The sequence below is a fragment of the Dermacentor silvarum genome, chromosome 7 (genome assembly GCF_013339745.2).
Source record: "Dermacentor silvarum isolate Dsil-2018 chromosome 7, BIME_Dsil_1.4, whole genome shotgun sequence".
NCBI classification, from domain to species: Eukaryota; Metazoa; Arthropoda; class Arachnida; order Ixodida; family Ixodidae; genus Dermacentor; species Dermacentor silvarum.
This window is the reverse complement of record NC_051160.1, coordinates 72,519,711-72,624,330: the sequence shown is the minus strand read 5'-3', so window position 1 is coordinate 72,624,330 and position 104,620 is coordinate 72,519,711. Positions and strand designations below refer to the sequence as shown.

The following is a 104,620-nucleotide window of genomic DNA, read 5'->3' as shown; positions in this document are numbered from 1 at the left end:
AGAATTCTTCCGCTGCTTTTACTATGTCATCGAAATTGCTAATATTACCCTGCTTATCTTTCAGTGCATACATTTTGCCTTGTCCTATGCCTAGTTTTCTTCTCACTGATTTCATGCTGCATCCATATTTCACTGCTTCCTCAATCTTTTCCATGTTATAATTTCGGATATCCCTAACTTTATTCTTGTTGATCAGTTTCGACAGTTCAGCAAATTCTATCTGACCTCTGGAGTTTGACATTTTAATGATTTGCCGTTTCTTTATTAGATCCTTTGTTACTTGGGAGAGCTTACCTACTGGTTGCAACCTTGGTGCCTTACCTCCCACTTCAATTGCTGCTTCTGAGGTCAAGCCTAGTTACGGTTTCATTCATTACCTCTATGTTGTCTTTATCTTCCTTTTCTAAAGCTGCATATTTGTTTCTGAGCACCAGCCTGAATTGGTCTGCTTTTACCCTTACTGCGTCTAGGTTGGCCTGTTTCCTCTTGACTAATTTCACTCTTTCACTCGTCAAATTTAGAGAAATCCTAGACCTCACTAACCTATGGTCACTGCACTTTACCCTACCTAACACTTCTACATCCTACATTACACTGGGATCGGCAGAGAGTATGAAATCTATTTCATCCCTTGTTTCTCCATTAGGGCTTTTCCAGGTCCACTTCCTGTTGCTGCGCTTCCTGAAGAAGGTATTCATTATTCGGAGCCTATTCCTTTCCGCGAATTCTACTAACATCTCTCCTCTTGCATTTCTAGAATTGATGCCGTAGTTGCCAATTGCTTGCTCACCAACCTGCTTTTTCCCCACTTTTGCATTGAAGTCGCCCATGACTACAGTATACTGAGTTTGCACCTTTCTCATTGCTAATTCAACATCTTTAACAGATTCGCTGAAATTTCTTGAAAACCCACTTTGTTTGAAGCCAGAATAATGCTAGCATCCTGCTCACCAAATGTTCACCTGCTAGGTTAACCAGTTCTGTCTCTTCAGAGTCATGAATGACAAGCACATTACAGAATCGGGTATACTAAATACCTGTGATGTCAACACTCACTCAATCACTGAATGAGGTTATACATAACGCAGGAGACAAAACAACAAAGGCCACTAGGGACCCATTTAATGTTGTCTATGCACTTTCACAAGGGCGACAACCACTCCACAGAACAAGGAAGACTGTCACTAATGAAACACTTTCTTTGCTGGCAACACAAAAACACCAAAATTGCATTACAAGGACACATCCAAATGTGAACTTCATAGTGACGTAACTAAGCACACAACAATACCTTATTTGTGGCATTTGTAACAAAGGCCGATTTGACTGCATAGCAAAAGCACGTGACAAGAGTTACAAGTCAAGTATCAATAATTAAACTCACCGGGATTACAAGTTATAACCTGAATTATGAGAAATTCGAATTATGCACTTACGTACAGCACAATAAGGCATGGCTCCAAACGGAATTAGGAATTATTATACTGCTATGAAGAAAAATGCTCGCGGTTATGCGTATGTTGATGGCACACAGTACAGGTGACAGAACTACAGTACAGTCGAGCCCATTTATGAAAACCAGTTTTAATCGTTTTTCCTTTCCGCGCACACACCCAGTGGCCAGATTTAATTGTTATAACCGATAATGCGGCACGGGAGCATTCTAGTAAGCGGCTTATTTGCCATAAAACACACAAAAGTTCATGTGGCAGCTGCTCATTGCTAAATCTGAGTATTGTTAAAGAGCCCCTCACCAGGTCTGGCCATATTGAGCTGACAAGTGCCGTGCATACAAAGGCAGCTAACAATCATGTCTGCTAGGTATTACATCCGTACGCGCCGCGGAAAGAAATTAAATTACAAACCCAACGCCATTTGCCCTTCTGGTGGGCGCCGTGCTCCCAGCCAGAGAGTCGACATCAATCGCACCAGTGCACCTACGTACATGGCAGTGCTGGCTGTTATGTCACTTACAGTGACACGCTAGTAACAATTACTGTAATTGTCACTTACAGTGGCAGCAGGTAGTAACAATTATCGGTTATAACAATTAGATTTTATTGGCACTTAAATACTGTTGTATCTAAATGGGGTTGACTGCACTACACCACTACACGATCGCATAGCAACACCTGTCCACATACACAGCTGTCTGATCACTAGATGTGGGCATTATTTTGACCAATTCATACTGCGTGAATGTCCTTTCATCCGCTGTTTCGGTACTTTACCTCTGCACTGGCAAGACATTAATGTTTGAACTGAAAGCACTGATGTAATAATGTGGCTTTAATATGCCATGAAGACATTGGAGGCCAATCAATATATTCTTATTTGGTATGAATTACCTAACATTTTAAATTATCCATGCTTGAATTGTTGCGATTCAGCTGTATTTTGGCAAGCAGTGTAATAAGCCGCTCTTGTTGTTTGGGATAAATGTGAAAAGGACAACTGTCAAATAACGAAAGCATTCTACTATTTTGCAAAATAAAGTTAGAAACACAGGCCGCACTTTGTCATACGTATTGTGCAAATGACAAACTTTCACAGTTGCTTCAACGCAGAAAGTGCATGTATAATCAGTGTCACCTTAACACATTGAGGCAAGAAAACACAGGCAGCACTTTGTCACATGTATTGTGCAAAAGACGAACTTTCACAGTTGCTTCAACGCAGAAAGTGCATGTGTAATCAGTGTCACCTCAACACACTGAGGCAAACCCCCATCTTTATAAGGTGTGCGTTTTTGCTCTTCTACGATCGGTGCCACCTCAAAAGGTGCCAGCACCCTTAGGCATAAAACATTTCCTGGAACACTTTCTACAGCTCAATACTTTACGGCTTCACTTTCCGCATACAAAGCTTTAGGGCCCAGTCAGCATGCTTTTAAACGTGTAGCAGTGAAACCAGTGACCTCACATAATATACATGCAAACTCATTAGTCAAAGCAGCTTCAGTTGTTAACTGAACAGACCATGTTAATGACGCATAGCCCCCTCACAGAACACTAAATAATGCCACAGTGGTATTCAATATGCAGAAGACACTGATTTCAAGCCATTAACATGGAATGAATACAAGGACATTGTTAGTTACAGACTACTGGGAAATCATCCCATCATGCTGTCACATCAATCATGTTATGTTGCACATAAGCGCCACTAAATGTCATCAAAACATAACAATGAAGCAAAAGCCCCACATCACTCAATCTAAATGTAGAAATGAAAAAAAGAAAAACATGAAAACAAATGTATAAGTGCAGTCAACACTAACAGTGCAAGTGTGCAAACAGAGGGGGAAATAGTGAAACATTACATCCTGTGACTCGTAAAGATACTCATAGTATTTGGGCTATGCAAACTGACTGCAGCGCACGATGCCTAGCTGTTTATATATCACAATGCCCCTTGTCTCTACAGGAAGGAAATAAATAGGCTGCAGTTTCTCCTGGCTACAGCTTGGCTTGGCAGAGCTCTGCGTTCGTTGACGACCTCGAGGCCACGGAAAGGAAAACATCTGCATGGAAGCAAAGGCCCTGTTTCATTTCTGTGTACACTGAATGCAACAATGTGTGAACTTGATTTTTCGAAACAGTAAAGTTGACAATTTGCATGTTCTGAGCTCCCTGCTGCATGTACAGGGATAACATTTGGCTCAGATGTTTACGAAAGTATTGCCCGGTGCTTAGGCATGCTCAGTTACCATGTTCATGAAGTGTTGTGGGTCCCTTTAACGACAGCACAATTTAAGGCGCAGCTTTTTATCAAGCTTCACTATTGCATCTGGCAAATCACCAATTGAAAGTCAACAGTTCAACGTTCAGTGAAAAAAATCACTTCTTATTGTAGTCCGTTTTATACTTAGTAGGCAACGGTATGAAGGCTGGAGACGTTTTTCACTGTTCACACTCGCAACTAAGAGATAGTGCACCACATATGGCAAAGAGATGTTGGTATGCATCATGTAATTTGATATAATTTGGAACATTATATGTTGCAAAATACAACATAATGGTTACGTGGAATGTGCCGCAGATAAAGACCTACAGTCGATTCCCATTAATTCAACCTCAGTTACTACAACTTCTGGCTTAATCGAATGCACTGGTAAGTCTCGGCGGGAAACCATACATTGCCATGGAAGGAAAACTCAGTTCAAACCCGAAAGTATGCCATTTTGATAACCCGACCCCCACCGACACCCCCTCATGATGCAGTGGCTACTAAAAGCTTGCAAACACAAGAAATAAGCAGACGGTGCTACTGCTTCCCCAGGCGTGAAGCTGTTTATCTTTAACTTTTATCAGCCGGCACTCCTTCCACCCATGAAGGCATCTATTCCTGCTTGTTTCGTGTCATGGCCAACGCCGAGGCAGCGTTTAAACATGCCAGCGTACTTCGCATCATGCTGGCTGAGTTGTGCTCTAAGAGCAAGAAACGAAAAAGAAATTGCAGACTACTTTAAGCAATAAAAAAAACCTGAATCAGTTTATTTGCCACTGTTTGATAATTTGACTGTTCGGATAATACGATCGAACTTAGTGGTCCCGCAAGGGTCGAATTAACGGGAGTCATTACCAATTAACAAGTGTAGAGGTACATTTTTGCGACTTGCGGCTACAGTGCACTGGCTCGCCGCCAAGACATAGTACGTCACATACCGGAAGCACAAATGTGCACAGAATGCAAGTTGTTGTAATATGTGAAGTAGCTATTCCGTAGAAAGCATCGCAGATCAAAAAGAACTGCACTGCGAAACGCATGGAGCGGGACTTCTATGACCGCAGCACTTGCACAGCTTCCGCTGCATTGCCTGCTAAGTATGAAACAAAGTATCGACTCAGCAGCAAAAGAGCCTGTAAGAAAGCAAAAACTTTCCTAGCCTATACAAAGGCAAAAGCATAAGTGAAATCGTGTTTATGCCAGGAATACAGTAGAACCTTGTTGATACGATCCCGTTCCGTATGATTTCCCGGTGCCAACGTTCGCGATCGAGAACACAAAAAAAAGCTGCCCTATAGAATTACGATTCTTCTTCACCAGTTCATACGTTCCCGGAAAACAAGACCTTTCGGCACCAGCGTTCAGTACATCGCCAAGCTGCAGTCGTATGATAAGTTTGTCGGCTGCTAGATCCCATGTCAACAAGAAAAGGGGCGAGACACGCGTAGTAGCTTCACTGCAGTATTTGCCCGCCCGTCTCACGTGAAAACACCAGCACACACTCAGTTTCCTATTCCAGTAGCAGAAAATCTCTCCCAGATCATCGCACGCTGCATTTCCAGCTATCGCCACCCACCCTATTGCAATAAGCATCTTCCCCTATTTGCTTCACAGTGGTGTGGCATGGTGCTGTTGGAAGCGCCTTTAATAGGCGATAACCCAAACGGGCTGCCGTTCCCTGCTGCAGACGGCACAAAGTGAGTGTCACGTTTCAATCACTTCCTGCGCCGCTCACCAGCTTGATTTCATTTCGATTTCCCATCGCCTACTATGCAATAGGAAAACGACAATGTGCGTCTTCGGGTCGCTCGGGCTCCACGAGGTTGACGCACATTGACGTCTCGTGCCGCAACCGCATGCCAATCTGCTGGCAGCGCTAGGCCTAGTGGCTGTATGTTATGTCGCTACAAATTAAAAATATGCATTTTGTTAAATGCATATTTATAGTCATGGCTATAGAGTCCAACAATATTTTGTGTACGTATAGCAAATTTTGGGCAGAAATAAAATAATATAAAGCAAAGGTTTCTCTCACCGATGCTCTCCAGAACCTTGGCAATTATGTCAGCATTCGGGATTAAGACGGCGGCACCATTCCTGCAATATGATTCAAAAGAATGTTTCCCAAGTGCCGCAGCAAAATCATCACAAGAGGCACTTAACCTGTTCTCACAAGAGTTGGTGTACGACACTTCAACAAAACTGAGCGCAAAGAGCCATGCGTAAAAAGGCGTGTTTCATGCATAATCAGCGTGACTTCATCTTTGTCTGCACTCAACGAAGGTCTTGTTTTTGAACATCTGGGTATGACTTGTGCATACACGTTCTTCTTAGGATGTGGCTATAGCTGCCCAGCACATGGCCTCCAAAGTGGGAACAAATTTCTGTGTTCTTCCCTGACTATGAACAGCTGCAAGTGAGCACTCGCCTTGACTTTTTTTAAAGAAAAAAAAAAGAAGAAATGAAAATGAAAGTGAATAAAAAGAGAACTTGTCGCCAGTTTGTCACCAGTACAAGCCAAGCTCACGATGCTTGCATGACGGTTGTGGTGCTCCACCAAATGAGCTACAGTCATGGGTTCAATCCCGGCTGCAGCAGCCACATTTTTGATGGGCCCAGAACGATGGAGCCAGAATTTTGATGAGGCCCCATTGATTACGGCGAGCCTCATAAATAGATGGTGGTTTTGGCGCATAAAACCACAAAACGTGCGTCAGTCTACCTCCAACCTCCACAACATGCAGAACCTGTGGGTTTGGCTCGCACTAGCATGCCTGCCAACTCTCCCGAATTTTTCATAAAGTTTACGAATTTGGGCTTGTTCTACGATTTTACGAAAGTTGTATCAAATTTTACAAAGAATTCTGTTCGCGAATATTTTCGCTGTTCCACCTTTGCAGATATTTTCAGAAATACCCAGATGGTCAAAGGGCAACAGAGGGATACTTGCTTCATGCAGTTTTAGTCAGACAAGCATAAAATCGGCAACATAAACGTCGCTAATAGTCACTGCTCTCTCAAAAACATTGTGCTGCTTGTCAGTTTAATGCTTTTCAATGTTCGTTGCGTCCCCAGGGTATCCCCAAAGAAGTCCGAATAACAGCCCCCCCCCCCCCTTCCTGGTCGCCCTCCGCCCCAGGTCGTGTCTGCGGGATTTTACGAATTTTAATGTTCACGGGTTGGCAGGCATGCACTAGTCGCCACTTGTATCCTCTTTATTATCCATTTTACTTCATTAAGGGTACAAAGTTTATATTGAAATTAACCTTCAGCTCAATTTATGAGAAGGTTTCCCCAGCACTTTTCTTGGCTTGTTTTTCAGGCTTCAATTAATTGATACTAGAAATTAAGCTTCTCACAGTGCCTTTTATCCTTGTCACTCCAGGCAAGAATCTCGCATGTAAGCCAGTATTCAGTAGCCCTGCTTGATGCAGAAATGATGCCTCTAGACTCGGATTACTCTCATCAGCTGATGTCTGTTTTGCTGTTTTTGAATTGCGGGCGGTTGGTGACAATCTCTATTTTTTCGTTATCCTTGCGCGCTGTTTCCGGCTGTTTGTGATTAGTATGGAGCACACACTGTCAGCAAGGTTTAAAAAGCATGGTCATCCAGAATACAAGCACAGAGCTCATGTTGCATTTCTTTATCGTTCTGCGCTGCATTGCAGTTATAAGATGGAAGCTTGCCAACTTTCCTGACTCTGTCATTTTGTAATAACAGAATTAAGGTAAATATACTTGAGCTAAATTAAGAAGCCAAGTACAGGCAGTTATTCCACCTGGACCGCAGGCTCATTCACATTCACATTTCACACAGAGATGGCATTTCACGATGCATTTTGCAGCAAAGCTGTCTATGTCTAGGCCATGGCAGTCGCGAGGAAAACCTATCATCATCACCAATGGCTCGAGCGTCGTCGTCTCCTTCCACAGCTGGCTCGTTGGTGACCCTCGGCACGACCACATGAACGCGTTCATCGTCTTCTTCCACACCTGGCTTCGTTGCCGCTAATCATTCCAGCGCAGAATTTAACTTCTGTCGTCTTAATGGGGAAGCCGCGTGCAGGTGGCGCCACCATGTTGTCCCTGAGAAAGCCTACACTCGTCTGGCTCTACCACAGATAACACACGCTTCCAATTTATTCTGAGTAAGACACCTGCATAATGCATCGAACACGCAGTTAAGCAATGAGCGCTGCTAAATGCCACTTGTGTGCAAAATGCGAGCGCAAGTGAGCCAATGGCCTAGCTGCAAAAGACTTTTACACCTCGCTTGTCAGTATACAAGCAGCGAAAATGAGAGCAGACGAACACCACGTTAGTGCCGTGTCCCTCCCACGTCTGCGCAATTGATACATAGCCTGTGCTTTTTGCGCTTTGAAAAAGGTTTCCGTACCGCTTCTCCTTGTGAGCAGCCCCCAGGTTGCAGAGGCAGATGAGGCAGTTGTTGAGCATGTCGAGAGAGAGCACCCGGTAGTCCGTGAGATGGCCCTGGCGCAGACGCTTCTCCGCGGCACACTGGCACTTCCGCACTAGCTCGGGCAGGGGCACCTCCACCACATCACTGGGCTGATCGCGCAGGAAGTCGCACACCGTCTGTGGAGGGCAAGGAATAGGAAGGATGGCATCGTTAATGCAAGCCATCACGGTCATCATGAAAACCGCTGTTCTGTCATCATCATCCCCGCCATCGTCCCACTTAAGGGGCACTAAATGCAAACATCAGGTCAAGGTAAAAATGACTGACAAGAGACCCAAGACGGCTAACGTGTTATTTTGTTGAGAACAAAGCCTTTATAAGTGAGAAGACGATGTAATTGTAAGATAGATTAGTGTCGCCACTCTTGAAGCATAGCACTACCTAGGATGATGCAACGTGTCCTATTTGTAAATGATATGTTGTAGCCAACCAAAGAAGATATAGTTCATCACGTTGAACTTTCAAAGTTATCCAATAAATATAATAAAGCTGACTGACAAATTTCAGTGACCTCTCCAACGGAACCCGCTGATGGTTCCCACCGCTCGTCAGTGCTCGGTGCCGTCTTTCTACACGGCTCTGACTAAAGGCAAGCAGCAGTGCACAGCATAGCATGGCCTGTGAGATTAAGATTGTCGGCACAGCTACTTAACAATGAGCACTCACCACGAGCAACTTAAATTGTAGAACAACTCTGCAGCCCCTTCAGCCACCAATGCCTTTGCGAATGAGTGATTTCTTGCTGTAAAATAATTGCCTCAATGTTTCTAGACAGGTCATCTGAGACTCTAGATAGATTCAGTGTTTGCACTTAGTGCCCCTTTACACCAACCAAAAAATGAAGGTCTCTCCCAACACATTCCCAACACTGCCCACCCATTGCGCTACCTACACATTCACTGCCTTCATTACCTCACACGATTCTCTGGATTGCTATTTTGGCCTAGAGATCCAGTTCCTATTTTTTTTGTATTCTTTCCTTTTTTTTTTCGATGCACATCAGTACACACAACAAATCTCTGTAACGTCTTCTGCATCTAGTCATCATGCTATGTATATTAAATTTAGCACACCTCAATGCATCTAGTATACCTTAGATGTCTTTTATGCATTAAATGTCAAGAAGAAAAATCTGTTACGCGTCCTGATTTGTATCATTTTGACACAGGTTGTACTGTGTCTCCTGGCAAGATACAGATGTTTTTGTTGCAGTTTCCCTTACTGTGATGCTCCTGAGCAACATGCAGCAGCATAAATGGGAATGAATGGTAAGTGGGCAATGAATGAATGAATGAATCAATCAATCAATCAACCAATCAACGAATGAATCAACAAATCGACTTAAAAGGAAGGGCATGCTTCATTCAGGAACAGGAACGCAGTGCATGCACCCCCTCGCACGGCTGCTCACCTGAAGCCCCTCGAGGAAGGGCGTCATGTGACTAGCGAGGAAATGCAAGCTGTTTGTGCTTTCCGGAGAAGCTGGCTCCAGCCTGAGGACGGCGAGCACGTTGAGACTCTGCAGGGCATACGTTGCTTCCAGGAAGCTCTGCAACACATGGGAAGGGGATGCCGTGCCTCATCAGCGAGACTGCATGCTAGAGAAAAAGCTGGTCACTTCAAAAATTAGAAATTAGCTTGTGGGGCTTTACGTGGCAAAACCACAATCCCATTATGAGGTGCAACACAGTGGGAGAACTCCGGATTAATTTTGACAATCTGGAGTTCCTTAACGTGCACTTAAATCCAAGTACATGAGCGATCTTGCATACCACCACCACCGGAATGTGGCCCCCGTGACTGGGATTGAACCCGCGACCTTGAACTCAGCAGCGCACAGCCATCGCTGCCAACTTTGAAATGTTAGATAGCTGTAGTGGGTGAGGGTCCAAAAATGTGGTACTAGCAAATCTAGTGCCAAATTGTGTCTGGTAGGCTAATTATAAAAATTAATTATTTCCTTTCTAATTATTCCCTTCAGGATAATTGTTTTTATTGCAAAATTGAAGACGAGCAGTAAGGAAGCCGTGTTTGCTCAGCAAAAATTTTAAAGCTAGAGCCACTTTCTAGATATTCGCCTCCAAAACCTGCTAAAAGTGAATTGGCTTTACAGTTAAGATCACCCCGAACTACTTGACGCACACTTTTGGGAAACTGTTAGCTCAAACACGTCTCATAGAACACATTAAAATGGCTGGATCACCGCAGCAGCGCGGTGATCAGCGATTGCCACAATGCATGTGTGCGGCGAGCGAGCACTTTCGTTTTTTGGCGAAGGCGCAAACTCAGCACGCTGACTTCAGTGCACCAGAACTGTATGGCAGCAAGCTGCCAGCCAGCCGAGCTAGTGCACGATGCACTCTGGTCTACCGGCTCTGGCGTGAGATAGTACATGTTCTGTCTTCGCACCTGCTGTGCCGAAGTGCGCAGAGTGCAGCTGCTCGCACTGACCGCACTGGACACTAGACGTCAAATTTTTACTGACTGAAAATCACATTCCGACGTGTGCGACTGCACTGATTTTGTTCAGTCCAGTCGCAGCATGTGAAACAGACGTAAATGCGCCGTGTGTGGCAGGTGTCTGCCTTTTGCGCCAGATCACGATTGAAACGCGAGACGTGCGCTCCGGGTCGGACTATTTCCGCGCCTTCAAGCCGATGTGTGTTGCCGATATACTTACATGAGCAACCATAAAAACGACATTTTGTTCGACCCTCGGAAACTGTGTGATTGCTGCAGAGGTAAATGCGGAAGGAAATGTGCTACTCATGCCACTCGGTGCAAGAAAACACAGCCGCACGTAGCTATCTCTAACACAGCAGCACAGTAAAGGCATGAGGCACCTGTGAAGGCACCGTGAACTCAACCTTAAGTTGAGGGATAGCCTCCAAGTTTGGTGCATCATAGGCAGCAAAATTGGAAGTAGTGGCGACTACGTGACCATCCAAAATCAAATTTGAACTACGCGCCATGGTGGCATTCAGTAGGCGGAGCGTTGTGGGCATGCCCTGCTTCACCGTAGCCTTCACAGTGCAAGGCATTGAAGAAGAAGCGGGAGCAACGCGGAGGGGATCACAGGCAATCTTTGATTGCCAGTAACTCCACTTCTGCCGGACACATTAAAGTACTTTTTGCGGCAAAGTATTTCTGAAATACGCTATTTTAACCTCAAATGCATTTCTCGACTTCGATAAAAAGTGGTTCAGGGCCCCCCTTTACAGAAAGACTGAGAGCCAAAGCAATTGAAACTGCCACTGCCCTCCTATCGCAACACAACTTGTGGGGTCAAGATGCCAAACAGTACAGTCCGCATTCTTTTGACAAATGGGCTATCTAATCATACGCCTGTACAAAAGCACTCAACTGCTTGCAACTTGCCACTATGGAAATGTTACCAATCAAGCGCGCAGTGTCAAGCAAACACGAGAAAGCGCAATGCGTCGCACGCACAAATCAGCCGACACTCAATGCGTCACTAACAGCACGTCGAAGTAGAGCTGCGACGATAATCTCACTGTGAAAAGCAAACTGTCATGACTGAGCAGCCAGGTGAGGTAAGATCACTGCCACGCATAATATCAAGCATTTAATTAAACGGCAAGGTTTAGCATTCTGACTTACTTGATTCTGCGGACGGCAGTTATCCATGCCTGCCTGCATTCTTTTTCATACCGTTTACCCGGGAAACTGTAGAACTGGACAGGCGGCGTTGGACCCTGTGTGTTCTTGTCACTGTGTTGTGGCACTTCACCATGCAACAGTGCCAGGCTCCTTGGCTACCCAACCAGCTAACTATCGCGAAACAACGGTGACGCGAGCAGCAATTTTGCAAAGATTGTGGCCATCACGAGCACCTCACAGTGCTGGCATCCTGATATGTGGTGGCACTGTCTCCACTAGGGAAAGGAATGGCACTGGTGTCTGTCGGCAAACAAAACTTGAGGTTTGGCGCCCTTAGACCTTTTCATCCGGCAAGGAGGAAAGGGCACGCGGCAAGCCTTTCCCCTCTTTGGCTTGTGCAAGCCAGCACAGCGCTGCTTGGATGTGTTCTTGTCATGTGCTGCAGAATTGTTAAGGCCAAACTACATTGTCATGAGCCAATATAGCAAGAAAGAAAGAAGCAAGAAAGAAAGAAGAAGAAAAAGCAGAAGATAAAAAGAGAACAAGAAAGCACGAGGAGTCGGTGGCAGAAATAAAGAAAAAAGAACTTAGAAAATAAGAGCGTCAGAATAAAAAGAATACAATATAGGAAAGAAGAAGTGCAAAAGTGCATGCGGAGATACGTGCCCAAAGAGAAAAAGACACACGTAGCAAAAGAGAGCGGCCCAGCTACGCTCTGGGACGACGAGGGGGAGAAGGAGCTGGAGGCCGAACAGGACGGGTGGATCGCGGAGACAGCGACCCAGTGGAAGCTGTTCTTCAACTGCCGCGGTAGCCACGACCCGCGAGCTGAGTGGATGTCCAACCGGAAGTCCACTCATAGACCTAACGAGTGGACTTCCTCGTTATGTCTACGAGCGCCCGTAGACCTAACGAGATGCGTCCACATAGCAACTACACGATGGTTGCTAATGGATTGTCTTGGCTTGGGTATGTTTGGCACAAGGCACCAGACGAAACTATGTCTACCAAGGAAAAACTGTGAGCCAAGTGCACTGGTGCGTCTTGTAGGTTCAATCCGCCATTCGTTGCGAGGCGCAGCAAACGCGAAGCACGTGAACGCGAGCTTTCGCGCGCCGGCGAGCGTACGTGTAGTTCGGCCTTTAAGTGCTGATTCTCCCCCCCCCCCCCCCCGCTCTTACTGTAACGCTAACTTGAGTAATATGCAGGTATGTGAATAGGTAAATAAAATTTTTAAAAGCTGGCAAGCACACTTCGCAAGGGGACAGACAGTAGAAAGCACGGCACAAGCGTACAGTTCAAAAAGATCCCACTCACCTCTTCCAGTTTGTCCACCTCGAAAACAAACTCTCGCTGGAGTAGGCTCTGTAGCTTCTTGAAGTTCTCGTACACGGAACCTGAATGCAGAGAGAGCCGTGTAAACCAAATAGACTACTGCGCAAAGGTGTTGTTCACCACGTTATGGAAGTCACAAAAGAATCAAGTATAAAACGCTGCACTCAACGCCCGCATGTGCAACTAACCCTTGCGATCTTTTCATTTCCATAATCCCAATCATCATCATCCTCATCATCATCATCATTAGCCTCATCTGTGTCCACTGCAGGACGAAGGCCTCTTGCCACAATCTGAAACTGCACGTCCATTCATTTCCATAATCCCAATCATCATCATCATCATCATCATCATCATCATCAGCCTCATCTGTGTCCACTGCAGGACGAAGGCCTCTCCCCACAATCTGAAACTGCACCTACGTTGCGGTAGCTGATGCCATCCTATGCCTACAATTTTTCTTAATCCCATCCCACTTCCTAATCCTCCGCTGTCCCCTATTACACTCCTTATTTCCCATGGCACCTATTCAGTTATATTAACCCCTTCAGGCACTGTGTGAACAACTATGCATGACAAGCAAGGCATGGATGAAAATACCTATATTTAAAGGGCCCCTGCAATGACGCCAAAAAGCTTCTTGGGTGGCACTGATCGCAACATTACGATGTGCCGATTTCGTGCACTTCGTGTCACGGAGTTACGTCAATGTGTGGGACTATGATCATTCGTCAAAAATGTAATGCACGATCTACATTAGCATAATATTGCAAGTACTGTGGAAATTAGAGGTGCATGAATACTAAATAGTAGATTTAGAATCGAATATCATAGCGAATCAAGAAAAGAAGTTGAATATTGAATCAAATATAGAATATCAGAAATTTTTGAGCGAAATTTATTGCTTACAAATTTTGAGCAAGAAAATACGGTGCTGCACATGCTCAGGAGTCTCCTAGCATTGCATAACAAGAATCGAGCCAAGCCATCATTAACTTATGCACATAAATATCAAGATATACAGTTCTAGTATATGAAAGTGTGGGAAAAATTTTTTTGATCAATAGAATTTCTCTTCAATAAAATCAAGTGCTACTGAACGCGAAGCTGCGGCCTGGCTGTCTCTTTGCCGAATAGGCCAGCCAATCACAGTGAAGCATGCGCGCCGCACACGCCACTGGGTATCTTAAAGCCCCACCAGCTGGCGCTCGCAATCACGGCAGCGGTGGTGCCAGCCGTGGGGAGGTAACAAAAAAAGAACCAGAAAGCACACATTCACGGTTTCACAATAATGAGGAAGTAAACACTTTCCGTGATAGTTTGTGGCCCTTTATTACATCGGTCGGCGGCGAATTTTCGTCATGGCCACACTATTGGCCACACTGTCTAGCCAGTTAAGCCTAATCGGAGCGACGTCGGTTGTCGGAAAGTTACGGTTACCATATCAATGCAGATCTATTCATACCAGTCCCACGACCCTCAGAAAGCCAAGAAACCACCTCGCCAATGAAAGCGACTGCATAGGATGACCGTTGCAGGTTCGCGGCCGCCATCTTAGCAAAATACCGTATGGTGGCCCCTCGTTCCAAACGCCATTCGTAGGCACACAACGGTCTCTTTTCGTAGTTTCGAGCGACCTATCACAAGACTAGCCTTGGATTTACATGGCGGGTTCGAAAATATGTGACTTGTGCACTGACTCCCCGGATGCAGACGCATTTAGACAAGACGTCAGATGGCCGCACACTAAAAAAAATTAAGGCCGAGGGGGAGAGATAGAGAAAACTTAACTTTGATGGTGCACAAAGAGGGGTGGTGGATCCCCATGGTGGCGCAGGGGGGTTCGTTATCTAATCTTGCCGTGGGCCTCCCCATTTGAAAACTCTACCGTCGGCGCAGACCACGGTCGACCCGTGCAGCACCGATGAGTGCGCAGAGTAGTGCCAAGAGACGTGAAGTGCATTCCCCGCTGTTGTCTGTCGCGCAGATTGGCCTTATAACGAGCTGACAATAACCGACAGAAACCACCTGCCATATAGATGTAAAAACCCTCCCGTTTTCTGGAAGAAAACTGGAAATCAACACTTTCTTAGCAATAAAAGGTAGCCATTAAGCATAGTATGGTCCACTATTAAACTGAAAACTCCGCTGGTATTTAGGACAACTTAGGTATTTCTTCAGCTTCAGAGAGAAAAAAGCACTTAATTCTATTCAACACACATTCTATACGCAGATAAAAGTATTTTCCAGACCTTCGTATAAGAACTGAGTTATTATCAGGGTTGGCATACTAATTTGGTGTAGGACATACTACACATCTCAATTTCTACGTACCTAAGTTACTGATAGTTAGCAAGATTCTTGTTAAGCAATGTGATTAGCATTCTCAGCATGTGCAGCACCGTGTTGTTCGCACAAAATTTGCAAGCATCAAATTTTGTGTTCAATTTTCTGATATTAAATACCTTTTTTTTTTTCAATTCAATATTCGATTCAATATCGATATTAGCACACCCCTACTTCTTTATGCTGAAGGTTGCATCATCTGATAGGAATCATTCTAAACTCACAATTACCAGTTCTGCTCAGCTGTGAGAACCGTCACCTGTGAAATTCATTAGGAATCTGCTAAAATCTACGCTATCTGCTTGGAGTCCATTTTTGCAACTAAAGAAGCGTGAAGCCTGCTAGATCTTCAAAAACAAGAACTCTGCACTTAGAACAGGCTATACCTAGAAGCAAACGCATGTTCTTCAATGGGACCCTGTGACATTGTTTCAACCGCTGGGTGTTGCATAACAATGGGTTCTTTCTGTAGTCCCGAGGTGAATGCAAAAATAATTGCGAAAGTTAGCGCAGGGAAACTGAAGTTATGCAACATAAACGTTAAGAATAAAAGGAAACAAAAAAAAGAAGGCAGAACCTTTCGCGCTTCACTCACCCAGCAAAGACTTACATAGCTTCCAATCAAAGCACGGCTTTCATTCCCGTGGCAGAAGCTGTCATCCCATTGTAGCCTTCCCATGACAACCCACTGCTACAATGTTTTTACAGGTGCCTTACAATGCTTACATTTGCAAAGCGCACCGCATGCTAGCACAGCACTGGTAGCAACATCATGCGACGCTATCTTCAACCACAACACCTGAGAATCATTTGTGCTATGTCATTGGTCTTGCAGAAAGGTAAAAAGAAAGAAATTTAGTGCACACTCTTAGCATTATCAAGCCCTATAGTAAGCAAACGTGGAATAAAAATAACATGTATAATTTGCCTTACAGGACTTTAAAAGCCTGCAAAAGATGTAGGAGATGCCTTACCTTGAGACCTCGGAGGCGGCGTGGCCAGAAGTGCAAGTGATGCCATGCACACCGGTGCTACCACTTGGAGTGCCTGGTTCCCATAGTGATAGAGCATCATCTCGGGCATGGCTGTCTTCACCGTGTCGGCCTCTATCCGTAGCAAAGTGCCGGTCGGCTTGGCATTGGCGTCGGCTCCCACTGGAAGCACAGCACTCGTGTCGGCCGGTGCTAATTCTATGGTGCCTTCCGGCTTGAGCCGGAACACGTTTGAGTGCAGACGGACCTCGCGACGGAGCCAAGTCACCGGGTTTGTCTGGTTGTTGTTTCCTCCTGGAAAACCGGATGTAGCAGCACCAAGGAATTCCACTTTTGCAGAGTAAAAAAAAAAAAGTAAGAGAGAACAAAAAAAGTCACCAGGCTGATTTGATCATTTCACATTCACTGTAGAAGGAGATAGTTGCTGCAAAAAAGATGCTGAGCTCAGTCGCTGGACAAGGTAGCTTTCCCATGTGAATCCATTACACACCTGGTTGTAGTGGCTCATCAAGCACTTATAGATCCTTGTGTAATTTCGTAACAGACATGAGGAACAGGAATAAGGGAACTGAGGGCGCTTGACACTATGAGGTAGCATCAGAGGCCAGCTGCCTGCCCCTAAGCTCACACTACAATTGAAAGGCATGATAGTATAGCAGGCTGGTGTCGCAGAAAGAACATGGCGGCTGAAGTGGACTCAGATTATCAGCGACAGTTCATCTGGTTAATATACAGTAGAATCTCGCTGATACGATTCTGCATAATACATTTTTCGTGATAATATGTTTCTTTGTCTTTTCCCGATAATATGATTTGGTTGGATAATTCAACGATACGATTTTGGGATGATACGCTTTATTTTCCGGTTCCCATGAGATCGTATCTATGAAATTCCACTGACACGAAAACACTAGTGCTATCAGCACGCACAATACTGGTAGGCAACATACAGAATTGAAAAGGATAAAGAATCAAAAAAGAAACTGACAATACAACAAAACGATGTCCCACAACTGCCGCCATGGCCATGAGTGCCACTGGCTAACAATCCTAGGGCCAGATATAGTACACATACACAAATACTCCAAAAAGTGAACTTGAGGACGGCCGCTATTATATTGGCAGGGCATTGCACACGTAATGCGGAAGGCAGAAGACTTGGGTTCGGCTCCCACCTGCAGAAAGTTGTCTCTTTATGTACATTCATTACCCTTATCAGTATTATCTCTATTTAGTGTCGGGCTTTTTTTTTTTTAAATTATAGTTCCCCTCATAACGCAAAGCAGTGACATGATAGCTGGCAAAGTTTGATGTGCACAAAGCCTTAAGGCTCATTACCGCAGAGGTCGCACGACCGAGTTGATAGCAGATGGCCACTTTGGTTAAAAAGGGACTCTCTTGAGTCAGTCGCTCGCTGCTCAATTTTTCAGTTACACGAATGCGGGTGCAAACTTACTGAACCAATCAGTGGCGCAGAAGCAGGGCACCTGTATACGCCAAAGCTCATTTTATGTGGCGGTCGCGGTGCGAGCAGACATGAATGGCATGTATCGCAAGGCAAGGCACAACCCAGTGTGGTGACGGACAGGTTGCACCTGCCGGTGTAAACGTTCTCCATAAGTTGCTCCTTTATCACCAGTCACAATCGGTCACGTGGTGACCTCTGTCAACTGCCGGAGCGAATGCAGCCATAGGCTGTTTCATGCGGTGTTTGTTGGCATGAACATTCGCAGGGTCGCAGGGTGCAAGCGAGAAATCTCCTTTCGTGAAAAAAAAAAAGAAGAGTGAGTTGTATTCGTTTGTGGAAGTTGCGACTGCGGGTGATGAAAGACTTGGCATTCCTCCCTGCTCTTAATTATCCAGACTTAGCCACTGGTTTCTACTAAAACAACCCTTTAGCTTCTTACTACTGAGTTCGTTTGGCTCTTCTCAAGTTTATATTTCAGCTACCCCTTTCACAGTCCTCACGCTATTCTTGAAGAAAACGTCAACACCACCATGACTTGACAAGAGCCAGTGTGCTAGAAGAAGATGAATGAAGACAAAGCAGGCGCACTCAATTATTGTCACTACATGCAGAAGAAGCAAACTTAATTTAGGACACTTCCACAACTGGGAAGGCAGCATGCTAGAACACGAAGAAGGCACAGACACCAGCTCAATCTAGTACACAGATGTTGAGCAGGTGTTAGCCAAGCATGGCAGCTGCTGGTGCTATCGTGCTCTCCAGGATCGGTATTCTCCACTGCTGTAGCACTGCCAGAGTGACTGAGAGGTAGAATCGTCACGGGGAATTCTGCAAGTGGCCCCCTAGTGAACTTTCCATTTCAGCCGCTGCTGATTGGCTGGAGCAGTATGAGCGAGAAGGAGGTGGGCTTGGTAGCACTTGCCTCGTATCCGCTCGTATCCCAGCTCAGCCAACCCGCGCTTCAGCAAGAGCAGAAATGAACAGTCCACTAGGTGGACACTTACAGAATACCCCCCCTGGACAGCCAATCGTAAGTTCAAATCCTCGTGACACAATGAGAATTTTTCTTTTCTATTTTTTTTTTCTTTCTCGTACTTTTCTTGCAAAGGCTTTTAGAATTCCATCAATGGACAGCAGTGGGCACTGGTGGACATCAAAACGACCAGGGATAGCTGTGCCCATTACAGCTATCATTGTGAAAAGCGTTGACTTCCAGTATGCTTTCCTTGGCTTCTAGTCCAACAACAAACTCTATTGAAGTTCATTTCCTAGGCTTTGCTATGTGTTGGTTTCGCTTCTTGTTACTGACAATCGGCTCCCTCTTCCTCTCACTCACATCATTGCTATGGCCGCTAAACAACTGCAGACGCTCAGTCAACGCCCCTCTCGCAACACCCAGAACACCAACCTTTGAGGTGGACGAGGGCACCCAGGCGCTGAACCAGTTCCCGCAGCCAGAGCGCCTCGTCGGCAAGATCGTGAAGCATAACCCGAGGTTGCGACAGCCCCCGGCTGCGCTGCCGGCTCACACGTGCCTGGTAGCAGAGGCAGACTAGGGGAAAGGCCGACAGGGCCAGGGACCGGTGGTGGGCCCGGACCACCCAGTGGGCAAGGCGGGTGCAGGCTGCGGTCTCTTCGGCGGTCACATGGGTCTCAAATCTGGGGGCAGGCAAAGGGGAAATGTGCAACGATGGAGAAACAGCGCAACAAATGCCAACGATTGTAGACTCGAGACCGTAACACAACAATTTAGCAACTATAATTGTTTAATTCGTGCGCTGACGAGAGCACGAGTGAGGGCAAAAAAAATCTGCCATTGGGCAGTTTGACAAGACTCTCACCCATTTCTCATGTGAACAATGAACAGCAAAGTACAGTGACTTATAATGACATAAAAAAGAACAAAAATTCCAATCATTGTAACCGATCTTCACTATATCTGGACAGCCGAAAAAATGTCCGACGATTACGATACTCCCTAATGCGAAATTTCAGTGCAGCTGTACACATGTTTTCATTTCGCAATATATTGAGGCAAAGAATTTGAAACCGAAATCACCGCACCAACGGGCACTGGGCCAGTGCCACCAGCGCCTTCCCGGAGGGAGGGGCAATATGGGAACACTGGCACGATGAGTGGCATTGGATCCAGCTGTGGAAGAAGATGACGAAGGCGCGACCAGTGGCACGAGCACGAGGGACAGTACAGGAAAGCTGGTATGATGAGCGGCCTCGGAATGAATGAAGGAATTCTGGGGTCTTACATGCCAAAACCACGATTTCATTATGAGGCACACCGTAGTGTGGAACTCTGGATTAATGTTGACCACCAGGGGATCTTTAACTTGCCCCCAATGCATGGGACACGGGCGTTTTTTGCGTTTCGCCCCCATCGAAATACGGCCGCAGCGGCGGGGATTTGATCTTGCGACCATGTGCTTAGCAGCGCCGCACCATAGCCATAACCGCAGTGGGTGAGCAGCATCTGAGCCAGCTGTGCAAGAAGACAACGACGAACACACAAGCAGTTGCATGAGCACATTCGCACAGTTACGCCAAGGGACGGCGATGCTCAACCAAGGAACGGGCGCCTACGAGCTGTACTCTAAAAAAAAGCTGCCAAACATACCTTTGTAGCTCTGAACCAAAATTTGCCACTTGCAATAAAGAATAGGCGTAGAAAGTAGGTTGTAAAAAACATAAAATTTATTCATACCACTAAACAGCATGCCAAGCGTTAGGCGCGCTGAAATAGTCAGAAATATTCACTCGCTTTAGCTGCAGTTTCAGGTTTACAACCACAGTGCACAATACATCCAGCTGTTGCACATACATTGGCGGCAAACCTCTGGCATGCATGACTCGATCGACAAAAGCGCACTTTGTCTGAACATCAGGGTGGGGGTCAAAGACAGTTCATCGTTAATCTTGTTGTCACTGCCACTGCTGTCGTTGCCTCCGCTGCACAACGCCGTCATCTGTCGCGACGATAGCCTCATCAGAGATCTCTTCGCAGAATGAGGCAGCACTGTCTACACTCAGAAACTTTTCCATTAAAGCACTACTCGCTTCATCTTCAGTAGCGACAAGCTCCCAGACCTCGATAATGTCAGCGGCTTCCACCATGTTAATTTCTCCATCATAGGAGGTTTTGCCCTAGTGAACAAAGCCTGCTTTTTCCATTGATCGGCATGGCCACTGGTTCCTGCCTTTATGATTGCGGTGCTCCCGGTTTTCAGAATCGTCAATATCGTCGACTGCGTGAGCCAATACTTCTTTGAGTCTTGCAAATTTTGCAGCTTCGTCACAAGCGACATAGCTTTGCTCTTTGTAGGTGCCATCATCTACAAACTGGGCTGTTCGCTGCTGCAGGGCTGCTTCCGTGGTGCATTTTCACCATACTCTCCTAGCTTGCCTAGAGAGAGAGATTGCAGAAAAGGCGGGCACCATCACACCGCTTCACTTCTAGCTCTTTTTTCTCTCTTTTTCTATTTTAACAGTCTATGCTGACTTAATATTTGCCTTTAGTGGCCCTTTGATCAGCAAAGCAACTCCCAATATCCAACCCAGCTTGCATGAGTTGAAACGATAGACTGATCAATAAGATTTAAATCCCGAAGAAATACTGAGATTATGAGAGACGCCATAGTGGAAGGTACTGGATTAATTTGGACCACCTGGGGTTCCTCAATTAACATGCAACTTAATCTAAGTACATGAGTGTGCTTGCATTTTGCCCCATCTAAATGTGGCTGCCACGACCAGGAATCAGACCCTCAACCTTGTGATCAGCAGCAGAATTCCATAGCCACTGAGCAACCATGGCAGGTGCCAAAAATCAGCTGCTGAAGCTCAGACACTAGCTTGCTCTAACATTTTAACCATAACTTTCAACAGGATGACATGGGGGTCTCCAAATAATGAGGGCACAACCCAGCACAACAAAAGGGAATTAGGAACAATGACTTGGGACTCCCTTTGATAAGCGACATGCTTAAAGCCACTCACCTTGGGTGCACGCTGTGAACAGACCGGTCGACCGAGCGACCGCAAAACTGCCGGACTGACATGGGGGTGCCAAATTTGATGAAGATGTTGCCGTAGTCGTCGTTCAGGATGCCCCTGGCCTTCACTAGGCCCTACACAGAATTAGGAGAGCAGAAACAAGATATAAGTCACAAGAGGTCTTTGTTGGCGTAAATCTACTAAATTTTCATAACTAGTGCACAAACCTTATAGCTTTATGCCACAAGAGTGTTTCACACATAGCAGGTAATGTTGTGGTGGCTAGCGCAGCCTTCCACACTACCTGCATTTTGCGGCCAAAAGATGGCACGCGCTACATAACAGCAAGAGAAAGGACTGCGCCATGTAATTTGGCATAATGTTGACATCATAAGTAACATCCACAGTAATAAAGCAAATATTACATAGATGACATCACAAATCTTTAACCTACCTATTAACCACTGAACAGGGAGAACAGGCATTTGTCACGATAACATGCAGTAGTGCGAGACACAGTCATACCTGCCAACCTGTAAACCTAAACGTTCGAACAAAGCCTGTGGACTGGGCCAGGATAACATAAAACTATTCTAATCTATGTTTACTCCAAATTTGACATTAGCCCTTCATGATAGGTAAAAATGGCTCAAATGGCTCAATGGAGCCATTTTGACATATCACGCAAGGCTAATGGCGGATCGAGAATAAAAACAGACTGGAATGGCTTTATCTTATCCCAGCCCAGGACACTACAGGGGTGGTTGATAGCAGACATTTTTTTAATGTTTGCCCTGAGCACACCTTTTGTGGGATACATGCAAACTTCTTTTAGACGCAGCTCAAAAGCGGCAGCACACTTGGATCAGCAAAGACTGACAAGCAATACACTGTTTTTAGATCCCAGTGACTTTTTTAGCGACTTCGCAGTGCGTCGTTTTGTAACGTCATAAACGTGCTTTGTAATGTCATAAAGGAGATAACTTTAAGAACACTGGGACGTGAACATTGTTTCATATTAATTGTGATAATGACTGCTCATTATTCAAAAACTATTGGAAAAGTATTTGATTTGATTCGCTTCTGGCGCTATTTGATTCGGTCTCAAAAATCACTATTCGCACACCCCTAGTATTATCCACTCAAATCGTATTATTTAGAAAAGAAAATGAAACATATTATCCCGAAAAACGTATTATGCAGAATAGTATCAACGAGATTCCAGTGTACATAGAGATTACGCATGCAATCACGTGCACGGTCTGAACTGACCGCAGCGGTTCCAAAGGGGAGTTTGGTTTCTCAGGAGATCAGCTGCGGCAACTACTGTGAATGCCTACCAAGTTTGTAAGTGCCCACACTGGTAGGAAGGGCGGAAGCTCACAAGTGCACATAAAGCCTAATAGCTCCAAACTAGGAACTCTGCTTAAACTGACAGCAGTCAAGGTCGCACGCTCGATATCTTCACATCATGACGACGCTCATTGTGACGGGTGCACAGAAACGGAAGCCATGTTCAGTGCAGAGCGCACCACTGATAAGCAGCTGAGCGAAAAGGCTTCTCCTCCATCGCCTAGGCAACCTCCGCACGCCCGCATCGCACTGCCGCTGCTTTTTTTCTTTGCGTTCATGCATTCACTCGCTCCCTGTCACATGCACCTCCTCCGCATCACCCTCGTTGCTCTCCCATCGCAACGGCTGGCGCACCACGTTGAGAAGCGTGCTCGCAATACCACACTTGTCGGCAGGACTGTGGAAGCTACATCATAATCGGTATTTCATCTCGCGCAGCTGCACTGTAAGCGGTATGTGTATACATGGAGTTCTATGAGAAGGTGAACGGGAGTCAGAAAAGGCCGCGTTCTAACCAGCTCTGCACTATAAATGGTCACACTATAAGTGGTCTAAGCTGTATACACATACCAGTGATGAAAGCGACATTTTACTTTTTGGAGCAGATTTCGGAGGAGAAAAAATGCCATTTTGGAGCAGCCATAAGTGTTTTTGGAGCAGAAAAAATGCTAGTTTGGTGCACCTGTTGGTGTTTTCAGAACCATATGGAGTCATATTAGGTTTCGGAATATGCCATACGACTCCTGAAATTAAAAGCATCTGTTACATTTGGGCAAATGCTGCACTTCTAAAAGACATGACTGAAAACACATTGCAGCTGAGTAGAGTCAGCCATAGGTGTCTACAGACTCTGTGTCCTGTGTGTGTGTCAAGTTCTGCTGTTTCCAAGATACAAACATCTGCATAAGCCAATTGCCCTGAGCAACGTTCTAGCATACCAGCTGCCCCGTAACACTGGTACTCTGGCTCACCGATGTGGATTCCTTGGGCTTGGGCACACCCAGCAGCTCGAAGGCATAGAGCTTCTCCTCGAGCGTACGGTCGTAGGTGATGGTGATTGGGATGACAGTGATGTCCGACACTTGCGAGGTGAAGAACATCTCCAGCACCGTCTGCAGCAGGCCTGAAAACAAGCATGCACCACGCACAAACAAAATATCAGTTACATCTTGTACAATCCTTCAGAAACTGCGGAACTCGCACAGGGGATAGTTGCCACCAACATAAGTATTTCTTTTCAGAACAACTGCAAGTCGGCCAAGGCGGAATGGATTTATTATAAACGATTTGCAAGAGAACTAGGACACAATGCGAAAAACGACAAGGATGCAGCACATCTTTTCAAATGGATGCCTCTAGTGCTTGTCAAATGCAATCTGCTTCAGCCTACTATAGCGAAGCAGTTTACAGCTAAGAAATAAACCACTCTTGTTGATTTTTTCGTTCATTCTGCTTTTGTTCATGCAAGGTGCGTAAGATGACACCAACAAAGCAGTTAATGGAGCGGCGACAACAGTGAGGGTGCGACACTGATGAAAACATTTGCAGTATGCTGGCAATAGCATGGCGATGACGGAGACAGCGGTATGACAATGGTAGTGTCACAACAGTTCCAGCGACAGCAAGACAAACATGGCGGTGTGATGACAACAGCGGCATGACAATTGCTACAGCATAATGATGACAGTGGGTAGATGACAACCAGGACACAGATGACAGACTTGGCGATGACACTGTTGTCATCTATTCACACTATACAGTAAAAGCTCGATGATACGATCACGGCTAATACGAATTTCCGGATGATACAAATTTTTCTGTGGTCCCGGCCGAGCCCCATTACTTTGCAACGTGCTAGAGAACGGTTGTTACGGATCAATTTTCAAAAGCCTGCGTCGGTTGATACGAATAAACGCCGCCCCACCGACGGCCGCGAAAGAGAACAGCGCGCAGTCACGCGCTTTCTCTCCTTCTCTTTTGGTGTGGAGGCGCGGCGCCGGACAGCGCGGACTCCGCGACTGGGCGTGAAGAGTTTGAAGCGGTGGCGCTTTTGGTGCTTTTGTACTTTTCCTCCTTTTCTGCGAGCCATCAGATGGAGTGGCTGCTGCGCTTTGGGCCGCGTTCTTCGTGTTTGCGCCATTTTGCCTTGTCGCAGCGAGCTATGTCTCGCAAGCGGAAAGCACTCTCCTTTAAAGAGAAATTAGACATTCTTCGAAAGGTCGATGAGGATCCCAAGAGGAAGCGGACGGAGTTGGCTAAGGAGCTAGGCCTCGCAACATCAACACTGAGCACAATTGTTGCACAGCGAGACTATCATGAAAAACGTGCGTTCGTTCAACGTTAACGCGAAGCAAGCGAATTCGAACACGCTTATTTTGAACATACCGCGCACCGACAATGCTCTAAGCACCGACAATGCTCTTAGCAGCGCGCCAAATCACGCGGCGGCGCCTCGGACCGGCATTGCTCCAACACCGCCATAGAGCAAAAGCTCAGGAGAGACCTCTCAATGCCGCGCGCGAAGGAACAAGGGGGGGGGAAGAACCCGCGGCGGAAATTTCCTTCTCTCTCAAATTACAAGGTCGCCATTTCTGCATCGCGCCGGAACAAGCGTGTACGTGCTGACTAGAGTGTTCTAGACAACCGTATTCTAGCACACACTAGTGCCGACGTCTCAGCCACACGGATAAAATGGCAGTGAACCCTTCTCCTCTATTTTCTAGTCACATGTTGACCTTGCACGCTGCGGCAGCAGCGCAGAGGGAAGCAGCGGCGGAGGCGCAGTCGGGCCAACGAAACTGCCCACGCCCGCACACGCTCGCTTCCCGATAACGGCAGAAAACGAAACTTCAGGGGGCGGCTAAAATAAGCTGGCGCCAGCACGGCGGCGGGCGCGCACGGAGATGTGCGCACGAAGTCGAAGGTGAGAGAGCTACGAGGGAGTTGAGAGGGAGGGCGAGGGAAGCCACCGAAGCGGCGGAGTTGACGCGGCCAAATCCGCTTCCCTGCCGCCCTCCTCCCTCACCTTCGACGGTCTCCGCGCGCACCCGTGTGCCGGCGCCGCCCGCTCGCTCCCTGAAGCGTTGTTTTCTGTCGTTATCGGGAAGCGACCGTTAGCCGGCGTGGGCAGTTTCGTGGCCCGCGCTTGCTATGCGCTTGCGCGCCGCGATATTTCACGACTCGCAGCGTTCGTGCATCGTGCTATGGTGCACGAATACTTCAAAAATACGTCCTTTTAATTCGAACAAATTTTCGGGCCCCTTCGAGTTCGAATTATCGAGATTCGACAGTAGTTTTAATTGTGTTTCGATGATACGAATTTCGGCTAATACGAATACTTTTTGTGACCCCGTGAGATTCGTATCATTGAGCTTTTACTGTATTGACTGACATCTAAGGCAGTGACCAGGTAGGGGTCTCCTAAACCTATTCAGGAGTCGGTGTCTCATATGACTCTTGTTCGCAATAAAGTTAGTGGTTTGAAAGTATCACTGGATTCTGGATTCCTTTGTTGTTTTTCTTTCTTCTTACTTTTCTTGCAATATTCTGCAGCAGCACAACGTTGCATGGAGAAGCCATGGGAGAGACTGAACAATCCAATGCCTTGCCTTCAAATCCCAATCACCCGCTTCCATGGCCCGTGAGCAGGACCCGTACAGTTATGGACAAACACTTGCTCCATGGAACATGCGAAATGACCTTGCAAGGCCATGCATTGTCCATGAAAAGTCTTCCTCCCCTTAGCACCCATATTGTTGTCGAGCTGCCGCAAAAAATTGGTGAAGAGCGAGGACGCCATCCACACCTTTTTATTAAAGTTGTAGCTGCACAGCAGCAGTCTTCAAGTTCTTAAAGCACTGTGGCTTAGCAAACTTGCCAATGACGAGTACGGGCAGCTTCTCGGAGCCATCTTCGTTAGCACAGAATAGCGCCGTCAAACACTCCTTACTTCGCTTGCCACCATGACAGCTGTCACCCTTGAACGGAAGGGTTTGTTCGGGCTACACGTGGTAAAAAATGCCGCTCGCATCGGCGTTGAAAATGTCGCAGCGCTTGTATGCCGCCATGCATCTCCGGCAGCGAGTGCATCCACTGGTTCACCGCTGAAACGTCTGCGGAGGTGCTGTCTCCGCAGGAGCGGCTATACGCAATCCTGTTTTGTTTTTCAAAACAATCCAACCACCCGTTCGATGCCTGGAAGTTATCGATATCCAGACGCAATGCCACAAGGTCAAGTTTTTCTTTGAGAATGGTGCCGTCAACATCGATTGCAGAGCTCCGTGCTTGACGCAGCCACTTAACCAGTACCTCTTCCAACTTCTCGTGTTGACTTTCTTTTGCTGCCTTCTGCTTGAGCCCGAACTTGTTTGCATTCTGTAGTATCATAGCTTTGATTGCCAGGATTGTCTTAAGCGAAAATTCGGGCATCGTCAGGTCCCAGGCAATGCTAGCTTTCGTGGCTCCATGCCGCTTCTCCGCCTCCTCTATGATATTCAGCTTATCGCCCAGCGACAGAACTGGAGGGGTATTCTGTAAGTGTCCACCTAGTGGGCATGTCCATTTCGTCTGCTGCTGAAGTGCTGATTGGCTGGAGTGCCTGTCTTGTGCTGATCGCGTACCCCAGCCCAGCCAATCAGAACTTCAGCAGCAGACAAAATGGACATGTCCACTAGGTGAACACTTACAGAATACCCCCCTTGTTCGCTTTCGGGACATCATGCATCAGCCGTTGCTCGACACAACCCAAAACTTCTCGAACGAACGCTGTTCACTACGATCACGACAAAGAACACGTGCAAAAACCTAAGCCTCTCAGCGTAGCCTTGTCGGCAATCTGCCGCTGTGACAGCGGGAACTTGGAAGGAGAGAAATGCTTCTCCAGTGCAACGAGAATCTATGCCAGCGAGAAGAGAGGGAGAAAGTGACTGTGGAGAAGAAAAGGCTCATCAGATTGATGAACGCTATGCACTATTACTCACTAGATTGATAAACAGAATGCACCATTACTCACCAGTTCGTGGACAGAGTGACTTGGCTGTGCGACTCCGCGTGCCCTCGACAAAGAACTCGAGGGCGTGCTCCGAGCCGGCAATGAGAGAGTGGATGTACTGGCGGAACACCTCCCAGTACAGTCGGTCCGTGCCGAACGTGCGCCGGATGAAGAAGGCGCCGCCATTTCGCAGCAGCATGGTGACTGCAGGCATGCCCAGAAAGTCTGCGAGGATAGAAAGCGCATTAGGGTTAGGCATAAGCAAGGAACCTGTAGACATCGTGTTTTCAATGTCATGCCCGTCACTGTACAATCACCGGGGGAAAACTCTATACTGCTCCTGACAGGTGCTAGAAATAACAATGCAACGCCTGCTCATGAACTTCTCAAACGAGCACCAACAAGAAAATTTCACTTTAATTTCTTTTTCTTCCAAGAACTCTACAGTATTCTGTGTCATACATAGCAGACAATACCGTGGAGGCTAGAGAAATTTTTCACGCCACCTGCATTCGCAACCACAAAATAGTGCATGCCACATAAATAATTAAACTTAAGGTGCACAGTCGATTTGTGAAGCATATTGTAGTGGGGGACTCCGGATTAGCGTTGACCACCTAGAGTCCCAGCTACTCAATGCACAGGTACACAAGCGTTTTTGCATTCAGCCCCCATCAGAATGCAGCAGCCAAAGCAGAGATCAAAGCCACGACCTCACACTCAGCAAGCGTAACGCCACAGCCAATCAGCTACTGTGCCAGATGTAATCTAGAAATATGTGTTACGTAATTTGGCGTAATGTTGCCTGCGAGTTAGAGCTGCAATTAGGAAGAAATTATTACTTCAATGATGTCACACTGTCTGGGCCTATTCAGTGCAGAACGAGCGGAATGACACACAGGTACAAGAGCCTCCCCAGCACACAGCACTCACGTTTGCATAAAGAACATAGTGCATCACATACTGGAAGCAAGTCGTGTACACAAGCAATGTGCAATTTGAGAAAACTTTAGTTTCAACTGCTCCACCAAAAGATGTTATGGGGAGTAATCTCCTAATACTGAGTAGCTTCAGCGGCACTGCCTGCTAAGGACGACACAGAATACCGTATTTACTTGATTGTAACACAACGTTTTTTGCCAGACTTTTGCAACCTGAAGTCGATCCTCGTGTTACAATAAAATACCGAAATTCAAGTTGTCTAAAAAGTGCAATGATGCACCCAATTCTAATCAACGAGTAAAATGTGCGAGTGAAAGCGCGCGATGGATGCGTGCTTTCACTGAGAGTAAACGCACGGCGGAGAGCAAACGGGAAGTCTTTCGTCGTGCGAAAGGTTGTGGGGGGATGAGAGGGAGGCAGTGGAGGCGACGTTTAGCTGCGGCACCGAATGCGTATCTTGTGACCGGGCGCAAGGGTAACTGGCGACTCACTCTCCCACGCGAAAGGAGGAAAGCCGGAAGGCAGCGCAGGAGGGAGGGGGCGCGGCTTCTACTCTGCCACCAATTAACTGCGTACTTATACTTTGTGCGCCTGCGGGCTGTTGCGCGCACGTATCTTGAGAGCAATCTCCACACAGCTCTTACCTTTGTACACACCTGTGCTTTCACCGCTCAATTTCTGTTCAAGCGATAGACCGCACGAACCTTCGCTCGCTGCTGCTGGCGCGCTTGCTCACGCTAGCATTTTGACAGCGGTTGTGCGATGTCATCGAGTGTGATCTATTCATGTTGGCTTGTGCACGCTGACACCATGCTTGTTAATTCAGTGTCCAAGTTTATACAGCCAATAAAACTACTGTTCTTACTCTGTATAGCTCTGTACTAATTTGTTATTGCAATTGATGCTTCGCCCCTCAGGCGAAACTGCAACTTTTTCATGCATCTGGTGGTCTCGCATTACTTTAGCAGTTTTCTTTTTTTTGCTGGAGGCAACAAAAGGTCACCCCTCGCATTACAATTGTGGTCGCGTTATAATCGAGTAAATACGGTATATAGATGCTTTACTTATAATCCACAAGACACAAGTAGGAAATTGCACATGCACAGTCCTCTTTTTTTCTTTTGTTCTCAAATATATTGCACCGAGGATGCTTCAGTTTTCCATTGACACAAACATTTCGCACTATGTCAGAGCCCAATGGCAGTGCACCTTGTTTTCACTAACAAAAAACAAAAATGGCACCCAACCAAATGTAATTTTTACTTTAATGAAAGTCAAAGTGCCTTTTTGACATGTGTCAATGCTTTTTTGGTAGGCATCTTGCTTTATTTTTTTTTATGTAACCTTACTACCTGGACAGCTGAGATGCTACCCCAAACCATCGATGTCACCTGTTTCGTTTATGACATCTCAATAAAATGGGAGCATGTGCCGCACAGTCCGCAGTCTTTCATGTTCAAACAGTGAAGTGCGTGGTTTTTGCACAAACTAGCAAAATAGTAAAGAGTGCAAAGCTGTATTATGAGCCCTGATGTGTCACCAACACCGCTCGTGACATGTCACAGTTGGTCGTGCATGTTAACGCTCTTTGGATTTCACTACGTTGCACCAAGACCACGCACTGCGCTGTTTGCACTTGAATGACTACAGGCAGTACATTTCCCACTGCTTGGTACAGTGAAAATTAAGCCAGTCGAAAATAAATTTTACTCCCTGAATCAGAAGGGGCACTGTGTTTGTTTCATGTGCACATCCCCACCTTTCTTATTCTATTATATCCCCTTAGGCAACCCCAATTCCATCCATTGAAAATTCAGTTTCACCAAACTATTTTTTGGATCTTCAGTATTACAGAAAGCACATGACAGTGGAATAGATTACGAATTACGAATTTTCAGGCTTATGGTTACTCATTGAAGCTAAGGAGTGCGCTCAGACTGATATGCAAAATAACACAACCACTAGTGGCCGACTACAAACACCTTCGTTTACTCAGTCGTCCTTGTGGCTTCTGCTGCCCTTGTGCGCTGACAAACTTGTCTCATCGGTGCACTTCCGAAGCATCTTGTCCTCCGTGCCATCCATACTGTTTTAAATACCCACCTCTCCTTGAAGCTCTCGCATACTACACCACGCGTTCAATATTCAGGCATGCACTTTTCGCAGTGACGCCCTCTTCATGTGCCCAAAGGCATATTGCAGCTGAACAACAGAACGCAACACAAATGATACTATTGAAGCGCACTGGATCTACGAAACATGATCCGGCGGAATACAGCGATGAGGGAGATAACGACGTCAATCGTCGGCGGGACAGTACCTAGTGCCATCTAGTAGCGGCTTACAGAAATTAACCAGCATGCGGCATGGCCTCCAACATTGAGCAGCGTACTTGCCTGATGTCGAAAGCACACAGTACATGCCGTGGTACTTTATGGGACTATTTTTGCCAAATCTCTGAGCTCCAAAGTGGGGGGCCACTTTGGTCGCCTTACACGAGGGCGTGCATTACACGAGTAAATATGATACTCCCAACACAAGTCACATTTAACTCGACGGGAACGTACCCATGCCCGCTGCGATAACGGGAAGTGGCACATTGTAGTAGAAGCACACATAAGACATGAGCAGGAAGTCATTGTAGCTGCGATGTGTTGGCAGCAGCAGCACGGGGTTTTCGGCGGCAGCTTTCCGGTACTGCAAGAGAAGCACGTAAAAAGAACATGCCACTCTTAAAACATCCCATGGCGAGCTTCATGTGACAGACTCCAGCTTCAACTAATGCATGGCAGGAGAAGTCGGTGAGACGAAACAAAAGTGAGAAGTCACAGAAAAAAAAAGAGGGGGGGGGGGGAGAGAGCTGCTAGTAGTTGAAGCAATTCAATCAAAGATGTATAGCCTGCAAGAAATTGGCCTGCTCAAAGTCATTTTCGGAAGCTATATAAAGAAAAAAAATATCTAATCAGGAACACAAGTTCAAGGTTACTCTGACAAGCGCAGGTGCAAAATGCTGGGAAATAAGACAAAAGGTTGTAAGGATAGATTCAGAATATTCTGAACTAGAAAGGTATGCAGAGAACAAAGCTAAAAACAAAAATGAGAAACAGATATTTAGACCAAAATCCTGATATGCAACTTGTGGGGATGCGCGACTCTCACGCGTCCCCTGATGTTTTCCCCGCATAGCTCACGTCTCCTGTAATCCGGCTCTTCCGAGTGGCTAACGCCGGCGGCGGTCGGTGTGGTTGCGGCGCATTGTGAGAGATGGCGCGAGTGTCGCGATGCTAACGGTGGGGTTCCTTGGGAGCAAAAGGTCGAAGGTGCTTCCTCTTCGGGTTGGGGGTCGGTTAGCGATGCGGACGTCCCGCGCGTGCTCCGATCTATGCTTCGCGAGACCGTCTCGCGTGGCTAGGAGCAGAGCACCGGTATGGACGAACACGGATCGTTCGAACTTGCCACCGTTCGCATGACCATACACGTGAATGACTAGGCGATGGTGTCATAGCATGGGGCGAACATATTCGCTCACTATCCGGTCGCGGTGAGTCGGACTTCCTTGATTTGTCGCGCACCCATGTGAATGTTCTATGCGTAGTAATTCCGCTAGCATGCATTAGTGTATGAAAGGTGCAATAAATGCCCTTTTGATTGTTTACACTACTGTGTTGTCGTTCCTTTGTCCCAAGAGCACGTGTGAGACCCCACAAACTGGACAATATCAAATAAGACATACACTTCCAGAGCAGGTATTGCCAAAGCAATAAAGAACTACACGCCATTAGCATTATTAATATAGCTGTTATACCCAAAAGCTGAATCAAAAATTTTCACTGTGCCCTGTACTACACATCCTTTTTTTAGCGCACCTTGGTTTCTTGCCTTGTAGGCTTATTTTGCTACATGCCTAATTAATACATAAATCTTTCAGGTGCAAGCCACACAAATTTGTGCTCCTCGCTTCCTAATCGCATTCAAACACACAATTCTTTAAACATTCTTTTTGGGCACAAAAGGAGGCACACTAAGTATGACTTGCTGTTGGGATAGTTGGTACATGCTACTTAAAGTGCACGTGCATCTACTTAAAGTGGATGTCTAAGTAGGCACACTAGAAGGACACACGCACACAGGCAATTTGTGTCTGTGTGTTCTTCCTCTGTATGTCTCCTTTTGCACCCAAAAAACATGTTTAGCCCCCCCCCCCCAACTTGCCCAAGAACAAGTCCTATTGAGCACCACTTTTTGTTTTAATGAATATGTATTTACTAACCAGCCCAACAAATGCTTTCCTGCAGAAGTTGTCCAAATAGCTCACACGCTAACCAACCACTAGTCGTTTCATTCTACCCGTACCAATATATGGGGCAGTAACTTGAACGTTAATGAAGCTCAATAAAAGTTATAGACGCGGTACCGCAATGAGCAATGCAGTAAAAAATCTGAAGTCTAACATTAAAGCACAGGAAGACAACGGTGTGCATTAAGAGAGCAAACAGGGGTAGCCAACATTCCAGTGGAGATTAGAGGCATATATTGAGCTGGGCAGGCCATACAATGCACAGAGCAGACAACCGGCAGCCTATTAGAGTTACAGATTGGGTGCATACGGAAAGTAAGTGTAGTCGAGGGCTGGAGACGATAATTTGATGGGCTCAGGAAGTCTGCAAGCATACGATGCAGTCAGCTGACACAATTAGAGATCACAGGGAGAGGCCTTCGTCCATCAATGCACATAAATTAGGATAATGAAGATGACTCCTTTATTGGGGTAGAGACCCCATTCTTACCCGTTCCATGCCCTCAGAGTGAACATAGATTGCCCGGTACATGCTCTTGTACGACTTGCTGAACAGGTAGCCGAGGAAGCGGATGTTGCCCATACGCATGTTGTGCCCCATCTGCTCGAGAATGCGCCGTGCCTCCTCTGACACCTCCGCGACCGGTCGCTTCTGCTCGGCGCTCACCTGCAAGGACAATGAGAGCACAGTGTCATGAACGGTCGAAGAGAGGGAAAGGCATCCTCTCAACCTTCTTCAACCTTTGGCATCCTTAAGTTATTTACCACGTGAAGCAGCACACCCCCATTAAGCTGAACGCTTACAAATGTCTCAGAAGACACATCTTGCAATACGCTGATATACGAGGTGCTACCCAAAAGTTCCGGGAATTTGAAAAGCACGGGCAAACTGAGGGTGGTAGCACATTTCCGCCACTAGATGTGGCTAGCAGTGTGCCTTACAGATCAGTGTGTTGAACGACTTGCATCTAAGAAGTACCGTTTAGCGAAATGGTGTTTTGCAACGCAATGTTTCACTGATTTGGCACACTTCTTAGCAACCAATAGGGCAGACTTCAAGAAGCGAAGAATTTGCATCAACTTTTGTTTTAAACTTGGCAAAACTGGGGCAGAAACTCATTGTATGCTAGAGGACGCTTTTGGAGTCGACGCCATGAGCCAAAGTAGGACGTTCTTATGACATAAACGCTTCAAAGAGGGTCAAATGTGTGTTGACGACGAACGTTCTGGACACCCATCAATGAGCACAACCCCAGAAATGATAGCAGAAGTTCGTAAGGCTATCCTTGGAAATCACAGGCTAACAATAAAGGATGTCTGCGACATTGTAGGACAATTGTACGGCACAGTTCAGCTAATTTTGGCGGATGTTTTGAACATGAGGCACATTTCTGCAAAATTCGTGCCAAGACTGCTCAATGACGAACAGAAGCTGCACCGTGTTTCTGTCTGTACGGAACTGAAGCAACAAGTCAGAGACAATCCCACATTTCTCTCCAGTGTAATAACCGGGGATGAGACATAGGTTTATGGCTACAATCCTCAAACCAAACAGCAGTCTTCGCAATAGAAGTAGCCAAATTCCCAGCGGCCGCCAATGGCACGTCAAGTTTGTGGAAATGGGAAGTCTATACTCAATGGTGTCTTTTTTTTTTCGTACATGGAATTGCCCGCAAGGAATTCTTACCTCCTTGGCAAACCGTGAATAGCGAGCTTTACCGTGACGTTTTGAGGTGCTTAAGAGAGAGCATTCGTCGCAAGCGTCCGGAGAAGTGGAAGAACAACTGGCTTCTTCATCACGACAACACGCCCACTCACACATCACTCACTGTTCGACAGTTCCTGACTTCCAAACAAATCACAGTGCTTCCACACTCACGCTATTCACCTGACCTTGTGACTTTTTCTTGTTCCCAAAGTTGAAGTTGAGGCTGAAAGGACCTCGGTTTCACACTATTGAAGAGATCCAATTGGAATCGCAGGCGGTCCTCAACACACGGTTGCCTGGAGAGCTCCACGAACGCATGAAATCGCGGCAGAAACGCGGGGATCGGTGTACACATGATCAAGGGGACTACATTGAAGGAGACAGTGCTGATTAGGCGCTATGGTCAAAACTTTCTTTTTTACGACTGAATTCCCGGAACTTTTGGGTAGCACCTCATAGTTTGGAGCCTATATCAGAAACATTTACAACTGAGAAACTAAAACAAATACAACAACGATTAGCAGTCTGCTTAGTCTTTTCAGACTCTTCAAGGTGGACCAGTGTTAGCCAGTTCATTATGAAAGCTGAACTTGTCACTGGCTCATCCTGGCAGAAATTTATGTATGAGCTTTATCGTGGTCACTTGAAAATAAATAGCTCTGCGTACCTACACGAGCTCACAAGGAATTCACTCCGCACGGGTTCACAGTAAAATGGTCACATTTACTCAGAAGTATTCCTTGTATCCAACCACAAGAGGCTACTGAAACAAGCTACCAGAGATAGTGATCTCCTCTACACCGGTTGAGTCTTTCGTTAACGTTACTGCAGACATCAACTTCGATGTCTACCCTGCTCATAACACATCATCGTACGACACACAATTTGTATTTACAATTTGTAATTAAGTAACTGAAACTAGCTTTCCTGTGATATTTTTATCTTATATGCTTAGCATGCTGTTCATTGTATTCTATGTTTACTTCTTCACTCCTGCTTGGGGTTGAGCATAGATTGCAGTATGTATCTAAAAAAAAAGAAAGGACAGGAAAGCACACAATCACAGCCACAGAAGTTGCGCAGACAGACAAGACCGTTATGCTCACTGCTAAATATCTGCAGTAAATTTTTTTCTTAGAGAGAAAGAGTGCTAACTTGGGCTGGTTGGGACGTGTCTGTAAATACAGTCAACTTCTGTTAATTCGACCTCAGTTAATTGGACTTATCGCGTACCCACTGAAAAGTCCTGGCGAGAAATGGAAGCAAAGCTCATTTAGTTCAAACTCGAAAGCATGCCATTTCGGTTAATTCAATCCCCACCGACCCGCACCGACGCCCAGTCAGGCACACAGTGGTCACTATATAAGCTTGAAAACCCAAGAAATTTGAACTTGCAGTTCCACATCGGTCGAATTAATGGGAGTCGACTGTATAGAGTAACATCCCATGCGACAGCACAGGACAAACAGCATGCTGTCCATTTACTCTCGTTTCTCCCGTCCCCCCCCCATGTACTGTTACTCTATCTCCCAAATCTCTCCACCTCAAGTATATGTTTGATGCTGCATTTCAGTGTGTGTTTGAAACCTCCTTCTTCAATTTCCTTAAGCTTATTTTGTACATATAACTTAACAATGTACATGTTCTGTAAAGTTATCAAGAACAAAAAATTGCAACACACTGTTGGAAGTCGGAGTCACAACATTACAGCACATGGTACTGAGAGTCCTGAAAATTGCAAGAGTGAGCATGCCACAAGAATTCTCAGTCAGCATGGTGGATGCTCAGTCCAAATGGCTGTTTCGTGCGTCTGCTCCCTCAAGGGCTGGCCACTCTTATAAGGAAAAATTTAATGTGATGCAAGCTAGTGAGAGGGTAATGCAAGGAACATGGGCACAAAGAAAGGCGTGCGAGCCCCTCGGATCCCCCTATACTTCTTGCTCTTAGCTGGCACAGCATGAAGCAGCATGAAGAGTTAAAGAAGGGCTTTCAGTTCACTCAGCAGAAACAGAAAAAAAGAACCTTTGGTAAACTTTCCCCGATCAGCTATGGTGCACAAAAAAAAAAAAAGAGATAACTTGAACGGGTTGTTCCTCACAACATATGGTGTCAGAAGGAGTGCGTGCAATGGCTGCAACAAAATTTTCAAAGGCTTCGTGTTCTATAAACTCATAGTTCAACAGTTCAAGACTGTTACCTCGGTGATTGCTCTCTGGACACGCGCACTGCCCAGCACCTCCTGCTTGATCTGCTGCGGCGTCCGGTTGCCAAAGAAGCGGTATTTGGGGCAGCTCCATTCTCGCGTGCACCACGACAGGTCTCCCGCCGTGCGTCGGTCGGCGAGAATGTCGTCGAATCGCTCGCCATTCAGCGTGATGTAGCCGGTGCTCATGGTGACAAAGAAGTTATTGTGCTTGCCTCACTCCAGTTCCAGGCTCCTTTCGTCTGGTTACTGCAAAGGCGATTAGAAAAATGCAATGTGAGAGAGAATGGCAGGGCCTGCCAATGTGCACGTGCTTTCTCCAAAACAAATTTGCACAGAAGGTGTCGGATACAGTTCATGTGTTACAAAACAACTTTTCTTGCTACTGATCACTGTCAACTAAGCATGTGTCACAACGAGGGCTTTCATCGAAATTTGAGAGGAAACATAACAATGTTACAGGTTTATAAACGAAATCTGAGCCTATTTTAACAGTGCCAATCAGTGGGCACAAAAGTGAGTATTTCAACACAACTTCTACTAGAAATATTCTTCAGCCAGGAAATGAAACCTATCAAACCTGTGATGACAGATTTATTTAATCCACTCTGTAAGGGAGGCAGTATGTGAGGTAGGAGATGTATTGGACGAGACAACATAAATAAGCTAGATCCTTACGTCATAAGACGTACGAACCGACACGTACATCATGCATACACTGTTCCCATTTACACACAGCCTAAGGAAAAGCACGCTGAGAAAAAGAGAGGAGTCAAATGCATTATTTTCTTGAAATAATTATTTTCATTGGTTACACAAGCCTGAAGGATCAGAATAGTATACGCAACATGCTACAACGGAAGTGTTACGTTTACGTCATTTTGAAAACACGCGGATGCACGCCGTTTGCAACAGTCTTGCTTGGCGCGTTTGTTGCGATTTCTTTTGACATTTTTGTAACATTGGTGTCAGTAATCTCGACAATCAGAAACTACATATGCCGTCTGTTAAACCAGGTACAATTTAAATTTCAACCAACAAAACAACACTCCTCCGCTTTTAACGTTCCGACTTCGTAAAACTCCCAAACATTTACGCTGCCTGCGCAGAATTTTCCGCAAATACTGCAATCAGTCGGTAAACAGAGCGCCCGAGCGACAGAGGTTAGAGCGCGCTCGTGCTACAGGTATGGCCCATATGACCATCTCCAAGAATATAGCGTGAAAACAATTGGTACCAGAAGGGGCCGTTCCGAAACTCGGGGGAATACTGACACAAATGCTTGCTGGGATCTCCGGATAAAGCGCTAATGTTCCAGCCAATATGCCGGTAAACACAGAAAAAGCATGCAAGCCCACGGGCAATTCACAAAAATCTTTAACTCGAGCGAGAATACTTTACCGAACGCCGATCACTGAAGTGCGCAGTCGCTAGAATAAAATAATGCCAAGGCCTCTGTAAAAACCACACTGTACCACACTATCGCGCTGGAAAGCCACACGCCTTCAAAACGCCGCAGGCATCAAGGAAAACTGCATGCACCGGTGCATGTGCGTTTGCTAACGAGTGAAACCAGTTACCTTTACGTCGGCGTCGACGACATAGCGCTGTAGAAGTGCAGGTTTTCTCCTTCAATCGACTCGATTATCGCTCAAATGAGCGTACGCCCAGATCGCCAGGATCATTGCCAAAGCGCTGTGCTGATGTATCAGGGAAGCCGGTAGAGCCAGAGCAGGCGCGGTTCTTGTTTCTCTTTTGCATTTATTTGTTTGTTTTTTCGGCGTGTTGTGCTGCTACCGGATTGGCCGGCGACCATCACGCCACTCAATAGCCGAGCCTGGCCGAGCAGCTCGCTTCGTTTCCATGGAGACCCGTTTCCGTGCATGTGCTCGCGGCCCAAGACGTCGTTGAGATTAGAGTATCGTATCTATCTGCAAGTTTTCGACCTTGTGATTACTTTAAAAATGTTCATCTAAATATTTACCGTACATTGCTTGGAACGAAACTGAAAAGCAAGACCGAAACCTGAAACCAAGTAATCTGCGTGAATGATTTTTTTTTTTTTCAGTTTTAGCCGGTTATAACTATACTATGCCTATATGCTTTTCTTATGTGCCGTCAGTGTCCCCAGGTTTGCGATACAATGTGCACAAAAGTGTCAACTCCAATTACAGAGCAAGAATTTAACTGTATAATAATCTTAATGATTAACTCAGCTGCGCACAACTTCCTTCGTGCACATTGGGTGCATCTCGCTCACCTGCAAGTGACCCTAATGTAAAAAATAGAAAAAGAAAAGCGGAAAAAAAGAAGTAGTAATTACAAAAACTTTTTTTTTAATACAAAGCTTCCAGAGTCCACACATGCAGCTCTTTTGTCTCATCTGCTAGTACGAATGTTTTTATTCTTCAGATCATGCAACGCTTGAAAGTCGGCTAAAAATGTACACCAAGTGAACAACAGAATTGTGCAGTTTTATTCCATTCAGAACGGCATTAAACGTGAGCCATGACAATGATGAAAAATGCTCGTCAGATAGGTGAAGTAAGCAACCAAGCAAGCATGGCCGGTATCGACCTACACAAAGAGCGAAAGTATATTGTCTCCTGTTTGGACTGTCTGTCAAGTCCCACTGTTGTTCAACAGTGTCATTTTTAGGAACTCCATTGCACCAGAACAATAAAAAAGGCATAAAAAATGCCAGTTTTGGTTATATTCAGGCGCAAATGCTTCTACAAATGATTACACTCGACATTTCCAAGGTTCTGCTATCAGCGAGCCTAATTGTGCACACTCAAACAATATATTGTGCTTCTGTCATCACAGATGTATGCTACAACTGCACATAAGGTATGATGGCCATGACTGACAAGAAATATGATAAAACATGAACATAATTAATGTATGTAACTCATCTTCTCCTAGACCCTTTGGACTTTGCATTCTCTTAATGGTCTCACATTATTTTTTCTCACAGTACAAGTGGCAACAGCTAGCACATTCATTTTGTCTCAATAACACAAATGTGCATTAACCATACAAGAAGAGAAGCGACAAAACGTGTAAGAATCACATCTGAGTAAATGTAAGGCAGATATTTCTCTGAAGGTTCGCAGACATAAAAAAATTTAGAACAGGCACTTCAGCCATGAAGGTTCTCCCCTTATATTGTGATCAAATTTTTTGAAGTGATCCCAGCTGCGCACAGACTATTGTCGTCCCAAGAGAAACTACTTATTTCAAGAACTCGTTATGTATTTATGCAATGCCTCTTGACTGTAGTAGTTGCAGCCCACACACAGGACACCAATTAAGTGGCCTCATCTTTTTTCTCATATTTCAAGATTGTTCAAATTCTGGCAATGCTTCCTCACACCCCCTCATTATTTGAATCTCTGAAATACAAATTAAATAGATTAAAGAAGACAGAGGACTGGTACACTTTGTCGGTGCTATATGATGCACTATGAATCACGAAAAAAACTAAAGAACTTCGATTAACTCACCAGGTCTTGGTTGATTGGTTGACTGATTTATTGATTTTAACATCCTCAATCAACGCAATGGCCGTCAGAGATACCATAGTGGTGAAGTCTGGATTAATTTTGTCCACATGGCGTTCTTTAATGCGCACCCAAACAGTGACGCAGGCAGGATTTTTTTTTTTTTTTTAAGGGGGTAGGAGGGACGTCGTTTCATGCCAGGTATCTCTGGTACACAGAAATTTCGAAGAGGTTATGACTGCTGTTCTCCCGCCACCCCTGGCTACCCCCTCTGCACCCAAGGCTCAGAGCATATCTGAATTCAGCCCCCAGTGAAAAGCAGCCATGGTGGTCGGCAATCACACCACTGCCCTCATGCTCGGCAGCAGGACGCCACTGCCATGGAGCCATCATGACAGGTCTGCCAATTCCGCAGCCAAGGAAAAATACAGCTGGGCAACCTCTAAAATACACGGTCAGACAAACGAAATGAGCCCTAAAAGCGTGACAAGGTATAAAGGATTTTGTTCGAGGAATAATATGGCTTGCTGCGCTCATCGTATATGTGTGCGCTCCTTTGTCTGCATGTGTGCCTTGAAATACTTTGCACATTCAGTTGTCAAGATGTCGTACCAACTTGCCGCATTCTTTGCCCTTCTAAATGACAACAAAAGAAATGATGTCAGTCCGCAACCTATGATCACAACTCTTCATGACAAAAGGTAAATGATTGCCGAGAAAAAAAAAAGAAAGAAAGAAAGCATCCACGCATAAATTTATACATGCGTGAGCAAAAAGAGAAAGGAAAGATGTTCGTCTCTATATGTTTGGTAGTGCAGTTTCACATTCTTCAAAATAAGCGTGTCAGAACGCAAACACTGTGTAATGATAAATAAATTGTGAAGAGGTTTTAAAAAAAGGGAATGGCAACGGACAGAGCAGCATTAAAAAGCAATGCACTAAGTTTGAACATCTGCCTTTGTGTGTTGCTCCAAGGACAGGCGCTCTGCCTTTCTTCACAAAAGAATAAATGAATGAATGAATGAATGAATGAATGATTTTGTTGTCTAGAACCAATAAAAAACCTGCAGGCAATAGACTTGCTAGACCACGCTGAACATACAACACTTGATTGCCCTTCTCCTAATACTCGTCCACTGCATTTGTGGGGCTGTATTTTTCATTTCTTCTGCCCTTCGTTGTAGACTTGGACCCCATCACACCGCTGTTATCACTGAGATTGGGCACGCAATGTCAAGTTGATAACTACGGGGTAAACATCGAAAGCAACATAGGAACTATGAGAAACGCCATAGCGTGTGGAGCTCCAGATTTACTTTGACCAACAGGGGGCTCTTTAACACAAACCACAGTAAACAAGTGTTACTGAATTTGCCACAGCTGAAATGCCACAGCTGCAAATGCCACAGCTGAGAATCGGCAGCACAACCCCATAGCCACTGATCAAGTCACTGCGATGGGTCTCTTGGCGTCACAGTTAAGAAATTAATTAAAAACGACACGGATGATTGCAAAATGTGACCCCAGGTCACCCACAGAGTCTGCCTAGTCAAAGTCAGGAAGTTCCTTTGCTCTTTCTTCTTCCTGGCGCCTCTTACGGAGTTCGGCCAATTCCTGAAATGGCAACACGCAATACAATCACACATGAGAGCCCAAGAAATGAATCAAATAAAGGATGAGCAAAACAGATAGTTGAACCCAATATTAATTTTTTATTTTTTTTCAAAAATGTAAAGCAGATCTGCACTGTGTCCTCCAACATCACAAAAGCTACAGATAGCCAGTTTTGTGTACACAGGAACAGGGAAAGAAGAGAACTAGGACAAACTATAGATAACTGTGCTGATGTTGAGGCATGTTGGCTGATTCACTATGCTGAAGCGGTGCTATGAACAATTAAGGAAACAAGAAGAAAGCGACATGACAGCAGTTGCTCGACGTATGTAAATAAATTTGTGTTTTGCAAGAAGAGCTGCCACTGCCTCGGAGGTGAGCAATGACTCTTAATACTATTACAGTGACAGTTTTGACAGATGGCCTAGTTGGCTTGGATGCATTGATACAAACTGCGCGACAAGACTGGACGCAAGGAAAGACGGGGGCAGTAATTCCACAGAATATGACGAGACATACACGCAAGGCGCACTTCTGGCCTTCTCCCACAGAACCCTTAGTAAAATTAGTTTCCTGCATGTGAATGTATGGCAAAAACTCTGTGGAACATATTTGTCATAAATCAGTGAACATCTCTGCCAAATTGGTTCCCACTAATGAATTGAATTTTCGGAAATATTTCCAAAGGCACTATTTTAGCATGTCTCTCTCTCTCTTTCCTTTCTTTCTTTTTTTTTTGCGAGCAGTACATTCAGTACTGCTTGCAGTACTGAACGCCTACGTTCTACTTAGTAGCAAGGAATGCTAAAGTAAAGCAAAAGTTAAATTGCCGGATTCTTTGTTCATTAACAGGCACCGTGTGTCCTTTCTGGCACTGCTGCAATTATGCATTCCATAAATCAACATCACTGGTTAGCGGTTGCTTCAATCGATTATTAAATTTAACCACAGGTTAACTGCACACTCAAGAGCAGCACTACATAAACTTACAGCTTCCTTCTGTGCTTTCATGACATCAATGTCCTTTTCCTTGAACTTTGGGTCACGGCTGGGGTCTTCTGGAATGGTCATTTTCTGTTCCTGTAAAAAAAAAAAAGAAAGAATGAAGGAAGTGAACCTTAGACAACAGCAGGGTACATGCATTGTCTTAATTCATGCATAACACATACAAAGCTATTGCTAGCACTTTTATCCTTAGCTGATGAAATAAATGTTCCGCATGACACAGAGCATCCAGTGCGTTATTTGGAGGCATTGGCTATTAAAGGCATAAATATACTTCACTTTATGAACCGACTTTGCAATGAAAGAACTCGAAACAGAGCATGTTTGTGTTGGAGAAATACTAAAGGCAAAAGTTTAGCGGCGCTAAATTAATAGGTTTGTGTAAAATAAAAGCAAAAAAAGAAAACTGCGCCCCGTTACTGAGTAGTGAAGTTTTCATAATTCAAAAAATAACTATGTTAACGTGACACAGCCGTGGCATCAGCAATTTGGTAAACATGAACCACCTCCCATTGACACATACCATCGTGTGACAACAACTTGTCCAGGTAATGACTTCAGTTGTGTGTCAACAACTCATAATTAAAATGCAAATTATATTGTAGTTAGGAATGATAACAGACACAGCTTGGACACTTTTATTGACTTTCCTACATAGATATATCTGTGTAATGCTCTGTCGACACTATCAGTTGGTGTGTGGTAGCCTCCGTGTGCAAATGACACACCGGTGGTAAGGCACAAGGGTGCTTCGCCTAGATGATGTGCATGTTCATCTATTCACAAACAACTTAGGTTGAGGAATAAGTCATGCTGTCTATATTTGTGATTTTCTATTGCGGCATAGCCATCTTTGGCACAGAGCAGATGCCAAGAGGCCTTAACCTGTGTGGGGATGCGCGACTCTCACGCGTCTCCCGTAATCCAGCTTCACCGCGTGGCTACATGCCGGTGGCGGTCGTGGTGGTTGTGGCGCATTGCGAGAGATGGCGCGAGTGTCGCGATGCTAACGCCACTGAACGGCGGTGTGACTTGAGAGAAAAAGGTCAAAGGCGTTTCCAATTTGGCTTGGAATCGGCGACCAACACGCACGAACGCTTCGCGCGTGCGCCAACCCGCTTCGCGGGACCGTCTTGCGAGGCTAAGAGCAGGACACCGGTATGGATGAACACGTGATCGTTCGAATGCACCACCGTTCACGTGACCGTACACGTGAACGACTAGGCGATGGTGTCATAGCATGGGGCGAACATATTCGCTCGCTATCCGGTCGCAGTGAGTCGGACTTACTTGATTTGTCGCACGCCCATGTGAATTTTCTATGCATTGTAACTCGGCTAGCGTGTATTAGTGTATGAAAGGTGCAATAAATGCCCTTTTGATTGTTAGCACTACTGTGTTGTCGTTCCTTTGTCCCAAGAGCACGTGTGAGACCCCACACCTGTTAAGGCACTATGTACGCTTGTACCTTGTGCACCTGATAAGTGTTATTATGCAGATCAAAAAGGGGCTTATAAGGATGGAGGGGCTGAACTCATTTATCAATTTTCTTTATCCCGAGCAGAACTCTACAGCCAAACGCGGTTATAACAAAGTTAAACATTTGCGATGTGTTCATTAGGTATGGATTTGTTATCTGCAATGCAGATAAGAAGGAACGAAGGAATTTGTTTACTGAAAACAAAATTAAGCGTAGTAGGCATTAATTATGCAATAACCTGCCTAATTACTAGGCATGTGTGAATATAAGAAACTTTTGAATAACTAATTAAATATTGCCTTATTCGATTCAGTCCTTGGAAACTTTTCAGGAAGTTTTCCAATATTTCGGGATTGCCATGTGTGCGCAATTAAGCACAAAATTAGAGCAAAATACCATAAATTTCATCCTGGTGGCCACAGTAGTCCTAAAACATGAGAAGTTACGTAGTGGAACATGCTGCGTCACCCAGGAAGCCAGACCTTTCCACCTAAGCAGCTATCATTCGCCGAGTCCTGGAGGCATGAATACTGGCATGAGTATTACTGTGAGCAGTGTCACTATTAATGACAAGAATAATAAGAAAACGAACTTTCAATCACTTTTTACGCTAGATGAGATGATGTATCCGCTCATACTTACCACTTGTGGGAAGATCTCTGTAAACGCCTTCTTCACTACAGCATAGCAGCTGCAAAATGACGTGACGGAGGATCTTTTAGAGCAAAGCACATTTCTGCATGCACTATAAATACATATTCCAAGAGGTAAATGAGGAATACTGTGTGATTTTCGCAAAGATGACACCATCTTTCACAGCTCTAGCATAATGCTGGAACAAATTTCTGTACCATATTTCTGGGCAGTGGCGCACCGACGGGGGGGGGGGATTCGGGGGTTGTAACCCCCCCCCCCCCCTGAGGCCGACTTAACCCCCCCTTATGTTTAACCCCTTTTCTTTCCTTACGCATTTGAGTGCTGCAACTAAGATGTAAGACACGCAATCGTCTGCACACTCGCAAAAAGCGCATTTTTTTGACAATTTCCCGTGAAGAAATCGAAATTAGTGCTGTTTAGGTGGTATTGGCAAACTGTCAACCCCCCCCCCCCCCTGGCAGAGATCCTGGGTGCGCTACTGTTTCTGGGGATATACTGGGGAGAGATACGTTTCTATCAAAGCTGGAAATGGTTTTTCAGTCAGTAGAGGATTAAGCTTACGATGGTATGTTGATAAACCCGTGTAGAATATATTCCCCAGGGCAGTGTGCTCGGTCCTCTTCTTTTTGTTCTATATATTAATGATATTGTTAACACGGTTGAAGGTGGTGTACAGATTTGATTATTTACCGATGATTGTGTGCTCTTTAAAGATATTGTTTCTCTCCATGATCAAACTAGTTTATGTTGTAGTTTAAATAATATTCTTGCATGGTGCAGGTGCTGGGGAATGACACTAAACACAGATAAAAGCGTACTACTGCGAATGACACATAAGAAATCACCCCTGCTTTATGCATATTAGTTAGGTCCATCACCTCTTCATGAAGTCACTAGCTATAAATACCTAGGAGTGACCCTTAACAAAACACTATCATGGAATGATCACATAACTAACACTTGCACTTCAGTCTTCAGAAAACTATGCCTGTTGAGACACAAACTTAAGAAAGCCCCACCTAATGTTAAAATGCTATGCTACATCTCCCTAATTAGACCTAAGCTGGAATATGCTTGCATAGTTTGGGATCTGTACACAAAAACTAATATCAATAGTCTTGAGAGAATTCAGAGAAAAGGGGTCAGATTTATATTTTAAAAATTTTCCAGATGTGAGTCGCCCCCGAACTTATGGAAATTAACAACATTGAACCACTCGAACTTAGACAAAAGAAACAGAGACTTGAATTCCTTAAACTACTTCACACCAATAATTTATCCCTTGACCCATCTGAACATTCATTGCAGTTATCGACCAGAACTACACGCCACCGCAGACATGATGCATTAACCCCTTACTTCGCAAGAACAAACACATATAAGTGTTCTTTTTTTCCTCGAACTGTATCCGAATGGAATTGTATAATTGAATCCACTTCTTAATCTTGTACTTTCATGGTTCTGTTTGTTAGTCAATCTGATTTTCATTGTACGTACCATATGTGGCCCTCCCTGCTTGGACCACATGTCTGCAGTATTTATTAAATAAATAATATAAAATATCTCTTTATGCGCGTGTGGCAATACACAATTTTTTGTGTACATTTTATTTTTCTTTCACTTCATTTCACCTTTAGTTTATTCCAGTGTACTCTTTCTCATTCAGTTTTGCTACTCTCCAGCCATTACTGGAATGTTAATACAGCAATACAGAACTCACTGTACACTTTTCCCCAAGAATGCACCACTGTAATTTGATTGTCATTTTGTTCTAATTTACTAGTTTTCTTTTTTCCTTTGTAATATTGTACCTAGAAATCCACGTTATCACACGTCCTCTGCTGCATGAGCCCATACTATATAAAGCTTGCACTATTTGAAAATAAATAAATAATAGATACACATATCATGAGACCTTTGGGAGCTTGCTCATAGTGCATGGCAACAGTCATTGCTTCAACAACGGTGATGACATCAAAAAGCAACATTGCAATTACTTCCACATCCCAGAGCTGACTAAAACTAGAGTCCCATAATAAGTTTTTTTTTTTTTTTTTTTTGATCACAAAACTTCTACGGGAAAGCTTCATATTCCACTCAAAGTAGCCTTGATGTGATGCAGAGTCAGTTACAAGGCACGTAGCTATCGCCTGGGGGAGGCTAACTTGAATGTGTATTCCAGTGAGCTGTGTAACCTTCCCTATTGTAGCGTTGCAGGAGAATGCAAAAGTGGTGCATGCCTGTGAATACCACTAGTCACACTATTCTTTAGTATAAGAACTGCTGAAAGCGCACTAAGTGCAATACATTCAGGTATAATTACTATTACAGTGGTCGACGATAGGCGCACTGTGACTGGTGCTTTAACCGAGGCAGTTATCATCTGACAGTGAAAAATTCCCCAACATCCCAATCATGCAATAGTCATTGACTAAATAAATAAAACATATGCATTTATTTTGCTTCTAGCAGTTATTAATTTTGTATAAATTAATAACTCAGAGGTAGAGTAGTGAACCCCCACGCAGCGGGCCCAGGTTCGATCCTGGCAGGAACTGGGCAGTTTTTTTTTTTTTTCTCATTCCTGGCAATAGCTGCTACGGACACCGGACACCAGCGGCGGGCACCATCGCCAACCGAAATGGCTATTGGAATGAGCCCATAGCAGCTTATGCTGTAAAAAATGCAACCTTACAGCTACTGAACACGTACTCACTTTGAAACCTGAGTTGAACTGGCTGGCGTGGAACCATCTAAAGACAAAGGAAAGCATCAGAGTGTTGTTATGAACAAATGAGGACCATTAAAAATATGGCCCAGATGAGCCTAGATGTAACGAACACGGATGTAACGAATTATCGGATATAACAAAATAAATATGAAATGTTTCTCTACAATATTAGCCTGTAACAAATCATCATCATCAGCCTATATTTATGTCCACTGCAGGACGAAGGCCTCTCCCTGCGATCTCCAATTACCCCTGTCTTGCGCTAGCCGATTCCAACATGCGCCTGCAAATTTTACAACCTCATCACCCCACCTGATTTTTGCCGTACTCGACTGCGCTTCCCTTCTCTTGGTATCCATTCTGTAACTCTAATAGCCCACCGGTTATCCATCCTACACATTACATGGCCTGCCCAGCGCCGTTTTTTCCTCTAAATGTCAACTAGAATGCCAGCTATCCCCGTTTGCTCTCTGAAGACCCTGTAGTGCCAAGCACTACAGGGTCTTCGCGGCGAAGTCTCTTCGAGTCGTCTTCACGAGAACAATTTGAACTGTCCGCCCGGTGTCGACGGCGAGCTGCGACTTGCACTGCAATATGTCGGGCTCTGCACAGTCGGGCTGAGCCCGACGTTGCCTGGTTGCAGCCGTGTGCATAGCTCTACGATTCGCTTCTTCAGCAGAAGGTCGTATACCTTGCGAGGAACAGCCGTAAGGTGTACCAAAGAGTAAACAGGCATCCAGACAACATGGCGCACATGTCACATCCCTTGACCCGTGGCATAATGCAATGCTGCTGATGATGATTATGATGATGGTTTATTGGCATCCCCTTCGAAACGGGGTGGTGACAAATAGTCCCTTAGCCTACTTGAGTTAACCAAGTCCAGGTACATGCAGCATGCAACTCTACATGCAACTGCTAGATGTCAGGACACTTCGTGAAATATAGCGCAACTGCAATGCAACATTCACACGTATCGTCGCTACACGGCTCGCATGTCACATAACGTGACAAATGGCACGATGTGATGCTAAATGATGATAATGACCTAATGGCATTCCCTATAAAACGGGACGGTGACGGTCACCTAGCTTGCTTTCTATCATCAGGTATGCTATACACGTTTCTTATTCTTGCATTTTTGTATACATCTCCTTAATCTTCTTTTTATTCCTCAAGCCTTCCCTATCTACCTTGTACAACTACCTATGCAACTGCTACATGGTGTGCCACCTGGTGTATTAATATTCATCTGAAATATAAAATGTGCACGTAACAACACTACGCGGTGTGCTTATCACATCGCATGACAACAGGCACGCTACGATGCTAATGAAGATGATAATGATCGTCGAATTATTGGCATCCCCTTTAAAAGAAAGCGGTGACAGTCACCTAGCCAGCTAATGATGATTATGATTATTATTTACTGGCATCCCCTTTGAAACACGGCGGGGACATAGTCACCTAGCAAGATTGATTTAATCAGGTACAGAATATATATTTTTGCTATAATTTTTGGATACACATCATTAAACTTCTTTTCCTTCCTCAAACCTTCTACCTTGTACCGCTACCTGTGCATCTGCTACAGGGCGTTCTATCCAAAGAGGTTACCTCCTTGGTTCTATCTGGTGTAATAATATGCAAATGCAATGCACAGTGTGCACATATCGACGGTACGCGGCGCAAACGTCTCATCGCGTGTTTCCTTGGCGCTAGGGTGCATTTATAGGGCACTTCTTCGCTGTATGCGAGCAAGTGCTGGTGTGGCTCAGTGGTAGAGTAGCTGACTCCCATGCAGCGGACCCGGTTCGATCGCAGCGGAAAGTGAGTACTTTTTTTCTAATTCCCGGCAATAGCTGCTACAGTCACCGGACACCACCGGCGGCAGACACCATCGTGAACCGAAATGGCTGTTAAAATGAGCCCATAACAGCTTACACTGTAAAAAGCATGTCAAATGTAACAAAGGTATTTTCATGTTGGATCCGACTTCTTTATAATGACATTTGACTGTATCTGCAAGCATCATTGCATTAAGCGTGTCAAAAGAACTCTGAACCACATTACACAAACAGTGCCAAGTTATTTCAGATTTAGAAACCACTCAAAGAAAATAAATTGTTCAACCAAAGTGGCATGCTAGTATAGAGTGCACAGCACCGTGATGGGCACTGCAGTTTTACATACATTCCTGTGTGTGCGTGCGTGTATGAGTCATGGCAGTGGGAGACACCTTTCTTCACTCATCAAATCATCATTTGATGTTCTGCAGTTCTGACAAGTCATTTATTTTAAGAAAGCTGTAAATTTACCTAGAGCCACACTGAAAGCTGTTCACTTCTACCAATGCAATGCACTTAAAATTTAGACTTACCGATCTTCTCAAAGGAATCTTCCCCAAACGTAATGTGCAAGGGCTTGTTATAATCCGTGTGTGATGCCTTACTGAAAAGAGTGGCAAATGGTTGAAAACTAATGAGAAATAAAGCAGAGAAAAAGATTTCCTCCAGATCAACCCGCAGGATTTGCCTTCAGAACCAATGCAGTAAAGTAGGGTGCAATGGCATCAAGGGTCAATGTTGGTGATAGCGACCAGCTTAATTGTTAGTACACCACTTATAGTAAGTAAAGTAAGCGCTAAACCTAAATGACGGATAGCATGAATGGTATGCACTTTGTGTATGCCCTCTCTTCTTCGCTGTAGTGGTGCCTTTGTTGGTACATCACAAATTTACAAATGTGATGTGACGAGCCCAGTAGCGTGCGCAACAAAAAGAATCGAGAGATGGCGCCAACCGTGCCACGCAATGTTATGGGCTGGTTCAACGCTCCTTTTGAATTCTCCGCTTCATCCTTCTCTGCAACCCTCCTCCTCTTCTGTGAACTTCGAGCAGACGAAATATCAAGTTGCGTCTGGCCCTCTGGCTCTCCAGTCTACACAACACTACATTCCTATCACCATGTATTCACACTCTTTCTAGTGCCCCAGGTGCTTGCTAAATACTGTTAAACCATGTTTGACAATAGTCCGGTGTTCTATCGCCCACTAAACAAGACATAACAAAATAGTGCGAGTGCGCATTGTCAAGTTTCAGGATCTTTGCGGAGCTGCGTGTGTCGCACCCTGTTCAATAGGAACTGGTTCATAACACACTCTCACTCCAAACCCGTCTGGACACAGAAATTGGGGACAAATGGCTGTCCTAACAAGGCCACGTTGGGACTTTAGATTCCTCAATAAAATCAGGGACAGCCTGGTGAAATTCAGGGTGGATAGTAACCTTATGTTGTATGTGGATACACAAGCAGAGCAGTGTGCATTATCACCACCATCACAATGCTGGCCGCTGTCATCAATGGGGAGCTAGGCACGAGCACATGAGCTCTGAAATGATTGGCTTAGCTTGTAACCTTGCAAGGACTGGCTGGTTCTCGGCCCTCAACAAATATCCGCCATGTTACCCCAAATCTTTTCCTTCCCTCGGTTACATGACACTCTACGTGCAACAGACGATGTGAAAGTGCGAGTGCTCACGTAGGGCCCGAGCCGGAACCAAAGGCCAGGTACGCCAGGCTCGTCTTAAGCCTTGAGATGAGGGACTCGTTCTTGGAGCTCGTGAATAGAAGGGATGCCCCGTTGGCGTGAGCTACGTGCCGGAGGTAGCGGCAGGTCACTTTCCTCTTCTCGGGCTCATAGTTCTGGGGCAATGATAATGAACAGTGCACACAGTGCTGTGACACATCAGATTGAGCCAAAGGAAAACATTTCAGGTACTACATGACAACGCATACGCTAACACTGGAAATTAAAGAGAGCAAACAAATTTATTTTTGCTAATTGCACCACAGAAAATTTACATACACGAAAAGACACTATAACACAAGCCCATAACAGTAAATTTATCCCGTGTGTGTTAAAACTGAGAGCTGAGAACAATTTTTCCATTGTTAATATTTTGAGAGTACTTTATGTTGCTGCTTATAAACACTCCACTCTGCGTAATGCCAGTTTTTACAACTCCCACCCCTTGTAAAGCTAAACTCATCACTTTTTTATTTTGCACTTTTTAGAGAATAGGGACAAGTATTCTATTTAGAGCACTTTTTGCAAGCCAACTTTGCATTCTATTTTATTGTTCACAGTAAAGACATTGCATAAGAAGAAGAAGAAGACCGATAATAGCAGAAGCACAAGTTTGACTACACCTCATAGAGAAGGGGTCCAATGTGTTCTGAGGAACCAAAATACATGCAACAGAGACCTGAAAGATGTCGTACTTGGAGCCGAGAATCAGTAGTGGTACAGGGAATGGTGTCATTGCCTTCTTGTCCTGAAAACCACGACATTGTGTCACTTGAGAAATTCGGATTTGATCTCGGGAGAGAACAGCACAGCACAGTCTTAACGATAAGCCTAATGCACTAACTGCCAGTAAATTAAGTACTGCTTCAACAAAAGCATTTCCTTATCTGAAATTCCCTGCACATACAGAGAAATACAAATGCCTCGACAGAGATCCCCAAACAACTTTCGCTTGTAAAGCACAGTGATGCGGCATTTAGCCTTTCACATGAAAAGATATGTAATAGCTTTGGAGAGAACAAAGCGACTAAATACACGTGTGGGAATGAAGCAGAATAGGCTTAAGTTGCACAGCTCAGCTAAGCAAAAGTGAATTGCGAGGCAATAGATTGCGGTCTGTCATTGTATTGACATGGCTTCTTAATGCTGCTTTCTGCATCTACTGGAGTGATTCCCTGTGTGTACTTCCGAGCAGTAAACAACGAAGAGAAGTTACTTGCAGCATGGCCTCCAAGATTGGCACTTTTGCATGTATATCTGAGGCCATGTTGTGCATGGCTTCTTTTCGTTGTCAGCCATTGTCAGACACGCACGACTACTCTTTCAAATAGGCACAGTGAGTAATGGAGAAAAGTGTCACACGCAGCATGGCAGGTAATAAAACTTGCAACAGTCTATAGGGGTGCACAATATAGGGTGTTCTTCCTTTTAAAGTTTACCGAATTCTTAAAAATCACCCGTGACACTCATCACAATCCTGCTTTTTGAGCTGTATTACTCTAAAAGGCGGACATTGTTTTCATGAGAAATTGAAATGCATGATGTACTAATTACAACAATTTTGCTAATTAATTTTTGAGCCATTTACTTCACCATTAAATTGCACATATTGCAATTAACTAATTGTAGCTAGTGAGGTTGTAAGTCATATCCACTCAGAATAAATCCTGAGAATGGACAACAGTTTCAAGGTATGTGTTCGCAAAAACGTGCAACGAAATTAATTGGTGTCCCAGCTATTTTTGAGCTTCAATGCATAAAAAGGCATTTCGTTAACAAAATAAGTGCGACAACAGTACATTTTTACTGCAAATTTGATGGCACTTATCTCAACACAGCTACTAGTTTTTAAATTCATCCCAAGTGGACATGCCTTTTGAAATTACTGGTTTCAAATCGTAAATTGCTAATATGTGCACTAAAGTAATTAGTGAAAAAGTTTATTTCTGAAATTCTGTTAATTAGTCAATTATGTATTTAGATTCCTTGTGTAAGTAATGCCTGCCTCTTTGAGTAATCCAGATCAATGAGTAGATTTGCGCTATAATGCAACAGGCAATTAAAAAAAAGTTCGGCTAATGCTTAAAATAGACACTCAGTGTGTCCAAATAAAAAATGGCCCCATCTAAGAATAAAAGAAAGTGCATGTATGGGTATTTGAAGATATAGCACCATAATGCTTGGCTAGATTATTGCTTTTTTTTTTTTTGTTATGAGGTGCCTAAGTGCCAATTTGTGTCTATTTAAAAACCTTTCTTTCTACCGCTTCAGTCTGTTTAGCCCTGTGTTTACAGAGCTGGTGCGAGTACTCAAAACAATCAAATGAATCAACATATTAACTTGTGTGTTTACGAGCAGAAGTGCTGAAAACTAAGGCTCCATAAAACATTAAGCGAAGTAAAAATGAAGGCACAACCGGCTTACGGGGTGCTCATCTGGTAGCCGAGACAAGGTGGCTTCGTGAATTGCTTCATTTATGCCCGCATCATTCTTCAGAGCGGTGTCAAGAACTCGGTCAATTCGGGACTGCAGCGCCTTGAGTAACGTCTCGAACAGGATGCATAGGACCTCAGGAGCAGACAAGTCTAACACCACGACGACTGACAATGACCTGTGATTTTGATAAATAACAAGCAACAGTACGACAGTCACTCATATCTGAGCATGTTCATGCGTGGTAATTAGTGCAGTGAAGCTGCTAAGGGCTTCAAGAGAGCGCTATTGTCCCAATTGTCATGCCAATAAATAAGCCCCAACAAAAAATGCCTGGAAACAGGTGCTTCCAGAACTGACCTGAAAGTGCACTTGAGCAAACTTTTTTTTTTTTTCAAATCAAATCAATCTTTATTGAACATCTTAGATGTTGGGAGCACAGACAAAAGCCAAATTACGATGGCTTGACAGGGTCTTTGATATACCCCCAATGATATACAGCACAACGCTTGACATGCATTTGCAAATAAAAACATACACTAAACCTATTCAAGAACTGAGTTGCTTTTGCCCTGACAAATTCCATGCTGGCTTTGAAAAAAACATTGCCTTATCTTTACCACCCATTCTACACGCACCTGCGTGACAGAGCAGTTAATGTTTAAAGGTACCAACAACACATTTTTATGGCACTCATTTGTTTTAATGCAACGAATAGCTTACTAGTCATAGCATCCAATGATAATGTAGTGGTAACGCGGAAAACGTCGTGAAACATTTTTTTTATTCTAATTTTTTTATCTGGAGTTGCGAACCTGTTCATCAAGTTGTATGCTGGAGGCGTGCTGGAAACAGTGATAGGCGATCGCAATAGCGAGTCCACCATCCTGGCATTGGTGGGAAGCAGATCCAAGTGCAGCCAATCAATCCAAACATTTTCCAATCAATAAACTACTTGTTTATCAAGCTTGATGTTCACGCGATGGCATTTTGTATCTAACAGAGAGACCACGGAATTCAAGGTGCTCACTCACTGACTCACTGACTGGCACGCGTACAGAAGCACTCATGTGCACGCCGCCATGCAATGACAGATGTCACGGCTCACCATGGTTCTGCAGTTCCACTCGTTGCCGCATAGGCAGCACCGCTTGTTAGCATAAACTTATTTTTTAGATCATAATACACATCCAATAAAGCGCAAATGCCCTATATGCGATTTTATACAATAGATATGATGCACTTAATAACAGCCAACTTACACACACTAATCTGCAGTCATGTGGCCAGCTCTAGTACCAATGTTTAAACGCAAAGTGGCGTGGCATACAGTTTTTCATGACTTTCTGTGGCAATTCACAATTATAATCTGTACTTAAACTTTGAACAGCGCACTCCATTCTGTCCTGATAAATTGTGTTCTTTTCATTTTCATCAAAATCTCATGACACGTTCTGGGCGGTTGTCAGTTCCTCTAACCTCTGTTACCCACATAATAACACAAGAATTATCCACCATCATGTAGATAACCCTGTTTTGTACCACACATAGCACTATTAAATGTAAGGTGATTGAGACAAAAATCTGTGCTCTCTAGGAGTTTGAACTATTGTGAGTTGACCATACTAGACATGAAGAACAACTGTTGCAGTGACCAGCATGCCAACTTCAGCACAGGGGTTCAACAAGACACCCATAACAAAGCATTACTGAAATTTCTGCCTGAAGCATCATTTATTAGCTTTTTATTTAGTGCTATCTATGCCTTAAGGCAGCCCGCCTTGAATTAAAGAAAAAGAAGGTTGTATGCAGTTGGGTTAACTATGAACAGGCCTGTCATAACATGCAAGCAAACATGAAAGCACTATCCTCTAAATGACAAGACTGCAAGCACACCATAACATAGGTTGCTAAGAGTGCCTTTCGAACAAACACCTGCCAACAACTGCTGAGTATATGCTCTTAAGATACACTTGACACTCTACACAGGCATGCCTCAATACTCACTGAAGCGTTTCCATGGTAATTGGGATTTCCAACAGGTCTGTGGCAAACGCACCTCCAGCCAGCTCCCATATGTGGCAGATGTCTTTGAGCTGGAATTAAAGCATCCACATCTAGTAAGTGCCCATGCAAGATGCTCACCATTCATCAGTGAAAAGGCACACATCGTTCACTTATAAACAAAAAATGCAAAGTGTCTTCCACTGGCAGATCCAGAGGCATACCCCCCCCCCAGTACATGCGGCTGACAGCATTGAGCGTGCAGCAAGCCCCTCTTCCCTAACCCTGTTCTGTCTTTTTTTTTTTTTTTAATGCTTTGGTGGGTGCCACCTCTTAAAGGGGCCCTGAAACACTTTTTAAAGATAGTAAGACAACATTGCCAATCTGTAGAAGAGGCTCCTGTGAACATGTGACCCAAATTTTATTGTACTGTATGCAGTACGAAATTTACAATCTCGTGTCAAGAACAGTGAAAAATTGCTGGTTCTCGCTATCGCAATGTCATCATCGCAAGCAGTGAAGCCCACCAACAGCTACTGGCTGATTTCGCCGGTGAGACACTGAACTCTTGGGCAGAGCCTTGCCCCCTTGCCACCCCCCCCCCCCCCCCCCTGTGTAGCTTCCAGCGCACCAGTGGAGATGAAAAGAGAGAGAATTCCAGCTTATTGATGCAATAACTGTATGTCTAACTCCACCTATAATTGAAGGATACAAAACATTTTTGTGGGAGGCGATTCGTGAGGGACGTGCTTTAATTATGAGGCGATTCTATGATTACGTGGAAAAGTGTCTCAAGGCCCCTTTAAAGGCCACCCTGTTGTCTGCCCATGCCACACACGACATGAGCTAATGCTTAAAACCTTCAGCGCATCCTGCAACTCTTCTTGAACGTTGTATATAAAGAGGCCTAGATGTCAAACATTCAGTGCTCTCACGAAAGCCTCGGTCAAATGTTATTCCCGTACAAGCAGCAGTTCATAAACAATGTATTTCAAGAGACTGCTGATGCTTCCCTTCAACTTCAAACCTTGAATATCCCGCTCCTTTTCCTGCTTATTATGAAGCACCAATATGCACGATGGCTTATTGTGTGATGGTACGATAAGCAAGATGACACGAGGGACATAAACAAAGAAATCCCACGACTAATAAGGTGGTGGTGCCCCCTAGTGGCGTAGAGCCATACCACTGCCTTAATACCATGTGGATACGACAACCTGCAGTTTTTTTTTAATTGCAGTAAGAAGCTTAGGACAACTCAGAACCACTTCATGACATATCTGTAGAAATAGGCAATGATAGGCACCCATCTCTGTGATGTCACATACAGTGGCAAGAAGGTTTGCAGAAGACAAGTGAGAGTACTAAATCACATTGAGCAGGCAAACATTTGGGCAATTACTGTTACTACTCAGGATGTTCTGTGGATTGCAGAAAATGGGCTTTTTTTTTTTTTTCGTGCCCAACAGAACTAACTAACAAGAAATGTTGGGGATACATGCATTTTACTCCTTTGTATATTTTGCAGGCAGTGCTGCAGAAGCTGTGCAAGTACTAAGATCACAGATGTCTCATTCGACGTGTGTCGCAGCACGGCTGTTTTTGATCTGCGACGCTTTCTACGAAACAGCTACTTCATATATTACAACTACAACCTCTGAACCTAGGTTACTTCAAATAGAATATTACTTGTGCACACTTCTGCTTCCAGTATGCGATTAACTATGTTGCGTCCATGAGCACAAGCAACATAACAGAAACCTGTCACCACCAAGCAGAAACGTGTCACTGCGCTTGCTTGGTGGAAAATAGGTTCAGATGTGCTGCAGCTTTTATGTAATAAACATACCATATTTTGCAACATAAAGGTATCAGACTTCAATTTTATGTCAAATTACACATTCTTTAATACGTGACACACTTTTTATTTTTTGGTTGCGAATGTGAGCAATGAAAGCTCTCTAGCGTTCATAGCATTGCCTGCTATATATGAAACGGAGTATACAATAACCTGCATACCGGTCTATATTCATAGATATGTAAATACAATGTACAGGCATACCATGCAACACCTGTTCCCTATTTTACTTGCGTCATATCACATAGTGTTGATTAGGCAAGGCTGTGCATGTTTTCTCAATGTATTGGGCTACCATAATTATGCACGTCACGTGGAAACCATACCACACCAGCACCATGTGACCGTCGTCCAAACATGTACTCGAGAGCTAGCGATGGCTTGGGCGTGTCTGTCTTGTCCAGGAAACGATGTAGAAGTGTTGTCTTCCCCTGGATCAGATCACACGAAGAGAAAAGTAAGGACATATGGATAAGAGACAGTGAAACAGTCGTGCATTAAGAAGCAGGAGGCAAGTATTTCTGTCACCAAATGCTAAGTAAATGCAGTATTGTAAAAAATGGCAATGATAACACTACTGGCTGCAATATGCAGACACTGTAAGAAAGAATTGCACCCTTTGTTGTCCCCCAACAATAATCATCTATTGTTTCATACACTTTCTTTAACGCTGTGCACCCAGTATGTTCAGGTCCCAAAGGGCAGACACGTATCAGTGTGACATAGCTGTCTTAACAGAAAAGTAGAAAATTCAGTGTTAAATAAACAAAGTGTACACAACATTAATAACAAACATCTTGTTGATTGAGGGACAAGGTATGCCCCAAAGGATGTAACATTAGAGTGTATGTTATGCCCAATTAATATGCATATGAATACACGTCATAAGGAATGTGCAATTTCTGCTTGAGAGAACAGCTCTTATACCATTTCTTTTGCCCCACTGCAGATGTCAACCTGAGACAATCTGTACGCATGTTGAGCACATAGTGCTTTTCATTACATTGTGTGTAACTTCAACATTGTGCGCAATGTTTGCTTGTTTCATTTCTTTGACATGGATAAATATTTTGCCACAGCTATATCAATAGGTTTTATTGCAGTACTGAATTGCTTAATCGTATGTTACGTGATATTCTGTGACGTTTACCAATATGCATTTTGTGTTGCTCTAGCTTTCATAACTCTTTCTCAATGCTATATAGCTTGTGTAATTGGACCTATGTAAAAGAAAAAAAGCAATGCATTTTGCATGCAAGTAATGTGCACATGAAACCTAGCAATTATGTCAGTAACTACATAAGTGTAAAAAAAAAAAAAAATACTTACACTCTGCTTATTGCCAACAACAAGAAGTGTAGTCTCAAAATTCTTTGAGGTACCTGCACAATATTGGAAACGCGCAATTGAATTTCATCTTTTAATTCCCCACTTCCTAGAAGAGGTGCATTAGATAGGTATACCTATCTACCTTCTGTAACTAAATCTCGATCCATCTAGTGTACGTAATAGGAAGAGTACGGCGCAAAATGCATCTTGGCAGTTTGTATTTTACGTGTGCGCGCCACATGTGCTTATTAGGACGAAAAAAAAAAAAAAGTGATTGTTAAAAACAGAAGTTCTAGCAATTAACGTAAGTTGAGGTATACCAACAGTATCTCAAGGAGGAAGCAAATAACAGTTACCATTCTTCTCGGCCTCTTTACTGAGTCGCACTGCAGCATCCCAAATCGTTTCCCTGAAAACAGTTTTCGTGTATCAATAAACGAACTTCATTAACCCGATCGCACGTGAGCAAATAAACAGCCGAGTTGATATTCGTGTAACGATGTACACGGCAGGAGTATCAACTCAGATTACGAAAACATCAGCACACGGTAAAGAAGACAGAGTCGGCGAAGCGGGGTCAGGTGTTTCTCCGGACCGCGACTTATAAAGGCAATGGAGCGGCCGCCCGGCCGCACGCTAGCCTTCTCCGTCAGCTAAAAATAAATCATCCGCGGTTACGCAACAGCGCGAGGATGTAATGCCGACTTACGTCGGCATGTCAAGCGCCTCGGTTAACGGAGTGGCTTCTAGAGCGTTCAGGAGAGAGGTGAAATGCGTTCGTCCGCAAGACGCGCAAAACTTGACAAGCAAGACACGCGAAACCACCACGCCGCGGCTTCCGCGGTTGCCATGGCGACAAACAAGACAACAAGCCGCTGGCCGCTTCACGTGCCGTAGCCCGTAGCTGGCTGAAATCCAAAACCGTCATGGCGATCTCCGATGCCGCGGCGTGGACGGCGAAGCTCGCCGAATATCGGTCGCAGTACGAGCGCGTCCGAAAGTTAATCGACGTCGACAGTGGCTCTGACCCTGCGACGGAACCTTACAAGTCGAAGTACGAAGCGAGACGCATCCTCAAGGAGCTCCTCGAAGACCTAGGCCGCGTCGAGTACGACTCACCGCGCAAGGACTTCATCCGAGCCGTCGCGAAGTACGAACTCGGGGTCATCGCCACCGACACCGAAGAAGTTTCGCTCGGCCAAGAATACCTGGAAGAATGTCTCAGGATTGTCGGCGAAGAGCGGTACGCGGATCCCGAAAGCCGATTGGTTGTGGTGGCCGCGCTCAATCAGCTCGGCATCGTTCACGTCAGGCGAGGAGACGCGCCCAAAGCGTTGGAGTACTTGAAGAAAGCCGAGGCCATATACGCTAAGGTGAGCGCTTCGCCCGAGGAGATAGCGAGGACCGCCAACCTGACAGACCTCTTTGTTCCCGACGATGCGGCGGATCGAGCCGAGGCGACACAATCTGCTGGAAGCTGTAATCCAAACTTCGAGCTAGCGAACGCCCACACTCTGTACTACTTGGCGCAGGTCTACGAAAACTTGGGCGAGAATGCCAAGGCCGCAATGTACTGTCACAGCACTCTGAAGAAGGAACTGACCCTGGAGAATTTCGACAGCATCGATTGGTCCATCAACGCCGCCACGCTGTCCCAGTTTTTCATTGCCAGGGGAGACTTCGGAGCGGGAAGACATCTCCTAGCCTGTTCAAAGCACATCCTCAACGTGTACGAGAAAAAGTTGGACGCCGAGACTTTGACACCCGAGGAGAAAGCAGAAAAAGAGGACAAACTGAGGCACAGGTTCGCAGATGTGGCTCGCTGTTGGGCTAAGTACGGCCTCTTCCTCTTGATTGCGTCGAGGGAGCAGCTGACAGATTCGAAGACGACGAGCGGCAGACAGAATGGTTTGGGCGCGGACAACAAGCCTCACGTTCTGATCAAGTCGCCGGAGGTGAGCCAGATTGAAGAGAGCATCACCGACAAGCTAGTCACGGATTTCGAAGGGGCACGGCCCGTCTTTCTCAAGTCGCAGAAGTGGCTCGAAGATGCGAAGCAGTACTACACGCTCAAGGACCACGCGACCGATTACATCGAGATCGTCCAGGAGATGAGCAAGCTGTACAGGGAGCTCGCCGCTTTCGAGCCGGCGCCCGACAGGAAGTGCAAGATGCACAAGAGGCGCATCGACATGCACGAAGAGGTTCTGAAAGAAGTCAACCCGCGGTACTACCTCGGAGTCTGCCGCCAGATCATGTTCGAGCTCGGCGAAGTCTACAGCGAAATGATGAGCCTGAAGCTCGCCGTGCTGCCTTCAGCCGTCAATCCGCAGTCGCCAGCCGTCAAGAAGGTCAACTCCATCATCGACAAAGCCATTCCGACACTACTTATCCTTCCTCGATACAGTGAAGGATCCCAATGGCAAGTATCCGGAGAAGCTCCCAGAGGACCTTGCGCGTCCTGTTCTAGGTCGCACACTTCTACATTGGGAGGCTTTACTCTAGCATAATAGCACAGGAGCCCCGAGAGCAGTTTGAAAATTTTGAGAAAACAAAGGAACACTACGAGTTTGTTAATGACTACTGCAAGAGGGTTCCGGAACATGAACACCTGATGAAGGACGAGCTTCAGATCATGGCTGAACTCTTGAAGCTCATTCCAGGGAAGCTACAGCAGATGATGAGCACGACCCTTTACTGATCTAATTTATTTTTTGGACCATATAAGTGTGCTTCCTCTTGTTCGCTTGCATAATGTTTGCATTCAATAGGACTTCCTACTAGAGGCCAGTGTCATTCTCAAATATATGAATACTCTAGCATCACATCTTGTATCGCATCACCGTGGAGTCACTGTTGATTATGACCTTTCGTTGCTTTACTGCAATGCTGCAGCCTTGCCAAAAGCTGTGGCAACAAAGTGTGCAGTGATGTTGCCACGGAAACCGTGTGAGAATATCTTTTTGCTCGCTCATGATGAACACAATGTACACTTGAAATTCTGCTCTATATTAGAGCATATGTTTAGCACCCTATTTGTTGATACTGCTGTGTGGTTTTCATTGTTTCTCTGTGTGTAATAAATCCTCCACTCTTTGATCTCACTGAAAATGTGTCTGTTTTGCATGTGCAGTAATGAATCTGCAACGTCTGTTTAGAGGCTGTTGGATTAAATATTCAGTGATTACCAGACCTACAGCTTTGTCAAGGTTACATTGATTGCATATGCTTCTCATCCATAACCAATTTAGCCAAAGTGAAATTTTGTTGTAGTTGACCTTTGCAGGAGTACTGACGTGAAGATTTTGCGCACCGCCTATTCGACTTTGTTAAGCTAGCTGTCAACTCCATGATTACCATACAAAGCCTCAATTCCTTGAGAGCGCCACAATTAAATACAGCAGCTTTTTTGCGACCCATTCATTATGCGCCCCAAGCGCAGCATGGCTTCAGATGTCAAAAAGGAGACCGTTCACCTCACCGAAAGAAGAGGTGGCCAGTCGCGTGGTATCGCAAACAATCCCAAGAGCGCGCCAGTCGGCACGGTGCAGTGGTTGACCATACGATGACCATGTCTGCAAAAGCTGCCAAATTGGCCCCTCTATTTGTGGGCTTGTTGTGGAAATGGGAGCACTTGCTTCCCTCTTGTCTCATCAAGTGTTGAATGAACTCGGCTTTAAGCAGCACGGTCATAGTGTGTCTACATGTCAGTGGTGTCTGGTACCACAAGACCGTTGCACGAGGTTTCGGTGATGTGCATACTCCCCGTTTTCATGCCCAATGCGGTGCTGCACTTGATGCACGTTTTGAATTAGTCGCATTCAAATTTAACGTAATAATTATTCGTTGCACTCTCAAGGAACCGAGGCTCCATAACGCAATTTCTGGGTCGACAGCTATCCAATAAAGACATTAAAAACAAGACAAACATTTTCTGTTAGTACAGCTTTGCTTTTGCACTTTACTTTAGATGGCCTGCAAGTGATGTCACAAATGTCGTGTTGGAACATCATTCACAGCCTCCACACCATCACTGGAGATAATAAGCAGGACAGACCGTGGTAGTGGTCTTCCAACACCATGACCACAATAGTGTCTGTGCTAGTCATCAATATGCAGCGCAGGCATCACCATATTTGCAATGCTTTCTTGCAAGGTTCCTTCTAAAGCAATGTTTAAGTTATGTACAATCCATTAAATGTTACTTCGGAATCCACTGAAAGCATGCTACAAGAAAAATAATTAAAAGAAAATGAGATCAGATATGGGAAGCAAGTATACGGGGTGTTTCAGCGAACACTTTCAAAAATTCTTAAAGGTTGCCTGTGGCAGATAGCACAATTCTAGTTCATGAGCTGGTCTACTCGAAGAGGCAGACAATACTTGCACAAGAAATTTATATGCTTAATCGAATAATTAACAAAAAATTACTATTTAAGTTTTTAACCTGATTGCCCATATTGCAATTTACAAATTGTAGCCGTGGAGTTCGCAAGGCGGATCCACTTGGAACGAATTCTCGGGATGACGCCAGTTTCGAGATATTAATTCCCGAACTTTGCTGAGAAATCCATTGGCGTTGCAGATAGTTTCTTAACAAAACGTCGCTTTATGCATTGTAGCACAAAACTAACTGGAACACCAATGCATTTCTCCCCAAAGTTCGGGAATTATTATCTCGAAACTGGTGTAATTCCGAGAATTCGTTCCAAGTGGATCCGCCTTGTGAACTCCACGGCTACAATTTGTAAATTGCAATATGGGCCCTCAGGTAATTAGTTAAAAACTTAATTAGTGAAGTTTTGCTAATTATTCATTTATGAATTTCACTTTCGTGTACAAGTAATGTCCGCCTCTTCGAGTAGACCAGCTCATTAACTAGAATTGGGCTATCTGCCACAGGCAACCTTTAGGAATTTTTGGAAGTGTTCGATGAAGCACCGTGTATGTGGTGTTAAAGTTATCAACAGCCATGCACATTCTCGCATGCTGTACGATGTAAAATTGTAAAACAGCACATTGTAGAAAAACGTCAAAGGCACATGAAATGTTTGCTTATGTTTATAATCTTTGTTTATATTGGAAGCAACACTTTGCGAGTGTAGTTAATTCACTACCTTGAAGGTGGATGACTAGTTCTGCCGATTAAATGAGCAGCGTTGCTGGGCTAATTTCTTCATATTGGTGAAATAATAATTAGCACAAACTTATATGATGGCGATGTGCCTGTCCCGCGTGTTTTTCTTTTTTGTCCTCATCTAGAGCCTGTAACTATTGCACTATAGTCTACCCAGTATACTTAATAAATTCAAACTGACGAACGACAGCTTGCAACTCTTATTCAAGAAAGCTATATTAGAAATGGTGCCTCGAACGCATTTTGTGGTGTTTATTTTTGTATCTTCTGGACAGAAATATTCATCTTATGCGCGTTCTGTTGTCTACAATGTAGGAATTCTCTCGCACCGTCCGTTCCATTGCTGCTTTTGTTACCTTGGGTTGGCGGGGCTAGTCAAGCTGCTAAAATGCAGCTTTTTTCCTCATTATCATCCACTGCTACGGTGCATTTCATTGTGTACTAATGCTGTGAAATAAACAAAATTTAAAAAGAACCTTGCAGATTTCTTTGTTTACCCATTCTGCTCGCTTCCTCATGCACACGAAATCGCAAAATCAATTTCATTATTCTTCTCCATTAGGGCCTAAAGCCATAAATACGGGGAAAGAGAAATTAACCCATTCAAAAATAGTAAAGTAAATCATAAAAAATGCGACAAGGCACTTGAGATTGCAATAGAACAGAGGGCTTACAGTTTGCAATGTTGTGTGGACAACAAGGCAAGTATTATTATTAAATAATACTTGTCAGTACTCCGGTTGAGTTATGTCTATTGCTACTGTTTTATGTATGTCAATTATTGCTACACACGTGTAGCATTCTATGTATTTTCTGTGTGTTTTCAATGTACTGCCCCCCTTACTCAATGCCTCAATTGAGGCCTGTAAGGTATTTTTAAATAAATTTAAAAAATAAGCGTTTTTGTAAAGGCGTATAGTGAACATATAGTGAACATAGCTCTGGTGTACCAAGCAAATTCAACACATGTGACAAGGCCATATTTCGCTATCGCCTGGTAGTGTCGATAATTTTTGCGCGGCAGAGGAACAAGCATCAGCAGCACAAACTTCCTTAGCACTAATAAAACTAACAACCACCATCCCCTGTAGGGGCCATTTAGGTCACCTTGGACTCAATCGTGTATTGCACGCTCTTGACCATGTGCAAAACCTAGAGATGAGTCCCGGTATCCTACTCGGCTTGTAAGACATACTTTATAGACCATCAGAGTTTGAAGAATATTGAAACTACGTTCACAAACTTACCTCAAACTTTTCGTAGACTCCTCCGAGTGTAGGAGAGCGTTTACGCTCAAGAGAAGTAGGCATCACTCTTCAATAATGTCTCTCAGTGATTCATTCAGTGAGCAGAGCTGCTCGTCAAAATATATCTCAGCTTTGCTAAACACCTCCCAGTAGACAGAGTGCCTAGTTACTAAATCAGAGCTCAATAAATCTTGGAAGAGTGTGGCTGGACCAAGCACAGTCGTGGCACTGTGTAACTTAGTTGTGCTTATTACACTTTGAATTCCCTTGCCCCATTATTGTTGCATTCTTGCCAAATCACTGCCTTAGTTATTTACTACATTTGTGTCTTCAGTTGCAGAAAATTCCCTAGTTCTGTTATTGCATTTTTGGTTAATTACTGTGTTACTTAGTTGCGTTCTATCTATTCACGGCTCCAGTTGCAGCATGTTTTTTTTTATTACTATTATTATTTTTTAATTATGTATACCCTCATATGACCAATGCTCCATAGTGTATCTACGCATTATATCACCTCATGCAATACTCCAACATTGGAGCCTGTGGCGGAATAAATAATGGATAAATAAATGGAACAATGGAATAAATGAATATTTCTCTTCGTTTTCCAGAGCCTAAATAGGCTATCACGTGGTGGAGATATTCTCGAGTCTAAATTGAGTACTGTGTGGTGGACTACTTGAGAACATGTGATTAAGTATCTTCACAGCAGACGTTTGCTGCGGGTATAAGGAAGTACCTGGTGGAAGACTGATGCCAAATTGCAACCTGTGCCTCTTGAATGCACCTTTGTGCCCAGATTGTAAGGATTTGCCAGATTTTCCGTTATGGCCTGGGTCCATACTCTCCTTTGGCCAGCTGTTTCACACATGAAAACCTACCAACTAGTCCAGCCTAATGTGCTGCTTTAGTTTGGAGGGTGTTTGTAAACTGCACAGAGCACATGCACAGGGACACCTTTGCATAGGTTGTTTCTTAAGTGGCACAGCATGAGCATGAAAAAGAGTCATTAAAACAGTGTAATCATAGTTCAGAAAAATTGAACCCCTATCTGTTTTGGATGAGCTCAGGTGGTCAACACGATCCTGGTTAATTATGCTTTGGACGAACTCGGCTCGTCGACGGCAATAATCCTGTTTTCAGAGCGATTTGGACAAACTCGGCAGGTCCACTTAGTTTAGCTTCTACCACATAGACGGCTGAAGTGCCAGCATTTGAAATTACTACATCTACTACATAGATGTCAGCACTTTTTCAGCATCTCGAAGGCTGCATTCATTCAGTCTAGGTGATCTGCAACACATATGACAGCCATTTTATCAACACTTGAGGGACACGTTTATTGCGGTCTCTGTTTCCTACTGCATAGATGGCAGCTCTTTGTCAGTGCTCAAGGACCGTGTTCTTGGAATCGCACCCTTTCTACGCCTTCTGGCAGGTTTGGAACAATGGCGTCTGCCACTGACAGCTTGCATGCGAGTCGCGCATGAGAAGGAAAACTGCTGCTCTACTTTGACAGTGAAAGTGAGAGCAACAGTGATGCACCCAAGTTTTGTTCTTCAAGAAGAGGACGATGGTGACTTGGCCCGACAGTGGTGCAGCATTTTCACACTTAAATCACTGAAACGAACTGGTTGGGATAGCTTCAGAAGCGTTTTAGATATGGTGAAATTTGAAAATAAGCCATTAAAAAGAAAACCAAAGTAAGGTCACCTTTGGTCAAAAAAATTCAGTGGCGATTTAGGGGTAAATGCGAAAGAAGCGCATCAGCATTACTTCGCACCTCTTTCAGGTCCTGTATCCAAGATTTAAACTTGTATTCAAGATATATATATATATATATATATATATATATATATATATACACACACACACACTCTCCTAAGCCTTCCCATCCCCTCTCTACCTCCACCATGTCACCACCGGCTACCCCCACTTCACATTCGTGCACTGTATTCCGCTTTGACACTCCTAATGACCCGCCGTAGTTGCTTAGTGGCTAGGGTGTTGGGCTGCTAAGCACGAGGTCGCAGGGTCGAATCCCGGCCACGGCAGCCACATTTCGATGGGGGCGAAATGCGAAAACACCCGTGTACTTAGATTCAGGAGCACGTTAAAGAACCTCAGGTGGTCCAAATTATTCGGGAGTCCCACACTACGGCGTGCCTCATAATCAGGTCGTGGTTTTGGCACGTAAAATCCCACAATTTAATTAAATTAACACTCCCTATGCTAATGCATCAATAATAAAACACTTAAGGGGTTAACGTAAGGTGGCATTACTAGAGTAGCCGTTCCAGATAGGAGATAGCAGTAAGTGCTTGAAGGGACATTAAAGATAAAGAAGTTAGGCTGAGCTAGAGTGACAGTTAATGGCCTGGATTGACTGTTTGATTGATGGATTGATTGACTGAGAAGAGAGAGAGAAGTAAGGAAAGGCAGGGAGGTTAGGTGCTGCCCTACATGTACAGAGTATGATGGTGGGCTGAAAGAGAGAGAGAAGATGCTCCACCTGTCATAGTGCGTGTAATTGATGTAGGCTCATTGACTGGGTTAAATGTCCCAGAGCAACAGGGGCGCTCTAGTGGAGGGCTCCATAATAATGGTGACCCTATGGGGTTCTTTAACGTTCACCGAAAGCATGGTACACGAGCGTTTTTGCATATTTCCCCCATGAAAATGTGGCTGGGATTCCAACGTGCAACCTTATGTGCAGCAGCAGAGTGTCATGACCATTACGCCAATGAATCAGCTTACAGCAAGGCTGCGGCATCAGTCAAAAAGGATGCGACAGTTGCTGCACACAAGACAAGCAACAGTGCATGCATGTAAGTTCCCTTACTTGCTTTTTTTTTTCCATTTATGAATTTACATAAGCTATTGTTGGAACTCAGTGTGCACACAAGGTGAAGGACAGGGGCAGAGTAAACAAACAAGCACTGAACTCACAACTCCCATTTATTTTGGTAAAAGGATGGCACGTATGTAACCCAGCTGACTAAAATGAGCATGTGTACAACGATGCTTTATCATAGAATTAAATAAACTGCGTTGCGAGTTCAGCGCCTGCTAACTCTGCCGGTGTCCTTCGTGGTTAGAGCATCCGGCTCTTCTGCTGGGAGATACTAGGCTCAATTCTACCAATGGACACGTAATTCTCTTAAGTTTTCCATGTGTGAGCTATTGCGAAAGACGGCAGCACCCAACAATTACGGTCAGCAAAGTCTGGAAGGTTTCACTAAGACAGCTTCACTTTGATATACTGGTTACATATTGAGACGGTTTAGAGGCGCAAGACCTGCAATGCAAGTGTCGTGCTAGTAATGTCCGCCTCTGCAAACAATCCAGCTCAAGCACCACAATTATGCCTTCTGCCACAGGCAATTTTTTTAAATTCCATAGAACTTAATAATGATCACCCTGTATATGTGTGTGCAACCAATTATGAATCATGACTTCAAACACACGTTTATTCATCTGCCTTGGCACTATTCGGGCACCTTCCAGGGGCTTTATTTATTCTTTGTCATTTCTGGCTGCAGAATACATAATTTTTTAATATTTTGTATCAATGCGAATCGGCCTCGGTGTTTCATCAATGGCAGATACTGGTCTTTTTAGCATGAGAGATGATCAAGTCCAATTAGTCAATAACCACACAATGCGAACAGATGCTGAAGCTAAGAAAAGCGCGGAAGAAATGAACATTTATATAGCTAAATATGTTTAGTAATCCTAAAGTAGAACAAACTTCTACCTAATTACCTTCTTAATGAAAGGAAAGGCTGCTGGTGGGAGCCAACTGCATCTTTGATGGGCATTTCCCAGTCAAGCGTTTAACTCATTAAGGCATCAATTAATTATGTTGATTTAAAACTTACTTCCACCACATTTCTTACATCTTCAGGATCATAAGAAGCGTACAGCTGCACATTAGATTAAGAACTTACGATTTTTCTGTGAGCTTTGTTAAGTTCACAGAACGTGGACTCCATGCGAAAACTCACTACAGGAACATCAGATATGAGAGCATAACCTATTTCATGTCTGGCAGGCTTGAAAAGCGCCCTTCCAGCCACTTAGAAATTTTGCCTGGTGCAATGCGTTGTGAAAAGCAATGAAAGATGTGAACCCTCTGCATACGACAACACACCCAAACCGAGCAAAAGTACCCAACCACCTACTTTCCCACTCGTTTTACGAAAATATTTTGCATGCGTGATTCAAACGTGCATCACAATTCCAACCTTTCAAGATGTATGCGGCACACTTTAAATATCATTACTTTTATCAATGACGTTGCTGTTGATGCACAAATCTTGGCATACACAATTGTGTACACACCGCCTGAAAGGGTCAAAAAGGTGAAAATGTCACAATTAGATGCACCTGTGTGTCATATTACGTAGATTTAAGACACGGACGTTGTGGTAATGAAAGTTACACCTGGACTATAAGACAAATTGTACAGTCTGGACACACTTATATCAGGAGTTCTATAGTTTTTGGCACCTCTGGCAGCTAAATGCAGCCAATTATGTGACCAACTGTGGCTAAAAAAAAAAAAAAAAAGACTACCTATGTTTTATAGAAGCATCTTGCTTACGTAGATAAAAAGAACTCCCTATCAAGTTCAGGTGGACTTAGTTCCTTGGCAGCCACTAACAATAAAAAGCCTGTTTGTTCTCATGCCTCATCCATCAACTCGCTGCCACCATGCCCTGAACTTTTAATTTTATTATTTCGGCGTTGTTGGTTTAACACTTGGCAACAAGCTCTAGAACACACTTGTGTCCGAGCCACAGAAATACAATAAGTGTTCTCTATTTTTGTGTTTTCTTTTTATCGTTGTCTCGCAAGTAAATAATACCACATTCATCTTATTTTCATCTCTTCCTAAAATTTTTTTTTCCATCCCTGCTACCCGGGGTCCTTCTATTCATTAATTTCCAAACATACACAAATGTTGGCGGCCTCCTTGGCCAGAATGCTGCATTGAAACTATACAGCTGTTCAATAACCCAGTCCCTGCTCTATGCATTGCATTGTGTATACGGCATGCAAGCTCTCCAATAAAAAATTTACTCCGTCTCTTAAGTGCATTCCAACATAACTTCTCTTCTTGTCAGCCGCGTCCCATTTCTACGTAGTGTCACCGACTAAGTAAGCGCGGGCATTTTTTCTCTCTTGACCACCCGGTGTTTTCTTTATACAATAAAACCTCACCGATTTATGAGCTTCTGCAACTTTTTTTTTTTTCTATCTAGGTGTCTGCCTGCCAAACTGTTCTCAGACTGGCATCAAATAATTTTTAACAAAGAACACTAAAGAGCGTATATCAAATAATGTGAACATAAGATGTAGCATCGAGAAGAATCAGCAAAGTGACCAAGCCTTACGGTTAAATCTCTACCTCCTAAAAGAGGACCTCTTAACTATCTCTGCCTCTTTTGTGTTCACCCTCAACTGCTTCATTACACTGAGAACGTTTAGTTAATGTGCTTATCCCTGTGCTTATTCTTGAGGTGTTAAAAAACAAAGCTATAAATATCAATGTGGCCCCGGCGGCCGCATTCTGAAGCGGGCAGAATGCAGAAATGCTCATGTACCATGCATTGGTTGCACGCTAAGGAATCCTTGATTGGCCAAAGTTTGGCCAAAGGCTTGCCTCATAATCATGGCGCGGTTGTGGCATGCAAAGCCCCAGAATTGAATTTCAAATATCTATGTTCCAGCAACAGGTTTCTTAAGACATTGATGACCAGATGCCTTGAATACAACAGTGGCCAAAAACTAGGCCACCGCTGCTTACTTAAAGTAATGGTTGATTGACGGATTGATTGGATTGGTTCATGGGGCAAAAGCAACACTGTAGCGGTGAAAGACAGTAGTCGAGGGCACGGTTTTAGAAGTATCAGGAGAGTGTTTGCATCTCCTCCCCGTCGAAATGCGGTGACCAAAGAAAATAAACCTACGACTTCGCGCCCAAAAGCAGAACGACATAGCCAGCAAGCCCCAACGGACAGTTTTAAAGTAACGTGCGCAAGCATAGGAGCAGATTGAAAATTGTCGATCTGTCTCTGGTCTCTATATAAGGAGTGGGTGAACAAGTATCCACGCACTTTGTACGGCCCTGCCTGGGCAGATAAGATTGCAAGTCTGAAAGCCTGTTTCCACGAGCCCCAGATAAGACAGCTGTACAACAAATACCAATGCTGGCATTCCGGTTAAACACTTCAATCGAAACATCATTGCAGACCTGTGGGAAGGGCGTTGTCGAAGTGAAGTAAAGAACTTGTAAATGCTGAAAGATAAATGCCAAACTGGCACAATTGCGGAGGTCTTTCGTAAAAGGCTAGAGGAATAGTAGAACAGCAGATCAGCAGCGCAATGGCCCCTTTTAAGGCCTGCCGCTTATGAAACATTCATCTGGCTGTTTCCGGGCGTTCCTGCAAATCTTGAAAGGGTCGTTCTACAAAGCAACTAAGCTTAATCTTGGCAACAAACACGCTTCTACAGTGTTAACAATGGCAGAACTATGCTACTAAAGTCATATGCCGGCAGAGCTCTGAAACAACCCATTGAATGTGCCATTAGAATACTCGGAGACACGTGTGCATGTTTGTCTGTCACACACGTGAGTGTGCATGTAATGTTGTGCCCAATCTACCATAGCATCAGAGCCCCAACTCTTCGAAGTTTTGATACAGTACATCTACATACGACACATGCAGTTAACTCAGCATTCATGGCTTCAAGGATATTTAGTGTGTCTGGCCTGTTTACACAAATAAAAGTAGAGTACTGTACAAGATTCACAATCAAGAAGTGACAGCTTAACCTGCATCATACATTGTGCAACTTCTTTGACATTTAAATTTTCCCAAATGTTCTTGTGAAAAGCAACTGCGGCGTCTCATTATGAGTCACAACTGCTATTATAGGCCTCAGTTCATCAAAACCTGGAGATCATGTCAGTGCTTTGTCTAAAGATAATTTCATTTCTCCCTCTATGCAATTGTAACACATGAGCGTAATGGCACATTTGTTTCCTCCTACTCTCACGTCACAAATGCAGCAGCAGGGATGACTTGCACACAGGTCAACATGGCAAGTTTTAAAGTTACGACGCAAGCAGCCACCACACATTTTACTACATGCAAAGCAATGCAGTGCACAAGCATTCTTGAGGTTTCATTATGCAGACTGGACCCGCAGCCAAATGTGGTAGCTTCCGTGTGTGCTCAACGAGCTTTGATACAAGAGCCTAAATTTGTGAAGCACCGCTAGAGTATTTTAGCATAGCAAGGCCATTCTACCATTACCGCTTCCTCCCAACTGCATGTGCGGAAAGCGCCACACATGCAAAATTGTTGGCAGGCGGTAGAATGCCAGCGATATGCTAAGACACTTTATTGTGAACAAAAGTACCAAAAACATGGCAGCTCTTACATGTTTAAAATTTTTCGTGGTGCACATTGTACCACTCAATCTCTGGCCGCATGTTTAGGCTGTAAAATAGTTCTGTCGCGAACCTAATGACCGCTGAAGTTTTGCTCACGACTGTACACTAGAAGTGTATCAGCTTGTTCCCCACCAACCGTCTACAGAATTGTGCTGTGTGTTGAACTGCGTGTTGTCAAAACTGTGCTTGGCTGTTCATTGCCGGCAAAAACACTCAAACTATGCGACGCCATCATAGAGGACTCCGTGTTAATTGTTTAATGAGCTGTGTGCCTTGCACTAATTAGCGATGGTGTTTCTACACTCTGTTCTATCATAACGTTGCAGCCACCATTAAAAAGAATTGACCACATTATCCTCAACAGCAGAATTACGTAGCCTGCTGCAGCATCTGTAAGAAGCTTTTCAAGGACTTGTAAAACCTGCAAAGCACATCAAGACAACCGAACTGCTAGCATTCCATATCCTTCATGTAAACAACCAGAAAAAGTGTCAAATCCCTGAATGTTTTTAAGCCCAATGAACATGACAAGACTGACCATTGGCAAACACATGCCAAGATTTACTGCAATCACTGCAATTTAAACCTAAGAAAGAATAATCCATAAACATACACAGTGGCAGCTGCTGCAAAACGAGATTCATCACATCAATCGCAGTTGTTCGTACAGGAAGCTCCAATCTTAACTATTTTGTCACTTCTTTAAGTATAATACTCGGGGCACTGTGGCTTGTGCTCATAACAGCTTCGGTACTTTGGGGGAGTGTCTGGACTGGTTAGCATGTACTGAAACGGTCCTCACAATAGGACATAAAGCAGATGACAAAACACAAGTGCTTGTGTTTGTCATCTGTTTCAAGTCGTGTTGTGAGCCCGCCACTTCTTTCATTAACCAGGTACAAAGCTATCAATCTTCTGCATGACCTCCAACTAGGGCATTTATCATGGCATACATTTATCTCCAACACTACTCCCACTGCTCTCTACCCATAGGCCGAGGTATCTCGGTCACTTTGAAGCAATAGACTGCACGCAAGTTGTTAAATGAGTAGCTTAGTTAAAATGACACACTCCCAAAGAGTAATTAAGAAAACCATTCCTCTAAGTGATGCAGAAGCAGGCATGAATCTGCACTTCACTTGTTTCAGCTCTTTGATTCATATGCACGACATCACAGACAAATAAGTGCACGGCAAAAGTGCAGCCACTGCGAAAAGTGTCCCTGTCACTGCGCATGCAGCGAGAACCGTTTTTGGGTGCCTTCGTGGAGCTTGTGAGCCCTACTGGCACTTTGACGCCGAATGGAGTGATAACTGTACCTCTCAATCTTTACATGTCTCAGCAGCATTGAACGTTGCACAACGGCCCCTTGTATGCATCTGAGCAACTGTTCCCATCGGAGGCGGAGTGGCTCTGCAACATTGGACATTCAATAGTGTCGCCACGTTTCCCAAAATGCTCGAACGTGAGGAATCCTGCAAGGTTACAGAAGGCATGACAGTGAAATGCAAAATCATGCCAGTTTTTGTTGCTACGCGACAACACAGAGGCAGCAAGTTCATCAATAGTGGGAAGGGTAATGTGCACTGACCACCAACCAGTATCGGCTCGAGCATTTCAAAACTAAACAGGGCGACAGAAACTTGGCGGTTACCAAACAGGAGTTGCAGTCTGCTTAAACCCCTTCTGTGGATGCGACTGTCGTTCTCTTAAATTAGCTTTATGGCATGAATGCTTCCCATCGACACCTGCCGATCACCCAAACAGCATGAACAGTAGACACGTCGCAACACCGAGGTGTGCCTGTTGCTACAGTTACTGAATGTGCTGGACATCACATCACGCAACACCCAAACCACAGCAACTGTTTCGGCTGCACGCGTCAACTGCACTGCACCAAGAGGCTCAAAAATTGGCCCGTCCCATAGCATGCGCAAGACACCACTCCAAAGAAGCAGCACCTATCGCAATGCCACGGTCCCCCCTTTTCACCCATTGACGATAGCACACACTCCAACGCCATCCCGTACCTCACACACAAAATACTTTTAATAATCCAGCACTTATGTAAGTAAAAAAAAGAAAGAGAGAGACAAGAGAACAGGTTTCAGACTGCTTCAAAGCATCCAGAGGGGAAGTAAACAAGCATGGCCAAATCGATGATGCTGTCAGTGGTGGGGGAAGAGGTCATACGGGACGGCTGGGTTCGAAAGGGTCGTCGAGTGGCAGACCGGGAAAACGGCTGGGGCTCCGAGAAGTTACGCATTTTGACAAGCGGAGATGCGGTGACAGAGGCAAGAAGCTTCACTGCAAAAGGGTGGCGACACACTACTCCAATCTTGGCACCCTTTCTTTCCAAAGCAGCACAAACAATGCACTGCCACTGTCGCACTCGCTGATAATGTTGGACACAGGGCTCGGTATCACTTCTAAAGAAGAAAACAAATCCTAGGGAGGATGTCCGAGAGGGTCGGGCTGTGTGAAGCACATGCACACAAAACAAATGAGCAATATAATGTCCTAAGAGAACAAAATGTGTCTTTTTGAGAAACACGCACTAAGAAATGGGAAGGGGAAGAAAAGGACGTAACACAGGTCCTAGGAAAACACTGGGAAGTCAAATTCACTGGGTACGTGGCGGAAAAAAACAAAAAAAACTAGGGCCACTCGTTCGGCGACAATTGTTGAGGCGGCGTCAATCAATTCAGTAAAAGTGGGCAGTCATGCGACCGAAAGAAACTAGCATGCATAACGTTACAACCGCAATGTTTTGGATGTTAAAATAAACCAAGCCCCGAAAAAAAAAAACGTGCGAAGATGGGGGTTCGACGCGGTTTGATGATAGGAAAAGAGAAATAGCGCTAGTGGGAAGCCGAGGGGCAAGAGAAAAATACAATGAAGATAAAAGGATGGGCTTCGACTTCTAAGGGGCTGTTTTGCGGAGGTGACTTTTTTTTTTTTTCTCTCAGAGAGTGTGACGACCCGACAAAGAGTGAGGGAAAGAGAGAAGAAAAATAATATTACGAGCAGCTGAAGAAAGGGAGTGCTAAATTTGAGTTAGGCCTAACAGCGTTGGCAGCGGCGTCTCGCTTTTTTTTTTTTTTTTTCTGCCCACGATTTCATCACTTTTTTTTTCTCCTTTCTGTGTGTGTATATTTTTCCTCGCCCAGCCCAACCCTTCCTACAAAGCCACTGCTCTGCTGCTGCTTTTCCATCCAGCTTCGTTTCTCGATAGGTTCCTCTCAAAAAGCGCTCGCCTTCCCGTCCTCGCTGCGTCGCCCCCCTCGTCGGGTTTTTTGTACAAAGTCTCTCTCTCTTCTCTGAGCAGCAAAGCCAGCAAGCAGATCGGCGGGTCACATGGCATATTTGCGTGTCCACTCCCGAGCCAGTTCGTTGTACTTCTCGCGGTCCGTCTTGTACGAGCGGGCAATCTCCGGCACGAGCGGGTCGTCCGGGTTCGGGTCGCAGAGTAGCGAGCAGATGGACAGCAGCACTTTGGAGATGGTCAGCGCCGGCGACCACTGCGAACGCAGGATGTCGAGGCAGATGCTGCCGTTGCTGTTGATGTTCGGGTGGTAGATGCGCGTCGTGAACGCCACCTTGGGCGGCTTGAACGGGTAGTCCGTCGGGAAGTGGATCGTCAGAAAGAAAACGCCGCCCTGGTATGGACTGTCTGGCGGTCCCATGATCGTCGCCTGCCAGTGGAAGAGGTCGTCGTTCACGGGGCCAGCCGAGCACTGCGCCGGCGGGTCGCGCTTGAGGTCTTCGAGTTCCTTTTTTATTCTTTTCAGGGCCATCGCTGCTGCTTACTGCGACGCGGTATCGCTCCGGTTCGCTGCTGCGGTCGGTGAGCCTCCTGCGTGCGCGGGCGGGGGAGTCGGTAGCTCGGGTCGCCGCTGTCCACTTGGTTGGGGGCGCTTGTTTGCCTGCTTGGGCGCGACGAATCGCCAAAGATGGAGCACGACTCGTTTCTTTTTTTTCTTGCCGCTCACTGAGCCCCCCCTGCACCGACACAGCACTCCCGACAAAAAAGTCTTAGCACTCGCCACAGAGAATACCTGCGTTGCTGAGTCGCCACCTCGCGGCGTTGCGATCTGTTGGCCGAACCTCCTCCTCTCGTTCTCAAGAATGACGTCATTGCCGTCGTCGTCACCACCGCCAGCCGCTGTTGTAACCTGACCGCTGTCGTCAAAATGTTTCGCAACGCGTTCCGTTTTTGCGTTTTGGTATTATAATACGAGCTTTCTGTTTCACATGTACACGTCGTCGCTGAATGAGACTGTTTTCCGCGGAGGGCCACGGCACTATTTGTTCTTTTGACTTTACTTTTCAGGCGCAGACTCGGGAGTTTGCGAAGTGAGGTCGGCAACCTTCAATTTTCCAGCTGGCAGTGCCGGGCAAAACGAAACCGAAACGCCGCATTTTCCAGCTCTCGTGCAGCGTGACGTTTTTTCTGCACACGGGTGTTGGTTTGTGTAGTGATCTATCGCGCTTTTCTTCCTTTACTAACAGTATTGCATATGAGGCTATCTTTCTTCTAGTGGTAAGGCAGTATTTGTTCTTTTTTGTGACGGGCCGTCTCGCTAAAGGATGACATCACGGTCAATTTTTTGTGCAATCTCAAGTAGGTATTTATTAATTGGGGAAATATGATAGTTCATCTCTTGCTTTTTTACGAGCTTAGATGACTTAGATTGCTTGGTAGCTGGTATTTTTTTTTTTTTTTTACTGATTTTCGAGCGGACTAGCTATGCCTGTTATCCTGTTTTAAATGTGACGTCGGATCGTCAAAAAGCACCGGCTTGGAATGTTATTAGGTAGAAAACGAACGTTGTCACAAGATTTTAAAGCAGTCTCAAAATACTACCCTCATACTTCCTGAAACAACAAGAGTGGATGCTTGCGCGGGACATTATATATCTATTGCTTAACAAGTTATAATATTACTTTTGCTGCTACATGGGTTTTCAATAAAATTATCTATTTAATAAACATTCAGACGCCGAGGCTTCTGTGGAAAGAGTCAGTAAGAAAAAAACTATGGTATTTTAGGAGAGCTTGAAAATGGCAAGAAACGTAATGCCAGTGCCTAAGTGGTACTACTACTACTACTACTACTACTACTACTACTACTACTACTACTACTACTACTACTACTACTACTACTACTACTACTACTGTTACTACTACTACTACAATTAACTCCTGCAGCGCATAATCTCCGTGTGTGTTTGGTTTTCGTGCCTCCTAAAGATAAAGGCGGTACATGACAAATGCATGTGGTACGCCGTGTGGTTTGTCAGCCTCAACAAATGAGTAAGATAAAGGACAGCCGCAAGCAGTTGAACTGCGAAAGAGTTAACAGTATGCTTACAAAGGAGTGGCTCGTTCGGGAATAATCATAGGAACATTGCATTGTTCTGAATTTGGTTGTGTTTATCGTCTGGGATTACTTGCAGTCAATACTGACGTTAGTCGAAACACACAAGACAAAACAACTTTTATCCAAAAGGAAGAAAACAATAGCACGTCTAAAGTTAAGAGAAGCTGGACTCTGTGAGAAATAATAACAACAACGTGTACTGTATTTATTATTTATACAACAATAATAATAATAATACAAAGAAGAAAGAGAAAGTGGGAAATGAGATATATAGACTGAAAAAAAAATGTCGCAGTTTCAGCCGAAAGGTGAAGCATCAATTGCGATAGCAAATTAGTAGAGAGCTATACGGAGCAAGGATAGTAGTTTTATCAGCTGTATAAACTTGGACATGCAGCAGCACCAGCAACGCGCAGAACTGTTGTCGACGCCGTCTGCGTTTTGCCCGCGTTCGCACCGAACGTGCGCGGCGTTGGTGACTGCTGCCGGTGCCTCTGGGGGCGGCTCGGAGGTTTTCGACGAGATCAGAATGGGACACTCCTCGAGCAGCGTCGGAAATCTTACCCACCTTCTCGCCTCGCACGTTTTTATATAAATACGCATTTGGTGCCGTAGCTAAACGTCGCCTCCCCTCCCTGCCTCCCGTTCCCCCACGGCCTTTCGCGCGACGGAAAAAAATTACGCCATCTTCCCGCAGGGGAACCCTGAGTAGTATGCGGCGCAGCCATGGGGTCGACTCAAGGTAGTTTTATCAGCTGTATAAACTTGGACATGCAGCAGCACCAGCAACGCGCAGAAATGTTGTCGACGCCAGTAGCGCACCCAGGATCTCTGCCAGGGGGGGGGGTTGACAGTTTGCCAATACCATCTGAACAGCACTAATTTCGATTTATTCACGGGAAATTGTAAAAAAAATGCGCTTTTTGCGAGTGTGCAGACGATTGCACGTCTTACATCTTAGTTGCAGTACTCAAATGCGTAAGGAAAGAAAAAGGGTTAAACAAAAGGGGGGGTTAAGTCGGCCTCAGGGGGGGGTTACAACCCCCGAATCCCCCCCCGTCGGTGCGCCACTGGTCGACGCCGTCGGCGTTTTGCCCGCGTTCGCACCGAACGCGCGCGGCGTTGGTGACTGTTGCCGGTGCCTCTGGGGCGCCTACCTAAGCTGCTTCCAACGCCTCCTAGATAGACTTTTTAGGTGGCGTTGCTGCTTCTATAGACGTTTTCACGAGGGCGCTTCCGACGGTCTGGCGTGGAGAGTATGTGTCAGTGTTGCCTGTTCGGTCTGGACTGTGAGCTTGCCTTGCGCTTGCATTGCGGAGTGGTAGCTTTCCTTCGATGCTTTCGTTTATTTTTGTCACGAATAACTTACGCTCGCAAATAATGGCATATATACTCATCAAAAGGCTACAGGCCAGCACTGTGCAGTTTATGGGTGCACAAACAACCAGCGGAAAATAACGATTTTGGGGACTAAGTGTGTCCACAACACAGCACTCCGCGAGACCACTGCCGATGTGATATGTTCACGTTTCGCCGGTTTCCTGCATCACCTGACGACTTGGCATTTCAGTCTAATGTGAACCAATGCACACATCAGTAAAATAACGCATTTTGGTAAACCTTTTTCGGCACATGTCCCAATAGGTTGCGAGAATTGTCAGCTCTTCGATGCAATATTTTTTTGTATGTAGTGGCAGAGGCTACATTTGTTATTATTTCAAACACGACTTCATTCCACTGCCTAGTACGGGGGCCACACGGCGCACTTTTGATCGTGATCGAGGCCGATCTGGGTCGAATTTCTTGGTCGCGATTGGCTTCTTTGCTCAACCTGCGGAAAGGAGCCAATCGCGGTCGAACATTCTGATCCAGATCGGTCTCGATCGCTACCAAAATGGCCGTGTGACACCGGTATAACACAAATTGAAGCACTCTGCGTGAGAACTAGTCGGTAAATACACTTCGCAACGATCTGGAAAAATCGTGTCCTATGGAAGATGTATGCAGACCCTGTGTCCACCAAAACATTGTCTCTGCGTTCACACGCACCCTGCGCGGCCCTGCCCATAAAGTTAATAACTTCAACAGTGTGGTGCTGCATCGAGCTCACCCATCTTTGAGCGTTGTCTATGTGCTTGGGCAGCAAGAGAATGCAAAAATGAACGTGTCAACCTCATCAGCGCGGCCTAGCGCCAGTGCGAGAGTTCGGGAGCCGTAATGCGCTAACTGTGCATGGCGTAGAAACGCGCTAAATGAGCCCGCGCAAGTTAGAACGTAAAAAATGGTATTCGCATGGGTACGCGCGGACAATAGCATCATACTTTCAAGAATAACAGCAACGAAAAAAAATAAATAAATTCGCACAGTCGATCAAGTGAAATACTTACGTGCGTGCAGTGACCGCTTCGCTGACCACTAAGCGCTTTTCACTCACGGTCAGTAGTGGTTTGCAGTCATACGCATATGTATTTATTCGACAATTGTCAAGACTCGACATTACTTTATTATGAACATTGCACAGAAACTAGAGAAAGAGCAGAGATGGCCCTAACGCTGCAATATTATTGGCTTATTTCGCTTCAGAGATAGCGCACATGAACAATTCTTTCCGTACGCGATATCTTCAATACAAACTTCGCGCACGATCTACGTTAAGGTTCACGGTGAGCGAAGCTTGTTCCAAATTCAGACATTCGAAAGAAAAGCCATTCCAGGTAAACAAACGTAAAAAATAGGTAAACAAATATATCTTTATAACAAGTCATGTTATAATCCCTATTGGGATTGACAGTATGTATAAATAAATAACTACTAAATACTAAAAATAAAAATCTAGCACCTGGGCTGTATCAGTTGCGCTGGCATCTGTGATCACTGTCGCGCGTCGGTTCGCTGCAGGTACCGCGCTGCTCGATCGCCACGCTTATGCTTTGACATTTGGTTATAAGCACACTGCACCGCACCAGATCCAATAAATTTTGCATGATTGAGCTGTTCAGTTGCGTCGGAAGCGTATGGAGTAACCACCGCATCTCTACCAACCACTGACAAGCGTCGTCGGGCCGCCGGCGCCTGGTTCTATTAAGCATTGCCCGACAGCTACGTACGCGCCTGCTTTCGCTAAATGAGGCAACCCTCAATCGCGAAACTTAATGGTGATCAGATTCAATCGACGATACGGTCACATGTGGCCATCAATAACAATGAAATATACCGCTGATTAGCACGCCAGGTCTCGACGAAACAGACGCGGCTGCCGCCGCTACCGACGACGAAACACCACATCCACTGGCTGGGCTTGCTGTTGCCATGGCACACCACACTGAGCGCTCACGCGAGCACGTGAAACATGTAACAAGTCAAGCCGCACAAGACAAGCGAAACGGAAGAAAACAATCGAAATAATGCGCGGCGAAGATCACACAACCGAAGTGCGGCCGGCCTGCTCTCGCAAGGCGCACAGTCCAAAATGGTGGCATAACATGTTCTGACGCTAGACGTCGCCCGCGTCGGCAAATGGCGCTGCTCAAACGTCGGTTTGTGAAAAGGTCTATAGCATTATTGCGCGCGGAGCCGCAGGTGTTGCCATTCGTTGCGCAATCCGGAGAGGAAAGGAGCGTCGAAGAGGAGAGGAGGAATGCAGAGAGAAGAGGAGATGAGACAAGGAGAGGAGGGGGAGGAGGATGCGCATGCGCAGTAGGTGTGCGGAAGCACGGCGGTTGGATGGATGGAGAGAGGTAGGGAGGGAGGGAGTGACATAGCCCCGAGCCATAGCCTCCTAGGAGGCTATGCCCGAGCATAAGATGCTTCGCATCTAAAAGTCGCGTTTGCTGATTTTAAAGGAGAAAATAGACGCTTAATTCTGCAGCTCTCCAGGGAGCACGGCGCAGAACGAGCGTTTGCTCTCCGACGTGCGTTCGCTCCCAGTGAAAGCGCGCCTCCCTCGCGCCCTTTCACTCGCACATACAGCGTCCGGAGCGCGGCAACGATTTCATCGCCGTTGGAACCTCACGGCGACGACGACGCCGACGGCAGAAATCCGCTTTGGAGTGTCCATATATTTGCTATCACAATAAAATTAGGAATCGGAAAAGTCGTCCCGACTTGAAGATGGTTAACCAGCGAAGCTGAATCGTGGGGCCCCGTTGTTTATCACTGGCTCAATCCCGAGGGTTCATTAAAGTATTTCCCAATTATGAGGTTACACACACGTTCGGCTGCGACGGAGAGAACGACGTCACTGACGGTATGCCCGCAGTCCGCCGTTGTTGCTTGCGTTCGATGTCTCGAGTTTGCTCGGCGGCGTGGTTAGCTGCATTTGCCCGCCATTGCCGCTTGCGATTCTTCGTAATTAAATCGCTTCAAAATTAAACCTGTCCGTTACGTAAAACAATGAATGACTCATACCCCCGTAAGCGCAGCGTCCCCATTATGACGGCAGAAAAGTGAAATTCTACGATGGAATGATGAGCGGCAGCGCAGCCAGCTGGGAAACAGACGACGACTAACGCGGGAGCAAAGTCCCTAGATATTTTTTTGCAGAAAATCTAGGGACTTTACGCGGGAGCAGTGGCACGAGCGTTAGCCGAGCATGAGTATAGTGCCTAGAATATACTTATATTCTAGGCACTAGGGCATGAGCGCCACCCGAGGGGCGCCAAAGAGCCAGCTGCGGAAGAAGACGACGACGCTCGAGCCAATGCTGATGATGATAGTTTTCTGTACACAGGCGATTTCGCCTACCATATACGATTTGATTTCGCCTATACATACAAAGCTTCGTTTAAAAATTGTAATTGAAATGTGGGACTCGCGCTGCGGTCTGCTAGCCTTCTGTTTATCTCGCTTGATAGAGTGACCGCACTGATTACGCGTTAATTCGATCCCCGGACCTGGCGGAATCTTTCCTCAAACTGGGAAGTTTTCTGTGTGAGAAACCTGTATGTGTTTCCATTGTACATCTTCGTGTAGCTCTCGGGGATACGGAATACATATTATGGATACAAGGAAAGAAAGCCCAGGAAGGAGAGAGAAGAACCAGAGGCCTTCAACTGCTTTACTCTGCGGTGCCTTTGTATTTTAACTATCAATAAAGAGCAAATACAATGCGCGCTTACACCTGCGCATTGTATGGTCGCACATGTGAGCCACGGCTTCGTGAGATCAAGAAACTTTTTAGTGACACGTTGGCACGGGAGTTGTTGGAAGCATTTCATATCGAGAAAAGAGGCACGAATTGCATTCGCGATACATCTGTTAACGTTTTGCGGATAGAGATGCAGCAGTTTAACACGTTGCTATGAATTTTTTGACGCGACCATTGCACGCATGCGCATTTGTTGTAATTTTTGTTTGACACCGGTTTTCGGAATAATGCAGTTGAAGTGTAGCGCCTGCTCTTGTTTCTTTCTGCTCCCTCTTTGTGTTAATTAAGTCTTTCTTTTCTCCTTGTAGCGCTAATATGCATTCCTTTGTATTCGGCCAACACGCCCAGCAAGCTACTTTACTGCACTCTCGGATGGATGACAATATTTTAAAGCGTTCTGCTTTCTTTGGGAACCAACCGCCATTTTTCGTGTCCCTTTTCGTGGGCTGATCGTGAAGATGGTGCAGTCTCACACATTGGTATAGAAACCGCAGGATGGTATATGGCACCACCATGTAGTGGTAGCAGTGGTATAAGAGAAGTCAATGCCTCCTCAGAGGAGGCATTGGAGCAGCGTTCTCTCATCCTTCCGTCGTGACAGCTAACGTTTTGAGACGCTGCGCGACTCATGGTCGAAGACGCTGTCGTTTGAGACGCTGCACCTCTGGTCGCAGACGCGAACTCTTGAGGAAGTGGCGCTCGAACTAACGTTTGGCTCCCGCGTACGGGTATGGCCATGGTAAGGCACTGTGGTAAGGGAAGCGCCACGAAGGAGGTTTATCTTGAGCGCCACCCACAACACGTGGTGCAACGTAGTGCCACAGATAACCACCTCACAAAGCATGTTCAACGCATTCTTGGACAGAAACTGTGGTTGGTTTTACAGCGAAGCTCTACGCGGCTAGCCGACTCGTCCGTCTGTCGCCTGTACGCCGAAAACTATCATCATCAGCAATGGCTCGAGCCTCGACGTCGTCTTCCGCAGCTGGCTCGTTGGCACCCCTCGGGTTGCGCTCGGGCTCGGCACGCGCTCGTGCCGCTGCTCCTGCGCTTGTCGTCTTCATCCACGGCTGGCTCCGTTGCCGCTCATCATTCCAGCGTAGAATTTCACTTCTTTTCTGTCGTCGTAATGGAGAGGCGCGTTTACGGGGTATGAGCCATTGCTTGAGGGGGTATGAGCCATTCATTGTCTTACGTGACGGACAGATTTAATTTTGAAGCAGTTTAATTTCGAAGAATCGCAAGCGGCGCAATGCGACAACGGCGGAATGCGGGCATGCCGTCAGTGACGTCGTTCTCTCCGTCGCCGCCGAACGTGTGTGTAACCTCATTAAGGAACACAAAGACGTATACCCAATAATTGAGAAATATTTTAATGTACCGTCGGGATGAACGCAGCGATAAACACCTTTCATACAGCTTCCTCCACGTTGCGCATATTTCAGCAATGTCGATAATGCATTGCCGGAATACAAGCCTCGCAAAGTTCCACTCATCAGATCATCCGGAAGATTAACAAATCAATGATATCAAGCGTCGGTTCAGCTCATATATTATAGTTGCGCGGTGTTGCGGGGTGAAAGATAAGATCAAGGAGATATAGTGTCCTTCTATCTGGGTAGTGGCCATAGCTCTTATAGGACTGCATACAAACGAGATGTATTTTTCATTCCCACTCTAAGTGGAGGCACTAGAAGTGGCGCACGTTTTTCGCACTGCTGTATACATGTGGCCAAATATGTGCCTTTCTTTGTCATCATCGTGGCGCCTCTGCCGTGCTGCGGTTGTCCCTTGTCGGTTACGGTCTTGGGAAAGGAACGCGCCGCGCGCTGAGACTGCGTCTCTATTGCGTTTGGCTGCGTCTTTAAATGCGCTGGAGCGGCGCCTTGAGCGTCTGTTATACGTCACACAGAGCATATTTCGACCGTGATCAAGCCCAACAGGCATCGAATTTCTCGATCGAGTATTCACTTTGTTGCTCAGTTATTCACTTTGGAGCGCTTGTTGCAATTGCGGACCTGAAGCCAAGCAGTATAGTGAAGTCACGTTCGCTTAACAAAAATCAGGAGTCTAGCACCACTTTCCAAAATAACCGGCCTGAAATTCTGCTACGAAATACATGGGCGTTTCAGCCAATAATTTCCCATGTAACGCTATTGAATTTTAGAGCAAAGCTGATATAGTGAAACTATATAGAATAAGCGCTCTAGAACGTTATATGACGTCTTCATGGCGTCCCGAAAAAAAAAAAAAAAGAGATTTATAGAATTTACGAAGTATTACATTTAAGGGAAATGAGGCTCATGCTAAAGGGTTAATCTGCAGGCAGATTTAGAACTGTGTGGGTCAATTATGGGCTAAATGAAAATGGCTAAACCGTCATTTCTGCCTGTTTGGAGGCGTTGTATGAAATGCTTACGAAGTTTACCCGCTGATCTTGGTGAACCGACGATGGCAGCAATTTTACATATTGTCAGAATGAAAGCCATGTTAAGGGTGACCTGCACTGAAACTTGTAAGCGTGTACCTTAATTATGTACTTTGAAAATAATTACTGAATGCTCGTTTTATCGCTGTTTCCAGGCGTTATACAAGGCGTGCTGTTACTTTCCTTGGTCTCCTCGGTGAACTAAACGAAGCACGTTGTTTACACTTCGTTGAAATAGGAAGAATGTTGTGGGTGATGTACGATAAATGTTTAAACCGTATAGGTTATAATCACAGCTCTTGCAGAAAATTACTCATACAAGGACTCACGAGCTTTAAAAGCGTATTTTACGAACCACGTAGGAAGTCTAGCCAATGTCGCGAGTATTCAACGTGCCACAAAATTTTTAGAGAATAAGGGGCATATTGTGGATGACTTTTTTGCAGTTTCAAGAGGGTCAGTTATTTAGAGGCTTTGTAAACATGTACGTTAACCAAGTGTGCTTGAAAACGTACATTATATATGGTATATTGAGAATGTCTCTTAGAGTACCAGGAGATACCGTACGAGATGCCGAATTCACATTAGGCGGAAATGGGGGCCATGTCATGAAATGTTAACGGTTCTAGTTTAATTACGTTTGTTGCAAGTAATTACTAAACCCTCGCTTTTTTTTTTCTCTATTTTCATGCGTTATGTGAGCTTCGCAGCAGGTTTCCCCGGTTTTTTTTTTTCCGTGATCTAAACTAGGTATATCTTGTTTAAGTTTATGTAAACTAATGGGCTGGCTATGGGGGTTGTGCCGGCGAAGTTCGACATGTGTGGTTTAATTGCAGGCTTTGCAATAAATTACCCATGCATGCGCCCCGGCGCGTTAATGAGTGTTTTACGAACGGAACAGAATTTATCCCACTGTCCTGGGAGAACTACAGCTGCCCAACAAGTCCAAATTTAGTGAAAGACAGGGCAATATAATGGCTAATGTTCTTGCAGATTTAAAGGTGCATGGGTAGATAAAAGGCAGCCTTTGTAAATAATTGCTCTAGCAAGTGATCGAAAGTGTTCATTATAAAGCCATTATTTTCTGTATGTTTCTCACTGCCCAGAAAGTACTCTATGTCACACCAAGCGTATGCATTTAGAGAAAATCAGGGGGGGGGTATGTTGTTAGTATATAATTTGTGGCGAAATCTGAACGTTTGCTGATTAATTAGTAACTTTATAAATAATTACTTAACTCTAGTTTTTCTCTATGCTTTCACGCGTTAAACGATATTTGTAGTACGTTTCCCCAATGTCGTTAACTAAGCTATCGGTACTTTGTTAATATTTGGTTCTTATTATGGGCAGGTTATGTATGAGACGTATAGGAGAAGTTCAAAGCGTGTGAATTAGCTGGGGATTTTGCAGTAAACTACCTACGCAGGCTCTCCGAAGTGTTATAAATGTATTTTACAGGGCACAGAAATTATCCAGCTGCCCCGAGAGATCTATAAATATCACGAAGATCAAATTTATCAGAAATCGGAAGAATACTGCGATAAATCTGAATCCGGTGTTAAATGTATGTGGATCACGTACAGCCTTTGTACAAAAAAATTCTCAAGCAAGCGCTCGGAAATGTTACATGTGTCCAAGGTTTCAAACGGGCGAAGCATTTATGCAGGTGACCTATGCGGTCTAATAACAGACAAAAGTAGGGACAGCTGGATGAGTTGATGTGACCTAATTATATAAAACAGCGCCAGGGATGCAGACAGGGAGAAGAAAATTCTCGCCCGCAGCCATAATAAGCTTAACCGACAAATCATAGGGGCTTCTCATAAGTTTGTCAACTTCAACATGATTGTATCAGCCAACCATCGAAATCTCTAACACACGAATAAGTAGAATATCTGGTACATTCTCGCGCCTCTTAATCTTGTTGCGCATGTGACCGTATGAATTCCTGTTTATATTGCCCCTACTCATGCGTTTTTTTTTCTTCATGTTTTCTTCTTTTTATTATGCTATGCCTTTTATGTTGTCTGTCCCCCAGCTGGTGTTTAGGAAAGATTCATATTCCGCGTTTCTTGAATAAAATGCAGTTGATAGTGGTGGCTGTTTATTTTCTGTCTGCATTCCTGCTGCTTTATAATTGTGTTAATAAAAGGCGGCTGAAATTATTATTGCAAATGCTCTTTGCTGGAAATGAGGCTGTAATTCTGTAACGTCACACAAGTCTGCTGTCTTTTCTTATAGCAGATTTTGGAGACTGGAAAGTGGTGCTAGTATTACAATTTCTGAAGACGTGACTTCGCTGCTGCTCGGCTCAAATTTCGCAACCGGAACGTGTGCGCTAAAATGATTAGCTAGAAAGTTACTCAGTGAATCTTTTTAATTTGCTACTTGGACATTGCCATTTGTCGCTCATGTGTGACGTACGGCTTCTTCAGGTAACCCATCCACCTCAACAGGTCGAATTGTGCTTCAATGCACAAAACGACGTTTTGTTAAGAAACTAACTGGAACGCCAATGCATTTCTTCGCAAAGTTCGGGAATTGATATCTCGAAAGCGGTGTCATCCCGGGAATTCGTTCCAAGTGGATCCGTCTTGCGAACTCTACGGCTACAATTAGTAGAGTACAATATGGGCCATCAGGTAATTAGTTAAAAACTTAGTTAATTTTTGTTAATTATTTGATTATGCATTTCAATTTCTTGTGCAAGTGATATCCGCCTCTTCGAGTAGACCAGCTCATGAACTAGAACTGTGCTATCTGCCACAGGCAACCTTTAAGAATTTTTGAAAGCGTTCGCTGAAACACCCTGTATAAGACACAGGCTCATCGCAGAAGACCAACAAAAACATGGTGCGCAAGGATAGGATTGAAATTGGCACATCACGTGCGTCATCATAGCATGCTGTCACGTTTTTAACGCATATAAAGCTAATCTCACAGATATGCAGGGAAACAAGGGTTACTGACGCAGTAGTTTCCGTGTGATTGAACATAAAACGCTTCGCAAATCTCACGTGCTCTTTATATCTGCCTAATATTGTGCATTTATCAAATATATATGCTGGCAGCCGTCTTCTTTGCAGTGCTGGGCTGAATGCCTGGGTGCAGACTCTTTCAGCGAGTACGCATGTTTTCTCAGCCGGTCGTTCAAACATCGGCCTGTGGGGCCAATGTAGCAACGTTCGCATGTGAACGGAATCTTACAAACAACTACGTGGGCGCTGCCAACAAGAAGTGTTCTGTGTTTTTTTCTCAAATATTACTTTTCTGGGGCCTTCCTTGTTAACTTTGCGGCATAGTGCCGAGAGCTTGTCCCTAGCGCTGAACAAAACGCGTGCGCCTATTTAACTGCGACCTTTTTCAATAAGTGCGAGACCTCATGGACATAGGGTATGACGACTGTGCTCGAATGAGGTCACTTGTCCTGCGCTTCGCGTCCTGCCCTTCCCCGGGCCAGGTTGACGAAAAGCCCTTCTGAAACAACCGTCAGCAGGGCTATAGGATACCTGAGTGAGTCGGTGCACTTGGTACTTGAAACCATCCGGCGGTGGCATGAGCGGGTCAGAGCTGCTCCGAGGCAGGAGAATATACAATACTACTTTTTTAACTATCTTTCAATGCACAGACATGAAGGGAAGAATACTTTTCTTCGATCGAGGATTGTATGTCCAACGTAGGTGATCACTTTCAAACAATATCTCGAGGTCTTAAAACCTTATCTTATTGTCGGAGGGATGCTCGATCGTTAGTACCAAAGGTTTCATTACCGATTGAAAGATGTCGAAAATTTATTTTGCACGCAAAACATGGCCTGTTTTTGTCGGTTATGTGAAGCGCAAGGAAATCATCTACAAAGAGGAAAACTTTAGTAACGCTGGTCGGAAGGAGGCTACCCATGAGGCGCTTCTGTCGAAACGTGCTAGTAAAACGTTGCTAAGAACGGGTGCGATACTGGAACCAATGCACACGCCATCCCGCTGGATGAAAATGGCACCATTGTAGCTTATGACTTAGGAGCTCTTGTCAACGTGTATCCCACATGCATTCTGAAATTTAGTGGTCCCAAGTCTATCGATGCAATGGCTAACTTCATCACACACGGGGTTGTGTGGTAAAGCATAAAATAGGTCTTTCACGTAAACCGAGAAGGTACCTACTTGCTCCGGGCACTCTGTCTGAACGTATTTAGAAACACTTGTACAGAAGGTATTCAGGCTCGTGATGACGCACGGGACATCGATGGGTAGGTCATCTAGGGACGACTGCAGGTAAGAAACCACGCGCAGCAAGAAGCTACTTCGTCCCGTCCAAGCGCTCTTTGTTCCCGCCCTAATGATGTACCAACCAGCCCAGTCGCGCACACTCCTTCATTAATATACACCAATTTCCAAAGATCCAGCTTCAACGCAGAAACACTAGTACTGCCAATATCAATAACGTTATGATTAACAAATTAGTCGTCATTAAGTAATTGCATAGAAGTTTGGTTAATACGGACTTTAACTTTAATAACAACAACCACCACCACCACCACAACAACAACAACAAAAGGTTCGAGGTTGGAGGCGCAAGTTCATTGCGGTTGTAGTAAAGAAACACACTTGATCTATGATAACTAAAAACTAACCACTTTATCTGAGCCTGACAATCATGCAGTTTCAGAACCACCTCATTGCTAAATTTCAGTGGGATTCTAGAATAAATTTAGTCGAAGGAGGCTAGTTTCACTTGCCGCCATTTCTAGTTGCACCTTAATTCCTTAGATTTAATTAAAAATGACACGCAAGCATTATACCTGCAAGGTTCCAGGCCACCAACATCTCCGAGACAACTCCCTGGACATTACCGAGACCACTAGTGAGCTAGGCTTCAAATACCTGGAATTACGAAGAAATCCCACGTTTCTACCATTGGCTTGAAGCAGCTCACCCTGTCCCATATATTTACATTGTATAGTGGGACTGTACAAGTATATACCGATGGTTCGGTCACACCATCTGCCACAACGGCAGCATTTGTTATCCCGCAACTTGTAATTAGTCGGCGATTTCAATTGGACCACAAATCGACATCTACGGCTGCGGAACTTGCGGCAATACGGGAGGCTGTCCGTTTTATGATAACACAGACACCTCATAAATGGGCGGTGTTCTGGGATGCCTAATCAGCGCTACAAGCGCTACAATGCTTTTTAAAGAAAGGACCATATTACCTGCTCGTGCTAGAAATCACTGAACTTCATCACAGTGCCGAGCTAGGTGGCCACGTGATCACTTTTCAATGGGTGTCATTATGGTGTGATTGGCAATGAACTCGCGGACAGTGAGGCAAGATCGGCATTCTGTTCCTCTGATGAAGTACGGCTTGCATACTTGCGACCTGACAAATAACTCAGTGATCAAGGCACTCATGCAAGACCTTACGAAGGCATACAGATTCCACTGCTGACAACATCCATAGACGCCTAAATATGATCGACCAAGACGGTAAATTCTGTTTGCCCCGAAGGTTACGCGAAGCAAAGCGTCATTACTACACAGAATTCGGCTGGGCGTTGCTTTCACCCGTCGCTACGCACACCTCATCGGCCAATCGAACAGCCCTGATAGTGAGCACTGCCAGACGCCTGAAACGCTGGAACACATACTGTCCGATTGTCCATCATATACGCTGGAGAAAAGGACGTTGGAGGTTCCCTAGCCAACGTCGGCAGGCAACTACTATCGGAGGACGCTATTTTCGGCCCATGGCCTGACACTGCAACTTCCATGCGGGCAACTAAAGCGCTGTTTCTGCAGGACACGAAGCTAGACGGGCGGCTCTAGTAGGGCCACCGTCTATTGTACATAAGCACACACCACTCCTCTTATCATCATCCACCACAGCACTTTCACTCTCCTTCCCTCCTCCCCAGTACAGAGTAGCAGACTAGAGCACACTAGCTCAGCTTTGTCTTTCATATCAATAAAGATCTATCTATCTATCTATCTATCTATCTATCTATCTATCTATCTATCTATCTATCTATCTATCTATCTATCTATCTATCTATCTATCTATCTATCTATCTATCTATCTATCTATCTATCTATCTATCTATCTATCTATCTATCTATCTATCTAAGGTCGGCAGTTTACGATTAGGAATCACCTACGTAACACGAGTGAGAGCAATGTGGCCATGTGGCTCCAAAACCACATTGTGATTCTGGGAACGCCGTAGTTGGAGCATTCCAAATTAGTCTTGACTACCTGGGGTTTATTAGCGGGTACCCAGATCATTGAACACGAGCATTTTTTGTATTTTTGTAATGCGGCCACCTGTTGGATCAGAGAGCAAACGGGGATAGCCGATATTCTGGTTTAAGTTAAGAAAAAAAAAACTGGAGATGGGCAGGCCATTTAATGCATAGAGTAGATAACCGCGGTGCGTACCATTAGAGTTACAGAATGGGTAGCAAGGGAAAGGAAACGCAGTCGAAGACGGCGGATAGTTAGGTGGGGGTGATGAAATTAGGAAATTTGGAGGCGCAAGTAGGAATCAGATGCGCAAGGCATGTTAATGGGGTAAAAGTACACACAGACGGGGATAGAGTGAAGAACAACAGCGCTATTGTAATTGTAATTTAAGGGTAATTGGATATCGCTGGGAGAGGTCTTTGTCCTGCCGTCGACATAAATAATAGGCTGATGGTGGTGATAAAGAATGCGGCCGGCGAGACCCCCGAGGTCTCCCGCACACGTGTGCGAAAGCTTCCACCAAAGAGCTCAGCACTGCTGCGAAGAGCTGTGCTGCAAATGCTCCACTGTATACTCGATCGAATCAGTGCTCAGCGATTGAAACGCGCGATACAGCGCGGTGGCCGGAGATTTTTGCGTTACTGGTGAGCGCTGGGTGATTGCTGGGAGGCCGAATGCGTGTCACAATGCATCGCAAACACTCTCGCTTTTATGTGGTACAAAAATGCACCAGTTCGGTGTCCGCAGCGCCCACCGGTGGCGCTGAACGCTCCAGGCAGCCGCGCGATCCGAGTATTGCGTTTTCATCGCGGAGCATTGTACGAAAACATTATCGTGGTTTTGCCGTGTTTATTGTGGATCGACATGGAAACGAACAAGCCATGGACAAATCTGTGTCGGCTTGTCCATGGCATGGGTTTATAACATTCGTTGTCTGCGACAGGTTGTAAACCGTTTCTTCGAGATGCTCAGGGCCGTTTCCTGTGCACGGTTTGTCAAGTATCTTAATTGGCCAGTGCTTTGCTCCAGTTTGTTGTCTCTTCCGTCAGAATGGAATGTCAAGATACGCCCTCCCCCCCCCCCCCCCCCCCCGCCCTCTTCCTCGCCTTCCCGCTTGCCTCGCGCGCGACAGAAGACGGCGCGCTTCCGCCCGGCGACCGTCGGCTGACCCTCGCCAGCTTTCACTCGCACATACAGCGTACGGCGCGCCGCGACGATGTTATCGTGTTTGGACTTTATACGCAACATCACTGCGACGGCGGTGACGACGACGGCGACGGCAGAATTGAGCTTGGGATGACCATATAATGGCTATCGCAATAAAAAATGAATGACTTTTTTTCTTCGTAATTTGTCTTTGGCATTCACGTTTTTAGCGGCAAAGTATGGGTGCCTCGCCGATAAACTAATCTGCAAAAACGCCACGTGCGCTACTAGTAGCCTTTTTATAAATAATCTGTATGGTCTAAAGGAAAATCACCCTGCATAATGTGAGTCGCATAGCGCGTTCGTTGCAATACATTCGCCCGCCACGAGAGTGTGCAACAATAAAGTATTACAAACTAACGTTGTTCATACAGCGAAAAAAAAAATTTACGACGAACACAAGTGAATGATGCTCGGGATTCGACAAAACTTAGCACATTTAAGTTACTGAAATCAACGGTTCATATTGTTACGCAGCACAAATATGAATGACATTACGCGTCGCACAGTACTGATTCGTTCCTTTTGTCTCTCTTCTGTTTTGGGAAGAATCTGGTAGGTTAGAGAGGGGGGACGGACGAAGCCCGTGTCAAGGCCCCGCGTAGAATGTGGTCTTCTCGCGTAAAGGGATTCTTGTCCTTTTCCCGTGCTTCCGCCACAGTGCACGAGCTCGTGCTGTGCGGTGAACCCAACGTAATCTATGCATTTTGTCAATGCTGCACCACACGTTGTAATTTTGTTTCGTGCGAGTCCCGTGCTTTTCCACACTGCACCAATAACGAATTATTGCTATGCAGTGAAGCAAACGAGCATCTTGTCAATTATTCGGTTTACACGTCTGTGTTTGCCATGCATGCGTCACTGTGCACAAATCATTTTACGCATGAGCGTTATGCTCTTTGTTTCTCGACTTTACCAGACGTCGTAATAGTCATTTCCTGTGCTGTTTGCGTCCCTTTTGCGTCCCTCTGTGCGGTGAAGCCAACATAACATGTTATGCATCTTCTCGGCTGCTCCACGTCGTACCTCTGTGCCTTCCGTGCTTCTCCCACATAGCACAAACTTTGCTATGCGGTGAAGCCAACACAACAGTGCATGCATATTGTTAATAATGTGTATTTGTGTGTGTGCGTGTGTGTGTGTGTGTGTGTGTGTGTGTGTGCGTGCGTGCGTGCGTGCGTGCGTGCGTGCGTGTGTGTGTGTGTGTGTGTGCGTGCGTGCGTGTGTGTGTGTGTGTGTGTGTGTGTGTGTGTGTGTGTGCGTGCGTGCGTGTGTGTGTGTGTGCGCGCGTGCGTGCGTGTGTGTGTGTGTGTGTGTGTGTGTGTGTGTGTGTTGTGTGTGTGTGTGTGTGTGTGTGTGTGTGTGTGTGTGTGTGTGTGTGTGTGTGTGTGTGTGTGTGTGTGTGTGTGTGTGTGTGTGTGTGTGTGTGTGTGTGTGTGTGTGTGTGTGTGTGTGTGTGTGTGTGTGTGTGTGTGTGTGTGTGTGTGTGTGTGTGTGTGTGTGTGTGTGTGTGTGTGTGTGTGTGTGTGTGTGTGTGTGTGTGTGTGTGTGTGTGTGTGTGTGTGTGTGTGTGTGTGTGTGTGTGTGTGTGTGTGTGTGTGTGTGTGTGTGTGTGTGTGTGTGTGTGTGTGTGTGTGTGTGTGTGTGTGTGTGTGTGTGTGTGTGTGTGTGTGTGTGTGTGTGTGTGTGTGTGTGTGTGTGTGTGTGTGTGTGTGTGTGGTGTGTGTGTGTGTGTGTGTGTGTGTGTGTGTGTGTGTGTGTGTGTGTGTGTGTGTGTGTGTGTGTGTGTGTGTGTGTGTGTGTGTGTGTGTGTGTGTGAAGCCACATTTGTTCCATGCGATGAAGCCAACGCATGTAAACTGCTGGACGTGAACACCTCTCAACGCACGAAGATACGTGGCTCTTTCTTTCTTTCTTTCTTTCAGTTCATTTTCGAGGACAAGAGAGTAGAAAATTACATAACCAACATCCAGGGCACCTGAGCAGAGCACAGGCGATAGCTGAGTGACATGACTTGACAAGAACTTTATTGAGGTCCTGAAGAGCACATGCGCCGGGGTTCCTTGTGTTTTAGTGACTCTGTTATGTTTCAACCTGCAGCGCCCTCCAAGGAATGCGAAGGAAGCAGGTGATATGGAGCGAGGATCTTGGAGACCATGCGCGGAGTCAGCACTCGCGCGGGCGGAGCTCCTTTCCGCCTTTATTGACGTAGGTTTGCATAGGGAAAAAGTTAATCTGAAGCAATGCGAAATAGAAAATAAGCAACCTATTCGCGTATGCCACGTTAAGATGCATCACAAAACAAATCAGGGAGGCACTGTATCTGAAAATCAAGAGAGCGACTGTTTCGAAACGCAATTGTCATGTTGCCTTTCTCTATGAAAAGCCTCAACAAGTCCACGGCACTTTGATGTTGGTGGTAACTTCATGTGCTCGGAGATGATCTACATTTGATTACAGGAACGCTTGCGGCCACGTGCGGTGAAATGGGCGGGCAGAAGTGGAGCAGGGGGATTCCCTTCGTCGTATTGTATGGAATGTCAGCTGAAAGTTTGTCTGGGAATAATAGCAACGGTTATTATTTACACTGGGCGACTCGCGATGAGGGTATACCACAGACAAACATTGTGATGCCGCTCATGGGAAAGAAATGACCACGTGATTTGGCGATACATCTAGTGGCGCAAGAAGAGATTTACTGCTTGTTTCGTGACTTTCTTGGTGCAGTAAAAACCGCAGTTTAGCCAACTCGTCCAACTTAACTCTCCACCTTCTTACAGCGATATTTCCTGTGAGGTTCCAGCTGTCCGTACCCTGCACAGCGGCTTTCTATGAAGATTACCACTGGTCCTTCAATGTGGCGCCCATACAGCTCCCCTAAGAACCCGTGTATATGACGCAACACGATTAAGCCCATTATCCCCCTGTTTCCCGGTTTCGTGTCATTTTGAACGCCCATATCTCTGTTATTCTTTCTTTTTTTACGCGTTTTCTTTCTTGCCTCATTCTGCAGAAAGCCGCAAGGAACGAATAAATGTACTGTAAGCTGGCAAATACAAGAACTCGGCTTAATCCTTATCCTGCGCTAAGCTGTGTCCAGGGATAAGGTGTGACCAGGGCTAAGCCCTGATTTGGGGCTAATACACTGTTTGGTGCCTCCTCTTTTCGTTCGTTCTTTCTTTTTTTCCCGTCTTCCTCGAAGTGAATCCGTTTCAATTTGCCCTCTTGCAGTAGCACTTCTTTATTTTGCTGTCATTTAGTGCTGCTAGTGCGTAAGCTTTACGTCCGCCCGTTACGAAGGGTAAAACCGCATGCCGCCGTCACCATAATAATCATCGTCAGACCAAGTTTCAGTCTACGAAATGGACCATTAGTTTGCAAAATTCTGTAAAACGGCGACTCTACAGAGCTGTTTTGCAACCACGAACTCATTTGCAGACTCTATTTCTCCCTCTAGGTGCGTTTAAGGTATAGTGCGGTCCTCCCAGGCAGCAAAGGTCGGAAGCAAAGGTAACGTGTCCGAATACTTAATTCTTGCGGGGCTATAGAGTTAGGCGAAAACATAGCTATTAGATGAGGAGCGCAAATTAACACACATACACACAGACGAAGTAGAAAGTACAGGTGGTCGTCCTATCCACTTCGTCTGTGTGTATGTGTGTTTATTTGCACCCCTCTTGAAATAATAAAGGCAAACACGCCGGCTGGTGTCTTCATATAGCTAGCTTCACCAGATGTATTATCCTCACCGAGAGGAAATGTTAGTGTCATTGAACACCCGTAGATTATAAAGCGGTGGTCGGGGGTTCGGCGCCGGTGAAGACGAGACTGTTGAATGGGAGCCAATGATTTTTTTTTTTCCGCTTTCGGCTGTGGTCGAGAGCACAGTCGAGATGCTTCGTTGGAAAACAGCCTTTCTCACCCGTGTGGAGCCAGGCAACTTAAATTTCGTTCATTACTACAGTGCAGGAGTACTTAGCGACGTTAAATGAACAGCAGTGCGTACTTGCGACTGAAAGCAATGAATGGCTACTGATGGCGCTCGTATTCTAGCGGCGTCGAATGACCTGGCGAAATTGGCCGCGTCGTCATTGTAAAACACGACGGAAGGAATCCATCCACAGCCTATTAGTTTTCTATTGCAGTGCCTGTTTGAGAATTGAGTGCAGCCTGCGCATCACGTTGTCTGCGCATCGCGTGTTCGGGCAGTGCATAAACGGCAAGGCCAAAGCGCGCAAGTATTTCGGCAGGGCATATAGCAGCACCACCACTGATGACGTCACAACAATGGAGGGTTTTTTTTTCTTCCGCGTTCGATAAATCGCAACAGAACCCAACTTTACCTGCAACTCTCCATCTATACCTGTGGCAAAAAAAAAGGAAAAAGAAAGGAAGAAATCCCCGTAGAACTTCACAAAGCCTAAAAACGTCCGCATGAAGGAACATTAGGATTTGCGCACCTTTATTTCTGACCATTCCAAAAAGCAATGTAGACAAAGAAACAATTAAATGGTATTTGACTTAAAATTATGTAGTGCAATAGAACTCAAAGTTGAATGAGTTGGTAATTATTCGTTGTTAAACTGCAGCACGCGCAAGAGACAAAGGACCGAAGCAAACGGCGCCTGTTTGTTAACTTGGTCGTGTCATTCCTCTTTTGCGCTTGATGCAGTTTAACAATGAATTATTTACTGTAGTAATTTACTTATTTAGTAATTGTTTTACTTGAGCTATCCGCAACTGCAACTTCCCCCCAGAGTATCAAAAACGCTACTATATAGGCTTTGCATTAGGTTTCCCGTGCCTAAATCTGAATATTTAGGTATCAAAGCTCAGAGTATCAGGAATTAAACTTGAGCTTTGCGGAGTTAGTGGCGAATGTGAAAGACTACGACAGAGTGGGCCCCAAGGTTAATGACACGCAGTCGAGGACGGCAGATGATTACGAGGTGCGATGAGATTAGGAAAATTGCTTTCTCTCCTCTTCTTCCTGCAGGCATCGATGCAGTTGGTTTACGTAAAGGTCAATTGGAGATCACTGGGAGAGGGAGTCTTCTTCCTGAAGTGGACATTAAGGAGGCTGATGAGGATGATAGTAGCTCGGCCACCACAGTACGTATTTGCCCCCCTCCCCATGCACGCTGTATCTAAACGACGGAGAGAGAGAAAAAGAGATAGAGAGGGAGGGAGAGAGGGACAAGCGACGATACGAGCGGGCTCTGTCACTCATGTCGCGTAGGGGATTGGTTTGAGCGATATACTCGCGCGACTTCGCGAAAGGAAGCAGAATTTATAAACCTTGCAACTCGACTGCGCAAGATAGTACGCCTGAGAGTAAACTTGCCAAACATTACCAAAAAATATCCCATGGGCTCCTATATCACTCCTGTACAGCTGCCTTAGATTGCGCTGCCCTGTTTGCAAACAGCATCCTTCGCGTTTGCTGTACTCCGCCTCATAAACGCGGTGCTGTGCGGCAAAAACTACCTGTCAGGAGAATCAATTAGGAGCGGGAACGAATGGGGGTTCGTCCTTTATCCAACGCTAATCCCGCGGTTGGAAATGGAAGGATCAAGGAGGGTTCATCGGCGCAAAACGGACAAGCCTTCCGGTTTTAGCATCAGTTTTCATTACCGATTAGCAGACGCGACACATTTGACTGCAGAAGGACAAAGAAAGAGGGTGCAGGTAGGGTCATATTCATAACTTATACAAGCGGTCTACAGTAGACACAAATGCATGACATTTCGCCTACTTTCATTCCTTCAGACCCATGATCCCTGCTTACAGGCCTAAAAAAAGTTTTAACGCCGGGAATCACTCGTCATGTGTTCGCTTGCGCACCCGTTATCTTTCTCGGGCGGAGAAATTGTCTCTCGCTAGACGCAGCTTTCGTCACCTGTGCCCGAAATTGAACACCTGGAGAATCCCGTGAGCTGTCAGAAGGGTTCTGTGCCGTTATCTATATAGGTGACATTGAAACCCCTCTTGTGGCTTTGTACAGGAACGAAGGCCACTGGAGAGAGAATTATCCGGGCTGCCATACTGACAGACAGATATACGCGTTGACTCATTAATAATAAGTTCCTGTAATTATAAGCAACTACTTCAATCATCACACAAAGAAGGTCTCAAGGCTTTCAGTTAAATACCCCAGATACCGCAATAACGATGTTCGAATTTAATTTGAAAAAAAAAAAAAAAAGACGGGGTGAAGGGGTGCAGCAGCGATGATAATCAGGCTGAGCCCGGTTGGCAACCGTGCGCTGGCGATAAAAGCAGGAGATGCTAAATGGATAAATAGTAGGAGAGGGGAAATTTCACGGCACGCATGCGCGTAGCACTGGACACGGTTGTGAGATTGACTGTAGCCAATCCACGCGTGACGTGCACTGCGTAGCTGCCAGCGCGAATTGGGTATAAATATAATCTGAACTTCGAGGATGAAGCACGCCAACTAACTTACCAAAGAAAACTTAAAAAAAAAGAAAACAGGCACCATAGAGTTAGTATATACCAACTCTAGAGGAAAAGCATGGCGAAAAAATGTGACAACCGCCAAAGCGCCGCCATGTTGCTTTCTCTAAGTTTTGTGACGCAAGAATATTGAAAATGTGCTGAAAAACAAGCATTTACACCTAGAACGTGCGTATGGCCTATGTGTAAAGTTCATTCCGTGTGTTTTTCAGAAAGTGCCGATAGCTATTTATAAAATTTTGATGTAATAATTACGGTGCGTGAAAGGATCTGTTTGCAGGCGCCTGAACTAGATGGCGTCACCATACTGAGAGAGGCTCGGGATCGCGTTGGTTCGGTTGGTTGCCGCGTCTCGCCTGAATCGCATCTGGTCGTCCGCGCATGCGCACCTGCACAGAGTATCGACAAGGCGGCGCCCTTGCGGTTTGCATGGGCGCCGCCTTGCATGACCGCCTTGCAAACCGATTTCAATGCATGGGTGCTGTGGGAAGCTTTTCCTCTATAGAGATGGTTATATTAACTCTGTGACAGTCACTCAACGTACTCAACGTCAAAAGCACTCAACGTCAACATGTTCTCGTTCGCCATAGCGGCGGGCGCCCATAACAAGTCAATCACAACTATAGCGCTGACTTCCAAGTGTAAATTTATTGAAAGAACAGCAACCTTGTATAGTCTTCTGTCGTAATCAAACGTGCTTAAACTAGTGCGAGACAGAATCAGCTGACTTCAGCCATTTATCGGGTGATGAACTCATTTTTTAGCGCGAGCTCGAGAGCAGGAGGCTCTCACAACGAACATATCCTTCTTATCAGAGCTTCTTTGAGAAGTGCACGACGTTGTGTCTTTGTCAGCTACAGCGTGTACAGTTGTCTTACAATCTGAAAGAGATAGCCAACGTCCCCCGTCCCCCCCCCCCTCCCTTCAAAAAAAAAAAAAAAAAAACGAAAAGCAACTGGTTTGTCATTATCAGGCACCAATTGTGGGGCAAGAGCTCTGGCAGATCGACAACTATATTTTTGTATGATGTTTTCTAATAGTTTGTTGAATTGTGTTTCAGTGTTGTTCTTTTGTTTTAACCAGCTGGTCGTTTGTCGTTAGTATGTTGATATATAGGACTCTACTTTTTGCTCGTGTTGTCGTGAGTTTGTTTCTATATCGGTCTTATTTGCGGTTCGCTTTATAAGGTTTCTTTTTTTTACTTTTATGTCTGTAATTTATCCTAAGCCTTCTTTAGTCAAGGGGGCCTTGTGAGTTACAGGTACATAAATATTACAGTATTCCCCGTTATGGCCTGCCAAATACATGCACTAACGCCACCACTATCAGGGTCTGCATCGCACGCAAAACTCCGCAAGAAAAAAAAAAAAAAGAAACACACGAACACACACGCACGCTCGCGCGCGCACACACACAAAGCACAGCGCGAACGTTGCACTTAAAATGTACTTCATCTTGAAATTTAAAGAGATGTCAGATACTGTAAAAAAATTAAACGAAACTTCTGCGTAGAACATACCAGAATAACACGGTATATCTTTGCAACGAATAAAGTTGTGCTCAATATCGTTTCAGGCACATTACAAAAAACAGCAGTCTAAGGATGATCGCGATACAAAAGAAGTCCGCGACATTTCATCGAACGCCGTTTTATCGAACAAATGTCTCTTTCATCGACGCCGTTTCACCGAAAATATCATGCCCATCTCATCGGATATACTGTAACAATGGCAGTTTGTATTTTTAGCTACCCAGAATGGCCATGCTAGATTACCATGCGCTAAGTAAACTTAAAGATGCATTCTTGCGGTCACGTCGCGCATGCAGAGACTGTCGCTGTAATATGGAAACCTGTAACCACGTTATAGGAGACGAGATGCAGCAAACGAGCACGAGTGGCGACATGTATGGCACGGGGCCAATGCATCGGTATACCTCGTCGTTCACGAAGGCCGCCAATCACTCGCCGGCGAATCCCTGAACGAAAGGCAACTACGTAAATACGCGTATCTTTACGAAGAGATGCGATTTGCTGTGCCGATACATTTATTCATTGCCAGAGGACTAGAGAGATTCAGCCAAGGGCTTCTCAGTCAGCAGTCAGCCAGCGAACAAGGCCAAATATACCTCTGCCTTGTTTGGATAGGGCATTTGGTTCTTTACTAAGGTGATCACATGATATGGTCACGTGGAGCAAAGACATAAGCAAAGAACACTTCACGCCAGAAATGACGCAAACGTTCCTTGCGATATTCCCTGACACCGATTTGACGACAGCACTGTTTGGTGTCAATGGAAATACAATGGGAATACAATGGCAGTGACATCAGTTCAAGTTGGTGAGCAGTACACGCCTTAGGACATCAAGAGTCATGTTTCTGCGGTTGCTGAAAATCTGAGAAATCGCTGTTTCTCTTGTTTAACACGCTTTTCTATTGTTTTGGCATTTGCTGACCCTTGAGTAGGGCTTCTAGCTTGCCGTCCTCCGTCGCTTGTTGCTCTCGTTGTAGGCGCTCGAGAAACCGTTAGAAGCCAGGGTGCGCTGTGCCAACGACTCTTGTCATACTCTCGTCAAACTTCGTGACCATCGGTCCTTTGCATACCCAGCCTTTCTCGCACTTCCGGTGGTGTCTGAGCCTGACTTTTTTTTTTTTTTTGTCTAATGTACAGGCGAAGGCTACGAACCGAAGATTGTATTTACCACGCGTAGTTGTCACAAATTCTATCGTTAGAAGTTTGCGCGTGTTCCCGTTTGCAGCTCTTTTATGGGTGTCTGCGAACGGAAGCAAGCAAGCGTGTAGAAAACATTTTTTTCTGTTAAATTATCAATTTATCATACATACCACGAGCATCAAAATTTCCAGCAAATACGTTATTGTAATTTTTTCATTCGTCCAGAGTATCAGTATAGTCACCAGAACGGGATCAGAGGGCAATCGCCGAGGTAAAGAAGCTCCCTTAGGCGAATGGAAAATTACCATCTCGAGTATAATTATTGAAGAGGTTTAACCTGCCTGGAAGTACACGTGGCTTATATATGAGGGACGCCGTATTGCAGGGCTCGGGGTTAATTTCGAACACCTGGGGTTCTTTAATGTGCACCCGATGTACGGTAAAGGAATTCCTGGCATCAAAGTATGCCAAACTCATTTCCTGCGTCGTATTTATGTTCGCATGCCGATGTATAAAGACGCAGTAAGGATTCGATGACTTGTGTTCGATGAAACATATTTCGGTGAAACAACGTTCGACGGAACGGCGTTCGGTGATTGACGGAACCAGATACAAAAAATACCCTTTTTCCCAAGGCAAGTCTTGGAAAGGTTGTAACAAAGAGAAAAAAAAAAGGTTTTGAGGAAGGAGGAACGAGGCATTTTTTTTAGCTCGTGAAATTGCATCATACCCTTATCCGTACAACGCTTGTTCAACGGTAAGGCGCCCTCCTGACATGTTTTTACTCATAAGGCTGTATAGCTATTGAAAAACTGGTACGCTAGACCGAAATGCCAAAACAGTTATTTCCCTAAAATTGTACACAAGTCGGATGGTCCTGATGAACCTGAAAGTGCAACACCCTCCCCCCGCTCCACGGCCCTCTTTGCTTTAGGCTTAGCAGACGCGCATGCTTAAAATTATTACCACGACATATTATATTTGTCTTTGTTGACCATATAGAGGGCGCGCGCTCTATTGTCATGACGTTTTGTTGCTTGCCGTTCGGTTTTATGAGTGAAGTGGCGTTTTTTCCTTTGGTGTCGTTTCATTAAAAATTGATCACCCATTTAATTTTTCTACTTTATGTGTGCTAAATCACAAACATTGTTTGTCTTTTTTCCACCACCTGCTTGGTCTTCAAAGACCAGAGTATTTTACAAATAAAAAATAAGTATGCTATTCTGTCGCCTTTAAGTACAGAACAAAATGACAGTTTAGCCTACACCACCTCAGATGCACCATCGCCGCTAGGGAGGGCGAGTGCTTCCCCACATTGCTCCAGCGTGGCAAATTAGCGTCTGCGGAAATGCTTTTCACGAGGCTGCCCAGCCTAGAGTTACTGTGTAGGGGCAGTAAGTTGCTTCTTGCTACTTACGGTATATACAGTAATGCCCAGCTAACGCCCAGCGCCATTGAGGTTTTCGCGAAGTGCCGTCAAGGCCAATTACTTTCCTTTGGAAAAAGGAATCTTGTTCGTTTAACAACATTAACAAAAAAAAAA

At 45.1% G+C, this 104,620-nt stretch overlaps 4 protein-coding genes across 9 annotated transcripts; 1 reads left to right on the top strand and 3 right to left on the bottom strand.

Moving 5' to 3' along the window:
- Nucleotides 1-1,091: 1,091 nt before the first annotated feature.
- LOC119458212 (dihydroxyacetone phosphate acyltransferase-like) lies at nucleotides 1,092-39,213 on the bottom strand. Of its 4 annotated transcripts, XR_007467893.1 has the most exons (15): nucleotides 39,050-39,213; nucleotides 37,464-37,718; nucleotides 34,049-34,225; nucleotides 31,829-31,958; nucleotides 28,341-28,544; nucleotides 24,301-24,452; nucleotides 21,980-22,110; nucleotides 19,380-19,630; nucleotides 16,486-16,797; nucleotides 13,148-13,227; nucleotides 9,621-9,758; nucleotides 8,126-8,325; nucleotides 5,765-5,826; nucleotides 2,705-3,523; nucleotides 1,092-2,592 (listed from the first exon to the last, which is right to left on the bottom strand). XR_007467893.1 is itself a non-coding variant. In XM_037720043.2 (14 exons), exons 2-14 carry the CDS (start codon nucleotides 37,656-37,658, stop codon nucleotides 3,459-3,461), a joined length of 2,097 nt encoding a protein of 698 aa, XP_037575971.1. In that variant the 5' UTR covers nucleotides 37,659-37,718; nucleotides 39,050-39,213; the 3' UTR covers nucleotides 1,092-3,458. The 4 variants fall into 4 exon arrangements, 3 of the variants coding, with proteins under 3 accessions (XP_037575971.1, XP_049526808.1, XP_049526807.1); XM_037720043.2 differs by having other exon boundaries at nucleotides 1,092-3,523; XM_049670851.1 differs by lacking the exon at nucleotides 39,050-39,213 and adding an exon at nucleotides 38,871-38,965 and having other exon boundaries at nucleotides 1,092-3,523.
- Nucleotides 39,214-39,939: 726 nt separating this feature from the next.
- Nucleotides 39,940-60,528, bottom strand: LOC119458214 (cytoplasmic dynein 2 light intermediate chain 1). Of its 3 annotated transcripts, XM_037720046.2 has the most exons (13): nucleotides 60,382-60,528; nucleotides 60,029-60,081; nucleotides 59,673-59,725; nucleotides 58,670-58,774; nucleotides 56,489-56,577; nucleotides 54,473-54,659; nucleotides 52,728-52,796; nucleotides 52,001-52,164; nucleotides 50,840-50,910; nucleotides 48,445-48,481; nucleotides 45,714-45,762; nucleotides 43,577-43,666; nucleotides 39,940-42,586 (listed from the first exon to the last, which is right to left on the bottom strand). In XM_037720046.2, exons 1-13 carry the CDS (start codon nucleotides 60,387-60,389, stop codon nucleotides 42,518-42,520), a joined length of 1,044 nt encoding a protein of 347 aa, XP_037575974.1. In that variant the 5' UTR covers nucleotides 60,390-60,528; the 3' UTR covers nucleotides 39,940-42,517. The 3 variants fall into 3 exon arrangements, with proteins under 3 accessions (XP_037575974.1, XP_049526805.1, XP_049526806.1); XM_049670848.1 differs by lacking the exon at nucleotides 59,673-59,725 and having other exon boundaries at nucleotides 60,382-60,510; XM_049670849.1 differs by lacking the exon at nucleotides 60,029-60,081 and having other exon boundaries at nucleotides 60,382-60,508.
- On the top strand, nucleotides 60,501-62,771 carry LOC119458213 (KIF-binding protein-like). The gene is given in 3 exon segments (XM_037720044.2): nucleotides 60,501-62,050; nucleotides 62,052-62,141; nucleotides 62,143-62,771. Coding segments are annotated over 3 exon segments (1,773 nt in total). The 5' UTR covers nucleotides 60,501-60,598; the 3' UTR covers nucleotides 62,374-62,771.
- Nucleotides 62,772-75,548: 12,777 nt separating this feature from the next.
- On the bottom strand, nucleotides 75,549-77,629 carry LOC119458215 (ubiquitin-conjugating enzyme E2-17 kDa). The gene has a single exon (XM_037720049.2). It carries the CDS (start codon nucleotides 77,316-77,318, stop codon nucleotides 76,875-76,877), a length of 444 nt encoding a protein of 147 aa, XP_037575977.1. The 5' UTR covers nucleotides 77,319-77,629; the 3' UTR covers nucleotides 75,549-76,874.
- Between the last annotated feature and the right edge of the window lie 26,991 nt (nucleotides 77,630-104,620).

Excerpts from the sequence above, each read along its gene's own strand:
- LOC119458214 (XM_037720046.2), bottom strand. Across the intron at positions 50,911-52,000 it reads GGTTCCGGCTCGGGCCCTAC|TAAGGCATCACACACGGATT; the intron begins GTGAGCACTCGC and ends CACTCTTTTCAG. Across the intron at positions 42,587-43,576 it reads TGAAAGCACAGAAGGAAGCT|GAATTGGCCGAACTCCGTAA; the intron begins GTAAGTTTATGT and ends TTGCCATTTCAG.
- LOC119458212 (XM_037720043.2), bottom strand. The coding sequence starts at position 37,658 with ATGAGCACCGGCTACATCACGCTGAATGGCGAGCGATTCGACGACATT. Across the intron at positions 24,453-28,340 it reads GTCACTCTGTCCACGAACTG|GCCTGCTGCAGACGGTGCTG; the intron begins GTGAGTAATGGT and ends GCTTGTTTTCAG. Across the intron at positions 3,524-5,764 it reads CAAGGTTCTGGAGAGCATCG|ATGTTTTCCTTTCCGTGGCC; the intron begins GTGAGAGAAACC and ends GCTTCCATGCAG.
- LOC119458215 (XM_037720049.2), bottom strand. The coding sequence starts at position 77,318 with ATGGCCCTGAAAAGAATAAAAAAGGAACTCGAAGACCTCAAGCGCGAC.